The 139,053-nt window shown below is 43.1% G+C and overlaps 1 protein-coding gene across 1 annotated transcript; it reads left to right on the top strand.

Annotated features, from left to right (window-relative positions):
• Positions 1-61,875: 61,875 nt before the first annotated feature.
• AK4 (adenylate kinase 4) lies at positions 61,876-138,411 on the top strand. Its single transcript, XM_051999496.1, has 7 exons — positions 61,876-61,972; positions 62,280-62,403; positions 63,736-64,009; positions 104,526-104,645; positions 131,598-131,770; positions 134,696-134,814; positions 136,581-138,411. Exons 3-7 carry the CDS (start codon positions 63,865-63,867, stop codon positions 136,690-136,692), a joined length of 669 nt encoding a protein of 222 aa, XP_051855456.1. The 5' UTR covers positions 61,876-61,972; positions 62,280-62,403; positions 63,736-63,864; the 3' UTR covers positions 136,693-138,411.
• The last annotated feature ends 642 nt before the right edge of the window (positions 138,412-139,053 follow it).

Raw genomic sequence — 139,053 nt, 5'->3', positions numbered from 1 at the left:
ATCCATCTGCAGCAGGAAGGTGAGGGAGAAGGACCCTATGGAGTTATCCGGGGGCAAAACTTTCTTGTCCCCTAACTTTGCTGTTTCACCGAATGATATTTGCATCTATTTGGTCCATAGAAACTTGTAGATTGACCTGGAGTTTGCAAGTTCAGAACTGAATGGATCCTGATTGGGACAGTTTTCTGTTATTATTGTTGTTGTTGTTGTTGTTGTTGTTGTTGTTATAGCTTTTTATTGACAAAATATATGCAAGGGTAATTTTTCAACACTGACCCTTGCAAAATCTTCTGTTCCAACTTTTCCCCTCCTTCCCCCCATCCCCTTCCCTAGCTGGCAGGCAGTGATTGGGACAATTTTCTTAGGGAACAGAGGGGTTATTAAATTCAAATCCAGACCCAGGCATCTCACAAACTGTGTGTCTGGGCAAGTCACTTAATCTCTCTCAACCTCAGTATACCCCTCTGTAAAATGGGGATAATCATAGCACCCACCTTCTAGCAATGTTGTGAAAATTAGCTGAGGTAACGTCTATAAAATGCTGCTTCACGGATCCTTGTTATTATCCTGGGGTTTGCGCCTGTGTGTAAGAGGAAGAGAGCATTACCCTCAGCTGAAGGAAGATTGGGGATGCAATGAATTCTGGAAGTACAGGTGGCCCCTGCAGATAATTCAGGAACCAGCAGCGCCTTCCCACGTTTCCCTCCCCACTCTGACTTTCTTCCCTAGATTAAATTCAAGTAATTATTTCAGATCTCCATTTTATTGCTCATATTTTGTTAGCGCGGATTTTTACTTGTCTAGAAATAATCATAAAAGGAAAAATAAATTTTCTCAGCCTCTTAATCTTTAAAAATTCAATTTGGGGGAAGTTTTGTTAATAACGTATTAGTTGTGTGGAGGCTACAGCACTCGGTCCTGTTGGCCCTGTGGTCTACATAAAATCTGGACTCGGTGTACCGTCCCGGGAGCATCATTCCCTTCCGGCCTTCATCTCCTCCTCCATTACACTATTGCTTCACACTTGGCAAAGCAGGAAGTCAGAAGAGATTTCTCCACGAGAGACTATGCTAAAATATCATCTTCTCATAAAAAGACCCCATTACTGGGTTTAGATAGACAGAATCAAAGATTTTCCGAGCTGGAGGGATTTTAGAAGTCATATGGTCTATTTTCCTCCCATTACACGGGAGGAAACTGAGGTAGCAAAAAGTTTAACATTTGCCAAGGGCACACAGTGAGTGAGTAGAAAGGGGAGCCAAGTCTTCACCTCCTGATCCAGAACTGTGTTGCTTATAGAGATGTGACCCTCACAAGGTATGTTGGCAAAGGTAAGAGGGGCGGGTCTCCTAAAGAAAGAGACCCCTCCTTTATGCAAATCTGATTAGTAATCAGCAAGTAAGGAAGGGGCCACTTGGGAAATTTGCAGTTTGGGTCATTTCAGCTTCTGTCGAGGACATAAATCACTTCTCACTAAGGGGATGAATTCACCATAAGCAGTGATTGACTGATCACTTCCTAGAAATGTTTTGGAGAGGATTTTTGTCCTTGCATGTGTCACTAAATGTGCTCTGAGGGCCCTTCCCAGTTGTTAACTTCTATAAAGAACAAGCTGAAATTAATTTAAAAAACTGATATGAATTCATGTGGGACAAAATGAACAGATCCAGAAGAATCAGTATAAAGAGTAGAACCAATAATATACAGGAGAACAATAGCGGTCAACAAAGAGAATTCATATAAGTGAAGTGACCATAAACCCTATAGATAACACAAACCTTTTCTCCTCAAGTAGAGAGGTAGGTGGTGGACTACAGGTGTGTAACGGGGCATACACTGTCAAATGTGTTGGTTTGCTCTGATTTTTTTTTTCACAAAAATAAGTTCTAACGTGGAGTGCGAATCAGGGAAGAAAAGCACCAATCGTATATTTTAAGAAATGAAAATCATTGCATATATCCGAGACTTCAAATTTACAAAATGCTTTGTAAATATTATCACATCGGAGCCCCAAAACAAGAAGTAGGTGCGATTATTATCCTCATCTTACAGTTGAGAAATCACACAATTGTCGTCAAGTTGATGAAGGGAAGAGGGGGGAATATGTTAAACCAGGATGTTGTACAAACGTTGGATGTCCTGCTGACTTCTCAAACAGGATGGCCGCCTAACCCAGAAACCCTTTTCTTCCACATTTTCATCCAAATTGGCCGTTCCTGCAACAAAGTCTCGGACTCTCGCTCGATCACGACTTCCCTTTGCCTGAAGGAGTTAATGTACACACTGGAGGATGCACTAGTGGGCTTCTCTGGGGGAGAGCTTTTGGCGCCATATTGGAAAGTATTTCTGAGGTATTTCTTGAAACAACCGGTATTGTTAGTCATAAATTTCAGTTAAACCCACGTACTAAATTCTAGTCTCAATAGAGAAGAATCAATGACTGTAAATAATAAGCGTGATTGCTTTAAAATGAAGTGCCCAGAACACTATCTTAGGCACTGAGGGAGCTAATAAAGTGTAGGGAAGCCTTCCTAGAGTTAACCATCTCATCAGGGGAAACGGTTTCTGTATTTGACAGTGAAGGATATTTAGAGGGCACTTGCTATAGGAAGAACCAGTGTTGGGAGGGGAAGGAAGAGGAAAAGATAAAAATTTAGATACTCTAATAAGCTAAAACACAAATATGGAGAGTCACAATGCCCTCTTAGTACTGGGCCTGACTTTTAGGAAAGTGAGGACAGTGTGAGGTCCAAGGAATAGAGAAATAAAAGAGAAGCCAGAGTTTTCTTTCTTGAATAATAACAGTGAGTGTTAATGTAGCATCTATTATGTGCTTTAGTGTTACTAAATCACTGGATCTTCACAACATCCCTGGAAGGAGATGCTATTTTTGTTCTTATTTTATAGCTGAGGAAACCGAGGTAGACAGAGGTTAAGTGTTCAGGGACAAGCAGTAAGTATATGAGGTGAGATTTGAACTCTTGTTTTTCCAATGCCATGTTCAGGGCTCTCTCCACTGAGCCACCTATCTGCCTGGAATCTCTCAGGGCACTCTCTGTAACCTTTCCTCCAGGCCTTATCATTTCCTATTCTATTTCAGTGGAATTTTCATCTATTACCTGAAGGGGAGTGATTTTGTGAGATTTTCAGCTTTGCATCACTAGCCAACAGCCCAGCATTTTGCACCTAGCTAACATGGTGAACGTCCCTCTAGCAATGTAGGTCATCATCTTCTCTGGACTTTATAACCCCTCCCCCCCCCCAAAAAAAAAACAAAAACAATCTAGGTTGTACTTTCCCCCCCTCCCCGAGGCAATTGTGGGTTAAGTGACTTGCCTAGGGTCACTCAGCTAGGAAGTATTAAGTGTCTGAGATCAGATTCGAACTCAGGTCCTCCTGACTTCAGGGCTGGTGCTCTATCCACTGCACCACCTAGCTGCTGAGATGTACTCTTAAAAATACATTTACCTGTTCCAAGAACATTTGTGGCAAAGAAGCAGCTCCCAAGGGTGGCTGGCTCTTTTTCTCCCTTTGTGGAGTCCTCCCAAAGCGTCCCATTTGGTATTATCCTTCTGCTGGTTGTGAGAATCAGTACCTCTCTAGACTTCACAGCTGTTCCTTCTCTCTGGTCCCCATCCCTGAAACGACGTTGTGTTCATTTGACCATTGTCCCAAGTTTCCACATGATGGTTTGAAGTTAGGAAGATTGGGGTTAAAATCCTTCTTCAGATAATTGCTAGTTGTATAATTCTGGACAAGCCACTTGATGTCTCTTAGTTTCTTTTTTATAAAACTAGATTAAAAATAACTAAAAATTAAAAAAACTAGATTAAAGTAGAGTTCTTGTGAGGTTCTAATGAGATCATATTTATGGCGTGCTTAGCAAACATTCAAGCGCTATATAAATGCTATCATCCTCATCGTCATAGTTATTGTTACATCTATATGGGCTTCAAAGACTGGTTCCCCAAAGCCAGTCTTATTACAGAAGCAAATCCAGCAGGGATATTCCCCTTCCTTTCACCTTCAAAGAAAGACAATTGCCAGCAATTCCGTTTGCTCTGGGAAGAACACAACCAATGCCAGAGGAAAATAGGATTTAAAGCTGGAAGCCGCCCGCTGGAGCTGGGGACCCAGACTCCTCTATGGCGGTAACAGTTGGCCTCCGGGCCAGTTTCAGAAAAGCGCCTCCTGGCCACACCGTCCAGTTCCTTCTTCCCCAGCAGCGTGGCCTCCTGCTTCCCACCCCTGGGTTTGTTTCCAGACAAGTGTACGTTTTCCACAATTACAACTTCTCTCCCCAGCCTCTTCTTTTCCCGAGCCTTTCAGCCTTGATGTCTTGGAAAGGATGTTCCCGTGATGCACTGGGAATAGGACATGGAGACCAGCAGACTCTGATCCTCCCAGGGCACCCCCTTCCCAAAACTATATCGCATTCATCTTGCATGGAGTCTACCTATACTTACAGGGTTCATATGGCTCCCCATTCAAGACAAGGGCTGTTCTGATTTTGTCTGTGTATCTCCAGAGTTCAGCATAGTGCTTGGTGTGGAATAACTGCCTCATTGATTGAATCTCACCCCTGTTACTAGCTGCGTGACATCGGGCAAGGCGTTTCTCTCTGCTTGCCTCAGTTTCCTCTTCTGTAAAAAGGGCCTTTTCCCCTGCATTATCATAAAGATCAAATGAGATAATATTTGTAAAGCACCTAGCACAGAGCCTGTGTATGTAGTAGGAACTATGTAAATACTAGTTGTTTGTTATTATTGTTGTTATAATTATTATGAAACAGTAGGATCAAAATTCAGAGCAGTTCCTGCATAGCATTGGTCCCACCAAGTTCACATTCAAAGGCGACATTTGTGAGATGTGATTTTTGTCTCAGGCAAGTGCCCAAGATCCCCAGGAAAATCCCCTTTGCTCTTCTGAACATCAGTGATGGGTGACTGGGCAACTTGGCCTGAATTTCAAGTCACTGAGTGACTTTTCCCCCAGTCTTTTGAAACTCCCAAAGTCAGATACTTCAATCTCCTTCGCTTAGAATGGAAAAGACCAAATAAAAAAGGCTAATACCAAAGTCTATTTTTTAGAGCCACGTGGCCTTGAAGGCTCCTTAAAGAACAATCTCCCATTGGATACTATGAGCAAAAAAGTCACTAAGACAAAAAACAAAAACAAACCAAAACCAATAGGAAAACGAATGGAGCAAAGGGTTAGCTTGGATTTTGAACAGGGTAAAGCCTTCCGTTGGATATTCCAGCCCCACCCTCTGAAATCTCCGGGAGAAATCTCAGATTTTGCTTAACATCTTGTGTTCAAATTCAAGGTTTCTTTTGTGGACAATTCTGTTCATTGACTGTATGTATTCCTAATACTCTGCCCCATTATTGGTCCTCTTATCCTAGCATCATTCTGCTGAAAAAAGAACCCTGGAGAGAAATTGGGATGATCTCCGACCTCTGTCCTTTCTCTCTCTGACTTTTGGTTCTCTTGTTTTAGAAAAAAGAATATTTTTTCTATCCCCTCGGGTTTCTGATCCATCCTATACACAATTGCTTTTCCCCAAACAAGTTGCTCCTCTGACGTTTCAGTGTCTTCAGCAGCTCCCTAGTGCCTCTGTCTGGCATTCAGAGCCTTCACAGTCTGGTTCCATTTCTCTTTCCACGTTAACAACACGTTACTTCCCATCATGCACTCTGTGCTCCAGACAAGCTAGTCAATCTAGCTGCACTGTAAATCTATGTAGCATATATTAAATTGTAAAAGGCAGTAAGAGCATTACTCTCAGGGTGTCCCTTTTGTATTTCCTTTCATTTTCTGCTGTTCTTTCAAAAATATGTGTTTTGGTGATTTGGGGGGAGGGAGTGGTGGTTCTGTGTATCACCCCCCCTTTTGAGCTCCCACTCTGCTCCCTGCAGATGGAAGCCGTCCCTTGTAATGAATAAGTCCAGCTGAACAAAACATGTTCGAGGATAGTGCCGCGTCCACATCGTGCCCTCCTGGTACAATCTGAAGTCCTCGATGACAATTTATCTTTGTATCTTCAGCTCTTAATGCAGTGGCTGGCATAGGACGTGTCTGAAATGGCTGTCTGGTGAGCAGAAGGAAATCTGCTTTAAAAGGTAGATTCATAATCCCCTCTGTCACTTAAAAAGATAATATATTATAATTGTTACTCTGATCAATGTGTGGAGCAGCCCTGACTCCAGAAGGCTGATGAGAAAGCCCGCAAGAGGGCTGTGGGAAACTGATTCTACATAATAGATTACCCATGTATTATAAATTGTAAACATTTTCTTTACACTGTATTATGTGTTTATTACATTTACGTATTTATTTACATATGATAATATGCTATTGATTTATTATTCTATACATTTGTTATGTTATACAGTTACGTTGCATTTTTATTGTAGTCTACATATTTATTTTATTATAATGGGTTTTATTTTTATTACGTTCTGTATGTTTGTTATTTAAAATATATTTATCATAGATGATTATTATAATTTGTTATTTATGTATATATAGCGAGCTGAACATAATAGAGATTCATAGTTTTTATATTTTATTCTTTTTTTTTTTTGCTTTCCTTGGGATATGGAAATGGCTACTTTTGGATGTCGACTAGGTTCACAATAGATCTACATAAGACACCCATATTACATGTATACGTATAAAGTGTCCCCAGAGCTGTCGAGGGCACATACGTAGGGATAGTCTCTTAGTTGAAGATATCACAAAGCCGGAGCTTGGCTGGCTTGTGGGAAAGTCAGACTCAATATATGGCTAAGAGGGAACCAGCTAAAACAAAGGAGATGGTCCTTTGAGACCCAGGCAGGGGGTTTGGTCTTGGAGCCAAGAAAGGTCTCCACACTTTGTCCTTGTGGGACCTTCGAAGAGCCTTTGCTTCTCTGAGGCTTAATTGCTGTTGTTGCTCATCTCCAAAATGAGACTAATAATGCAGGCGCTCACTACCTGCCTCTCAGGGTTCTTGTGCAGAAACCTCTCAGACCTCCTTGTCGTGTTCTCCAAAGCTGCGTTCTGGCTCTTCTTCCCCCTCTCTGTAATCTCTTTCTTGGAGACCTCATCCGTTCCTGTGGGTTTAGTTATCATCATGTATTTATGTGATACCCAAACCATCTTTCTCTTTGAAGACCGAGCCTCCTATTTTCATCGATTTGCTGTAATCTCTGCCTGTGTATTGAATTTGTGTCCAAAATGGAGCTCATTTTCCTGGAATCAGAAAGTCCAAAATTTAAAGTCTATTTCCATTTACTAGCTCTGCAACTCTGGGAATTCAGTCTCCTTGGACCTCGGTTTTCTTATCTGGAAGGTAATAATTACAATGTTGAACTTGTTCGATCATGGCAGCAAATAAAACCAAACAAACAAAAAAAAGCAAGCCAGTCCTCCATCCTGTGGCCCAGTCCTTCTCGCCAGTCATCATGGCATAATGACAGGAAATACATGATGGCAAAACCCTGTGGATCATCATCTAGATTCCCATTCTATAGCCCTCCCTCACTAGCTAACTTCTTATTCCAATCCCTTTCAACTCTCTCATTCCAAAGTTTCTTTTTTTAGTTTGTTTCTTTTTAATACACATTGTTTTATGAATTATGTTGGGAGAGAAAAAAACAGAGCAAGTGGAAAAATTATGGGGAAGATAAAACAATAGAAAAAAAAGTGAACCCAGCAGGTGATGATTTACATTCAGTCTCCTTACTTCTTTCTCTGGTTGCAAAAGGGCATTTTCTATCCAAAGCCTGTTGGGATTTCTTGGGATCACTGAACCACTGAGAAGAACCAAGTCTTTATATAGTTGATCATCGCACATTCTTGCTCTTATTGCATACGGTGTATTCCTGGTTCTGCTTGTTTCATTTAGCATCAGTTCATGTAAATCTCTCCAGCCTTCCTTAAATCAGCCCGTTCATCATTTTTTATAGACCAATAATGGTGCTGCTGGAGCAAAGGGTGTGCTCAGCTTGATAGCCCTTTGGGCACGGTTCCAGATTGCTCTCCTGAATGTTGGATGCGTCCACAACTCCACCAACAAAGCATCATCAAAATTTCAACTGAATGTTCCCTGCATTTTCCATCGTGCACCTGCTCCGGGGGAAAGAGTTCCCCTTCTTAAAACCTTTCCTCTCTCACTTCTTCCTTCTTCTAACACTGAAAACTCACTCCCTTGGATGACACAGTCTTCCAGACCACCCTCTTCAGTTCTGGCTGCACCTTCACTCATTTCCTTTGCTCATTGGTCAAGGCCTGAGTCCCCTCTGCCGCCTCCTGTTTGTCTCCCTACCTCCATCATACAGTAACTGCTTTTTCTCAGAGATTCATACAATGCATATCTACCACCCACTCCCAATCCTATTGTCTACACACCTCCAGGTTGCTCCCTTTCCTTCCACAACTTCCTTTCAGACACCTTGAACTAGATGTCAGGAGACATCTCCAACTCCACGTGTCTGGAACTGAAATCATCATCTTTCCTCCTAAACTCTTTCCTATAAATGTAGGGAGCAACGCCACCCTTCCAGTCCCTCAGGCTCACGGCGCAGACGTCATTCTCCACCCTTTACCATTTCTCTCTCATTTATCTCCTGCATCAAGGCCTGTTGATTTCATCTTTACAATGTCTCTCTCCTGACCTGGCCACCCACCATCATCCCCTCCTTCCTGGACTACTGAAACAGCCGCTAGGGTCATCCCCTACTACTCTCCAGCCCATTCTCCATTCAGCCACTGAAATGTTTTCCTGAATCAGTAGAATGATTTTATCCAACCCCTCCCTCCCTCCAATTCATTAAACTCCAATGTTATCACTTCCAGGATCAAACACAAAATTCTCTCTGACTTTTTCAGTCTTCTTTCTTTTTTTATTTCTTTTCTTTTTCTTTTTTTTTTTGGCTGGGGCAATTGGGGTTCAGTGACTTGCCCAAGGTCACACAGCTAGGAAGTGTTAAGTGTCTGAGATCACATTTGAACTCAGGTCCTCATAACTTCAGGGCTGGTGCTCTATCGGCTGCACCCCCTAGCTGCCTCCTTTTCTCTTCTTATAACTCACTCCCCAACCCAGATTCTTCAATGCAGTGACCCTGACCTTTTGGCTTTTCCACAAACAAGTCCTCCCTCTCTTGGCTCCTGGCACTTTCTCTGACTGTTCCCCTTACCTGGAATGCTCTCCCTCCTCATCCCCACCTCCTGACCTCCCCAGCTTCCTTTAAATCCCAAGTAAAACCCCATCTTCTGTAGGAATCCTTCCCAATCCCTTTTCATTCTAATTCCTGCTTATCTTATATATAATGGCACGTCTGACTATATTTGCTGGCTTTTTGTCTCCCCCATTTTTAAGGGAAGGGACTGCCTTTTGCTTCTTTTTGTATCCCCTGTGCCGGACCATCATAGGCACTTGGTGAATGCTTGTTGACTTGTTGACCAGCCAGCAGGTATCGGAGCAGGATCTGGCCGTGGGTTTTCATGACTGTAGCCAGCATTCTGTCCAGCAAGGCAGGACCTTGCTCAGGCGGGTTCCAGAAAGGATCCGGGTCATTTTTACAAGTAACCTGAAAATCAGTCTCTGGTCTCGGCTCCTAGCTTGCTGTGGCCTGAGCAAGGGCTGGGGCACAAATCCTTTCAGAGGCTTCCTAAGAACCAGCCAGAGGAAGCTCATTCCCCCCGTGAGCTGGAGTACAGTTTCCTGCAGCCGACTCCCTGTTCTCTGTCCAGCAGACAATCCCTGCGGTTTCTAGGTTACAGGTAGAGACAAGGAGCCAGGTATTATCAGCATTGTTCTTATTGTTCTGCCTGTCGTGGAATCAGATCTGCCTCTGAATGATAACCACACTCGTTAGTGCCATTAACTTGGAAGCATCACGGATCCAAAAATGACAATGACAATAGTAATAATCAGTGATTATATTATTATATTATATTAAATTATATTATTTTATTAAATTATTATTATATTAAATTATATTATATTAAAAATAAATCAGTGATTATAACCTCAACAATGACAATCAACTTAATTACTTAGGGATTGATTATCCAGGGGGAAAATCCTATATTTATTCAAATCCCAGTGATTCAACATGTGTGATAGTTCCAGGGAGGCTAGTCTGGAGTCTGCTGCTGAATGATCTATTATGATATAAGAGTGGACGTTCATTGATTTCCCCACCTCCCTTAAAAGCAATGACTTTGCTAGGTAAGCACACTCTTTAACTGAATAAATCAGAGCCAGGTGTGAACAAAGTCTGGAAAACACCTTCTGTCAAAAACATTTCAATTCGATAAAAGAAGTTTGTTCTGCTGGATGAGAAACTTGGCCATACTTTGAATACCTTGTAATTATTTTGTCTTTCATATATATGAATGTTTCTCTCGGCCGCAAATAATGTAAGTTTTTTGAGGGGAGGGAATGTTATCTACCTCAGTGGTAATTTTAAAATGCATAGTTGGTTAATTGATTAAAGAATCTATTATTGTCCAAAGAAATAAAGTGAATTGGCCAATGTCACACAGAATATTATTATGCTAATTAGATTCTCTTCAAGCTGAGGAGCTTCTAAGGTCCATGTAATTTCTTTCTCTTTTGCTTAAGAAATTATGTTATATTTTATTTTTTAAAGCTTTTTATTTTTAAAACATATGCATAAATATTTTCAACATTCACTCTTGAAAAACCTTGTGTTGGAAACTTTTCCCTCTCCCTTCTCCCCCCCTCCCTTAGATAGTAAGTAATCCAATGTATGTTAAACATGTGCAATTCTTCTATACATATTTCCACAATGATGTTGCACGAGAAAAATCAGAAGAAGAAGAAAAAATGAGAAAGAAAACAAAATGCAAGCAAACAGCAATGAGAAATGTGAAGATTCTATGTTGTGATCCACACTCAGTCCCTACGGTCCCCTCTCCGTGTGCAGATGGCTCTTTCCATCACAAGACCATTGGAGTTGGCGCGAATCACCTTGCTGTTAAAAAGAGCTATTTATCAGACTCGATCATCGTATATAATATTATTGTTGCTCTGTATAAGGTTCTCCTGGTCCTGCCCATTTCACTCTCTCCAGGCCTCTCAAAAATCATCCTGCAGATCATTTCTTATAGAACAATAATATCCCATAACATTCATACACCATCATTTACTCAGCCTTTCTCCAACTGATGGGCATCTACCCAGTTTTCAGTTTCTTGCCACTACACAAAGGGCTGCTAGAAACATTTTTGCACGTGTGGGTCCTTTTCCCTTTTGTATAATAAGGGATTATATTTTAGACAATATCATGAGATCAATCACAGTTGCTCTGAGCACCCAGATAAAAAATGTAGTATTTAATCAAAGGTTGGACTCTATATCTCAATTTATATTTATGTCTGTCTATCCATCTAGGTATCTCTGTGTATAGTTATGGATATATAGACATATGGATGTGTAAACTCTAAATGTACAAATATGTACCTATACTCAGATCTTTCCCCAATCTATCTTAATTCTACCATCGTCTCCCTGGTAATTATATTATATTTTTCTTGTAGATGAGTCTATTTGTAAATAATCCTTTGCTTTTTTCTTTTCCATTAGATTGCAAACTTCTTGAGAGCAGATTTTTTTGCCTCTTTTTATTCCTAGCTCTTAGCACAGTGCCTGGCACTTTGTAGGCACTTAATAAATGTTCGTTGCCTTCCAGCCCGACTATTCCTTAACATGGACCTTAGTTCTGCCACAACTCAGTTTATTCTTCCTCCTACTGGTTGTCATAGAGCTACTGGTTGCAATTTTTTGACTGGTACAACCTCCTTACACTCCATTTGTAGCCCCTAAGATCTTTAACCCTTTTCTTTTTTTTTTCTTTTTTTTATTTAAAAGTTATATGCATAGATAATTTTTCAACACTGACCCTTGCAAAAGCTTCTGTTCCAACTTTTCCCCTCCTTCCCCCACCCCCTCCCCTAGATGGCAGGTAGTCCCATATATGTTTAATCCTTTTCTTTTGAGTACTTTTCCCTTTCATAGAAACTCCTTAAAGCACAGAATGGCTTTGGGTGCTTCAATGAGGTTCAGAAGCTCAGTTCTGCTCGATTAATCCAATCAAGGAATATTCTCATCCAAAAAAGATGATTACTTTTAAGCGAATGGGATAAGAAATGGAACCCTTAGCTCTTTACACAAGACTAGAGTAATGATTAAACATAGATGAGGGAGAAGAGTGAGTCATCCCTTATAAGAAAGGAGAAGAAAAGGAGGGGGAACAGTTCAGCCACCTAAATCAGCACATTAATCAAGTTTGATAGACTATACGATATCCCATACTCATAGTCCCCCACCTCTGCAGAGGAAAGAAGGTCAGTTCTCTACAACCTTTTTAAAGGCCTTGTCTTTTATAATTAAACAGCACCATAATTCCACTTGATTGCTATTATTCTTTCTTTTTATATTACAACTAGTTGGCCCAGTGGAGAGAGTGTTAAAATTGGATCTTTTTGATAACTTTTATAATTAAACAGCACCATAATTCCACTTTCCCCCCGTTATTCTTTCTTTTCGTATTACAACAACTAATTGGCCCAGTGGAGAGAGTGTTAGAATTGGATCCAGGAAGACTTGAAATCTATCTCAGACACTGCCTTAGCTAGGTGACTTTGGAGGGCTTGAGGAGAGAGAAAACATTGGAAACGGACATTAGGGAAGGAGATAGCCCACAGATTAGGGAGCTATGAAAACATTACCTTGTTGCATCGAGAGCCCAGGTAACATGAAATCATGTAACGGAAATTTGTAATATATTTCATGTTCTTCTCCATCTTCATGTAAAAAGGAGTGAAGACCACATGGTGGAATAAATCTATGACTGGACTTGAAAAACCATGTATATCTTTGACTTGGAGATTCTGCTGGTAAGCATGGACACTATTGATTTTTTAAAAGGCTCTCGATACATCCAAAGGTTGAGATAGTGACCTTTGTCCAATGATGGAGAATGGCTAAACAAATTCTGGTACTTGAATGCCATGGGAGATGAGGGTGCTGAAGGAATGAGGAATGAGATGAATACAAAGGAGCATGGGAATATCTGTATGAGGGAAGTGATGTAAAGACAGCTCAGGAAATGGAAATGGAAAGTAAACTAGAAAATTAGGAAAAATTATAGTTGAAAAACTGCAAAATATCCATTTGGACTCAAAAAAAGAGACAGAAAAGCCACCCTACTCTTTTGCATGAGCTGTTTTGACCAGCTATGCTCCCCACATACATAGTCAATGCTTGTCTTGTTGCAGGGATACTTCAGTAACTGAGGTAAGTCTATGACCATAATGAAGGGGTAAGAAAGCCTAAACATCGCTTCAGTGAACTAGCCTTTGCCTTTCCTGCTGAGGAGAAATCCATGGTAGTTAGAGAATAAATTCAATCGCAAAATCTGGTAGAGACTCAAACAGGGAATGACTAAATAAGTCGTCCTAAAGAATTAGTTGAAATAGTGTTGCATTGTAAGCAATGACAGATTTGAAGAACTTGGAAAAACCTTCTGAGAAGATGAATAAACTGATGCAGAGTAAAACAAGGAGAACCAGAAAAACAACATGCAATGACTTCTACTCTATAAATGGAAAGAAGGATAAAAGAAACTGGAAGTTTTCATATACTCATCACCTATCACAATAACTGACACATAGTAGGCGCTTAATAAATGTTGATTGACTGCCTCGTTGTATAATTTTAGTGGCCAAGCTTTGCCCTGGAGGAAGGTTCAGAAAATGCACATTTTTCCCTACTCTGCAGAGGTGGGCAACTATGAAATGTGTGGAATATTGAATGTACTGGCACTTAAGGAGCGTGTTGGTTCTGCTAAATTGCTTTTTAAATCTCTTTTGAAAAATCTTTGTTACAAATGACAGTTTGCTGGATAAAGGAGGCGGGAAGGAACAAAATTGAAAATGGTGGTGATGTAAATCCAAAATATATCAATAAAATATAATAAAGGCAAACAAAAATTATATCGGTAATAAGACCGGAGAAAATAAATGTCCTACTCTTAAGTTAGGTGAAAAACAAAGATGGTGTTAATAAACAGAGTTCGATGCTCTAAATCCAAATGCAAAAATGATTTCCTAGCATAATTACTATTCTAAATTAAGTTGCCACAGAACTTTAGAAGGAAAATCCTATGGAGAAGGATGGTAGAAGAGGATAAGCAGTTACTGCCTCATAAAACACACCCAGAGGGACGTGGTGGAAAGGTTTTAGGCTTTTTAAATTGTCCATCTTCTTACTAAAGTCAAACAATAGACTTTTAAGTGCCTAAGGATCAACAATCAGTCAACAAACACTTAAAAAGGTAATGGTTAAAACCTGTTTAAAAAAAAACTTAACAAAACCCAATTAAATAAGCTCATCCTGAGGGCATTTTATGATTAATCTGGAAGGAAGGAAGTAGATTAAAGATAGAGAGCAAAGACAATGAAAACCATCCAAAGTGGATTCCAGCAGCATCATCCTTGATATACTTATAGAGCAGATAGGATTGGTCCTGGAAGGGAAAAGATGGAAAAGTAACTGGATTAGAACAATATACACAAAGACTCCTGTGTTGGAGGAAACAAAATAGGGTACTGAGGGATGAATTTCCGAGTTAAATGAAGGAAGAGAAGATACCAAAGATATGGAAAAAATCTTTATCATTACTACTATTTCTCTCTAAAGGTCATTAAACATAACACAACATCAAGTATCCAAATGCTTACTTTCCCCTCCAAGAGGGTAATGATATAAACATGGATCGAGGGAATCCTTGAGGAGGGGATTAAAAAGAAACATGAAGGATTTCATAAATGATATTCTATAGTAGATCACATATTTGCTATTATTTAAATGATTGAAAGGTAGAGAGAATAGATTCCCATTGTGTTTATTTTATATTATTATATTTATATAATATACAATATACAATATATTTATATTTATTATATGTTGATTATAAAAAATATAAATTATAAAATATAAATATATAAACAAAATATAAATCATAAAAAATTATTCAAAATTCAGGAAATCAAAATATCTTAAAACCTTTCCTCCAACAACATCTTATCTTTGTAAAAAATCAAATAAAACAAGAATTCTTAAGAGATATCATAAGAAAAATAGCCTTGTTTGATGATTCTTTGATCATTATTAATTCAGATAAGGTATAAAAACAAACATGTATTCTTGTCAAGGTATTTGACATTGTCGTGGAAGAGATTCAGCATAAAATCTAACTTGATTCCCTGTGGATAGTGAGACCCTCAAAATGCTCTTGTTTATGGATAACCTCATGCTGCTTGCAACAAGACTCAGAATTCTGTAGAAACTCCTGGTTATGTTCTGTACCTACTAGATTAAAAAAAAAAAAAAGGCTTTTGAAATCAAGAACTAAATTGTTTTGATTCTGGATCTTCACTCCTGTTTCTGGAACACAGTAGGCACTTAAAGGATGATTGAATTGAAGTGAAAATTGAAAAAGTCAGAAGATCAAGGATCCAGCAGAGTGGATTCTCGCCCCAGCCTACATGGCCACCTCTGGGGTTTCTTCCATCTGTAGAAATTTATGATTTTAAGGTTCTATGACGAGGACCAGAACTGAGAGGAGGGAAATCTAAGAAATATGGCTACTTTTTGATTGTAAGGTTTTAACATGAGGGCCAAGAGATGGAAATCTAGAGTACGGCTCAGAGAGAGGGAAGGGGGAAAGGCCAATTTACTGCCTCCTTTGCCTTCAATCCTGAGCACAGAAAGAAGCGTCCCTAAAGTGCCTCTCCAGCAGGGGGCACCCAAAACCCACGTGTTCTGGGAGTTCTGGAAGAGAAGTTCATTGTCCAAAGTCATTGGGATGTGGGGCAGATCAGACTATGGGGGACGGCTGGACTAAAGCAGGACAATTGCCTTCCCTCTCCCTTCTTTCCTTCATTGACTAAAAATGAGGTCAGGCTAAGACTGGCCACAGGCTCCAGGAAGGGAACTGGTGTAAAACAGCAAAGAAGAGGAAGCCAATCCTTCCTTCCTTCCTTCCTTCCTTCCTTCCTTCTTCCTTCCTTCCTTCCTTCCTTCCTTCCTTCCTTTTTTCCTTCCTTCCTTCCTCCCTCTCTCCCTCCCTTTTCTCCCTCCCTCCTTTCCTTTCTTCCTTCCTTCCTTCCTTCCTCCCTCCTTTCCTTCCTTCCTTCCTCCCTCCTTTCCTTCCTTCCTTCCTCCCTCCTTTCCTTCCTTCCTCCCTCTTTTCCTTCCTTCCTTCCTCCCTCCTTTCCTTCCTTCTTCCCTCCTTTTCTTCTTTCCTTCTTTCCTTCCTTCCTTCCTTCCTTCCTTCCTTCCTTCCTTCCTTCCTTCCTTCCTTCCTTCCTTCCTTCCTTCCTTCCTTCTTTCCTTCTTTCTCTGTCTCTTTTAATTTTAAAAACTCTCCTTTTCTCTTCCTCTCACCCTCCCTAAAGTTCTTTCTGGTGTAGAAACAAGGCCATTACCTGGATTATTCTGGGTTATAGACCAGGGAGGATTTGGAGTCCTACCTTGTCTACCTATATTCTCCATTCTTCCTTTCTCCAAGCCAACTCCAGAGTTGTTTGTTCTGTGTGAAAATAATAATAATTAAAAGCATTTTCCTCAACCACCACCCTTCTATGACTACACAATCAGGCATATTTAAACAACTTTTAGATTGTAAACTCCTTGAATGTATGGACTATTTTTGCTCCCCTGGCACATAGTACACAATTAATAAGTGTTTATTGATTGGCTGACTGATTACTTTAACATAATATATAACAAGGATTTGTGAGCTCACGGAAGTGAATACAAACTTCAGTCTTTGTTCAGAATTGACTCTCTGTGTTTTATCATCCTGTGTATTATTTGTCCATGTCCTCTCGTATATACTCAACTGGGGGCTTTCCTCTACAATCATTGATATTCCATGGATCTCAAAGGAGTTGAGTGGGAAAAATATTGATTTTTCTTCATTCTCATAAATTCTTGGTCCACCTCATTTTTAGATCATGTACTTCTCTGATGATATTCTTTATGCCATCTTTCTGAATAATCTTTTCTTGCTCATATGCCTCAAGTACTATCTACCATGTGCTTCTCTATAGCTTGTTGGATGACTCTTCAACAATTGTGATATTCCACAGCTTTCATCTGTGCAGAATAATTAAGTAGCATGTTGATGGTAAATGAATGAATTTGTTTTAAAGAGAAACTTGGGGACATTTGCCACCATAATGGAGAATGATCAGAACAGAATTTCAATGGGACAGAAATGTGCTGTAGTCATAAAATTATTAGAGAAGAAACCTACTATGTGTCTCTGATGCCTTTTCTGCTCTAGGTCTAATTCTTTAGACAGTGCGATCTTAAGATTTTTAATTTGCTATTATATCTTGGATGTCAGAAATTTGTCAGAGATGTTTGATACCATAGATTTTTTTGCATTCTCCTATTTGAATTATTTTTTATGTAGAAGGTTTTTAGTTTCATGTAACTAAAATTACCTATCATAATTACCTTTGTCACTTATTAAGAATTCATCTCTTTCCCAGAGTTATGAAAGGTCTATGATTTATTTTTTGTCTATTTGTTAATGATGCGGTCTTCAATATTCAGGTAGCATTCATTTTTAATTTATTGTGAAATGTGGTGTAAAATATTGGTCTAACGCTGATTTCTGCCAGACTGCATTCTAGTTTTGTCAACAGCACTTTATCCAACAGAACTATTTCCTAGTGACTTATATTTTGGGATTTAGCAGACACTGGGTTGTTGAGTTCCATTATTCCATTATTCCTTTAATTTAATTATGACAGCACTATTATTTATAGTATATTGGCATGACCCAGCCATGAACACTGAATATTTCTCTAGCTAATTAATTTTTTTCAAACTTCTCTAAGGGACATTTTGTAATTAAATTAATACAAATATTAACTGTGCTTTGGGAGATTCTCTCACAAATATAGTATATAATGTGTAGTTATTTTGAATGGATATACTTTCCTATTATTGCTTTCAGGATTTTTACATTATTATATACGAATGCTATGGATTTTTGTGGGTTTATTTTGCAGTCTGCAAATTTGTTGAAGCTTTTATGTGACTCAGTTTCTTTGCTGATTTGTAAGATATTATGAGGAGATCATAATGTAATTAACAAGAAGAAACAATTTTGTTCCCACATTGTTTTTCTTTATACTTTTAATTTCTTTCTCTTGTTTTATTTCTTTTAACAGAATTTCTAGAACTACATCAAATGATATCGATGAGAAAAGGGACATTCTTGTTTTATTCATATATATATCCTAGTATATTACCTTTGGACATAACACCTGCTTTTGGTTTTTGGAGATTTTCTCATAATTAAATCTCCCTGAAATTACTTTTATTCATAGGCTCAAGGTAGCATCTTCTTCTAGACAGTCATTTTTGCAAGTGACACTGTGTTTATTGCCTCAAGCTCAGAAATATAGCAGAATCTCCATGGCTTCAAAGAGTTTGACTCAGTTTACCACACAGGAAAAACTGAATGCGTGAAGAATATTTCTGGTTGAGAACAGCTATCCTGAACAACCCAACAGAGCTCATCAATTGGGACATATATCTTGGGCAAAGCTATGAATGGATCCAGACTTATATGAGAGGAGAAATTGCAAAGCACTGCTGATCATAATGATGATTCCTCCATAACTTGCCATCACAAAATTGTCTAAAACTTAGAGATGCCCAGAGACACAAGACCATTTGTTTCAGAAACAGAACTCAAGCCTAGTTCTTCTTGGCTAATTTTGTTTCAAGATTTGTGAGATTACAACATTAAATTCACTGCTTATCTATTTTTAGTCTTCTTATTTGTTTGTGGTTCCTGCTGACAAGCTTTTTGAAAATTAGAAGGAACATTACCTAGAAGTATGAAGAGTATATATGGGAACTTTTCAATAATGAGGTTTCCTAAATAGTTTGGGGGAAAATAAAAATTCAAATTACTTGGGGGGGGGGACTGGGGCTGGGGAACACTTCCAGCAGTATCCTGTCTGGGCTTTAAATTCTGTCCAGAGGATCACAGGATTCTAGATCAGAAGTCCTTGTAGTTCAACCCTCTTATTGTAATCATGAGGTAACTCAGTCATAGGCTAAATTACTTGCCCACAGTCACACGGGTCATCCAGAAGTAGTTTTTTGGAGGGATGTATCATTATTGTTTATATCTTCGTCACTTCAACCTGGTCCAAACCTGAGGCTACCAAAGATCAGAAATGGGCTCTGTAGAATACCTCCCTTAGAAAAGTAGAAATGACCTGGGCCTGAATAGACTTCTGGGATTTGATTTTTTACTTATAGTCTGAGGTAAGGAAACATTGTGTGATTTGGTAGTAGGATGGGATTTAAGTGAAAGGCCTCAAAGGAGGAGAAAGATCACTTAGAGAGAAAGGAACACCACAGCCAGTCTCAGCATCACCATGGAAACAGCACTGGTCCACTCAGAGGTGGCCACCATCAAAACTGGGAGCCTTTTCCCTGGAGTCTGGAGAGAGAAAAGCTGGAGTGGCAAGTGGCAAAGTGCTGGTTTTACAAATTTTTAATTCCTAAAACAGGTGCTCGCTCAGGTGCTCGGAGCACTGAAGATCCTGACTCATCCTCCTGCCTTACTTCAGCTGGCTGAGCTGGACATCATTTACGAATGAGACCCAGTGGTCAAGTCCATTCGCCAAACGACTTAAGATTCTAGAATTAGTGAGAATTGGAAAGGAGACACCATTGTCCTCTGGCCTCTAGCTCTGAGAAAACCCTGCCCCTCCAGCTCATCCTTGCTCCTCACTGATCGTACTAGAGACTTTAGGGGATTTTCCTTCAAGTGAGATTGAGTTGGTCTATCGTTCCATGGTGCCGGGAGCCAGAAGACAAAGATCTCTCCCATTCCCTCCTGTCATGGATCAGGGAACACAGTCATCATTCTCCACCAATAAGGAGAGTCTTATGCAAATTAAGTGTATCCTTTTTTCCGTTAATCTACCATGGTAAAAGGGATCACCTAGAATTTACCCTATTATTATCTAGGTGCATTGTTATTTATATTTACTATATTATTATTTTGCTATATTGCCATATAATTGCTACATTTTGCTATAATTATATATTTCTATATACATGTATATATGCATACACACACACACACACACACACATATATATATATTGCATTTTTGTAGCAAGGTCTTGAAGGAAACAGACACTGGGCTGATACATTTTTCTGGGAGGCAAGAAGGGAAGAGCTTCTAAGTGCTTATTCTGGGGTCTGGGCTTCTAAAGATGGCTTTTGAGGATGAGATTTCAGTAGAATTGGTTCCCTTTGCTCAAACACCCCATCCCCCATCCCTCCTCCTGGGACAGAAAGCCTTACCCCATTGCCCCTCATGATAATGATGCTCCCTCTCGGAATGCCCTTAGAACTCAGCTTTGTATTTCCGTGATTCATGTTTCTGCCTGCCTTCGACGTTCCCTACCTGTGTGACCCTGTACAAGTTTTATCTTACACATTTCAAAACATAGTTCTCAGAAGTCGCCACGCTCACCCAGGACCCGACAGGGTTACGAATTCTGGGACGACAGCATAAGGATGGCTTGGAAGGAGGACGTCAAAGCAGAGGAAAGGGGTAAAGCCAATCTTTATTACATTTCTAATACGTATTGTTAACAGAACTGTGCCAGGCAGTGAGGGGGACACCAAGTGTAGATTAAGTCCATGGCCTCTTGGAATTCACTCTGGCTCAAAGGGACAAAACATAAAGACCCATCAGGATCATAGAGCTAAGCTGAAAGGGGTTGGAGAGATCATCTAGTTCATAAGTGTATAACACTGGGCAAGTCACCTCTGTCTGCCTCAGTTTCCTCCTCTGTAAAATGGAAATAATAATAGCACCTACTACCTAAGGTTGTTATGAGGATAAAATGAGATAATATTTGCATAGTGCTTAGCACAGTGCCAGGCATATAGGAGGTGTTTAATAAATGCTTATTTCCTTCTTTCAACCACCTAATTGTATAAGTAATGAAGCTGAAACCAGTTGAAGTGACTTGTACAGGGTCACACAGGTAGGGAACGTCGAAGGCAGGCAGAAACACGAACCACGGAAATACAAAGCTGAGTGCTAGGGGCGTTCCGAGAGGGAGCATCATTATCATGAGGGGCAATGGGGTAAGGCTTTCTGTCACAGGAGGAGGGATGGGGGATGGGGTGTTTGAGCTGAGCTTTCAAGGAGAAGTAGGAATTTAACGGGTGAAGACAATATGTTATGGGTCTAGGGATCATCAAAGCAAAGCCGTGGAGGTGGAAACACAGCCATATTCCAGGGACGGGCAATTGTCCGGTTTGTGTTAATCATGATATATGTGGAGAAAGGGACGGGGGAGTGAAACTGTATTCCCTTTAATAAAATTAATAAAATTATCACTCTAAGATTGTGTCCCCTTTTGATCTGTAAAAGAACAGCGATTCCTGGTCTCCCAGGCTCCATAGAGTCTACAAGAGAGCATATTTCTCAGGCTGGACCTTTTTAAGGCAAATCACACACACACACACACACACACACACACCCTCCCATTTGATAGCCAGATCCTCATTCAAATTCTACCGGGAGATCTGGGTTTGATACGGAGTGGCTTGGGATTCCCCAGTCTAGGCCTGGGGCACTGGCTTTCTTTTCCGCCTGAACCCTGAGCCTCAGACTTCTAGAAAAGGCAATTTTGAAACTCATTTCTTTGTCCAAAGCAGTTCTATGTCTCATCCTGTGGCCTAGCTACCTGTCAGGACTCCTGCCCGCTGTGAAGAGACCCTCTTCTCAGCCAAAAACCTTTTGTTATTTCTCTGCCAGGACCTTGCCACTGAGGAAGTCAGTCTCCTAGCCAAGCTGACTTCTCATCCAACCATAAACTTCCCTTTTTGCCACTTGAACTCTTCGAGTGCGAAATTCTTTCAGGAAGGATCTGCCCCGACCAGAAGGGGATTCCCACAACTCCCTGTACTGCCACTAACCTCCTCCAAAGGGGTAGAGTAGAATATTAGGAAACATCCAAGCCTGATGCTCTCTAGATGATCTTTAACCTCAATAGTCTCCCTTCCTGAAAACAGAAGGAGGAGCTTGGACTCAATAGTTCTAAATCTATGCTCCTCTGGGTGATCTTCAGCAAGTTCCTTAACCTCAGTTTCCTCATCTATATCATGGGGGAAGGGGAACTCAATGGTTACTAGGATTCTTTTCAGTTTTAGATCGAGTTCCTAGAATGCCATCAAAGTAGATTATAAGATTATCCAGGACAGGTTGGGTCAGTGGCTAGCGTCAAGGAGTCTAGACTAGCCTTCCTAGAGATAAAGATTCCTTTCCATATACCTGGAGATGATATTAACAAACCCATCTCTACCCAGTCCAGTGCAGGTACCTCTGGATGATTCATTAATTCATCGATCTATCCCCTTAGTCCCACCTCCATCTGTCCCAAGGACCTACCAATAAGTAAATCATAATCTATTGCCCTGAAAGAATTAGAATGGAAACAGAACCAAGGAAGAACCTTAGAGATCACATAGTGTGATCTTTCTACTTTACAACGGGAGATCCATTTGGGGTTAACCATTTTGGCCAGGGCCATGCAATTAGTTAATGTCAGACCTGCCCATGATACCTAGGGTTCCTGGCTGACATAGTCCAGTGCTCTCGTGAAGTTACCAAGATCACTTACTTTACAGATAAATGGGGTGAGAAGGGGAGGGGGGTGGGGAGGAGCTGAGCACTCCAGGCCAGTGAATTTGACTTTGATTCCTGGCAAAATTCTGGAATTCATTAGTGGAAGAATGCTTAGTGAATATGAGAGGGCGAAGGAAAATGGGTCACCTCGAACTAAGTTTCTTTCTTTTTTTTTTTTTTAACAGGGTCACCAGACCAATGGATCAGGAGAATGCCATGTTTTTAATAAGCATTTAACAAAGTTTCCAAGTTATTCTAGTGGGGAAAAATGGGGATCAGTGAGATCGAATCTACCACTTATATCAGAGAGATTAAACTTATGGCCCTTGATACTCCCTGGTGCGATCAAACAGGATTAAAATGTAATTGGGAAATATCTAACAAAATAAGTAAAAGCTCAATAAAATACAATTCACATTGCATTATAAGACTAAGTCATAGGTGGCCACAGGAATCCTTAGGTATGGATTTTTGCTGTTCAGTCATTTTGGGGTTTTCTCAGCAAAAATATCAGAGTAATTTGCCATTTTCTTCTCTTACTCATTTTACAGATGAGGAAACTGAGGCAAACGGGTTTAAGTGACTTGCCCATGGCAGGAAGAATCTGAGGCTGGATTTGAACTCAGGAAAATGAGTCTCCTTGACTGAGGCTTGGCAATCTACACACTCTGGTTCTCCCTAGTGGCCAGTATGGCTTGATTAGTAGCCCTGTTTCTGCTTGAGAGTGGACACCCAACCAGTACCTATGCTCAGAGATGGTAATGGATCCATGGCAGCTTGGAAGGAAGTTATTAACGGAGCTCCCCAGGGCATCCTCTTGGCTTGGGCCATTTTTATTAATGACTTAGTTAAAGGCATAGTTGGCACCCTTAACCAATTGGAAGGTCATTTCTGTTGAGAAATGGCAGACTGTGGGAGCAGGATAATTTACGCAGGCCATCGCATCGATTGCTAGATGCTGTCTTTCTGTTGGTCATTTCAGTAAAATGTCGTTCCTGGTAAAAGGGAGTGTGCAGATGGGTTGGAGAAGTATATCGGAAAATAACCAAAACAGTCATCAAGAAAACAAACAAACAAAACCCCACAGACCCCAATCTGCAAATGGCACAAAGCCAGGAAGGATGCCCAGATTCAAAACACCAAAATATCTCAACCGGGTATAATTCTGGCTGTGTTACATTACGTGAGATTCAACAAGGAGAGACCTAAAGATCATCAGATCCAGGCCCAGAACTGGACGGGACTCTAGGGATCCCCTAGTCCAAACCTCTCGTTTAACAGGTGAGAAAACTGAGACCCCAAGAGTTTAAGTGCCTCAACCCAAGGTCATAAAGGCAGTAAGTAGAAGATTCCATATTGGCAGGAATTCTCCATGGGGGGAAGTTGAATTGGATGGCCAGTACGATCTCTTGCAGATCTTTGATTCTGGGATTTGTGAAATCTTGTATGTTCCCGATAATCTCCCTAAATCTCGTACCCTTTCATTCTCTATTCCCAGCCAAGGGCATAAATGGCTTTTTTTTTTTTTTTTTTTTTTGGCTTGGAACAGACAGTCTGAAGTGCTCTCCCACATCAGTGTTCTTAAACAAGTTCACCTGAGGATCTCGCAACCAAGAGGTATATTAACAACTACAATGTGTCAGGTACCTTGGGATGGTCACAGATAGGAAGACAAAAAGCGTCCTCATAAGATGTCGGTACATATGTATGTGCTGAATCTGTGCCATGTACACACGGGGGGCACTCGGATCAGAGGGGATCCGGAAGAGCTTATGGAGAAGGCAGGGCCCGAGCTGAGTTCTGAAGGAATCGGGGATCCCAAGAGGCAGAGGCAAGACGAGAGACCATCTCAAGCGTGGGGAGAGCCTTTACAAGGGGTAGAGATGAGAGATGACTTATCATGTGTATATATATATATATATATATATATATATATATATATATATATATATATATATATATATATATGGCTACTCTAACCAAGCTATTCTACTGTGTGGGGGATGGAGGAGTTCATGGAAGACGAGGCAAGCCTGTAAAAAAGGTGTATTACCTGTTTGAACTAATCATTCTCCCGATTTGTTTCAATACTATTGAGCAAGTGGAAGTGCTGCCAATCCCTGCTGAATTGGGACATCATGGTTCAAAACCCCCATTGCCCAATCCTAGTTGCAGCTGTACTTCTCCCTAAAGTTCTATGGCATCAGAAACGCTGATGAGGCAATAGACAGAACATTGGTCTCGAGATCCAAGGCTTAAATATGTCTTAGCTATTTGATGTTGGGAAATCTATTTGACCTTTCAAAACCTCAGTTTCTTCTTTTGTAAAAATGGAAATACTGATATCTGTGGTATCTTGTGATAACATGATGATTCTGATGTTGAGAACCAGGGTGCTTGGAAGAACGTGGGGGAGGGGAGGGAAGCAATAAATTCTGTTATAAATGTCTTGAGTTTGAAATGTCAACGGGACATCAAAGAGCCATCCAGCAGACAGGTGGTGATGTGGGACTCGGCACCTGGATAAGGGCTGAAGGTAAAAGTGCATCTGGAAATGATGGGAGCTGAGGAGGTCACAAAAAGAATGGCCCAAAAGAGGAGGAGAGGCTTACTATAACTCAAATCCTGAGGTGATGATTCGAAAAAGGGTTTGAGAAGGAGCAAAATGAGGACCACAGATACCTAGGATCATTTCTGGGTGGAGGATGTGTTATTGGGAGTCCACATCTCTTAAAAACCTATATGAAAAGAAGCTAATGATGATGCTTCCTGGCCATGGACTCTATTTGGAGGTGTCAATGCAGAAAACCTGGTGGGAGGCCAGGTGAGAATTCTCAGGAGAGAGAGAAGAAATAAGATTTACAGAACGCTGGAAGAAGGAGAAGATAATGTTTTTGTGGATCCAGGAAGATCTCCTAAAGATCCTCCAATTTCTGCCCAAACTAGCACGATTTCCCTCTTTCATCCCGGGAAGCTCTGACCTAGATAGTTTCCTAGCTGAGATTCTCCTGAGGAGCCAGACGTGTAAAATTCCAGCCTCTTCCAGATCTGGTGCTGAGATGAAAAACTTTCTCTACTTTCAAGTTCTTGGATTGAATTTCTGGCAAAGCCCCCTCTGCCGTCCCCTAACACAGCAGATGGAAGTATGTACGGAGACTGAAATGGCTAACTTACTTTCCCAGTTCTGTTAACATTAATATGCTTGATTCAAATTAATTAAAATACCTATTAATTAAGTATCTAATGGCACTAAGAGTTTACATTTCTCTCAAAGAGGGATAAAAATGGAAAATCGAACCAAAGGACTTCCAGTCTATGTGCCCTGTTCCCTTTTGTGAAGTCGGGGAAATGCAGGATGAGAATGGATGTCGGTTGATTTGTGTTTCTTGCCATATGCTCTTCATCCTATTATAATCACACAAACTTTTACAAAGACATAATCTTGTCTTATTAGGGGAGCTTTCTGTGGAAATAGGCAGTGATTGTCTAGCTGGAAAATCTGAATATGGTGCTGGGGACTTCAGTGATATTCATGTAGCAATGGCGGGCCAAGGCTACCTCAGACATTTTCAGCCTCTGCACAACGTGGGATAACTCTGACAAACGTTTTGAAGAGAGTGGGGATTTCTTGAAGGCAGACATCTTTCCTCTAAAATCTATATCTCTCCCCATGCCAGTTACTAAGTTCTGCATTCATTAGTCACATAACAAATGTTTGTTGTACTGAAGAGTAAATATTTGGGTAAAAAGACAGTTTCTTGGGTAGAATTATGAATGGATGCAGCCATTCTGGAGAGCAATTTGGAACCATGCTCACAAACTGTCCGGGTGATCCAACAGTGTCTCTCCCGGGCTTATCTCCCAAAGAGACCTTAAAGGAGGGTGCAAAAATGTTTGTGATAGCCCTCTTTGTAGTGGCTAGAAACTAGAAACTCAGTTGGGGAGTGGCTGAATATGTTGTGGCATATGAATGTTATGGAATATTATCGTTTGGTAAGAAATGATCAGCAAGGTGATTTCAGAGAGGCCTGGAGAGACTGACAGGAACTGATGCTGAGGGAAGTGATTAGAGCCAGGAGATCATCATACATGGCAATAACAAAATTATGGGATGCTCAATTCTGATGGACGTGACTCTTTCCAACAATGAGGTGATTGGGGCCAGTTCCAATGATCTTGTGACGAAGAGAGCCATCTGCACCCAGAGAGAAGATTGTGGGGACTGAGTGTGGAGCACAACACAGCATTTTCACTCTTTTTGTGGTTGTTTACTTGCATTTTGTTTTCTTTCTCATTTTTCTTCCTTTTTGATCTGATTTTTCTTGTGCAGCAAGAGAATTGTATAAATATGTATACATATATTTTAACATGTATAACATATATTGAATTGCTGGAAATTTTGGAACGCAAGGTTTTGCAAGGGTTAATGTTGAAAAATTATCCATGCATGTTTTGAAAGTAAAAAAAAAAACTTTAATAAAAAATTTATATCAAAAAGAAGAAAGCAGGAATCAGAATGTCTATCTTCCTTAAAATAAAAAAGGAAACTCAAAGTGAAAAAAAAAATAAAAAAAAATAAAAAGGCAGTTTCTGAGGCAGTCTGGTGGCACAGATTATGGAGGGCTACTAGCCTGGGAGCAAGAAAAAGCTGCTTGGAGAAAGCACCATTATCTACTTCTTTGCAATCTCCCTCTGGGTAATTTTCCAAACCAAAGTACTTCCTGTATCTCGATAATGAGGTTATTGGGACCTTAATGGAGAATTCTAAGGTGTGTCGTTAAGTGGAATGTGCTTCCTCTGGATGGTCTCCAGTTCATTCATGTCCTGTGATACTTGAAACTGAACATAATACCCAAGACGTGGTCTGGCCAGGATAGAATATAGTGGAACCATCAGTTTCCTGTTCTTGGAAACCGTGTTTCTTCATATAGCTCCAGATCTCATAGCAATAATTGGCTGCCATATTGGATCAACTGGATGACAAAATGGACATTGGCCCTCGAGTCAGAAAGTCACACAATCCATATTGAAACAACACTCAAGCCAGTAAGTATTTTAGACAGGATTCAAATCCAGGTGTTCCCCAGTCCAAGTTCACTATCTCATGCTACTTTAATTTTAGTTTTAGACATGGGTGTGCCCTGCTTTCCCTTCTTGTTAAAAAGATAAATTAGAGATCATGTAAATTATGAGTTATTTTAATACCTTAGAAAAAAATTCACCCCAAAGCAACAGGATTCATTTCAGATTATGATGATATGATTATGATTCATCAAATAAGAAATATTTATTGAGCAACTATTTTATGCAAGATATTGCATTTGGCAAAGCCCCAGAGATCTGTACTTGGCCCAAAGCTGTTTAAGATCTTTATCAGTGCCTTGGTTAAAGGCCTAAGCAGCAGTATTCTCAAATTGATTGAAGATACTATTCTAGAAAGGAAAGACAACATCAAGGATGACAAAGACAGAATCCAGAAAGTTTTGCTTGCAAGATGAGCCCAGATCCAGAAAGATAAAATTAAAAAGGAATAAATGCAAAGGCCTACATTTGTATTAAAAAAAAAAAATCAACTTTCTAAGTACAAGATGGGCAAAGGATAGTAAGAGAGCAGTTCATTTGAAAATGATGTGGAGTTTTAGGGGATCACCAGCTCAGTGAGTTAACGGTGTGAGAGATCAGCCAAAAAAATTAAAGGAATGTCACTGTTATTGTTATTTAGTCATTTCAATTATATCTGAGTCTTCGGGACCTCTTTTTGGGGGGTTTCCTTGGCAATAATACTGGAATGGTTTGCCATTTCCTTCTCCAGCTCATTCTACAGATGAGAAACTCGGGCATAAAGAGTTAAGTGATGCATCTAGAATTAGGCAACTAGTTAGCTTCTGAGGCTAGATTTTAGTTCAGTTAAATGTCTTCCTGATTTTCAGTCCTGGAACTCTGTCAACTGCACCCTTTAGTTAACTACAACAGAATGTTCCCGCACAATGAATATAGAGAACACGGAGATGCTAGGAAAGACGTGAAATGACTTGAAATTACGTAAGCAGAACTTGGACAACAATACAACCAAATGATTGCAACAATGTGAATCTAAAGAACAATAACAATAAAACAAACGAAATAATGCTGTGAACTTATATTGACCAAGCTTGACCTCAAAAAAGAATAGAAGATAATCCCTCTTTCATGTTATTGGCAGAAGTAGGAGAGGGACTATGGGTGTGCGATTCTATACATGGCAGGCTTTTTTGATAGGTTGGTTAGTTTTATATAAGTTTTATTTTGTTTATCATTTTTTCCTTCTTTACCACAATTTCATTTTTATAAAAAATGGCTCTGTGTATGTGTGTGTGTGTTACAATAGGAATTGTAGATGACATAAAAACATTTTATTGATCTTGAAAAAATTTTTTTTTTTAATAAATTAATGTTGCTTGCCGTCCTAAAGACCAGGAAATCAAGCTTTGCATGACTAAGAGAGGAGATTAATTCTCGAATTGATGCTCATTTGTAGGCCATGAAATGAAGAACAGATTCCCTGAAATGGTAGGGTAGTTTTAGGTTTCTGCTTCTTCTGCCCCTTGAGAACGTTTCTCCCAAGATTCTTCATTAATACTTTTATCTTGCCTTGATCTCAGTCTCTTTCTTAGACCTCTTGTCTTGGATAATGACTTGGAGGTTCCTAATCTATTCAGGTATTAATACCTTTTGTTGGGGTAAAAATTAATGAGGATCTCCCAAATCATCATCATCATAACAACTATACACTATATATATATGTATTGATTGAGAAAAATACTCAAAAGAAAAACAAGCTATCATGAGATCACGGCTGTTTTTTGAAAGCATTGTATTTTATTAAAGACAACATATGTATGTTTGAAAAATAGTGAGATGGATATTTGTGAGACTTTATTTATACAGTCTACAGATGGCATGTTTGCTTATTTATTATTCTGGATCCAAACTGCAAAGCTTGTGTTGGAACTAAATAAAGATCACCGTGACAATGCTTAATGAGCCTATCAGTTTAGGTTCTCACCCCCTACTTCTGATCACTCCTAAGCTATCAAAGGATACCTACATTTTAACAGGAAGTTCAGTCAGCCCCTAAAGGAATGGCTTTCTGATGGTGGAATTTGGGGGGAAATGTTAGTGTAGAGTTTGCAGGGGGGTTTTAAACAATAAATATGTAAGTAGGAATATTTCTATGTAAGGAAAAAACAATTGGAGGATCTTGGCTCAGGGACACACACACAAGTGAAGGAGCTGCTGACCTTTGCTCCCTATGGGTATAGGGAAGATGTTCCCACATGAGGGAGAGAGATGAAGTGACAATGGGATTTTGGAGAAAGAGATTTCTTGGGGCAGCCAGGGAGCCCAAGGCAGCAACAAGTATGGGGATGGTGGGCACCCTGACCATCCCTATTTCTAGAATTCCTTTTGGATTTCTGGAAAAGAGCTCCCCCTTTCCCCTTCACCTCCCTTCTCAAGGGCAGCACCCTAAGGCAAAGGCTTGTTTGTCTGCACCTAGTTCCAGCTGTGTGTTATTGCATGAGTGTGAGTAACACTCTGTGTTAACCATTCACACTATAATTCTGCCTCTTCTTAGGATTAGCTCAGCCCCAAAGGCTCAAAGATCATTGGGAAATAAATGCCCCATCAGCCTGCACCAAAACGGCCCATGCCAGTGGGAAACCTGATCTGATCTTTCCTCTTCCTCTGCATGGAAAAATTCTCCCGGCATGGCCCGCAACTGCAGTGCCTCCAGGAGTGAGTCGGACACTCGCTGCCCTTCCTGCTTCTGGGCTCCACAGGTTTCTCCCAGCCCCAGGGACCTTTCCTTCACCTGGACTGGCACTGCACCCGTGCCAGCTGCAGCAGGAGCACATCTTTGCCACCTTCGAATAGGAGGAAAGCTCTGCCCCCCAATTGGCCAAAGGCACCCCACCTTCACTGACTGCTTTTTAAGGGCCCGCAACAAGAGCCCAGGGTGCGAGTCCTTAGGCCAGGGAAAGGATTCACCATCTGGGAAGAGCACGGATGCTCCTGGCAACCGCTTTCTCCCTGTTCTTTGGGAAAGAAAGTCAGACAAAACCGAAATGAGTGCCCTTTTTTTCTTCCCACTCCATTATTCTCTGGCAGCAGAATGGACAAGGATATTATGTCCTTTGCAATTCTGCAAGGCACAAGAATTACCAGTCTGCTGAGTCATGAGAGGCCGGGCTGGGAGCCAAAACAGAGATGGCACAAACACATTCCCCACCCCCCGGCGCACACCCGCACCCACCCCCGGCCTGTCTAGGCCCCTTTTTCCTCTCCAGAGGCACACCCACCAAATCTCTGGCTGAGAAATACAAGCTGCTCCTCAGAGGGCTGCTGGACACAGACAGGCAACGTCAGGACTGGCTCTGTCCCTTGGAGGGCCCGCTGCCAAGGGAAGGGACCAGAAGCAGGAGAACAATGTATGTGACAGCAAGCAACTCCGAGCCACACAATGAGCCACAGAGGGCGAGGATGGCGTGTGCTAGCCACCTCCTATCAGAGGCAGTGGACTCGGGGTTTCGAGCCAGACAACTGGACATGGGAATTTGATTTATGGGTGTTAGAAAAGGTTTTTGGGGGGAGGGAGAGAAGGAGGAAGAGTAGAAAGGAGACAAAATAAATTCATTAACTAATAAATTTAATTAATAATGATGCATCTTAGAAAAAAAGGGTTTTTTTAGGGGGGAGGAGAAAGAGGAAGAGTAGAAAGGAGACAAAATAAATTCATTAACTAATAAATTTAATTAAAAGTGATGCATGTTAGAAAAAGGGGCTTTTTAGGGGGGGAGGAGAAGGAGGAAGAGTAGAAAGGAGACAAAATTAATTTATTAACTAATAAATTTAATTAAAAGTGATGCATGTTAGAAAAAGGATTTTTTTTTAGGGGGGAAGGAGGATGAGTAGAAAGGAGAGAAAATAAATTCATTAACTAAAAAATTTTAATTAAAAAAATGCTCTCCATTTCTGTTTGTCTTTGTGGAAAGGTTGAAGGAAACAATTTTCTTTTTTCTTGGGGATTCTGCTTACTGCTGCTAAGAGAGAAGAATCCAAAGTATTGAGACTAAACTGAAAAAAAAATCTCAAGCAGTAATTGGGTCTCCTATCTATCCTTAGAGTTGAGAAGCCATTAGTTTTGTCCAATGGACATTTACTAAATTAGACTTATTTCCCCATTTTTTTTTTTTTTTGATGAAGAAACCAAGAGTCACCAAGTTCAAGTGACTTTCTATGATTCTGCAGCTACTACATTTTAGAAATGGAATTTTTCACATGGGACATTTTGTTGGACAGTCAATAAGAACATTAGATTTGGATTCAGGAAGACGGGAATTCAAATCTAGTCTTGGATATTTATTGTGTGACCCTGGACAAGTCATCAGGCTGCCAATAAGCCATCTGACGGAGGAGACTGGATAGAATAGGGTCATTGTACAGCTCAATATGCTCTGGCAAGTTAGCCTGGGAAAGGCTCCATAGGAGATGGACTGGAGTCACCTAATCTCCATGTACCTCCATTTTCTCATCCGTAAAATGAGGATTATAACAGTACCTGCTTCCCAAGGTTGTTTCAGGGATTGAATAAGGTAATATTTATAGAGTGGTTTAAGGCACTAGATAAATGTCCACCATAATTGTAATTACTATTTGTTGTTTTTATTTGGATATTTTCTCTGAGTCCAGATTTCTTTTCATTATATTACTTATTTCAATACTCAGCTGGATCTCAGCTGTGCTCTCTTCCCTTCCAGACCCCACCTTCCAATATTCCTCTTGGCCCCGAAGTGCTATAAATGCTCCACCCAGGCTCCATCCTAGGTATTGGAGGCTTTCTTCTGGAACCATCGGTGTTGCATAGGGGCCTTCCATAAATTCTTCTTCATTCTTGACTCATGGGATCCCAAAACTAGAACTGGAAATGACTGTATAACCAGCTAATCCAACTCCTCCTATTATAGATGAGGAAACTATGGTCCAGAGAGAAGTGATGTTAAAAAGATATGTCTTTTATGCTAGGGAAAGCTTGGAATCATTAAACAAAACAAAACCCAAAAAACCAAACAAATCTTGTTGCAATTTCTCAAAGGAAATCCAACAGTCTCCTCATCTCATGCAATTATGGGTCCAAATTACTGTCTAGACACAATATACTCTGTGTGTGTGTGTGTGTGTGTGTATGTGTGTGTGTACATGTGTAGGATTATGAACTTCTTCTCAATGAGAGTATCTCCCATTTATACTGTATAGATTTTGAATGTACATAATTCCCCATTAAACTAGGAGGTCCTTAAGAACAGGGACTGTTTTTTTATCTCTCTTCTTGCACTTGCATGGTGTCTTGCACACAGTAGGTAATTAATAAATGCTAGTTGTGCTGCTGCTGTGATTAAGTATGCATATGTGTATATCCATAAGAATTTATATATAAATAGATAGCTATGGATATATTTCTATATACTAAAAAGATTCGGTTTGCCATAACATTTTCTTTTCCTGTTCTATGCACATGGGAATTTTCTCTCCTCTCCCTTTAAAAAACATTTTTTTGTTAAGTTCAGACGAAAAACAGAATAAACTTTAAATCAAGCCCAAATAATCGTGGCGGATCTTTTTACATTTTCATATTTGTGGCCATCTTTCCAAATTCATCCTTAAATGCCCTCAGTGTGATCTGGCAAGTTAGGTTAAGCCTGCTATAAATGATTTCCCTCCTGTCCACTGGCCCTCACTATTTTATGAGGTACTGCTTCCACCACCCTGCTCTATAAAACCATACAAATGGTTTCTTTTCTGAACCAGGGATGCTTCTGGGAAATGGCACTCGTCCTGCACAGATGTCTGTGGAAGGCAGACAGACTGAAGATTAGAGGCAGGGGGTAGGTCGCCAAAAGTGGCAGGTCCTTCCAAATACGACTGGTTTTAAATGAGATGTTCGAGCAGAAGCCAGACAGCTGCAGCAGGAAGAAGCAGATCTGCCCTGAGAGTCCACGTTGTCAGACGTACATGTTGGCCGGGACCTCCCTTTGCTTAGTGGGACATGGCAACAGGAGGAAGAGTCCTGCCTTATAACTATTGCTTATTTTATTCTCATAGGCCAAGGGCAGTGGAGAGGAGGAGCTTGGGATTGGAGCTGAGGTTCTGATCAGAACTGATTGAACTGGAGGAAAATTGAGACTGTCCAGAAGAACAAAAAGCAGATTGGGTAGAAACATCAGGTGACAGGCTAATGAGCCATCTAGGATCCAGTCCACAGCCCTCTTTCCTAATTCCTTCTTCCCTGGGCTGTTATTCAGGGAAGCCAGTATCCCTGGTCTTATTTGCCACCTGCTCCCCATTTTCTTTCTAACTGAAGATGATGACAATTACTTTGTATGTATGTGTATTTGTGTGAGTGAGTGAGTGTGTGTGTGTGTGTGTGTGTAAATCCACCCCAGCTACAATTACCACGGCCTATATTTGGAAACCCAATTTGTTTTCATGTTTATTTGTTTATTTTGATGTTGTTTGAAGCTGCCATCCAATTACATTGCCATTTGCTCTGATTTTTGTCTTACATGGCCAGTACAATTGGAGTTTAAATGAATCAATGGAACAGCATGAATTCACCCATTTCCAATGTCTCAAAATGTAGATCTCATTCTGCACTCTGAGTCCGTAACCCCTTGGCTGGAAAATGAGTAGTATGTTTTACTGCTAACATAAAAGCATCCTAATAGGGAGGAAAAAGATACGTAGGGAAGCAATAAGTAGGAAGAGATATTCTGGTTTATAAAGTAAAGTGGACAATAAAGGAGATTCTAGGGAAATAGATAAACCCATCCACCTTCTCTGGGACTAGTTTTTATTTTATTATAGTTTCAGAACTGGAAGGTAAGATGACTACCTGATTGACTGACTGACTATGAATGAATGGATTCATTTTAAAAGCATTTATTAATCTCTAATGTAAAGGGAGTGGTAGTTTGTGGGGCTGTTTTGGTTTTGGTCCATGTAGGTTATAGTTGTAAACACATTAAGCTGTCAAGATAAGATTCATAGGGAGACAAGAAGTCGTAACCAGTGTCTCTTCCTATAACCCTTCTCCAAGGGAACCTTTATTCCTGCCAGGAGGGAAGGAGGAGGTTGGGACCAGAGGTGGGTCACTTTGCTCTTCTCAGAGAGAGGGAGCACTGTGCTACAATTATAGAAATACACATAAACACACAATGTGTGTATGTGTGCATGTGTGGGCTTCCTTGAATAGTGTTATATTTAGAAGTATCCAGGTTCAAGCCATACCTTCTATTTGCTATTTCTTATTGGGAAGGAATATTCCAAATTGTATCCAAGGCTTTTTTTTTTTTTTTTTTTTAACCATCAAATACCAGTTCTTTTTTTTTTTTTTCCTTCTCCAGCTCATTTTATTTTTATATATTTTTAAAAATAATTATAACTTTTTATTGACAGAACTCATGCCTGGGTAATTTTTTACAACATTATCCCTTGCATTCACTTCTGTTCTGACTTTTCCCCTCTCTCCCTCCACCCCCTCCCCCACATGGCAAGCAGTCCTATACATGTTAAATAGGTCACAATGTATCCTAATACAATATATATGTGCAGAACCGAACAGTTCTCTTATTGCACAGGAAGAATTAGATTCAGAAGGTAAAAATAACCCGGGAAGGAAAACAAAAATGCAAGCAGTTTATATTCATTTCCCAGTGTTCTTTCTCTGGGTGTAGCTGCTTCTGTCCATCTTTGATCCATTAAGGCTCTCTTTATCGAAGAGATCCACTTCCATCAGAATACATCCTCATACAGTATCATTGTTGAGGTATCTAATGACCTCCTGGTTCTGCTCATTTCACTCAGCATCAGTTCATGTAAGTCTCACCAGTCTTCTCTGTATTCATCTGCTGGTCATTTCTTACAGAACAATAATCAAATACCAGTTCTATAAGGAATACACATAGCAAAGAGCAGAAGAAATTCATCTATTAAAATGATTTAAAAGCAGAAATAATAAAAAATAGACATGGGAGAATATCTACCAGACAATATAGAGAGTAAGTGAGCTCTCCCCCTGGAGAGGTTAGATTATTCAGCTTTACCAGGGAGAGTCACCCAAGTGTCAATTCCCTAAAGTCTCTAGTGCAGCAAGTTGGAGAGAGAGAAGAAGAGACTTCTTGTTCCTCTCATGCCAGTTTCTTCCCAAGTCTTTTTCTCCCTTCAGTGAGCTGAAGAAAGGTCAGAAATATTTGTCCTTTTTCTACAAGTTGGAGGCCAGAAGAGACAAGATCTCTGTCCCTTTGAGCAGCTCCTCATGCAGGTGTGGGCCACTGATATCTATCAATGGGGAAAGACTCCCATGATGCTTTGAGCCGAGTTACATTTCCAATACAAATGGCTCAGGGCTAAGTTCTGGGAGTATAAAAACAAGCAAGTGAGATAGTCCTGCCCTCAAGGAATTTATCTTCTAATAAAAGAATAAGCACATGAAGAAGAACTGGAAGGGTGGGTAAGTGCATTCTGGGGGATGGTTTTGGAAATGATGTGCAGGGGACGTGGACGCCTGCTTCTAGGAAAGATAAGTCAATTGTTCATCTGTCAGAACTCACACTCCCAGGGAAGGAGCTGGGAGCAGGGAACTGAATGAGAAGGATAGCTGGAGAACAGACATTATGATTTAAAAGGAGGGATCTTACTGGCGAATGAAGTATTTAAGACCCAGGTGAAATGGGTTACTGAGTTAACTAGAATAGGAGGCTATTTGTCTACAGTTGTTTTCACATTGTCCTTTCCATTAGAATGAGAGCTTCTTGGTAGGAAGGACTCTTTTTTTTTTTTTTCCTTTCTTTATATTCCCAGAGCTGAGCATAGTGTTTGGCACATAATAGGTGCTTAATAAAGGCTTGTCAACTTGACAGCAAAAGAAATAAAGATTTTAGAAAGTGGAGCAGGTTTTAGGGAAATGAAAGTCCCATTTTAGAAATAATGAGTTTCAGGTAAGGGGGGAAGAAGAGATTTTCAAAAGAGACCGGCCTTAAAAACAGAGGAGGAACCCAAGTGTACTTGGGAGAGTTTGCATTTGTGCTGAGGAAGTCAAAAATCATATACTTCCAGGGACCTGTGATCTCCTAGAGTTACTGGGACAAAGAAGGAACTAAGTGGACGTTCTTATCCTACAGAACTCTTGTCCATGCTCTGCCCAGGATGTGCTCCCCAAACTCGGAGCTGGTTTTTTGATACAGTTTTGGTGCCAACAGGACAAGGGTTAAACTCTAATCACTTACTCCAACCACATGACCTGTCCACTTCCCTTTATTCTATCTCTTTGCTGAGATGGCCAAATCAATCACTAGTAAAATGCTATGGCCCACTCATAACCATTGATTTCTTTGAACAACCCACAATCAAATATATCTATCGAAAGCACCATGTATTTTTATCCTGGGCAACGCGAAAGGGAAAAGCGCCGATCCAGAGATCTGTTTGAATAGCCCACCTGAATCGTGGCTAAAACAAGCTTTCTGCCCAGGAATGATGCTCATTTCAGAATGTTTCATTGTGGAAGAGACCGTAAAAGAAAGCTCAGCATCTTCTCCATCTTCCGGAGCAGCCAGACCCGCACTGATGGTCCATAAGCCAGATTTGCAAAGAGCCAGTTTTTCACGGTGAGCAAATGGTGGTTCATACCAGGTGAATAGTAGGGAATGTGGACTTATTTATTTTCATATCTGGTTATTTCTTTACCGTTGGTGTACTTTTTATGGTGGAAAGCAGCAGGAAAAACAAACAAGGGTCTCATTTCTCTCAATTCCTTCTATGTTTTATAAGTGAGACCTTCTGGGAGCCGTTACATTTATGTTGAGGGAGGGGTATTCATTCTGTGGCTCCCGGTCCCAGACCTCCAGGCAGCATGATGTAGCAATCAGTCCAGTAATAATCACAAAATGCTGAGGAGGTTCCAGATACGGGGCTGCCCTCTGAAAATGCAAAGACTAAGACTGAACAGGCCCTCGGAGAATCGTAGAATCAGGGAGCTGGAAGAGGCTTCAGCTGCTTGGTGTCTGATCCAATCCACACACCCAATCTCCGCCATAACGTTCCCATCCTTGAAGAGCTCACGGTCTTGGGAGGCAACGTACCCACATATAAACATATTTGGTGGCCGTGGTTCAGTCATGTCTGCTTCTTTGTGACCCCTTTTGGGGTTTTCTTGGCAGAGAATTGAAGCCCTTTGCCATTTCCTTCTTAAGTCCATTTTATAGATTAGGAAACTGAGGACAACAGGGTAAAGTGCCTGGTGCAGAGTCACACAACAAATTAGTGTTTGAGGCCACATTTGAACTCGGGGAAGATCAGTCTTCCTGCTTTCACAATGGATACCCTATCCACTCCCATATGTAAATATAGACAGAATTTTTTTTAAGTTTATGCAGAATAAATTTAAAAGCTAATATAAGCAGAATAAACAAAGAGAGAAAGAGAGAGAGAGAGAGAGAGAGAGAGAGAGAGAGAGAGAGAGAGAGAGAGAGAGAGAGAGAGAGAGAGAGAGAGTTGACACATGAGGAGCTTAGGAATGGAGGACACTAGCATGTGGGTGGGAACATTGGGCTGGCTTTGTACTGGAGCCATATTGTTATGGAAAACCCAGATTCATCTGGGGGTGGAAGGTGGGGATGAGGAAGGTATATTCTAGGAATGAGTGGGAATGTGAAGTGGTCAGCCTCTGCAGAGGAATAAACTTGTGAGCAACACAAAGGTGAGTATTTTGACTACAAAGCAAAAAAATATATCTAGGCTTTGGAGTCAAGAGAACTGGGTTCAAGTCCAGCCAAGCTTTGTAATCCTGGGGAAGTCATTTAATGAATCTGAAATCCAGGGTCCTCAGTCATAGAATAGTATAATAATGTATGACTTAGCCCACTGGAACGTTGTTAGGAAGCTGCTGTGGAAAATTTAAGACCGTGTGAACGTAAATGATGTTTACCCAAACTTCTCTAGTTTGTGGCTGTTCTCCAGCCTCGCTAATCTAGTTAAAGAAGCCACTGGAAAGTGGTAATATGTTAATGTACTACCCATGTACTACCCCTTCCAGGTTATAGATTTACATTTAAAAGAAGTGATCTGGAAATAATAAACCACTAGTTGGATCTGTTGACTCATGAATTCGTCAATACCTTGCCACGCTAAAAAGGGTCCTGAGTTGGAAGTCAGAAGACTGAAATTTTAGTCTTATGATTCTTCCTGAATAACTGTGTGACCTTGGCCAAATACTCTTACTGTCTCTGGGCCACGGTTGTCCCATTTGTAAAAAGAGGAAGTCGGATTCTTGGATCTCTAAGGTCTCTTCTCCATCCTGCCCATTTATGCTCCTTTAAGACTGGGCCAGTATAGCTAGAATCTTTCCCATGGTCCAACCTATTCCTTTAAAAAACAACAATCTTAACATGACAAAGCTATTCAAGAAGGGTACAGCTCTGACTGAGGGCACATGCTACTCCCATTGTTTCCACACAAAAAGACATGGTCAGGAGAGCAAGATGTGCTACCTGACAAGGAAATGGGACATCTGCCAAGTCTAAAGGGAGCTGACTCTCCAGGGGCTGCATCAGTGGCTGGAAGTTCAGTCTGGTCAAACCAGGCCAACAAGCACTTAAATAAATACCTCCTATTTGCCAGGCACTATTTCCCTACTCCTGGAAATATAGAGGCAAAAATAGCCCCTGCCCACCAAGAGGTCACATTCTAAAGAAGGAGACAATATATACAAGCAAGAGGTAGACAAGATTAATTGGTGATAATCTCAGTGAGAAAGTACTAGCATTGAGGGGGATCTAGAGCCTCTTGAAAATGGTGGAATATAAACTGAAGCCTGAGGAAGAGCAGGAGGGAATTATTCCAAAAATGGGGAACAATCAGTGAAAAGTGCCTAGTCACACATACTGTGTGAGGAACTGCCAGGTGGGTCATGATCACAAAGCAGGGAGTAAGGGATAAGGAGACTGGAATGGTAGGAGGGATTCGGGTTATGAAGGGCTTCGAATATCAGACAGAGCAGTTTGGTGCCATTGGAATTGAGTTTATTGAATTTATTGAGGCGGGGTAACGACTTTATTAAGTGGGAAAAATCACTTTGATGGCTGATTGGAGGATGGATTGGAATGGGTGGATTTAAAGCAGACCCAGCTACCTCCCAATTATTGCACTAGTCCAGGTGTGAATGAGGAACGCCGATCCTCATGGTGGGGGCTCTGCCAGCCATTGCTCCCAATGACCAGTCCATCTGATTTTACAATCACCTATTTTTTTGATCATAGTCTTTACAAAGTTCTGCACAGTCCTTCTTCCTATCCACATTCACTGCTCATCTTCCCACTGCTCTTGGAGTGATCTGCAATGCTAATTATTTGGAGATTATGATTCTCCATAATTCTTGAACCCATAATGTAGCCCCAGAAAAACAGAGATGACAGAAAGCTGGGTCTGCGTTTCAGGGAAATGCTTGGTACAAATTCTAAAGTCTCTTCCTGCTTCCTATCAATTATTTTTCTTAGACCTCACTGACAGATTTTCTCAATATAGGTATAGATTATTCTCATAAAGATTTGTGTAGAGTTGAGAAAGCTGGCAAATGGGCTAGTTATTCGTATATTCTTTATCTGCCATCTTTAAAAAATGACCTTAGAGTCTGTCCTCTCACCCCCACCTCCCAATTATTTGTTACCTTTCTTTCTGATCTCTTGAGAATCAAAACATCAATATCCTCAAAATTTGTCCACCTCCAGTGCAGATTTCCTCATTATGTTCAAGATCTGTTTCAACTGTTTTTCTTTCTTTCTTTTTTGTTTTCATTGGTGGTGTTTCTTACTTCTTCATATGACTAATGCAATGCTAGATAAAATATAGGCAACTGGTGGACAGCAATTGGGCCTGAAGTCAGGAAGATCTGAATTCAAATCCAGCCTCAGATATATACTAGCTGTGGGCTAGCTGGGCAAGCCACTTAACTATTGTTTGCCTCAGTTTTCTTACTTGTAAAATGAGGATAATAATAACATCTAACTTGCAGAGTGATTGTGAGCATCAAATAAGATGTGAAATGTTTTGCACACTTTAAAGTATATGAAACTGCTAACTATTGTGATGATAATGATGATGCTATTTCACTGCCATTGATGAAAAAAATTGGTTGTTGTGGAAATGTTACTATCCTTTCCATTTCCATTTGATCATTATCTTCATTTATTCTTTTTTAAAAAAAAGTTCACATCTTTCATTTTTATATCATCTATATTTCTGTAAAATTTTCTAAATTTTCTACATTTTAAGAGAAAGAGGAAGATAAAAATCAAAGCTCAATACATCAAAAAGAAATCTGGAAATATGTGCAATGTGCCATATGTATGGACCTCCCACAGCTGCAAATGGAAGATCTGTTCTTATTTTTCTTCTTTGGGGCCAGCCATGCTTGTTCTTTGTAATTTTGCAAGATTCATTTTCTTTTTTTTTTTTCTCAATAGTATTTCATTTTCCCAATTACATGTAAAGATAGTTTTTAATATCATTTTTATTAAAGCTTTTTTACAAAACATATGCATGGGCAATTTTTCAACACTGACCCTTGCAAAACCTTCTGTTCCAAATTTTCCCTTCTTTCCCCCTTTCCCCTCCCCTAGAATGCAGGTACTTCAATACATTAAATATTTAACATCATTTAAAAAAAATTTTTGTATTCCTATTTTCTCCCTCCCTCTCTTACCTCCCCACTTCCAATATGCATACATAATGCATATATGTGTACAAAAACACAATTATTTAAAACATTTCTATATTAGTCGTGTTGTGAAAGAAAAATCAGATCAAAAGAACATTTACTTTCAATTGTTTCTTGTTGCCACTTATATTTTTGTAGACTTTGTATATCTGTTTTCTTGACTTAGTTTATTTCATTCTGCATTAGATTCTATAAATCTTTGCATTCCTTTCTGCATTCATCATATTTGTCATCTCTTATAACACAGTATAATTCTATTGCATTCATATGCAACAATTTATTTAATTATTCCTCAATCAATGGCTATCCACTTTATTTCTAGTTCTTTGCCACCACAAAAAGTATTGGTATAAACATTTTGGCTAATATATGGCCTTTCTTTTTTATCACTGACTTTTTGGGAGTATATGACTAATAGTATACTTTCTGGGTTAAGGAGTATAAATATTTTAGTCATTTTATTTTTGAAATTCCAATTGTTTTTCAAAATGGCTTTACTAATTTACAGCTTTATCAATAATGCATTATCTTTCCACAGTCCCTCTGATATTATTCTCATTTTTTTTGTCTTTTTGGTTTGTTCATTTTCTGGGTATGAGGTGAAACATCAAGGTTGTTTTGATGTGCATTTCTCTTAATATTAGTTATTTGTAACATTTTTCATATAGTTGTAATAGTTACAATTTTTTTTTTTTGAGAACTGTTCATATACTTCAACCATTTATCTCTTAGGAAAGGGCTTTCAGTATATCCATCCATCCATCCATATACACAAATATATGTAAAATCTGTTGCTTGCCTAAAGGCATCTGTTGTCTGGCATGTTGGTTGCCTAAAAATATCTGAGATGCCAAATCTTTGAAAAATTTCATACAAAGAATTTTTTCCCTTTTGAACTGCTTCCCTTCTTAGTCATTTGTGCCAAAGCTTTTTATTTTCATGCAATCAAAACAATCTGTTTTATGAGAGCCAAACCCAATTGATAAACAGTCAAAAGATATGAACAAACAGTTTTCAGAAAAAAGAAATGAAAGCTATTTATAGTCATATGGAAAAATGTTCTAAATCTCTATTGATTAGAGAAATAAATATTAAAGCAACTCTGAGGTACCACTTCGTACTATTAGATTAGGTAACAGGAAATAAAATGATAAATGCCAGAAGAGATGTGGAAAAATTGGGACATTAATGATCTGCTGGTGGAACTGTGAAATATTCCAACCATTCTGGTGAACATTTTGGAGCTATGCCCAAAGGGCTGTCAAACTCTGTATATGCTTTGACCCAGCAACACCACTACTAATTCTCTGTCCCAAACAAATTAAACAAAAAGGAAAAGGATCTATATAGCCAAAGATATTGAGAGCAGCTCTTTTTGGGGTAGGAAATGATTGGAAATTGAGAGAGCTGGTCATATAAATGCTATAAAAAGGGAAAAGGAGAATGGTTTCAGAAAAAAAAAACTTAAGACTATTTATGTAAACTGATGGGCAATGAAGTGAGCAGAACCAGGAAAGCATTGTACATAGCAAGAGCAATATTGTAACAAAGATGAACTGCAAAAGACTCAGCTACTCTGATTGATACAATGATCCAAGATAATTCCACAGGACTCGAGATGAAAAATGCTATTCACTTCTGGAGAGAGAACTGATGAATTCTAAGTACAAATCGAAATACATTGTTTTTCATCTTATTTTTCTTGCTTTTTCTGGGGGGTGGGAGGGGCACAACATGGCTAATATAGAAATATGTTTCCTTAACTTCACATGTATAATGGGCATCATTTTTTTTTTTTTTTTTTGGTCTTCTCAATGGTTGGAGAGAGGGACAGAACTTAGAAACCAAAATAAAATATTATTATTTATTTATTGGTATATGTGCATGTAATAATACAAAGGTTATTTATAACTCAATAATAAAGTATCAAAAATAAAAAAATAAGCTAATGCTGAAAAAGAAATTAATTTATATGTACATAATGACTAAGCACGATTAATTGGCTATATTGATGTCCAATGTTTTTTGATAAACATTTCTTTTAAAAATTATGTTTTATCTTTCATAATTGCACACAATTTACCCATGTTTGGTTAAAAATATATCTCCTACCCAGAGCTGCAAAAGTTTGTATGAGAATTAATTCTTTTCTAAAATTTTTAAAGGCATGATCTTTAACACTCAAGTTATATATCCATTTTGAATTTAATGTAGTATATGGTATAAAATGTTAATCTAAATCTAACTTCTGCCCAACTACTTTACAGGTTTCCCAGAAGTTTTTATAAAAATAAATAGTTCTTTCCTAAGTAATTATTATTTGGGGGTTTGTCAATCACTGTGTTATTGAATTCCATTATTTTTAATTATATTTTGTTTCATTCTTTCCATTGATCTGCTTCTGTATTTTTAACCAATATCAAATGAGCTTGATAATTGCTGCTTTATAATATAGTTTGAGGTTTGGAAGAACTTTTCTCCTTTCATTTTCTTCCTTTTTTTTTCATTATTTCCCTTAATATTTTAAATCTTCTGATACTCCAACTGAGTTTTGCTATTTTTTATTTAGTTCTATAAAGCCTTTTAGTAGTTTTACTGGTATAACATTAATCTATAAATTAACTTTGACTGTATTGTCATTTTAATTTTATTTGCATAGATCAGCATTGTATAGCATTAATCTATAAATTAATTTTGATTATATTGTCATTATTTTATTTGCAAAGATCAGCACTGGATAGTCCTACAGGTATTTAAATCCTTAAATTTTTTGTTTAAATCTTTTCTTTTTTCCCCCAATTACATGAAAAAACAATTGAAAAGGTTTTTATTTAAATTTTGAGTTCCATATTCTCTTTCATCCTCCCTTCCCTCTGAACTCATTGAAAAAGCAAGCAATTTGATATATGCTATACATTTGTGCATACATATGTTATACATATGTGCACTCATGCAAAGCAAATTTCTATCTTAGTAATATTGTAAAAGAAAACACAGACATCCTCCCCACACACAAAAAAATAAGCCACCAAGCAAAATAAAGTTTTTTTAAAAAGAAGTATGCTTTGATTTGCACTCATACTCAGTTCTTTCTGTGGAAGTGGATAGCATTTTATCATCATGAATCCTTGGGAATTGTCTTAGATCATTGTATCGCTGGTAATAGCTGTCATCGACAATTGATCTCCATAATATTGCTGTTAATATGTGCAATGTTCTTTGGTTCTGATCACTTCACTTTGCATCAGTTCATTTAAATCTTTCTAATTTTTTATAAAAGTATTCCGTTTATCATTTCTTATAGCCTCATAGCACAATAATATTCCATTGCAAATCATCTACTCCAACTTGTTCAGCCGTTCCCTAAAGGCTAGATATGCCCTCAATTTCCAATCTTTTGTTTGCACAAAAAGAGCATTTTTGGATATACTTTTGTATATACAGATCATTTTTCCTTTTTGTTTCATCTCTTTGAGATGCAGACCTTGTAGTGGTATTGCTGGGTCAAAGAGTAACCAGAATTTGATAGCCCTTTGGTCATAGCTACAAATTGTTCTCCAGATGTTCACAACTCCACCAATAGGTCATTAGTATTCCAATTTTTCTACATCCCTTTCAGCATTTTACCATTTTCTTTTTCTGTCATGGAAGCCGATCTAACGGGTGTGAGATGATATTTCAAAGTTATTTTAATGTGTATTTCTCTAATTAATAGTTATTCAGAGTAATAGATAGCTTTAATTTTTTCCCCCAAAAACTGTCTTTTTATATCCTTTGACTATTTATCAATTGGGGAATGACTCACATTCTTTTAAATTTGACTTAGTTGTTTATATATAAGAGAAATGAGGCTTTTATCAGAGAAATTTCTTTTAAAAATTCTCTCCTCCTTCCTTCCCCCAGTTTTCTGCTTTTCTTTTAATCTTGGTTGTATTGATTTTGTTTTTGCAAAATCTTTTTAATTTAGTGTAATTAAAATGATTTGTTTTATATTGCTAACAATCTTGTTTGGTCACAAATTCTTCCAATTGTTTAATTTCGGTATCACTCTCTATGTCTAAATCATGTACCCATTTTGATCTTATCTTGGTCAATGACATGAAAAGTTGGTTTATACCTTATTTCTTCTAAACTGCTTTCCAATTTTCCTAGAAATTGTTGTCAAGTAGTGTTTTCTTGTCTTCAAATCTTAGATCTTTGGTTTTGTCAAGCATTCGGTTATTATGATTATTTATTACTAAATAGGTATACTATTGTGTACCTAAATCCATTCCCCTGGTCCATCACTCTATTTTTTAGTGCACAATTGTTTTGATGATTTTTGCTTTGTAACAGTTTGAGATCTGATATGGCTAAGCTACTTTCCTTCACATTTTTTTCATTAATTCTCTTGTTATTTTTATCTTTTCTTCTTCTAGATGAGTTTTGTTACCATCTTTTCTAGTTCTGTAAAATAACTTATAGTATTTTGATTGGTATGTTACTAAATGAGTATATCAATTCAGACAGAATTGCCATTTTTATTATACTGGACTGGCTTTATTATACTAGTTTTAATTAAAGAGAATTGCTATTTTGCCAATTGTTTAGATCTGACTTTGTGTGAAAAGTCTTTTATATTCACAAAACAGGTTTGTCCTGGCAGTAAACTCCCAAGTAATTTATATTGTTGTCAGTTATTTTAAATGGAGCTTTTCTTTTTTTTAGCCGGAAGTCCTTGGAGCTTTTCTTTTTATCTGTTGCTACTAAACTTTCTTGGTAATAAATAGAAATGCTAATGATTCAGTGGATTTATTTTGTATCCTGCAAATTTGCTAAAGTTAATTATTACAATTAGTTTTTAGTTGACTGACTCTCTAGGATTCTTTAAATATGATACTATCTGCAAAAAGCAATCACTTTGCTTCCTTATTACCTTTCCAATTCGTTCAATTTCTTTTCCTTTTTTTTTTTTTTTTTATTGCTGTAGTTAGCATTTCTAGTAAAATTTTGAATAATAGTTGTGATCATCGGTACCCTTATTTTAACTCAGACTTTTTTGGGGAAAGTTTCTTTCTTATAAATAATGCTTGCTGGTGGTTTTAAATGTTTTTTTTTTTTAAATACGTTCTAATATTTTTAGTAGGATTGAGTGCTGTATTTTGTCTGAGCTTGTCCTGCATACACTGGCATAATTATATAATTTCTTCTGGTTTTGTTGTTGATATGGTCAATCATGCTGGTAGTTTTCCTAATATTGGACCAAACTTGCATTCCTGATAAAAATCCCACTTGGTCATAATGATCTATTACTTTGCAATCTATCACTGTAATCTCATTGCTGGCATTACATGTATAATTTTTGCATCGATATTTATTAAGGAAATTTGTCTATAGTTTTCTTTTTTTCATTTTTTTCCTGATTTAGGTATCAGTATCATATTTGTGTCATAAAAAGAATTTGGAAGGACTCTTTCTTTGCCTATTTCCCTAAGTACTTTATATAGCATTAAAATTAATTGTTCTTTAAGTGTTTGGTAGAATTCACTTGTGAATCCATCTGATCATGGCAATTTTTTTTTTAATGGAGCACATTGATAATCCAATTTCTTTATTATTTATTTATTTAATTTCTTTTTCCAATGTAGGGTTACTTAAGTATTCTCTCTCTTTTTTTTTTTTTGTTAATTTGGATAATTTATATTTTTGTGAATATTTATCCATTTCACTTAAATAATTAGATTTAATGACATACAATTGGGCAAAATACCTCCTAAATATACTTTAATTTTATGTTCTTGATGTTGAATTCACCCTTTTCCTTTTTGTTTTTTTTTTCTTTAAAAAAATTAAATTAACCAATGGTTTATCTATTTTATTATTTTTTTCACCAAACCTGTTCCAGCTTTTATTTTTATACTTCACTAGTTTTCTTATTTTCAATTTTATTAACCTCTTTTTTTGATTTTTAGAATTTTAAATTTTGTCTTTAATTGGGAATTTTTTTTTCTATCTTTAGTTGCATGTCTAATCCACTGTTCTGCACTTTATCTATTTTGTTGATATATGCATTTATAATTATAAATTACTTCCTAAGTCCTGCTTTGGGTATATCTCATACATTTTAGTACTTTGTCTCATTGTTGTCATTCTTGATAATGAAAATGATTATTTTTACTATTTGTCCTTGGATCCGCTCATTCTTCAGAATTAGATTATTTAGTTTCCAATTAATTTTTAATCTATATGTCCCTGACTATATATTTATATATAATGTAATTTCATTGCATTATAATATGAAAAGTATGTGTTTAATATTTCTGCTTTTCTGCACTTGGTTCTGAGGTTTTATGCTCTAATAAATGTCAATTTTTGTGTAGGTGCCAAGTACCATTGAGAAAAAAGTATATTCCTTTCAATGTCAATTCAGTTTTTTTTTTTTTCAGAGTTTAACATATATAACTTTTCTAAAATTCTATGTATCTCCCTAAATTCTTTCTTGTTTATTTTTGGTTAGATTTACCTAGTTCTGAGAGGGAAAATTTGAGGTCCTGTAGTAGTGTACTATTTCCTCCCTAATTCATTTAACGTTTTTCTTTAAGAATTTGGATGTCATTTCATTTGGTGCATATACATTTATTATTGATATTACTACATTATCTAGAGCACCATTTTCTTCCTTATCTCTTTGCAATAGATCTGTTTTTGCTTTTGCTTTGTGGGGAATCATGATTTTCAACCCCACTCCCTTTAATTTCAGGTGAAGCATAATTTATGATAACAGAAGATCTGTTCCAGTCTGTTATCTTTACTCTGTGTGTGTCCCTCTGCTTGAAATGTTTCTTGTACAAAACATATTATAGGATTCTGATTTTTAGTCCACTCTATTCACTTCTATTTTATGGGTCAGTTCCTGTCATTCACATTCATAGTTATGATTACTACAAATTTCTCTCCATCCTATTTTCTCCTGTGTCCATCTGTCTGTCTGTCTGTCTCTCTTTTCACCCTTTCCCTCCTCAAAAGTGTTTTGCCTCTGACCAGTGAATCTCCCAATGCACCTCCTTTCTATTCATCTCCTACCCTCCTAAAACCCTGGAGGTTATTTTTTACTTGACTGAGAATCCTTTTTTGAGCCAATTCTTTTGAGAGTATGGATCAAGGGGTTGCCTGTCATTCTACTATCTTTTCCTACTACATTGTTAAAGCACTTTTGTGCCTTTTTTTGTGAGATACTTTATCCCATCTCTATCTCTTTCTTTCCATTTCTCTCAGTACATCCCTCTTATAAAAAAATTTATTTTTTATTTTTCTTTATCACCCAACATAGTCAACTCATACCTGTGCCCTCGATTATGAATATTCCTTCTAACTGCTCTAATTATGAAAAAGTCCTTAAGAGTTACAAATATCTTCCCAGGAAGTAATGTAAATGATTTAACCTTACTGAATCCTTTCCTCTACCTTTTTATGTTTCTCTTGAGTCTTGTATTTGAAAGTACACGTTTTTATTCATCTCTGATCTTTTATTTTTTTTCTCAGAAATTCTTAATAATTCTCAGTTTCATTAAATGAACATTTTATTTTCTCTGAAGGATTATGCTCAATTTGGGGGGTAAGTGATTGTAGTACTAGTTCCTCTGCCCTCCAGAATATCATATTCCAATCCTTTCATTAAAAGCTGCTAAATCTTCTGACTGTGGCTCATGATATTTGACTTCTTTCTTTCTGACAGTATTTTCTTTTTGACACAAGAACTCTGGGGTTTGGCTACAATATTCCTAGGAGTTTTCATTTTGGAATTTCTTTCAGGAGATGATTGATAGACTCTTTCTATTTTTTTTTTCTGATTCTAGAATATCAGGGTAGTTTTCCTTGATAACTTCTTAAAAGATGATGTGAGGTTCTTTTTTTAGATTGTGGCTTTCAGATAGTCTAACAAGTCTTGAATGATCCATCTTCAATCTATCTTCTAGGTCAATTGTTTTTTCCAAAGAGGTATTTTGCATTTCCTTCTATTTTTAAAATTCTTTTGATATTATTTTATTGTTTCTTGATGTTTCATGGAGTTGTTGCTACACTTGCCCAATTCTAATTTTTAAGGAATTATTTTTTTCATAAAGCTTTTGTACTTTCTTTTCCATTTGGCTAAATTTACTTTTTAAGGAGTTCTTCTATTCAGAGAATTCTTCTACCTCTTTTGTCATTTGGCCTATTCTGTTGTTAAGATGTTTTCTTCAACAATTTTTCGCACTTCTTTTATCAAGTTGTTGATTTTTAAAAATGATTTTCTTGCAGCACTCTCATTTCTTTTCCCAGTTTTTACTCTAACTCTCTTAATTGGTTTTTCAATTTTTTTCCCCAGACTTTTTAGTAGTTCTTTTTGGTCCTGAAATCTGTTCATATTTTTCTTTGATAAATAGCAGCCTATAGCTGCTTTGAATTTGTAAGATTGTATTTTGATCTTCTTTGATCAGATTCTTTTGTTATTGTTGTTGTTTGCTCATTTTCCCAAAATATTTCTTGATTTTTAACTTTATGTTAAAGTTGGGCTCTACTCCTGAAGTGGGATTGGTGGGAAGCACGTCCCAAGCTTCAGGCCTTTCTTGCTGCTGTTTTCAAACTTTTTCTGCCACACTTTTAAGTTGCTTTTGCCCAGAAAATTATTTTACCCTTCTCTTTATTGGTTCTGCCACTATAGAAATATTTTGAGGTGTTACTTTAAAGTTGTTTAGAAGGGAATTGGGGAAAATTCACATTAGTTCCTGTCTTTACTCTGCCATCTTGAAGTTATTTCTTTACAAAACCCTTCATAATTAAATCTATACAAAAGTAGTTCATGTACGTTGATAGACTGATCACTATTTTTTTTTTTTTTTTTTGCAATTTGGATGTTTTTTTAAAAATGGAATTTCTCTTCCTATTATTGAATCTTAGATTTTATTATTATAATAGAGAATATATTTCCTATACCTCCTGAAATAGTCATGCAGTTTGGAATGTTTTTGTTTTTAATATGACTATTTTGATTGTTTTCTTAGCTTTGATTGAATTTTTGAATTAGTATTAATTAACCATGTTGTTCTATAATTTCCTTTTTTTGCTTGATCAAAAGGTATTAAGTCTATATTGTCTCATAAGAAGAGTTTCTAGTAAAAATGCTTTCTTTTTCAAATTTTGAGAATAATTTATGTAGTCTTACTACTAATTATTCTTTAAAAGTTTGGTAGAATTCTACTTTAAGTCTATCAGTAGCAGGAGTATATTCCCTTTCCATCTCCCTCCCACACTTTGGCAGTGTCTTTACATTTCCTTTTCTGAGATTGGTTATTTAAGATTTGGACTTGTGTAATTTGAATACTTCATATTTTTAAGGATAATCTTCTATTTATTTTTTATTCTTAATTTTGTTTGCAAATAACTATACATAGTAAGTTCATTTCTTTTGAATTTGTCTTGATTTCGTTTTATAAATTTATTGTGTTGATTTTATTTTCTGCCCAAATCAAGTCAACACAATAATAACTTTACAAAAGTTTAACAATTCTATTAATCTTTTTAAGAACTACCTTTTAGTTTTATCTGTCTTTTCTACAGTATTTTGATTTTCTATTTTTAGTGGGGGTTTTCTTTTCTCATTCAGTCTGTCATTAATTCTTTTTATAAGATTATTAATCCCATTCACATTTAAATTTATGATTTAGATTTAAATTTTCCCCCATTTGCTTCCCTAAAATTCTTTTTCTTTTAAAATGAATTAGATTACATCCAGCATTTTTGATAAAAGTATCATTTCTAAAATATGTCTTCTTTATAAGAATACCAGTATTCCTATGCTTGGGCAAAGAATATAAACAGGCAAAGAATAAATGGTCAGAGAACATGAGCAGACAATTTTCAGATGAAATTAAAGCGATCTATAATCATTTGAAAATGTTCTAAATCACTTTTGATTAGAGAAATGCAAATTAAAACAATTCTGAGGTACTACTTCACACATATCAGATGGCTAAGATGACAGGAAAACATAATGATGAATGTTGGAGGGGATGTGGGAAAACTGGGACATTAATGCATTGTTGGTAGAGTTGTGGACTGTTCTAACCATACTGGAAAATAATTTGGAACCATGCCCAAGGAGCTATAAAACTGTGCAAACCCTTTGGTCCAACAGAATCACTACAGGTCTATATCCCAAAGAGATCATAAAAAAGGGGAAAGGACCCATATGGATTCAGGTAACTATGGAGACTGAATTTTGTATCAAAGCATACTATTTGCATCTTTTTTGTTTATTTGCTTGCTTTTTCTTTCTCTTGGTTTTCCATTTTGCTCTAAATTTTCTTTTACAACTTCATTGATATGGAAATATGTTTTAAATGATTATACACATATATAACTTATATCAGATTGCTTCCTGTCTTGGGAAGGAGAGATTTTAAAGAAGGGAAGAAGAAAAAAAAATTGCAACTCAAAATCTTATAAGAATGATGAAAACTATATGTAATTGAAAAAAAGAATAAATGATGTTATATTAACAAAAGAAAGCATTAGAATTTTGTTGTTATTTTCTTTTAACACAATACTTTGACTTATAATTATTTTTTATTAATTTACCCTGAGATAATTTTATTCCTATAAACTCTTCCCCTTTACCTTCAACTACCTTCCCATTTATATCTCCTTCCCTAGCTTTAGAATTTTACCTTGCCTAATGATTCCTTTTTCTTTCTTTCTTTAACTTAATTATCTCATTCTTGTCTTTTCCTTGCTTCTTTTTTCCACTTTTTTTTAGTTAAGTAGTAATTAAAATCCTGCTTCCTCTTTCCCCCTTCAACTTCTTTTTCTTATTAACTTTTTTTATTTTATGCACCTTTTTCTAAAAAGGATTTCTTTACCTTGCTCTCTTCATCAATTATCTTCCCTTTATGTCTTTTCTAAGCTTTTGCTATTTGATTCATAGTTTTATATTTATTTATTCCTTTAGGCTCTTTGTGTTCCTTGTGGAATTATAGCCTCTAAAGTCACAAACCTGCATTTCAATTTGCTAAGCAATTTGGGTTATTGCCATGTATATCTTATCCTTTCTCCATTTTTCCTGATGTGTCTCACTTTTAGAATTATCAATTTTTGTGGAATATAGTGATGATAGAAAGATTGCTCTATGGTAGAAATTTCCCTGTGTCTCTCAGAGTCTGGCAAAATCATATCTCACTGGGTCCATCGATTGTTTTCTTTCCCATTTGCTATGGAAATCTTCCCCTCTTCCTCCTTCCCGTTTTCTGGAAACTGGATTTCCCTGGAATTCTAGTCTTCACTCTTCCATTTACAGCATAATATTGAGCAACTCCTTTCTTCTCTCTGGTCCTCAGTTTCCCCTTCTGTAACAATAAAGAAATTGTCTTATATGACCTTTAACTTCATTTTCCTGAGTCCAAATCTGGCTTTAGATATTCACAAGCTGTGATCCTGGGCAAGTCACTTTATTTTGTTTACCTTGGTTTTCTCGCCTGTAAAATGAGCTGGAGAAGGAAATAGCAAACTAACCCATTATCTCTGCCAAGAAAACCTCAACTGGGGTTGAGTTGGACACGACTGAAAAAATGACTGAAAAATAACAAGAAACTTTCCATCCAGTTCTAAGCCTCTGATCTTATCTTCTATTTTTCTGGCTTCCCTTTGGAACCCAGTCAATTCACTGATCTTTCTTGCTCCCAGACCAAGGAAACAGAGCTAAAATCTTCTCAATTTCAATTTACCGGTAGACGAGCTCTTAACGTGCCAGCCCAATCCCTATCCAAACCATGAAAGTCCCCACTAAGTCATCAGTCATTCAGTCTCTGTTTGAACAATCCGACCGATAAGGAGGCATTCTCGGAAAGTACCCATTTCATTTTTCCACAGCTCTTTCAAGTTATTTCATACATTGAATTAAAATCTATATTGAATACAGAGTTTGGTACACAGTAATCTCTTAAAAATCTGCCTTTTGATAATTTCCACCCATTGCTTCAAGGTTGACTGACTTGGGGACGAGCAAAAAACAACATCGAAGACCTCTTTTCAATAGCAGTACTTAAAATACAGATAAACAGCTATTTTGTCCTTTGTCTGATCTCTTTTTTTGGTACGTAGGTGGCAGCTAAAGGTGGGCTGAGCCTGGAAGCCCCGAGTTCAAATCCAACCTCAGACACTTTCTAGCTGAGTGACGGGGCAAGTCATTTCATCTCTGTTTGTCACAGTTTCTTTAATTGTTAAAAAAAGGAAGAATAAGGGGCAGCTAGATGGTGCAGTGGATAGAGCACCAGCTTTGAAGTCAGGAGGACCTAAATTCCAATTTGACTCAGATACCTAATACTTCCTAGCTGTGTGACATTGGGCAAGTCACTTAACCCCAATTGCCTCAGCCAAAATAAAATAAAATTTAAAAAGGGACAATAAGAGCTTTATCTTACATGGTTGTTGTACTGATCAAATATGACCATTTTTGCTGTTATTGTTTGTTCTTTTTCTTTTAAGACAAGTCTTTGTCCTAAATTTTTTTTAAATGAATGTATCTGGGATAAATATTTACATCTTTTCAAAAGTCTTCTGGTAAGATTTAAGTTGGTGGGAAGGAGCCTGTTGATAATTCAGAGGAAGAAAAGGAAACATTTCTGGGAATAAGGACAGCGCCTTCTCTAAGGAGTTATGGAATTGTAATAAAAATATTAATGACAATAAGGAACAATAATAGCTAACATTCATACATTGCTTTGAGGTTTGTAAAATGCTTTATTTCACTTGATGGGAGAGCGCCTTCTCTGCTCTCCAATCCCTCCCTCCCATGGGTGATCATTCAGACCACGGATGCTGAAGGAAGAAGAGAAGGGGAAGAAGTAAAGAAAAAAGAAATAATTTAAAGTTTAAGGGGCTTGGGAAAGGGGAAAGGGGATGAATCCAGTAAGTTGTGGCAGAGACAAGTCGAGAATCCAAGTCTTCTACCTCCTCAAATTTGGCTCTTTCTTTTACTAGAGCTGAAGCATTGAAGGGACAAAGAAGTCCCCAGCTGAGAGAGAGAGAGTGAGGAAGGGGAAGAGGACACATCATCTCTAACTGATTCTGTTCAAAAGTAAATTTGTCACCTGGTAGGAGTAACACATTAACGTTTTACTTCTGATCACGATTCCTTTGTCGTCAGCTAACCTGGAGATCTGGCTTGTGAGGAGACTGGGCCAGGGTGAAGTTTTGTTAATAATAATAATAGTAGGTGCCGCCTAAGGTTTCCAGATTCCTATCTAGCCAACCGGCTTGGGGAAGGAGGGTACTTCCAAGGATCTTGCCTGGATCATGGGGACAGGAGTTTATTGCTGTTAGCACTTATTACCTGTGTTTTTTCTGGACAGTTATACAATCCTTTCTAGTCTCATTTTCCTCCTCTATAAAAGGGGACAATCTCTCCTATTTCAATCTATGGGAAGCACTTGGCAAATCTTGAAATAAAATTAGTGTTAATTATTTCATGAACCCCAAGTCTCTTTATGACAACTTTGTAGAGAAGGGAGAATGTCACATATCCTCCTCTTTCTTTTCCCCCCTCTCTGCCCCCAAATACTTTAGTGGAGTCCCACCCAGCCAATTAACAAGCTGGGCCCCCAGGTTATGTTGGGGTTCAGGGGTATTGGACCCCAAAAGCATATTGGGGTTATGGGCCTGTTGGAGGTGTCTCAAAGAATTTGTAGGCATAGACCTCCAAATCAAGAGGCAAAGATTTTATTTTGCTGCTAAGATTGGGCTCAATTCATAGGCTTTTTTTTCTTTTAGGAAGGAAAGAATCTAAAAATTGAGTTTTTATAAAGGAAAAATGAGCTGGGGGGTTGACATCACATCTTGGCTTCCTGATTGGATATTGTAACGGTGAGGTTCTGATGGCTTTGTCAAAGCAAAGAAATCAGCTAAGAATTCTACCAGAGGTTTCAACCTAGGGTGTGGAACTGCCAAAAAGATCTTAAAAAAATAGAAAAATCCAATGAAGAACAAAAGGTCAAGACAATCAGGGCTCCTCCTTGCCAGCCTCTGGGAGCAGTTTAAGCTGTAAAAATCAGAATTTCTCTCGATTATACTGCTTTCTTCTAGCTTACTGAACTAAGAAGATCTGGGGTTCTATCCCCATCAGTTCTACTTGCCTCCAGGAACTCATGTGCCTTTCTGTCTCACAACTACCTTCACTTTTGTACGGAATCCTTCCTGTTAAACCTTAGCTCCAATCTAATGACGGTGCAATTAGCTGGCACCATGGATAGAGCACCAGGTCTAGAATCAGCAAGGTCTGAGTTGAAATTTGATACCACATGTGTGACTTTGGCCAAGTCATGTAACTCTGTTTGCCTCAGTTTCCTCATCTGTAAAATGAGAACCATTTCAGTATTTCTGTCAAGAAAACCTCAAATGGAATCACAAAGAATACATGAGTAACAATAACTGGATAACAGGCAGCAGCCACGGCCAGAAACCCCTTTTACCTAAAATACTGGTTGAAGGAACTTGATGAAAAGCATTAATAGAATGCTGTAAATAGGCAAAGGACGAGACGGGGGAGGCAAGACAACCATATATTATAGGGGGAAATCCTTTTGTGAAGTGATTGATATAATTTTTTAAAAATCCATTTCTTTTGTTTCAGTTTTCTCTTTCTTTTTACATTATTACTTTTTCTATTAGTAATAATCCCCTTCCCTCCTCTTTCCAGAAAGCCATTCCTTATAATAATTGTAGCACCCCCTCTCCACTTCCCAACTTCTATTTGTACTGGTGAATCCTGTCCCCAGGGGGCAGCTGACCATTGCTCCCCTCAGGGAATGCTGAGAAGATGTGGCTTCTCACATTTTTTAGCTCTGAACCCATATGACTGTCTGTTTATTATCAATCAGAATCATTGAACTCCATTAACTTTTAGAAAAGGGATTTATGAGTAGCATGTAGAGGAAAAACCATAGTCACACAAAACATCGAAGGTCCATTCTTACCTTGTATATATTTAAGATTCCCAGAGACAGTGGGAACTTAAGGTGCAATGGTCATGGGGCATTTTGGCAGAGAGGAGCTTGAAACTCCCAGTCCCTGAAGTCCTTTTCTCCCTATGGGAAGCACTCACCAAGTTCCCCTTAGGTGTGATTTTCTGCCAGGCTCTGAGAATCTAAAACTTCCCAGAGACTGCTCGATCATAAAAAGTTATAATCCCTGAAGCAAACAAAAATTTTTCCAGTGCCTTTCTTCGGGTATCTAGAAGTACTTTGTCTGTCATCAGTGACGACGACTCCAGTAGATTCTGACTCCAGTGGTGTGATTGGAGGCCCCTCTCTCTCTTTAGTTGGAGAAGGTAGAAAGTGGATGCCCAAGAGCTCGTTTTACAGCCTTCATTTAAGGCGGGTGCCCAGGGCAGTCACCCCATCATTTCCCACTAAGAAGTTGTACTTAATCGTGATCCCAGGCTAGGTACTTACCCCATCTTACATTTTCTTTTTGTGGGTTGTCTTCCCCCATTAGAGTGTGGTCTCCTTGTCTACAGGGTCTACTTTTGGCCTCTGTATCCCCAGCATTTAGACACATTAGGTGCTCAATAAATGCTTATTGAATATTGACTTCTAGATGGATCCATAAAATCTCCCAAATTCACAAGATTGCTCCCTGGACAATTCTATCCCTGAATATTTCTTTAACCAAGATCAGAGAAGGAAAAACACTAAAAATAATGCCGGGTGCTCCAAGTGAAATGGTGGCTGGGTGAGAAAATCCAGCTCTCTAACCCTTCACTCCACTCCCCCCCAATGCTTCATCTCAGAGCAGCTCTCTGCCCATTTGCAGGTGGTAAAAGAGATTGATCTCCCTCAACTAGTAGTCCCTCAGTATTTGAATTCGGTCCCAGCTCGGCAATTCTTCACACTCCAGTCACTTGGAAGAGCTTTTCATCATCATCCACAATCAGCCCCTCACTTAGGCCAGGCTGGAAATAATCTTCTGAAGCTCCACGTATTGGATTGGCACCCGGCCACCAAGAGGGACAGATGCGAAGGCCCGAAGGATTGCTCCTTCTCATCTCATTAGAAAGAATAAAAAAAGACAGGGAAAAAGTTTAGAAGAAATGACAATTAAAAAGACTGCCATTGTGACAGGAGCCACGCTCCTGCTCCCTCACTTCTGCAAAGATGGGGCACAGGATACCATCAATTCTTCACACACACACACACACACGTGTGTGTATATATGTGTGTGTGTGTGTGTGTGTGTGTGTGTGTGTGTGTGTGTGTGTGTATACACACCTGTGCCCAAGAAGTTTCAGCTCTGGCTGGTTCTCCCAAGCTTAGAAAGGTTGCAAGACTTGGGTTCAGTGGTGGACTGTGTGTCCCGTAACCAAGATACAGGTGTGTGTATGTGTATATATATACACAAACATATACATATATTTATATATACACGTGTGTATTTATATATACATGTGTGACACACATATATCTATACACATACATATGCAAACATGCACACCTAGATTTATAAATACACATATGTATGTGATATATATACATATATCTATATACACACACACATATATACAAACATACACACATATTTATACACATATGTATGTGATATATATTTCTTTATATACACATATATCTATATATGTACACATACATATGTGTGTGTGTAATGGCCATTTGGGGGCATATTTTCTAACTTTGTGTATCTCTAATTTCTTCCGAGTTAATTCAGTTCTGCTTTGCTCCACACAGGACACCACCCTTTCTGACGAGGGCTCGCCACGCTGGAGCTATTGGTGTCCATCCTATGGCAGAGCGCTCGAGCTCATATTGATCCTATCAGCCACCACTGGACGCCCTAACTTGACTCTAACATAAGGGATGTCATTTTAGTCTTCAAGAAAAAAGAACCAGTGCCCAAAAGATCTTTCCACATTCTACACACACACGTGTGTATATGTATTTGTATATATGTATGTGAATATGTATTTATACCTATACACATGTAGACACACAGACACACATAGACACCCACACACATCAAAAGCCCTCCTGATCGCCCTCATGTCTTCCTCTTCCTCCCAAAGAGTTTCGTACTATCAGGGGTTAGATTGGAAGGTAGCCATTAATTAATCTCCAAAATATAATTCAATAATCAATTTTTTCTCTTCTTTCATTACTTGCCTTCTGAATTCCTTCCCTTCAACTCCATTTTAAACGCTTTTCCCAAGAAGCTTTCCCCGATCACCTGTTTTGGTAGCAACCGATTCCCTCAAAGCAAGTACGTTCACCAAGCGTTTATTAAGTATCCATAGTTCCGACACGGCTTGAGCTTACATTCTACTGAGGAGAAACAAAACAAACCCGAGTAAATTGAAAAACATATTCAAGCCAGTCGATCGATAAGCATTTATTGTTCATTTTGTGCCAGACACTGAGTTAGGTGCCGGATTTACAAAGACAAATTAAATGAATGATGCTTGTCCTCAAGGACCTTTAGGCTCTTTTGGAGGGGAAGAGCCTCACGTGATATTTACACAAAAAAGTATACATAGATAATATTCAGCCAGTGCACCCCAATGGAGTAGAAAATGGAGTTTATGTCTGATTATATAATAAAGTAGAGAAAGGTAAAATGGGGCTTTGGGGATAGAACACTAATACCCAGGAATATTTTAGGAGTCATCAGTGCAATCTCCTTATTATACAAGTCAAGGAACAGTCTTGGGGAGGGAACTTGTTTAAGGTCACCCAGTAGAATTTGAATCCAAGTCTTCTGGCTCAGTAGCCAGGTTCTTTCCCCTATACCACAGCGTCTCCTTACTCTCAGGTTATGTATCATAAATATTGTGACAGATGAACAGCTAGGGAGCCACTGACATCCACCACAGCGGCACTCGTATCATGATGGCAAGCTTCTGAGGAAGGCGCAGTTTGCAGCCGGATCTCACCCTCCTGTTTAGATTGGAAGCTCTTCTGGTCTTGGCTCCCGGGACGCACTGAACCCAAGCCTTGAAATCTTTCCAAGCTTGGGAGAACTGGAGCTTCTTGGGCAGAGTTGTCAAGAAGCCAGTGCCATCTCTGTGTCCCAGTGGGAAATCATTGAACATTTCTAAGAAAGATTTACCTGTTGTTTTGCTTAAGTTTAATGATTCTGAAGAAAGTAAACTGAAAGGCCTTATTGGTTTTTATCTCTGGGGTAAATACAAACTCCTCTAGTTGACCTTTAAAGCCTTCCCAACCAATCTCCAGCCTATCATTGGCTCCATCAGCTGTTTCCCTTGGAGAAGGGTGGAGGCAAAAGATCCTGAGAGATCTCTTCTTATCTCCCTTAAAATCCCACTGAAAACAGTCCTGGCTACATGTACAGATTGCATTTACCTGGGAACATCTTCCATTCGCAAGCCCTGAAAGTGCTCTGAGGGCTGAGACGGCCCGATTTTTCTTTCTGAACTCCTAGGGCCCAGCTTGATTCAGTACTGGGATGAAAAGGCTCTAGTGAAGCTTCTTGAAACCAGGGGTTTGGTTATTTGTTTGCTTGTTATTGGTACTGATATCTCCAGGGGGGGCTCAGTTCCCGGCCCATGATAATGGATTAGTAAAAGCTCCTGGATTGATTTCCCCATATCTAGGCCCAAATTGTATGCAGTCCATACAATTCTCTCCCTAATGGAAGACCCATCACCTCTCAGTCTTTGGATGTGATGACACTGCCTCTGCTGAAATCCTGCCCCAGATACTTACTAACAGGTGATCTGGAGCAAGATACTTCACCCCAGCTTCTGTTGCTTCATCTGTAAAATGGGGATAATAATATATACCTTCCAGAGGTGGTTGTGAGTCTATAATGTGAGTCTGTAAAACATAATAGCAGCTGCCTTTTTTTTTTTTTTTTTTTTTTTTGTGTTTGTGGGGGGTTGAGGTCATATGTTTGATTAACATTTAAATACATTTAACAGGAGATAAGAGAGGGTTGAGGTCATCTATTTGAATAACATTTAAATATATTTAACAGGAGAGATGAATGCTGGTAATTATCTCAATTTTGTAGCTTCTCTAGCATCAAACAGTGGTCTGGGCTGTGCATTGAGCAGCTGCCTGCTTCCGTGGGATCCTTCCTCTGCTTCAAGTTCTCCAAGAAGCTTTTTTGAGTAAAAGATCACTGTGTGTGTCTGGCGAGGGACCCATCTCAGAATAATGTTTTAAAACATACAAAATAAAGTACCTAGGATGACAAAGGGAAATTATTATACTGAAATAAAGAGGTATTTTCCCCCTTCAATCCATGGATGGGTGCACCCGGGGGTTAAGAAGCCCTAACCAAAGGCAACTTGTTTAATTGCATCTTACTTTGTGAATCCATTGGGCGTTTTCCTGGCAGAGATGTGGACTGGTTTGCCATTCCCTTCCCCGGCCCATTTTGCAGATGAGGAAATTGAGACAAACCGTTGAAATGTCTTGCCCAAGGTGATAATTAGCTATTAATAATAGCTATTAATATTAATCTAATATTAATAATAATAGATATTAGCTGAGGCTGGCTTTGAACTCCTATTTTCCAGACTGCAGGCCTGGCGCTCTATTCAGTAGCTGCGAGTCCAAATGGGCTGGCCGGGGCACAGGGCCGGACCTGCGGGTGGCGCGTCCGGGCCCTCTTTTCTTCTAGACTCGTCCCCGTTTTGCTGTCTCCCTGTTTTCAGCACCCTGGGGTGGGCCAGTCGGGTTCTGGAACAAGCAGGAGAGAAGGGAAGCAGAGGGGAGCGCGCGGAGGAGGCTGCGGGCGGCGCGGCCATCGGCCTGGCCGTCCATCCCGGGGTGGGTGGAGGCGCCCAGGGGACACTGACCTCCCGGGGGCGGTGGGCTGGGGCGGTAAGCGGGCCGAGGCCCCGGGCGCGGGGTCAGCGCTCCCCGCCCGGGGATGTCTTAGGAGGCGCTGCTGGGCTGCAGCTGCGCTGGCGGCCGCGGTCCGTGAGGCTCCGGCTCCAGCATCCGCTCCCGTTCGCTTAGGGGTGTTCCCGAGCCATCCCCCAGACGCAGCCCTTTAAAGGGCCAGGCCTCGAAGGGGCCTGCGGGCTGCAGCCGGCCTCCGGGGCCACGAGTTCATTTCGAGGTGGGTGGGCGATTTTCGAAACTCAGTTTCTCAGAGAAACCGGGGGGCTCCTTTGCGGTGAGGCTCGAAGGCGCCCACCCCTCGGCAAGATTCAAGCCCGAGGACCCAACATCCCACGGCGTCCCGCGCCTTGTGCTCTAGAACCCGGCTGCCGCGTGCAACAATGTTTCTAAGGGCCTTGGGGCTCCGAGTTCCAGCTGGGGGCCCATTCTAGGAACGCGGCTCCCTCCACTGCAGCCCTGGCAGCAATATCCAGATCCTGCCTCCCCCCAGCTCCACACCACTGGTGGTGGCTCCCATGACTTGGGGCAGGGTTCTAGCCGGGCGAGGGCGAGGGATGGCCCGGGGGTTGCTGGGGGACTGGGCCTGGGGGAGCCACAGGAGAAACTAGGGTAGAGGTTGGGATGGGAAGTCAGGCCTGGGCCCGGAGTGGTGGCGGGGAACGTGGGCAGGCGGGGAAGGGAAGATGGAGGGGGCTCCCGGGCCGAGGCAGGGGCGGGGAGCCGGGATCTGGGGGTTCTGGGGCAGATCGTGCCCACGGCAGGAACAAGACAGAAAAGTTTCCCCTCCCTCTCTCGCTCCTTACCCTATAGGGGTGTGTCCCACAGCCGTGGGGCTGAAGGTGCGGCAGAAAGGGGCCGCGTCAGTTCACTACTCTGCCAACCTGTCCTGGCACCGCAACAGGCTCGAACCCCGCTACCTGGCCCCGGGATTAAGGTGAGGAGGGATTTGGGGGCCCAGCGGGGGCGGGGATGATACGGACCCGGACTCCTGGCTCGGGAGGAGGGTGACCAAACATTTTGGCTTAGAGGCGGGGCGGGGGGATGATGAGGGAGGAAAGGAATGAAACTGACAAAACCAGGTGGGAGTAAGAAGGGGAGGGGCAAGGGGGGGAAAGCCAGACGGGGCGGGGGGAGGGGGGGCGCGGGGAAACGACGAAATCCGCAAAGCTTAGTTTGTTTTAAAGAGTTGCTGGGGTGGATTTGGGATTCTGGAAACGGGTTCGAGGCTTGCCTCTCACGCTTACTACCTTTGTGACCCGGAGCATATTACTGAGCATCTCAGAGCCTCAGTTTCCTCGTTTGTAAAATGAGAGATTCGTCCGTTCCAAGCCCTAGATCTGTGACCAGATCGATGTGCCGTTTCAGCAGGCCTGGGAGGGGGGATGCTCCCCGTTTAGGCCAGAGGCTCGGGGAGGCCGGGGACGCCGCACTGACTGCACTTGCTCACCGCCCTCGGTTGCTAACGTGCTATCGAGGTGTTTTCCTAAGGCTGTTTTTTTTTTTTTTTTTTTTTTTAAACCTCATTCCCTCTCGCCCCATCCTCATCCCCCAGTCTGTGAGTTGGGGCTCCGCCCTCTCCTTCTCCCCCTTATCTGGAGAGGAGCCGGCGGGCCGACTAGTGTCCCGGATCAATCACGGCCTGGAGGTGGGAGCGCCGCCCCCCTCCCGCCTACCCGCCGCCGCCGCCGCCTCTGGAGATCCGGCTCTCGGGCGAGTTCCCACGGCCGGTGGGCAGCGGTCTTGGCAGCAGGCGGGCACGGCGGCGGGGAGGGGCCACGGGAGTGCTCCGGGAGGCGCTGCTTACTTAAAGCTGCCCACGTGCGAGAACTGGGTGGGAAGAGAAGAGGGACACCCCCCCACAGCCTACATGCACACACAGGGCTAGACGGCCGGAGGCAGAGCGAGAGAACCGAAGGGGAACGGAGGGGTGCGTGGGGCGGCCCGGCTGGCTGGCTGGCACGGGGCAGGGCTCCTGGGTGCATCCCTCCTGGGGCTTGGGACTTGGCGCTCAGATTCCCAAACGCTGATCCCTCACTCCTGGAGTGTTGGGGGTGGGAGCAGAGGGCTGGCTTGAATAATTGCCCTTTGACCCGGCGGGGCTCAGCTTTCCCTCCCACCCACTCCGGCGCAGGATGGGAGGGGGGGGGCAGGGGATAAAATCAAGCTGGACTGGGCGGTGTGGCGTGCGGCGTTGCGGACAGCTCGGGGCAGCGGCTGCGGGCTAGGGGTTGGGGAGTGGGCTCCAAGTCCTGTTCTCTCTTGGCAGGGGAGCGGCGCCGCCGGCCACCGGAGGGGGACGGGGGCGGGGAAGGGAAGAGAAGAGTTCTGGGCTTTTCCATCCGTCCCGGCTCGCGCGCAGCTGTCGCCTCCCCTTTCGCCCCCTCCCCGAGAGGCGATGGCTTCCAAACTCCTTCGGGCCGTCATCCTGGGTCCCCCGGGCTCCGGCAAAGGGACCGTGTGCCAGAGGATCGCCGAAAGCTTTGGGCTCCAGCATCTCTCCAGCGGCCACTTCTTACGGGAGAATATCAAGACAGACACGGGTGAGTAGAGAGGGAGCTGGAGCGGGTGTGCGTGCGTGTGTGCGCGCGCGTGTGTGTTTGTGTGTGTGCGTTTGTGTATGCGCGTGTGTGTGTGTACGTGTCTGTGCGCGCGCGCGCGTGATTGAAGGGGAAAATGACCCTTAGCATTGCTAGCCCTCCGCTCCCCTCCCGCCTCCTTCCTTCCTTTTCTACGTGCCGGGGCGCATGTAACCAACCAGCGGCCAGTCTACCGAGGCGGGCAGGGCTGCGGATTAACCGTGCCCCACTTGGAGCTGGGAAAACGGGGAGAAGCCCCTGGGGACCTGCTGGAGTCCGGGGGTGGGATGGGGAAGGAGTCCCTGGGGGGGGGGGCTGCTGGAGGCGAGGTTGGGGTGGGGAGGGAGTGGCGGGGCTGCTGGAGGTGGGGATGGGGTGCGGAGAGCACTTTTGCTGGGATGGAAACCTCCGGCTGGATATCTTTTTCCATTCCTACTTGGTGGAGGTGGGGGTGGGGGAGCGCCTCTGTCCACTCCGGAGGCTAATCCTGCCCCTCCTGGAAAAACCCACAGAAGTCAGCGGAGGGTTTTTCTCTGAGCTCAGAAAAGAGGCAGCTAGCTGGCGCTGGCCCAGAAACGCAGCCTTCACCCTCAGTCAGAAACTCTGTTTTCCTCCGGCCTTTCCAAGGACTCCCACTCTCCCGAACCCAAGGAGGCCGGGAAGTTAGAAATTCACCTCCTGCCTGTAACGCGCCCTGGCGGTGTGACCGTGTCAGTCACTCACCCACCCTCGCAGTGCCCAGGCAACTTCAGAGGGCCTAGAAATAAATGCCTGCGGTCTGGGGCCTCCATCAGTGGGGCCTCCATCAGTGGTCAGTGGAATCAAACTTGGCTCCTAACTGAATTTGCTCCAGTTTAGCAATCGGTCAGCAACTGTTATGCAGAGATCATTTGTCCCTCAGTTTCTGCGTCCATAAAATGGAGGGCTTACTCTTTAAACTCCTGAGTCTCGGAGCATAGCGCACATCTGGTTTGCCCAGGGAGGAGGCCCCGCCGTCTGAGGGGAGAAGATGCCCTCTTTAGCCAGGCCGTGTTGGAACACATGCAGGGAGCACGCTGTGGCTCTCTCCTCTGCCAGTTAACTCTTTCCAGCCCTCTTTTTCTGAAAGGCCTTTTTGTTCAATGCTGCCTCTAAGGTTGAAAGAAAGAAATTATGGAAAGATCTAAACTTAGGGTTGGTTTTTTAGAAGGTTGGACCAATTCATCACATCTCCCAGGGGAATTACTTCTTGAGTACTGGGGTGGAATGATGGGAAACACTCGAACCAACAGGGAGCTTTTAGTCTTGCTTTGCTTAATGCAGCCTTTCTTCAGGAGGCCTCAGGCCCTGTGGGGTTCTTGGTGACATGTGCCCCACCTGGGAAACCGTAGTTCCTAAATAATATGGGAACGCATTATAGATCTAGAGCTGGAAAGGATCTCAGAGGCCATAGTCCAACTACCCTGTTACACAGGCGAGAAAACTGAGTCAGGTCAAGGTAATTTGCCCAGAAATGGTCGGGGATGGGATCTGAACTCAGAGTCAGTAACCTTTCCACTGTACCACACTCCCTGCAAATAATAGCTGGGGAGTTTCCTTTTAGTGTTTTTTGTTCTGGAATGGGAGAGGTAGGAGGTAATGGGTTGGGAGTAGAGGGAGGAAGATTGAATGACTTAGTGGAAGCAGAATGGGTTCCCAAGGCAGACATCTCTGTCATTCTTTCTCGTACCCCTCAAATTAAGCATGGAGTCTCTGCTCACTTTTCCAAGCACAAAAGGGAGAAGCAGCAGCTTGGCCTCCGATTTTGTGTTGTGGGCAATGTTTACAAAACGAGTTGGCTTTAGGAAAAAGAAAAAGCAAAGAAATGTATTCCATGTGCAAATGTCTTCCCTCCATGCTGAGTCTGGCATGATTTTTTTTTCACTGTGTATTAAAACTGGGGGAGTGAACTTAGTGATTTCTAAGCCTGAGGGATGGAAGTTTGTTCAGGTTTCATCTGTAATAATGGGAAGCCCAGGAGGGTGAGGGGAGTGGGGGGGAATTGGCGTGGGTTAAGGTGGTGCCTTAACTCCTCCGCCCTTGCCTTAGTTTCCTCCAGCAGGAAGCCTTTTGTACAGGTTAGCCTGCTGCTTTTCAGAAGGTTGTAGCCTCTCATTATGGGGTGGTGAGTGGGAGAGGGAATAACATTGGAGGAAGATGGATGTTGTTCAGCCCTTGCTTGGGATTTTGCTTCCATCTCTTTCTAATTCTCGTCTTTCTCATACCTCCCTTTTGCTACTGAAATGTTTTATTCCGTGCTTTTTCACCAGAATAGGAAATGAAGGCAGATGTCAAGGATCTCAGGTTATTTTCTCTGATATCTCATCATTTTTGTTTTGCAATTGGAAGAAGATAAAAAAAAAAAAGAAGGGTCAGTAGTTGGTTCCCAGAGGCATTTACTTATTTGGAAGCTGTGGGGGCTCTGGGCTCTTTTTTTTCTTCCTCTTCCTCCTTCATCAGAGCAAGTAAAGCAGAGTTGCTTATTACAAACAAGAAAACAGCCTATTTGCGTTTCTGTCTATTGGTTGTTTTCTTTGCTCTTGGGAAATTAGAAGCAAAATACCTCCTTTCTGGCTCTTGCCAAGGGTCTCATTAAGACTGCAGTCAGCTAGTGCTTACTAAGTATCTCCTAAGAGCCTAACAGCGAATTAGCACGGGTCTTGGCATATAGTAGGTGCTTAATAAATAATCACTGACATTGCTAAAACCTGAGCTTCAAAGACAAAAGTAAAACAAATTTGGCTTCAAGGAGCTTATGTTCTGCTCCCAGTCATTAAGCATTTATTGAGTACCTCCCATGGGAGGCAACATGGATGAATGGATATTGTGCTGGTCTTGGACTCAAATCCTCCTCAGATATCTATTAACTGTCTAAATAAGTTACTGAAGCTCCCTGCCTCAGTTTCCTTATGTGTCAAATTGATGGGAATTAAACTACATGACTTCCAAAACTAAATCTGTGATACTAATGATGTGCCTGGCAGTATTCTAGGCCTTGGCAATGCAGAGACAAAAAATGAAATGGCTCCTGCCCTTTAGATGAGTGGAGGGAATTACGATCGCTTTAGAAGTTTATGTTTCTGTAGCATTTAAAAGGCTTGTAAAGTGCTTTACTTATATTATTTCACAGACTCTTCAAAACAATTTTGTGAATGAGATGCTATTACTTCCATTTTACAGGTGAGGATAACTGAGGCTCAGGTTATTACAGTAAGTATTCTTCCTGAGTCCTGGTCTAATACTCACCACAAATTGTCTCAGTTTGCAAATATTAAACATCAGTAGCTGGTTAGTCTTACAGATAGAGGAGACTCAGGAAGTCTTTTCATGACCCATTGGATGGAAATTTTTGAGTGCCCCTGTGCCCAGCCCTGTATTCTCTAAAGGATATTGAGGAATCACCTTTATAATGATGGATACTTTAAGAATGATTGAGGTTTGTCCTAGGTTTAATGCTGTCAGAGAACAATAGCTGGAACCTCCTCTGGGTTTTTCTGTCCTTGAGTGATTGGATCAGAGAGATTGTTATTATGCTTTTTGGTATCTCTTTTATTTCATTAGTGAGTTTGGCCCATTGCTCATTAGGATGTTTTGACAAACAACACTCTTAAGGATTACAGAGTGGAGGAGACTTTAGAAACAATCCAATCCAACCCATTCTCAGCAGAAATCTCCCCAAACATCCCCCCAAAAGAGCTTCTCCAGTTTTCTTTTGGAGAGGTTACGAGACTGAGGGAAGAAGTTGGAGCGGTGATAGTAGATATATAGCCTCAAACCCCTGTCATTCAGGAGAAAAAATGAATGCTTTAAGATAGGGAATTGACTTGCTCGTACATGTACAATATCATTGCCAAAGTTGGGCCCAGAAATTCTCACTGTAAGGAGCCAGGCAGCGTAGAATAATGGAAGGAAACCTGGATTTAGAATTTGAGATCCGGAGTTTAACTCCACCTTTGCCACTCCCTCCAGGGGTAACTTTGGGCAGCTGATTTTATCTCTGAGCCTAAATTTCCTCCTGTGTAAAACAGAATTATAGTATCTGCTTCACAGGTAAAAGCTAAGTGGGATGATGTGTTTTGTGTTTCTAGCGCTTGGGAGAGGAGCTGATTGGGAGCAAGTGCTTGTTGGTTTATTGCAAGTCTTAAAGCATTATTTAAATGTAGTTGTTTTCATTATTATTATTATTCATGATGTTAGTATATAGTGGAGAGGCAAAAAATAAATACTTAGAAGAGCTATAAAGAGCACTTTGAGATTTCTTTGTATGGTCCCTTCTCACTGGGGCCATCAGAAAAGGCTGGCAATCAAAAATGGACCTGAAGGGATGGTCTCCAACACATTTTAGAACTACTTTATTGTGTCTATTTATATAAACCATAGACTTACACTTTTTTTTTCATAGTTCCAAATTCTTCCCCTGTCCCTGTAAGGCAAGTAAAACAAATTGCATTACAAATATATATATATATAGTTATGCAAAGTAGATTTCCACTTTAGCTATGGTTGCAACCACCTTTTTATTCACATAGTAGTATTTTATTTTTTTCCAATTTCCTATATAGTTTTTTATATTCACTTTTGTCAAATTTTGATCCTCAGTTTTTTTTTTCTCCCTCCCTCCTTTCCCTTCTTCTTCCCCAAGACAGCAAGCACTTTAATATAGGTTTTGTGTACACACACGTACTTTAAACATATTTCCTTTTTAGTCATGTTGTAAAAGAAAAATCAAAAGAAAAAGGAAGAAAAAACAACAAAAAATGGTGAAAATATTATGCTTTGATTGTATTCAGTTTCCATAGCTCTGTAGATGTGGATGGCATTTTCCATCCCAAGTCAGCTAGAATTACCTTGAATCACCATATTCCGAGAAGAGCTAAATCTGTCATAGTTGATCATCACGCCACGTTCCTGTTCCCGTATACATTGTTCTCCTGGTTCTCCTCACTCCACTCAGCGTCAGTCCGTGTAAGCCCTTTCAGGTTTTTCTGAACTCAGTCTGCTGATCATTTCTTATAGAAGAATAATTTTCCTTTATATATGCCATAACATATTCAGCCATTTCCCCAATTGATGGACATCCCAATGATTTCCAGTTGGCTGCTCCAAACCTGTTTTTGCACATGTGGGTCATTTCCCCTTTTTTATAGTCTCTTTGGGATCCAGATCCAGTAGAGAAACTTCTGGATCAAAGGGGACGCACGATTTGATAGCCCTTTGGGCGTAGTTCCAAATTACTCGCCAGAATAGCTGGATCAATGCGTGACTCCACCAACAAAGCATTAGTGTCTCAGTTTTCCCACATCCCCTCCAACATTTAGCATTTTTTTCCGGTCATCTTAGCCATCTGAGAGGTGTGAGGTGGTACCTTAGTGTTGTTTAATTGTTTGCAGCCACTTTAAAAGCAACTTGGGAAGACTAGCCGCAGAAAGGGAGTGATTTTAAAAGTCTTATCAATTTTTTAACGTCTCTATTAAGGAAGGATATCGACAACTTGGCTTGGGTCTTAATCAGGACGGTGAGGGACGGGAGAACATGCTCTAATAAACCTGGGAAGGGTCAGCCTGCAGGATCAACCAAGAAGCATTTAGTAAGACAATATAAATCTGTATTGCTACGTGTCCGGCACTGTGTTAGATGCTGGGGATAGAAAGGACCTCAAGAAGTTCATGTTAAATATACAGAGAAGAAGGAGGGGGTCGGCTGAGGAGGAAAGGGCCCAGTGGCCCGGGAGAAGCCTGCAGAGGCTATGGTTGGAGCTGAGATCATTTGAGACAGAGCATTCTCAGTCAGTGTGGAGGCCCCATGTGATACTGGGGGAGTGTTCTAGATTCTAAACCCCATCTTTGAGTCCAGGAAAAAGGCTGATCTTAGGCTTGAGGAGGGCCCTGGGCTTGCTTGAAGTCATCAAGCGTTATGAGGCCCACTGGATGGGGATGCAAACCTAGCCTTGTCTGCGAGTAAGTTTGAACCCAGACTGGAGGTGAGTGACCCAGCTAGTGTTCGGAGGACTGAACCCAAGTCTTTTACTCCAAAGGCCGGCTAGAGAGCACAGAGCACCTGCAGTCAGGAAGCTGTATCTTCATGCGTTCAAATCCAGCCTCAAACACTTCCTAGCCAAATTGCTTCATCCACTTTGTCTCAGTTTCCTCATCTGCAAAATGACCTGGAGAAGGAAATGGCCAACCAGTCCAGCATCTTTGCCCTCTCTCCCCCGCTCCCGCCAAGGCTTCTCTTACAGAGGTAGAAGTGTGGGAGGTAACCTAAGGACTCACTTTGGGGGCTCACTGGCTGTGAGAGGAAAGGCACTGAGCCTTTCTGAGTTTTAGGAGACAGTTTTGTGTTTGTGTGACTTGTGCATCTGCCCTGGGGATGCAAAAAGTGAACTTTCAGGCCTTAATTGTATTACCTTGTCAGAGGTCATCTGGAAAGTCTTTTTTGAGGCAAAAAAAGATTTTTTTTTTACTAAGAGACTTAACTACTAAATTATTCTTACTAAAAGAATAATTGAGAGGCAGCTTGGAACACGGGACTCAGACCTGAGAGCCGACTGGACTGGGACGTTCCCAATTTCAGCTGAGTGAGTCGGGCAAATCATTCAACTTTGGGAAGTTAAGTTTCCTTATGGGCAAAATGGGGCCATATTGGTCACATTCCTTAACTTACAAAGTGATTTTAATCCATAAATCAACACTTAACATATAAGTCCTTCCTCTGTACCAGCTAATATTGAATATTTGTTGTTCGGCTGTGTCCTACTCTTTATGTGACCCCATTTGGAAGATTTTCTTGGAAAATATAACTCAAATGGTTTCTCCAGTTTATTTTACAGATGGGGAAATTGAGACAAACTGAGTGAAGTGACTTGACCAGGGTCACACAGCTAGTCTGAGACGGGATTTGGATTCAGTTCTGACTCTCATTACGGCATCACCTAGCTGCCCGAAACAGAGTACACAGATGTCTTCTGGGAGCTTCCACTCTAAGAACAGCACTTGGTGGGGTGTAAAATGTAGAGATAGAGGCTACTTGGCTTGTTAGTGAGGCCGATGATAAATAGAACAGTCCGCATGGTACTGGGGCTGTCGCGTTCATTTGTATCACAGAACCGTCTCCCTGGGATTTGTTGTCTTTTCCCTTAGGGTTCTAGAATTTTTTTTTTGGTTAAGTAAGGTGAAAAAATTCAGGCCTGATGTTGTAAATAACTGAGCCATCTCTAAGGGAAATGGATCCGTGGGATGAGGGAGATCACCAAGAAATGACCGGATCTCTGGCTTGTCGTCCTTGGGCTTCTTTCATGTTGGACACTGGGCGACCCCTTTTTACTCATGGGCGGTTGAAGTCCACACGTCCCTTTGACTTGCCTTTTTGATTGCTTAGTTTGTACATGTGTGTATGTGTGTTTGTAGTGTGCTCTATGGATCTGTCTATAAGGAGGCATTTATGTTTATGTGTGTGCAAACATGGGAATTTGCAGAGCCCACCTGGGCCATGTGTGTACACAGCTATCACACACATGTATGCATAGATACGGGCACATACGTGTTGTGCCCGTATGAGTGGGAATGTCGTATGTACATATTGTACACACAGAGTACACGTGTGCAGACATATATACACATAATGGGAGAAAAAGCAGCTTTAAATACCTTCTGTGTGCCAAACACTGTGCAAAGATCTCATTTGATCTTTACAATAACCCTGGGAGATAGATGCTGTCATTATCTTCATTGTACAGAGGAGGAAACTGAGACTGGCAGAGGTTCAGTGACTTGCTGAGGGTCACCCTCCTGGTAAGTCTCTGAGGCTGGATGGAAGGTCTTCCGGACTCCAGCCACGTATACCGAGGGCCCTCCTAGCTGCCTAAGACCAAACCCCAATCAGCTTTCCCTTTGTCAGATCTAGAACTGGTTTTTGAAGATGCCTTTGCAATGTATGTTTAAGGGACATTATATTTTTTATTTGTTCCTGTGCTCTTCAAGAGGGATGGCCCTTTAAAAATAGGTGAGGTTAATGTTAAATATCTTTTATGTTAATATATTTGATATATATAGTTTTTGATGAAAATGTGCATCTATAATATATCATATATAAAAGTTTTTGATGAAAATATGTGAAGTGAACATTAGATATCTTTTATTAGATATAAATAGAAAAAAGTTTTTTGATGAAAATGTATATATACATAAAAGAAATATTTGATAAAAATGTGTGAGGTTAACATTAGATATCTTTTATGATAATAGACTTATATATATGTAGATAGATAAATAGATATAAATATAAAAAAGAGTTTTTGATGGATGGCTAGGTGACTGTGGAGTTTCTGAGTCCCGTAAAGCCCGATCCGTGTGCTGGGAGGTGCAAAGACAGAATTGAGTCTGTCCAGCCTGGAGGATGCTCCAGACCACTTGCTGTGGGGACCAGAGGCACGGCATCCCAGGGTCTCAGAGTGGTCACCTGGTCAGTTCAGCTCTGAGCAGGCAACTTCAACATTACAGCTACTGAGTGATCATCTAGCTCATTAAGAGTCCTTTGGTGGAGAGAATCAGAAATCTAGAACCAGGAAGGGCCCAATTTTTCACCCAAGGAGTCTGGATGTCTTCTCCAAGGTCATCTAGGGAGTCAGTCATGTGTGTGGCTGAACCAAGAGGTCTTCTGGTCCCTTTCCATTGCAAACCCCTCCTCCATAGCCTCCAAGTCGCCATCTTGAAGGCCTTGTTGTGGTTATGGCCACCCTGCTACTCAAACGGTTTACAAACTCTTTGTCTCCTCCAGCCAAAGTAAATGCTTACTAAATGCTCGTTTGGGTGACTGACTGACGCCATTGGATTTGCCAATTGGGCCAGTCACGAGCCACAGGGAGACATGGATCTCAGGACTTTCTACGTGGTCCTTTTATCCTGACATTTGAACCCTCCCTCAGGCCAGCGCCAAAGAAACGTTCCCTTCCTGAGCTTCTAATACCTGCTTTCATCTGTGGCACTGGGAAATGCAACCGCTGCACCCTGCTAGGCTTTTCAATTCGGCCTTCAAAAGGAACACGCTGTTAGGTTTCTATTAAACTCAGGTGATATTCCAGCTCTTAGATCTATATCGGTTCTGTATTTGACCTGACACCCCTCCTGATTGAGGATACCGTTTGCCTTTTCTTTTGCATCCGCTTGTTCTTAGCACAGGCCCATAATACAATAAGCACTTTAAAAAGCCCACTGATTGACTGCCCCTTTCCATAAAGTATCCTGTATTTATTTCAATATATTCAATATACTCTTAGCTATAAGATTTAGCAATAGTTTTTATTTTGTTTTTCCCAAGTAGAATACAAGCTCATTGAAGGCTGGAGCGGATTCATTCTTGTTTTTGTATCTCTAATAATATTTCCCACAATGTTTGATAAATAGCAGGCACTAAATAAATGCTTATTGATTAGGGAAACAGAGCCCTCGGGTCCTGTTAATTGGATATCCGTCTATGAGATTTTGGTCTACACATTGTAGAAGGCTTTAAATAAAGCAATAGCCTCATAGATCATGGAATTCAGCACTGGAAGGAACCTTAAAGACAATTGAGCCCAACCTCCATATTTTATAGATGAGGAAACTGAGGCAGGCAGAGGGGAGGTGGCCAGAGTCTTCATGAGTCCAGCTTTGGCATCCTCATCCCCTCCATTTCCTCATCCATAATTTTGTGGTCATGACATGCTTTGTAGATGGTTTTAAGAACCAAATGAGATCAGATCCAACCTGGAGGAGAGAAATCAAGGATGGGCCATCCTCAGTATTGATTGGGTAGTTTTTGGAGGAGCACCCCTGTCCTGCCATTTGATTTTCCAAATACCAGTTCACATTTCCCACACTTGCTAAAGGAGGGATTATTGAGTTTTTGCCTTTGTATTCCATCACCTAACACAAACGAGGCGGGGAAGAAGTCATCAGAACATAGGTCTGGACATGCAGGGCATCTGGTCTGCCATTTTAAAGATGAGAAAACTGAGTCCCAGAAGGGGCGTTTCCTCTGTAAAATGATGAGAATGGACGTGAATGTGATTATCCTTCGTGGTTCTTCTGAATCTAAAAATATAGGATCTTCCACTTAGGATCTCACAGATGGCAAGTGGTCGGAGTGGACCCTCTGACTTAAATGTGGCCCTAGTTTTGCTGTGGTAACCACCTCTAGATGGTAGAAACTGGCCTTTATTCCCTAGCTGTCATTTAGCCAGAAAGAGCTGTAGACAAAGCACTCTTTAAAAATCTGTTTTATTCAAAGTTGTTCTATGGCTCTGTATTACCCCCTAAATCTGTCTTGTTCATTGGCTCCTCCTGGTCATCCTGTTCTTCTGCCAGTGGACTCTTGCTCATCCTGGGTTCTGCCAACAGACTCTCAGCTCTGGGATGTCTGTCCAGAAGGGAGGGGCTCCAAGGTCGAATTCGTTGATAGATCGTGTGACTTGTCATCCAAGTTCCTGCCTCGGTGAGTGGGGGGAGGTCCGGAGCCAGAAGGTCGGCCATCCAGTGATGGATGTTTTTGGCCACGGCGACTGAGGAAGACCGTCTGTTCAGGTCTGCGGCAGTGGTGACACACTGACAGATGGCAGGGCATCCAGCTAGAATGTATGATCGGGAGAATGGAGAATGTGCTTCATGGGGATCAGTTGAAGGGCCTGGAAATGTTTGGAGAAGAGGAGACTTAGGGAGTATGTGCTGATCACCTTTGGATACCCGAAGGGCTGTCTTGTGGGAGAAGTGTAGACTTCAAAGTCTGAGAGAGAGATTCAGCATAGGACAGTGGGAAGATCCCTGACCTCAGGGAGGCAGAGGGATTGATTGCAGAACATCCTCTGGTGCTTATTATATGAGCTTGGACAGGTCCCATAGTTGCCCTGGATCTCAGTTTCCTCATCTGTAAAACAGGGTTAGACTAAATGGCTTCCAAAGCCCTAAGAAAATAAACCTATGATTGTATAATGTCAGGGAGCACCTGTTCATAGCTATTTGAAAATGCAGTGGGCAGTCAGAGGACCGAGGATGTGGGGCTTCCATGGAGGTCTCCCAGCAGAGACTAGATGATCATTGTTGGAAATATCATAGGGGCTTTGCAAACCTTGAGGAGTCACATAAATGCTAGTTGTTGTTATTGTTCTTATTATTCAGATGGAGGTTAGACCAGACTACCTTCAGATCCTTTGTTAACTCTGAATTTCCTCCCTTCCTCTCTTCCTTCCTCCCTCTCTCCCTTTTTCTCTCCCTTCTTCTCTCCCTTTTTTTCTCTCTCCCTCTCTCCTTTTTTCCCTCTCTCCCTCCCTCCCTTCTTTCCTCCCTCCCTCCTTTTTTCCCTCTCTCCTTCCCTTCTTTTCACCCTCCCTTCCATCCTTTCTCCCTCCCTCCCTGTCTCCTTGTGTATATATATATGGAGAAAGAGAGAGAGTGAGTGTGAGTATTAGAATTACTCTATAATAAACATGGCAGCATGGTTTAATGGAAAGATGGATTTAGAGTCAAGAATCGTGGGATTCAGTTTCTATGGTAGACCCTGTCTTTGTAACTATTGGTAGCTGATATTTTTCTGACCCTGTTTCCTAATTAGGAGGGAATAAGCATTTATTAAGCACCTACTATGTTCTAGACACTGCACTAAGCACTGTATCAATATATCTCAGTTAGCAGTATATTAGAAACATAAAATGAAGTTGGCTGTTAACCTGTTAATACTTACCGCTCAGAGTTATGACAGCCAAAGGCAACAATGTCTCTAACTCTGGAATGATACACAGACATCAGCCACCATTTTAATTTTTATTCTCATCTTCTATTTCATGGACGTAGATAGAAACAGGCAAGTCACAATCCTTTTATCGTTAGTTATTATCATTGTCGCTACTATGTACAGAATGCTGTGCTAAGAATCAGAGGTGAGCCTAAGTTTAAATGGGACAATCTCTACCTTCAAGGAACTCACAGCTTTCCACAATATTTCCTTTTTTTTTTTGTTTCCCATTTAATTAAAAAATTTTCCCTCAGTTACATGTAAACAAATTTGTAACACTGATTTCTTCAAATTTGAGTTCCAAATTATCCTCTACCTTTCTCTCCTCACTTTAAGAAGCAAGCAGTTTGATATAGTGTATACTAGTTGTGCATGATATTCTCATATTAGCCACGTTACAAAAGAAAACACTGACCAAAAAAGAAATAATAAAGTAAAAGTATGTTTCATTCTTCATTCATATGCCATCAGGTTTTTTTTTTCTTTGTAGGTACATGTATTATTATTTTTTTAATCATAAACCCTTCCCAATTATTTCGGATCATTGTATTGCTGAGAATAGCTAAGTCATTGACAGTTGATCATTGCACAATCTTGCTGTTACTGTGTACAATGTCCTCTGGGTTCTGCTCATTTCACTTTACTTCACTTTACTTCAGTTCTTACAAGACCTACCAAGTTTTTCTGAAAGTATCCTGCTCATCATTTATGATCCAATAGTATTCTATTACATTTATATATTACAGCTCGTTTAGCCGTTGCCCAACTGTTGAGCCTAAGTTTGAGATATGGGACTGCTGAACTACCTTCCTTCATAGTTTTCTTCCATTGATTTTCTTGCCGTTCTTGATCTTTTGTTCTTCCAGATTGTGTTATGATTTTTTCTAGCTTTATAAAATATTTTTTCTTGGTAATTTGACTAGTACGGCATTGAATAATTAATTTAGATAGAATTGTCATTTTTATTACATCGGTTTGAGCAATTACAATTTCTCCATTTATTTAGATGTCACTTTATTTGTGTGAAAAATGCTGTGTATTATGTTTATGTAGTTCCTGAATTCATTTTGGCAGGCAGCCTCCCAAGTAGTTTATATTATTTCCAATGATTTTGAATGAAATTTCTCTTTCTATCTCTTCCTGCTGAACTTTGTTGGTAATATATAGAAATGCTGATGATATATGTGGGTTTATTTTATATCTTGCAACTTAGCTAAATTTGTTAATTATTTCATCTAGTTTTTTAGTTGATTCCCTAGAATTCTCTAAGTATACCACCATATCATCTGCAAAGAGTGATAGTTTTGTTTCCTTGTTGCCTATTCCGATTCTGAATAACGAGGGTCATTCTTGCTTCACCTATGACCTTATTGAGAAGGCTTCTAGCTTATTCCCATTACAGATATTGGATACTCATGATTTTAGAGGAAAAAATACTTACCATTTTAATTAAAAACTCCAGTAATTTCTGTGCTTCCTAGTGTAACTGAATAGGAGTGAAGAGTTGTAGTTTATAAATTCTTTTTCTGCATGTATTGAGATAATCACATGATTTTTGTTTGTTACCACAACATTTTACATCATGGGATCAATAAGGATGGATGAGACCTCAAAGTCTGTTTCCTAAGATGTTAGCTCAGATAGTAGAGGTAGAATAATTAAAGTAATTTAAAGAATAACTATGATAGGACCTTGGTCTTATCCTGTGTGCTTTGGCTTTTTAAAAGTCATTAGATTGAACTTTGGACTTGGAGTCAGGAAGAACCTTAGCTATGTCCTAGGTTTGAGACCTTGAACAAATCATTTAATTTCTTGGTTTCCCCCTTGAGAAATTAGTGTTGGACTCCATGGCCTGTAAACCTTTCTTCTAACTTTAGATTTAGGATTCCATGGTCTTTTAGGATTCTAATTCAAAAGTTCTCTCTTGTGTGACTTTCTGGGGTCTCATTGAGGCTGGCGTTGTATTTGAACAGTTTTGCCCTCAGTTTCCAAGTAAAGTGCTATCTGGTCAGTTGGTCAACAAGCATCCTGTAGAGGAGTTGGGATGAAGAATCTAACTCTGGATAATCAAGAAATTGAAGATTTTCTCACCTGTCTCAGGGTGGGCTTATTGGATCATGGGCAGCATTGCCTGTGGATTTAGCGCTTTGTCAAGCTTGTGACCCACGTCTATTGAGTTCCTTGTCTTTGAGTTGGAGAATGTTAGAGCTGGGTGGGAACTTAGCCTAAGCTAGCACTTCTCAAATGTCAGCCTCAGGATTCCTTAACATTCACAACAATTACTGAAGATCCTCCCAAACCTGTCGTTTTTCTGGGTTCTAGCTTTGGATACATATGGTATTGGAAGAACCCTAGAAAAAGTCTTGGGGACTCCAGAGTCCTGAGATCATTCTTTGAAAATTCCTGATCTAAACCAATTTCTTGGGTTTGCTTAAGAACTTCTGACCCCTTTTCATTTGTAGCATTCTTATCAATACTATTATTACTCTAAAGGCGTCTCAATTTATTTCCTTGTGCCTCTATTCAGTTTTTGGGAAGAGATGAGTCATTCTCTGACTCCCAGATCACTAGGTAAAGAGAGTCCTGGTTAAACCCAAAAGCTCCACTGAAAAGGGAACTATTCTGATCTTAGGATTTCTGCACTTCATCAATAAGCTTGATTCATTGAGAGGCAGGGAAAGATGGTGGGAATTGGAGTCAGGAGATCCCGCTTCAGATCTGCTTCCCATTGGATGTTCAACTTCACACAGGAAACTCACCTCCCAAAGGCTCCAAGTCCCCTGCAGCCCTCCATCCATTACCCTGTGACTTCTTTTTTTTTTCAAGGTATATTGGATTTCTCAGTCAACAAACCTACTATGTTCCAGGTGCTGTCCTAACCTTTGGAATATTTAAAAAAAAAAAAAAACACACAGACACATTTGTCCTCAATTTACAGTCTAATTGAGGGAAAGGGCACAGTGTATCCTGAGTATAAGATACCTACAGTGTAAGGGATGATAATTTCAGAGGGAAAAAGGGGTTTGAGGGAAAGAAAAGCAATGGGAAAGAGACCTACAGAAGGTGGAATTTGATCTGAGGCTTCTCTTGTAGTCTGCATATAGGGGCTTTTGCTTTGGAGCTATTTTATTTTTTCCTTCTAGCTTTCAAAATCATTGTTGCTGCTTCCTTGTCAACCTGTCCCTAAATTGATGGTGATAAGAATAGCTCTAAGTAGTGATAATGGGCCTTGAGAGGCCGTGTGGCTGAGTAGATGTCTCCGAACTTTATAAATAATGCACGCTTATCACTGATCTTTTTGAGCATGGAACCTCAATGTGTTATAAATGACATAGATCATATGCTACTATATGCTTCGTAAAGCAGAAACAATTCAATATGGATGAACTAGAGACAAAATGGTATTTGGTTTTAGACTAACAACCGCTGAGTTCATTGGGGTGAGATGCAGAGGTGTGACGTGATCAGCAGTGGGCTTCAGGGCTGTGACTCTGGCCACTTGGGGAAGGATTGGAAGAAGGCAGCCAGTGAAAAGTCACTTTGGGAGGTTAGGTGGGGGTGCTGAGGGCCTGAATTAGAAAGTTGGGTGACAGAAGGTGAGACATGATGGAGATGGAAGGGAGACGTGGCCGGGGGCTGGATGACTTGGAGGACAGAGGAGAGACTGGAAGGTGACAGTGGGTTCTTGACATTTGGCTGATTGGATGGAGGCAAAACTAGGGAGAGTAATCCTGCTATTTGTGCTTCTGTTGGTCATTTATGGCTGTAATTAGCCTGGATAAATATCCATACTCTGGGAACACAGATACTCCTCCCTCTACCTCTTCCTCTCTCCCCTTCATCTCTGAGGGGACGGCTCCTGAAGGGCAGAACTGAAGCTGTGCTGCAGACGGCATGTGACATGGAGTTACTGGTGGGGAAAGGACTGCTGCCTCTTGCCCAACTAGGGCCCTTGTCAGAAGCGGTTTGGGAGCTTACAGGGACACCAGAGAGAGCTGTGTGTGGAGCGAGAGAGGATCCACTGATAGTGAATGAAGGATGGGGACAGTAGTGTGCTGAAAGCAGATCCTATTAGGGGATGGGAACCGTGATCCTGCCTCGTAACTGGTTAGCCCTTGAAAACTGGGCCCTGGCCCACCTGGGCCTCCCATTATGGAATTGCTGAGGTGGGCTTCTGACCTCCCTATCAGGAAAACCCACCTTCTCTGACGTCTACCCTCTGGGTAACCAACAGTCAATTATTGCAGTTTTTCAAGTCTGTTAACTCATCTGTAAAAATAGAATTAAAATTGAATGAGATAAGGTGAGATCTTTCAAGACAGTTGTGAAACTTGAGTAAGGCTTCATCTATTTCAAAGTTTGAGTAGGCCTGAAGGACTTTAAGGTGTCTCCTCCCTGTTATCCCCCTAAGGGCATACTTAAAGCCCCCTCCCTGTTATCCCCCTAAGGGCATACTTAAGCCCCCTTCTTGTTATCCTACCTATTTCGACCAAATATGGACAACTATGTACTTATTGGTCAAGTTCAATTTCTTGGGTAGTTCGCACATTTAGAATGTAAGATCCTCAGCCAATAAGGATGAGGGTCAGTGGTGGGAGGGGGAATTTGCGTTAGGGATTAAAAGCCTTGACCCTGCCCCCTACGGTGATTCCTCCCTTCAATTGTCTGCTCGATGGGTGGGACCCCCGATTCTCGGGAGAACGTATAATAAACTTTGCTTTGCTTCTAGAGATCTCTCCAGTCTTTTTTTATTAATGGTTTCTGACCCACACAAAATCTTTTTAAAATCCACGCAATTGTTACAATGATGATCTTAATCATCCTATGGTAATTAGTAGTAATGATATTAGTAATAATAATGTAATGAAGGTGTTGGGTAAGCTGTGTAAGCAATTGTCTGGCTGGGGAAATCAGAGATCCTGAAAATATTGAAGGAAAATTGTATCAACATTTTAAAACAATTGTATCACAGATGTTAGCTGTCTAAAGCCTGGGGGGGGGGGGGGGAAGGAATCAGCATGGTAGAATTCATTGGGTTGGCCTTGGAGGACTTAGCTTGGAGCCCAGCCTCTGACACATACTGGCTGGGTGAGGTAGGTCAAGTCACTTAACTGCTCTTTGTCTTAGGAAGCCTGTAGGTTACAGAGGAGTGGCCGGTCGACATTATTTGGGGGGCTTCCCACGCTTGAAGTTTCCCATACAGATGAATTCATAAGACCAGACCCACATCCATCCCTATTCTCTTATCTTTAAATATCGTCTCAAGCCATAATCAGGACATATATATATTTCTGAAAGGGGGCATAGAAATGATCTCTTATTGTGTGTATGAGAGAGAGAGAGAAAGAGAGAGAGAGAGAGAGAGAGAGAGAGAGAGAGAGAGAGAGAGAGAGAGAGAGTATTCACACTATAAGCTAAATGAGCCTTAAAATTCAAATCAGGAGGCCCTGAGTTCAAATCCACTCTTCCCAGCTGTGACCCTGAGCACTCTGCCTACCTCAGTTAACTCGATTTGTCAGAAACTATGCTGTGTGCTTGGGGTAGGAAGACTGAAATGGCAATAATAATAATGGGGTTATTGTGGGGATCAAATGAGATACTTGCAAAGTGCTTTACAAATGCTAGCTCTTATTACAATATCCTCTCTGGTTCTCCCATAGATGTTTTCTGTGGTTGAACAAGCATTGATTTAGTGCCTGCTCTGGGCCAGACCCAGGAGATACAAATACAAGACCCTACCCTTAGGCAGTTTATGGCTGTTTGGAGGAAGTGGCCCTGGGCTCTCCTGGGCTCTCCCAGCCTGTAGGAGCCTTGGTGGGTCCTGGAAATCTGGGAGTCCTTTGTCTGGGGGAGCAGCGATGGGTTGGTTCCACGTGACCCAGGCCCACGGTTCAGCCTGCCTTGGTGCAGAGGGTTCAGGAATTTAAAGAAAGGCACAGATGGATGGTAATCTTCCTAGGTGGAGGGAGGAGCACCTGTGTGCATGAGGACGACCTCATAGCTCCTTGAGTTTCCAGAATAAGGATATTTGTCCAGGCTAATGACAGCCATAAGCCACAATCACAGGGCCACTCTCCCATCTCACTTGCAGTCCAGGGCAGGGCTGTCATAGCTGTTCTTCAGGGTCTTCAAGGATTAAAAAGGTTGAAAATTAAAAACAAAGCCATTTAAAATGCAAATCACCAAGATTGGAGTTTAGGCTTTTTCAGCTGTGCTGATCACATCCCTATGGGATCATCTAGTCTTTGCTTGTATACTGCCAGAAACAGGGCGCTCATCTCCTTACAAAGCAGACCATGTTGATTTAGATACTGCCAACATTTTCTTGATTTTTTTCATCTTCTCTGGCACTTAAAAGACTGACAGAAAAGAGCTGTACAGGACTGAGAACCACTTTGTTCGGTGCGTTGCCATGGCCACAGAATCCCTCCCCCCATCCCCAATCAGTAGCCTGCTAGTGATGTTCCCCTCAGTGCTGAACGGGTCGTTGGGCGGGAGAGAGGCTTTCCAGCTTAGACAGACCTTCCCAGGCTTGGGCACTGCTGATCCACCCAATTAGAAACTCTGTTGGGCTCAGTTCAGTTCAATTCATTTCATTTCAAAAACTTACTGAATTTCCCTAACATACAAGCTACTGTGCTGAGCTCCATAACAACAAAGGCAAAAACCCGTTAACATACGAGCCTTTCGTGGATCCCCTTGAGCCAGCTAGTGTTGATTAAGCACCCGGTGTGTACCAGGTCCTGGGTGAAGCAATGGGGACAAATCCATGCAAAAAGGAAGCTGCCCCCTGCCCCGGGGGTGGGCATCCTGGCAGGGGACCTGCAAAGTGAACAGGAGAATGAAGGCTGGCATCCTGGGCCCTTCTTCAAGATGGCGGTTCTGGGGCAAGTCACCAGTGGGACAAGGGCAGAGCGAGAAGGCAGCTGTGGTTTTATCTGGGGAGACAAAAGAGGGAAACAGTCCTGTCCTCACGGCGGTTCCATTTCATTGAAGGGAAACATTTCTACAAATCTGAAAACCAATCTGTTCAATCAACAGTCATCTATTAAGTGGCTTGTGTTTGTCAGGAACTGGGCTGTGTTCTGAGGTAGGAAGACAAGAATGAAATCAATCCTGCCCTCAAGAAGCTTCTATCCCACTGGGGAAATGACATTTGGACAGAGAAATAAGCAGAAAAATGAATGCCAGTCACTCAGTTTTTATTTATTAGGTGCCCACTGTGTGCTAGGAGCTGTGCATTCTAACGGGAGGGGATGGAAGATGTGGGTGGTAGGTCACTTCTGTCTGTTGAAATTCTGCACTGACCTTGCCCTCCGATCTTTGACTTCTTCATCACTGGCCAAAGTCCAGACAGACTGAGAAGGGATGACGACGAGAGCCATAATACCATTCGTCATATAACAAGGTGATCCGATGCTAGGTTTAAAGAGGGAAAGGGCCTGGGAGGCCATTCTCGTTTAGTCCCATTGGGTCCCTCCATTGGTGTTGTGTCCATTGGCCCGGCAGTGATCACAGAATATGGGAAAGGAAGAATTCTGTCTCATGAGCCTGGAAAGGGTTGTTCAGATTGTGAAGGGTTTTAAAAACAACATGGAGGAGTCTGTATTGAATATGAAGGTACCTGATGAAGAAAGGACGAATGGATTGTGGAGTTGTGATCCACATCGTGTTCTACTTTTTATTTCTCAGACCAGTCCTCCCCGGGCCTGCTTTTGTGCTAAAGTTGAAGAGAATATCCTGTTGACTTTGTCTCCAAGGCTCTGGCTGTCTTCATAAGATTTCTCCACTGGGTCATCCTCCGCAAAGGCGCTTGGCCCACAAGTCGCTCTCTGTTACTGGGCTCATGAAATAAGGTTTCCTTTGACCTTTGGCTATATGGCGAAGTTCCTTGGGCTGTGAGCGTCCTTGCCTCTCAGCAGAGACCTCGCCAAGCTCCCTCCCCATTAAGCTGCAGCTTCTTGTTTCTCACTGTACTTGTGTAGGCGGGGCTCCCTTCTTCCACTAGAACATCAGCCCTTTGTTCATTGGACAAATACCATACATGCGATCCCAAAATTTAAATTTGTGTCTTTAGGAGGCTCATCACCCACACAATTCTTGACACTTTATGCAATCTCGCCACATTCGTCATTGTAGTCTAAAGACAGCCCCTGGAGATGGAGCGCCGTTTGGAATTATTGGTCCCGACGTGGGTTATGGTGGTCTCATACTTTTATTAGCTCATGACAAGCCTCCCGCTCTGTAGCTGGGCTGGTCCTCACGCAGCAGACCCGATCACTGGGTCCTCGCCCGATGCTATATTACTGGTCCATCTGAACTCATGTCCCAATGACGTGGTGTTTGAGAAACTGGCCACCCCCATTTCTTGTTGAGGCAGGAAGAGGGACAGACCAATTAAAGGCTCACAACAACCTTGTGAGGTTGGGGCTCAAAGTACGAAGAGGGAATTGAGGCTTGTGAAAGTAGTGACTTTGCCCATGGTAGAAGAGAATATATATACATAATTTTATATATATACATATATATGCACACATAAATACAATAAATTAAAGACTTAGAAATGTTTATATTTGAACTAATGAAATTCAACCTACCAAATGCCATAATTTTCTATTTATTCCTTTCAAGAATCCGTTAGGATTTCTTTGTCAATTATATGGCTGTAACTAATGTGTACCCTTCATACTGTCTCCTTTCCCCCCTTGCATTACTTCATAAAGGTCTTTTTAGATTTCTTTCTAGTATTTATACTTGAGTCTTAATTATATTAAAATATTTAATTTTATTAATATAATATAATTTATTCAATTATTCCCCTATTGTTGAATATTTAGGTTTTTTTAATCTGTCCAGTTAAGTAACATTGCTATGAATATCTTTGAACTGATAGTTTTATTTATTACTGGGGTTCTATGCTAATACTCCTAAGGGTATATTCTCAGCAATGGATTTATTGGGTCAAAGGTAGGATTAATTTTACAGGTTTTACTGAACATTGTGAGGGTTTCCATCCAAAAAGATCCCGTCAGTTTGCATTTGTCCCGGTAACGGATGGATGGACCAGTTTCTGTACAGCTTTGCCCAGCACTGAGTACCTCCAGTAATAACCCTGTGTGGTTCTTGCCTTTGTCTTTCCATGGATCCTTTGTAGAAGATTAATGCCAGAAACCTTCCTCTGCATCTCTGGCCCTTTGCCACTTAGATATGTCCTTGGTGATATGTCTTGATGTGCACTATTAGTCATCACCTTGGTGATGAATTGTAGCATTCCTACGCTTGCTCACTGTTGTTTTCTCAGCACTTTTGGGGTCGTAGTTGGAACGGCGAAACAAAATAATTTCCAAACAGATTTATGTGACTCAGTCACCTTTGCATCAATTTTCGAAAGCAGCCTGTTAGTTTCCTTGACTGCCAAGTACCCTGTCACCTTTTCAGCTTTCTTAATTTACTTAGACAGGTGGAAAAGGGGGAAAAAAGGTAAAAAAGAATTTGGATGTGACATCAGAGCCAAGAAGCTGGCTATCAGGTTGAAATTTTATATAGTATGGCAAGAATATTCCCTTGAATGGAGGAGGGGCTGCATTAGGAGAAACATGGTTTTAAGGGATAGGGAGCAGATAGATCCCTGGATTCTGCCCAGTTCTGGACCTCACAGCTTGGAAAGGACATTGATAAGTAGAAGGGACTTCAGGGAAAACAGACAAAGTCGATAAGGGCTTTGAGTCCTTGCTAGATGAGTTGGATGAACTGGGCACAGTTAGTTTAGAGAGAAGAAGTAGGGAGACATTTGAGACTTAATTTTCAGGTATGGTGAGTTGTTTGTCATCTGAAAAAGAGACTAGTCAATTTGGTCCTAGAGGATGTGACTGGGAGCTGTGGTTAGGAGGTCCAGAGAGTCAAATTTGGGAATGATACCAGGCAAAAGTGCCAGATCATTGTTGATGTGTGTGAGATGGGTTGCTGTTTTTGCATCTTTTTCACTGGAGAAGTCACCTTGCAAATAAAGTTCAGATGACCGCTATTGGGATTGAGACTCTTTGTCAGGTACAGATTAGATGAGACGATTGCTTAGGTGCCTTCCAACTCTTGAGACCGTGCTGGAATTCAAGATCCTTGACCATCAGTTAATAATAGAAATGGCTCCTAATAGCTCATACTTAAAGAATGCATTGAGTTTTACAAAGCTTTTTCCTCTGAGGACCAGACTGACATTTTCTTTGACTAAGAGCCCGAATATTCTAGAGGGGGGTATAGTTAAATAAAAGTCATGGGGTCTGTCCTACAGGAGAGTATATATTTTCTGCATGTAATATTTTATTTCCTTCCAATTACATATTAAATACATACATATTCTACCAATTACATAATTAGTTTTTGCCATTCATTTTTGTAAGATGTTTTGAGTTCTGAATTTTCTCCCTTTTCCCCTTCCCTCCCCCCTTTGCAAGACAGTAAGCAATTTGATACAGGCTCTACATGTACAGTCATGGTAAAAATATTTCCACATTAATCACGTTGTGAAAGAAAAATCACAACAAAGGGAAAAACCATAAGAAAGAAAAAAACAACAACAAAGTAAAAATCATATGACTTGATCTGCTTTCACACTCCATACATCTTTGCAGAAGATTACATTCGAAGTATCCTAATAGAGTTGTGCCATGGAAAATGTTATCTTGAATCAGTAGACACGGTTCAAAATTTTAAAGGGTTGATGAAAAAATCACAAGCTCCCAACCTGAGTGTGGACCATGGAATCATAGGATCGAAAGACTTGGAAATGACCTTTAAAGGTTCTTTCTTGCATTCCTGCTGCCATTTTACGAATGGATGTGGTTCTTTTCAACATTGAACTGATTCAGGCCAGTTTCAATGGTCTTGTGATGGAGAGACCATCTGCATCCAGAGAGGGGACTATGGGAAGTGAGTGCGGATCACAACATAGTATTTTCACTTTTTTTGTTGTTCTTTGCTTACATTTTGTTTTCTTATTTTTTTTTCTTTTTGATTTGTGCAGCATGAGAAATGGAAATTGTATAGAAGAATTGCATATGTTTAATATGCAATGAATCATCTGGAGGTAAAAAGGGAGGGAGAAAAAAATTGGAGCACTAGTTTTTGCAAAGGTGAATGTTGAAAGCTATCTATGCACATCTTTTGAAAATAAAATCTTTATTAAAAAAAGTAGCATGGCAGGAGATTTATAGTTGGGACCCCATTGGAAGATGAGATGAGGGCTGGATGAGGTGATAGCGTTACAGGTATAGGTAACTAGGGGGTAGAAAGCCTATACTAGTAATACCAAGTTAGTAGTAGCTGGTATTTATCTAATACTTTACATTTTGCAAAAATTTATGCTGAAGATATCTGATTAGATCCACATAACAACTTTGTGAAGGAGGTGCCATTATTGTCAAACTTTTTATACAGGAGAAATAGAGACAGAGATGAAAGGATTGCACGTGGTCACCTATCGAAGGCTAGGTTTGAATACTGGTCTTCCTGACTCCAAGACCAATGCTTTGAGTGGAAGGCAGAGAAAATGAAGGGGAATTAAATAAAACAAAACTGAAGACAGAGGTAGGGACCAGAATTTGCAGGGCCTCAACTGCCAAAGGATAAAGAACAATAATTAGTTTTAGGAGTGCTGCTGCTTTTTTTTTTTTTTTTCTCAGAGAGAGTAAAGTCCTTTCCAACTCCAACTTGTGAACTATAAACTAGTAGTGACTTGTTCAAGTTCATCTAGGTAGCAGGTAGATCTGGAGATAAAAAAAGATTCAAATTTAGCATCTTTTGCATTGCAAGATGAAATTCTGTGCCCTTCTCTCTGCTTTTTCACCTTTTGATATATATATATTTTTTAAATATATGTTTATTATATATATATTTAAAAATGATTTAAATTTAAAATAATTTGAAAGTTTTTCCAGGTGTTGTGAAGGATTTTTTTTTTTTTTTAGCATAAACAGATGTTGTATTTTGTTAATTGCTTTTCCTGTTCTTGTTGATTGTGGGTTGGAGTGTTTTTTTTTTTTTTTTAATGATTGCATATATTATTTTTTTCTCTAATGTTGAACTGTCTCTGCATCCAGTTTTAAATCCAAATTGGTCATAGTAAAAACATTTTAGAAATATGTTTGTAGTTCCTTAATTTTTCTTGTTTAAAAGGGCTATATAAAACCCCAAATTCTTCCCTTTCCCTCTCCAATTTTGAAGTCGCTAAGAAGAGTCAGGATCTTCATGATAAGTATAGGAAAACATGTTAGCTGTTGGATTATTGATTCAGGTTATCTGCAGCATCTTTTGATGATCAGTCATCTCATAGCATGCGTATTTTTTATTTTCTTGCTCTCTCTCCTCTCTTTTGCTTTATATCCTACATATAATCAAGAGGCCATTCAGTGCATTCTTTGGCCTTAGCCCCACTAACATCATTTTAAAATTAAAAACATTGTTGGCCCTTTTCCACTTGAGTTGTATCTGATGCTATTTATTCCTTTCCTTCTTAGTATAATGTAAAGAACTTGGGTTTAGATTCATAAGTTTGAGTCCTGCTCCAATGTCTCACTATAGTCACTCTCACCCTCACTTTCTTTGTCTGTAAAAGCAGAAAGGTGGATCTCTGAAGCCTTTTCAGCCAGAGATCTGTGATCCAGTTCCAGAGAGAGGAAATGGAGCAGCTCTCACATTCAATTTGATTATTATGACATGGGGATTTCCTAATTTCAAATGTTCAGGGCTGTAGAGAATTTGAAGTGCTCCATTCCAGAGCTTCAGGATGTAGTTTACTCTTGTATTTTACTCCTATCACAAAACACCGGTGTTCTATTTTAAAGTTTTCCATCAAAAAAATTTAACCAAATTTCCTTTTATGGTTTACAAAAGAAACTTTATCCTTAACAAGTTACCAAAAACACTTCTATCAATCACTTAACATTTGTTAATCTCTTTGTGCCAGGCAATGTGCTCAAGATGTGGCGAGATCGTCTTTGAAAGTATTCCGCTCATAGCATCTCTTGGTACTGTCAGAATTTAATATAAACACAACTACTGAAAAGTTCTTTTGAGTTCTTATGGCTCTTTCAGCATTTTTGAATGAACTTTGTTATCATCCTATAAAAAGTCCCATGATAATTTCTAAAATGAAATGATGTAGATCATGACAGTATGATTATATTGCTTAAGTCCTGAATGGAATTTATAGAGAAGATAGATTTAGTCTTGCTAGGAAGGGGGAAAACTTCTTCAAAATTAGGGCTACCTAATCCGGGGACAGCTTGGAGAAAACAGGTCTTGCTTAGCTAGGAGGCTACAGAGGGGTTCCAAGTTGAATGGGGAGCACCTCTGGGTGATAAGAGGCATCAGATATCCCAAATTGAAATGGACTACGTTGGGGGATTGTTGCTTAGCCTTCCCCCCCTTGACTAGTTGTTTTTCTTTTTAAATTTATTTTTATTCTGAATTTAATATCCTAGGAGATGGGTATTTCCATATACACAGATGATGTGTTTTTCTAAAGAGAATCATAAGTGAAACTGCAGCTCTTTATTATCTACCACATTTTTTCACATATACAAAAAACTCATCCTGGAGCTTTCAAAGCTGTCCTGCTTGTCTGTGCTCCTTAATGGTCCTCTTTCTGTTCTCTTCACTACATTAAAAAAAGTTGCTTCCATCACAGTGGGTTCCTTCTCATTGAAAGTGTTTGAACAAAGGCTGAATGGCCCATCTTGGGGATGGTGGGGAATGGACTGTTTTTGTTTATGTTCAGATCGGACTTGCTAGCGTTGGAGTTCTCATTCGGTTTTGTTGACCCTCTATTCCTTCCCCAAACCGTAGCCTGCCTTTTGCAAGATGGCATCAGGGAGAGGCTGAGAGGCAAATGTTTTGAGCGTTCTTGCCATCCACCCTCTGGAGAACAGGGCCAAAAAGCCGATGGAAAGATGGAAGCAGCGGCAGGGGCAGCGTTCCCAAGTCATCTTGCCTGAGCAGATGGTGCCGGGGAGAAGCGACTGAGATCGTGCTGCTCCAAAGGAAGCAGCCAAGTTAGCACACGAGCGCACAAGCTGGGCAGCTGACGAGGGCCGGGGACTTGGCACGGTTGAGAGCTGCGTGCAACCCAGGGGCTTGTGGAAGTAGGAAGAGCTTACAAACACCCCCTCACCCTCTTTGGTGGCTGATTATAAGGAGTGTGATTCTGCAAAGGATTGCAGCAAAAATCCCTTAATTTCAACATTTGCCCTGATTTGTATCCACTCCCCTGAAAGGTAGAAGAGAGGACTTTGGGAGACTGAAAGAACGGAATGATTGGTAGATAAGGAGACTGTCTTAGACTAATCTGCATCTGTGATTTTTGGATAATTCTTTAAAATCAAATAGTCATTAAGTCTTGATTAAATACCCACGATGAACCAGGCATTGCACTCATATAAAGAAAGACCCAAATCAGTCCTTTTTCTCAAGGGGCCCACGATCTGATGGGAGAGACACGAAAACACCTATTACAAATAAATAGGATAGACTGGAGCTGATTCACATGGGGAAGGATTTCTGGTTTACAATCAAGGAGAGAGTTCAGCATGGAGGAGGGTTGTTGGGAAAAGCTTGTTTTATAAGGTGGATCTCAGCTGGGACTTGGAGGAGACTGAGATCAGGAAGCACAGCATTTCAGCTGGAGAAAAACGCCTGGTGGCTGCAAAGCCCCTTCATCCCTAACCCTTGACTTCTTGTGCCTGGGTTCAGGAGTTCTGAACTAGGAACCGGGAAATTCTGAACTTGTTTAATCTGTTTTTATTTTGATGACTTTGAATTTCAGTATTTTAGTTTCCTTGTCATCCCCTTAATTGTGTGCATTTAAGTAACAGGACCTGATTCCTGGCAGGACTCCACAGACTTTTCCACGCTCACTGTTCCTTGACATCTTAAACAGCTAAGTAGGTCTTGTGGTTGAGTCATTTCCATCATGGCCCACTCTTTGTGACCCCATTTGGAGTTTTGCTGGCTACGATTCTTGAGGAGTTTGCCATTTCTACAGAGTGTATAATAATTGGTTGTCCTTCCTTTTGGAATGGCTGCGCTTGCTAATGAGGAAACCTAAGTTGTGAGGATCTTGTTCAAGTCCTTGCCCTCTCCCAAGGGCTTTCCCCTGCCTTCAGATGGGATCACGAAAGTGGATTCTGGGGACTTCCCACTGTCAAAGGAGGAAGAGGAGGATGCTTAAGGCCCAGTTTTATTCTTAGCAATGGGTCGATCAAGCAGCATGTATTAGGTGTTGATAATGTGCCAGTCACCATGCTAGCTGAGGGGGCTACAAAGGAGTTGTTGGTTTATAGAAGTAATTTGCTTTGAACTTGGAGTAGTATATGGCTGGGATTTGAGCCTGAAGACCTTTTTGAGGTGTGTTTTTTCTTGGCTATTTGTTCAACAAGTCATTTATTTATTATTTCTTTATTTTGGAGGCTGGGTCTCCCTATCCCCCCAGGCTGAAAGTGCAACAGAGCCCCTCGGGGCCCCATCTCGCACTTCCCAAAGCTTGGATCTGTACAATTTCTGGCCTGGGCTGGCTCTTCCTCTTTAGGACCGTGGTGCTCCCGGCGGCTCATCCAGTTGGTGCCAACTTAGTGCAGAGAGCCAGGAGCAGGAAGTACTGGTCAACAAGTATACACTGAGTACCCACCATGTGGCTGGCACTGCCCCAGGCAGCTTATATTCCAATGGAGGAGAGGAGGAAGAAATAGGGGATGACAAAATATAAGCTGAGTAAAGGCAAAGTGATTTTTTTGGAGGGTTGGGGCAGGGAAGGGGGGAGAAAAGGAGGGGCAGAGGAGGAGGAGCTACCTGACCTAAGTCTTGAATGGGCGCAGAGATTCAGAAAGTGGAAATATGGAACCGATCCGGAGCCAGACGGGGAAAGGCTTTAACTGCCAATCCGAGGGGATCCCCTGGAGCTTCTTGGGGCCGGGATGACACGATCAGGCTTTGGCTGGAGGATGGGGAGCTTGGCAGCCTCGGGGATGACAGGTTGAAGGGGGTGGGAGTGAAACTTCCTTATATTCAGACTTTTGACTTAGAGAATCATTGATTTACAAGTAAGTGACTCATTGAACAGCGCTTCAGGCCAGGATTCTGGTGTCGAAAGAGCCCCGTTGGGCTTCTGTTCGGAGCTGAAAAACAGCAGCAAAGTTTTTTAGAAAATAATATTTCCTTTGGACAAAGTTGTCTGCCCAGAAGGTGGGAGGCGGGGGGGGCTGGTGACGCTCCATTTTCTAGAGTCTTCTCGCTTAAGTGCGTCAGTGCAGTGTCTGCTACGTGTTCAGTGCCTGCTGGGGATAAAAGGATCAAGGAAACAGTTTATCTCCCTTCCAGGAGGCTGGCGTCTCCTGGAAGGAAGCGACAGAAATGACCCAGACTGACCCAATTCGCCAAGCATCTCGTCTGGGGTCACAGGTCAGGGGGCTTGGACCCGTGGCCACCAGCTTGGGGGACCGAAGGAGACCCGGGCCCTAAGGGAAGCAAACCAAGAACAGGGCGAGCTGGACTTGTGTTCAGCTCTGGGAATAAGCAAAACAAGCCCTGTCCCCCACTGGGGGAAACAACGCTGGACCTAAGTAGAGCAGGAGAGAACTCATAACGGGGAGGAGAGCAGGGATGAGGAAGGGCCTTTATAGGAGGAGGGGACTAACCCTGCACTCCATCCAGTGAACCAAATAGCTGCCGCCACCCTGGCATACAGCAGGTGCTTAATAAATGTTGGCTGATTTGGTCCCTCACCACAGGGTGATGATTTATCAGGAAACATGGTCCAACATGGGGATTCTTAACTGGAAGTAGCTAGATAGGTTTTGTGGGACCTGGGGGACCCCATCTCGCACTTGAAAAAACCGTGAAAAATGATCACATCTTTATTTTTATATAATTCCAACCAAAAGGTGGCTTTTCCTCCAGTTATGAAGCTAGCAATAAAATATTGTTTTGGAGAGGGCCCCCTGGCAGGTCTTGGGCTGTAAACCGAGAATCCTTTCCCTTCTTCCTTCCTTAAACGATGATAATGGAGAAGGCTTACTGTCCGAGGGGTCCCTGACACCCAAACGGCCAGAGGAATGCTGAATTTATGGCCAGGAGGTGTGTATTTGCATCCAGATTCTGACGGTGTTTGGCTGCGTGCGACTGGACTGATGCAGCCAGGATTTGAATCCAGGTCCCTTCTCCAAGCTCTCAATGCATCATGTTGCCTTCAGTTTTCTTGTAATTGGGCTGTTACGACTAGTTTCCGTGGATGAAACGGGTTCACCTGGCAGAAGGTTCTGTCATGTGGTTGTGGTTATGATGGCGATGGTTAGTCGGGGAACTTGTGAGACCTTCTCCAGGCAGGGAGGTGTGGGGAGAGCAGGAAGCTCCAGGGTGAGCAAATAGATGCAAAGAAAGTCGGAGACAGAATCAGTGGGAACCAAGCAACGCTGAGGGGCAGGTGCTTCGGGGCAGCCAGGCCGGAGCCCCTTGCCAGTTCTTGGGCTTGGAGCCCTTGCCAGTTCTTGGGCTGTAAACCGAGAATCCTTTCTGTTCTTCCTCCCTTTAATGATGATGATGGAGAAGGCTTCAATCAGACAGTATGTTAGTTAAGCGGATCTTTATTGAGTGCTGACTGTATACCAGGTGCTAAGAGAATGAAGACATCATGGTGGGCTTAGGCTCTAATGGAGATGCCCATGAAAGTTCTGCAGAAGTGTAAAAGGGATAAATGTGAAGACATAGGAAGAGGGAGCCCACTGAATTTGTAGGGGTTCCCCTGAGACGTGGAGCCGTACTTAAAGGAAGAGAAGGACTGTGGCAGAACGGTCTTGAAGGAAGAAATGAAGGAGAAGAAAGTACTCAATAAGGACTTCTTAAGTTCCAAGCATCCCCTAGAGGAAGGCCTTCAGTGGACATGAGGAAAAGGAGACCCACAACTCAAGTGACTTGGACAAGACTCGCGTCCCTTGATGGCATCTCCCATGCCTTTTCCATTGGGCTCTGCTGCCCCTCAGAGCCTCCAAGGCCGCCTAAGCCAGCCTCTTCCCTTCATAGAAGCAGGACCCGAGGCCCAGAGAGAGCGCGTCTCTGACTTGACAGAGGGTCTGAGAAAGAGTCATTCCAAGTGCCTGCGGGAAGAAGGGAATTTTTAACAAGTTCCTTAATGGTTAGTGCGCGTTTCTCCAGTGATTTTCAGTTCAAAGTGTCCTTTTCCTCCTCACAGCATTGAGAGGTGGGTAGTGGAAATGCAAAGTGTTCCAAAACTTTGTCCAATGCCAGGCCATTAGCGTTGACAAGTCCTTAAGATTTTGTATTTTATCTCATTTTTCAGCTGAGGAGAGAGGGGTTCAGGAGGTTAAGCGATCTCCCCAGCATCACACAAATTCAGCATCTTAGAGAGCGTTTATTAAGTGCTTACTGTGCCCAAGCACCGTGCTACGGCCTGGGAGGCAGGGGGACAAAAAGGAAACCATTCCTGCCTTTAAAAAGCTTTCCGTCCATCAGTAGGCTTTAGGACACCTAGAACCTGCTTGAGAACCGTTCCTGAGTCCCGCCGATGGGTTCCCTTACCTCTCAGAAAAGCCGACTTTTAAACGTCTGACACTCCCCTCCCCACCCCAGTCCCAAGTTTGCCGCCGGCTGCATCATCTGTTGAGGAAGGGGCAGCCGTGGAGTGATGGCTCCATGGGGGTGAGGACCCGGCTCTCCGTCCTCCTCTTCTTTCTCTTCCCTACTTTTCCTTCCTCCTCCTCGTCTCCAGCCACAAGGGGAAAGATCTGGATCCTGGTTGTTTTCCTTCGATTCTTATCTTTAGGGAAGATGGAAGCGTGTGTGAAGGCAAAGCCTGGCTGGGACGGTGCCGTCGGCAGGCGGCTGCATCCCGGGCATCCCGCTCCGATGAGTCATCCTCCCCGGGAGCCGGAGGCCGCCTTTGCCACTTAAAATAGCGTTTCTTCTGCTTGTCTCTCGATGAGAGACAGTTGAGCATCTTGATGCTTTTAAAGAAAAAGAATGGTTTTATCATCTTGGGAGAGTCGTCCGTGCGTGATAAGGAAGGGGCTTCCGAGAGGTGGGCTCGGGCTTTGCCCCTCTGGGCGCAGCGGAGCCCGGTTGCTGGCCACCACCCCTCGCTGGGATGTCGAGGGCCGGCCGCCCCGCCTTGGGCGGATGGCTAACGTCCCTGGGGAGTCGGCAGGACCCCGTGGCTCCGCCCGGCAGCTCGTGCGGCTCCCAGCCGAGCTCATTCTCCGCTAGTTCCCAGCTTCCCTCGTTGGCCTTTTCAAGCATTTCCCGACTCTTCCTGGAAGGAGAGAATTCAGGGGGACGGTCCCCCTCGGCGGGAAGCTCTAGGAGGTTTTAAAACCGCCGCCGTCATCACCCCTTGGCCCCGCAGCTAGAAAACACCGCGTGTGTCCCAGACGCACGCTCCTTGGGCCGTAATCACAATTTTAATTTCCTGAGACCCGCCGTGATAAATGAAAAGCAGCAGCAATAATTACTGGCAGATAGCGCTGGTCGGGTTTGCAAAGGCTCACGTGTGGCGTGATCTGTGCGGTAGCCCTGGCAAGTTGCTCCTGAACTTTCATTAACCTGTTTACGGATGAGTAAGTGAACACTAAGGAGTTGAAATGGTTTCCCTTGGTCACACTGCTGATATGCATTCTGCCTCACAACGTTCTGGCTGGATGGTTCTGGGCTAGTCATTTAAGTTTTGTGCCTCAGTTTCCCCATCTGCAAAATGGAGGGAGGTTGGTCATTTGGGACTCAGTGGCTTTTGAGATCCTCGCCAAGTAACTGTCTTTGATCCTCTGGTCCCAAGAGTAAGATTTGAACTTCACATCAACCGTTCTAAGCCTTTGAAGCCATTCTGGCTCACTGTAGGGTTTTTTCCCAAGGGAAGCTTAAAGATTCCTGATCCCAAACTCCTTCTAGACCCCGAGGCAGGTTAAAGTGTAGCCATTCACTTGGGTCCTCAGAAGGTGAATTTCAGGGATGTGGGGGCACTTTAATGCTCCCACTTTCCTGAGACCTTTTCTCTTTCTGTCTGTGAAATCCAGCTATACTTTGGCCACCATGTTTAAGGAGAGCTTAGAGGTCTTGGGATTGTGGATATGGCGCTGAGCAGGGCCTCTGGGGCACTGAGACCCCCCTCCTTTTATGGAGGAGGAAACTGAGCCCCAGGGGGCTGAAGTGATCTGGCCCCCCGGGGAGCGAACAGTGGAGCTGGGATTTGAACCCAGGTTCTGTGATTTCCAAATCCAACGTTCCTTTGCCTGGATCAGCTTTGAGAAGGGATGACATCGTGTGAACTGTTTTCTACCTTTCAGCCTGGTACTTGAAGGGCCCCTCAGTCCGTCTCCTTTCTTGTACCAGATGCTCCAAGGACCCAAGGTCACCCATCTGCCTTCCACTCACCAAATTTTCACCCTCCTTTCTTATTCCCCGAATGGGACGGGGCAGCTGGGTGGTGCAGTGGAGGGAGCTCTGGGTTTGAAGTCGGGAAGACCTGACTTTAAACCTGACTTCAGACATTTACTAGCTGTGTGAGAAGTGACGTTTGCCTCAGTTTCTTCCTCTGCAAAATGGGGATAATAATAGATAGGTATTATCTTCCATGGTGGCTGTGAGGATCAAATGAGATGTTTGTAGAGCACATAGAGCAGTGCACATAATTACTATATAAATTAGCTATCGTCATCCTCACTGTCAGTCACATCACCATCATCAGCTCCCATAGTCATTGAGACAGCTATGGAGGGAGCGCCGCCATTCCCCTCTCTCTCCCCCTTTTGACCTTGTTCTGCTTTCGCCGCGTCCCTCCTGCTGTCCCTCCATCTGTCTCCAGTTCTGTCTCCTTGTCTCTGTTCTCAGTCCTCCCTGTCCCCTTCTCGTCACTCTCCTGCTCTGCTCAAGCTCCTCTCCTCTCCATTGGAACAGCCCATTTCTCTCGAAGGCGTCCAGTTCCCTGGCATTGCTCCCCTGCCACCATCTGCTTCCTCTCTCCCCGTTCTCCTTCCCTCTCCCTTCTTTGTTTCTCTCCCTTCTCGCCTTCCTTGCAGTTTCTGACTCAGTCGTCAGTCAGGCTCTTGCCTAATTAAAAACAATGCCATCTAGAGGGTACTTTGAAAAAAATCCCATTTTCCTTTTGACCTCCCCTTCGTTCTCCCACGTACCCTTCCTCCTCCCCGGTGCCATCCCTTTATGAAAAGAACAAAAAAGGAGGGGGCAGCGGGTCAGGAAGGCCTCCGCTGGGCTGCATTGCCAGTCCTTCCACAGCCATCGTCCCCTACTCGGGGCTTTTCTTGTCTCTCCTCCGGCACGGCCGCGATCGTTACAATCGCCCAGCCTTCAGTTTTGATTGAGACCCTCAGTCTGAAGGTGCATGCGGAGAGTTACTTAGACTGGGGGCACCGGGACACGATGAGTGCGGGGCTGAACCGTTCCACGGATGCCTGTTAGCTGTGCTCCTCGGGACCCACAGTTGCCCCGTCTGTAAACTGAGGGTGATGATGTTGCCTTGGTATCCACCAGCTAGAGGCAGCGTGGTGCCGTGGGGAGAGACTCAGCAGGACAAATAAGGCGGAGTGAGTTACCCAGGCTCGCACGGCGAGGAAGCAGCCCACACTCTGTGCACCGTGCTCTAGCTAGCAGCCTGTGCTGCGCCAGGGGCAAGTGCCAAAGACAAAACCCAAACCGAACGCCTGCCCTCAGGGAGCTTACGTTCTAAGGGGGAACGCGTCACCAGAGAAGCAGATGTAAAATGATCTGGGTGATTTAGGGCACTGAGGATTAAGGGGTGCAGGACGGGCTTCCAGGAGGACTTGGTACTTCTGATTTCCAATCATGAAGTTCTGGATAAACCCAGAGAAAAGGAATTAATCTTATCCTAACACTCCTAATTAACTCTGCCCTAGCTCCAGTTGTAGTTCTTATGGCCTTCTGGTTACCCTTCAGTTGAGTCTTGGAGGGGCTCTGAGAGGTGGAGCCGAGCAGGGAATGGAGGAAATTAGTTTCCCAGCTCATGAAGACCTGTTGATTCACACCCCTTTGGAAGCGTCCTGGCCTCGGGAATGTTGAAATCCGTGACCTTCTGGGTGCTAATTTGTTTTTCCATCTGTCCGATCCATTTAGCGTCGGCTTGACCGTTGGAACACTGCCTCTCTTTTCTGTGGTCACACCCAATCCTGTATCGAATCCAGCCAGCATTTATTAAACACCAACCATTTGCACAGGCACCTTGCTGTGGGAGATAGAAGGTCACACCTGGGGCTGGGTTTCTGATGGATAAAGGGGCGTCTTGAAGAGCCAGTGAAAGGTGTCCCGAGTTAGGGTCGGCCCTGCCACTGTCTGAGCTTCTCGGCCAAATGAGCAGCATTTACCCATGTTGTAGTCTTTTTCCAGCCCCAGATCCGGAGATCTTTTTTCCCTAATGTGTTTGGATCACTCCGGGGGTCTGATTTCAAAGCAGAAATGAAGCTTTTGGCAACGAAACAGCCGACTTGTGGGACCCTTTATCAGCCAGAGAGTTGATCAAGGGAAAAAAGTAATTCTAGGAGATAAATGTAAATAGTTCTTCATGATCAGCTCGAGACTGAAGAGGAAAGATTCCCAGTAGTTTTCAAGAGCCTGCGAGCTCCTTTAATTGAAGTTTAATAGAAATTGAGCAGAGCAAGCCATTAGTTGCTCTTATTTTTTTCAATAATATTATAAAACTGTTGAAAGGTAATTTGAGAATCATGGGTAGATTACTGGGCTGGGAGTCAGGCATATTTCTATTCAGCTTCTGCTTTCCCATATCTAGAATCTCTCTAGAGAAGTCACTTAACTTCTCGGGGTCCCAGCCTATTGAGGGGCTAATACCCTCCCCAGATTGGCCTGAGGATAAGAAAGACCATGGATGTCGAGGGCTCTGCCAAGCTTTTGAAGTGGTCTGCAAACACAAGTATTATTACATTTACTAATAATGATGAGCATTGTACAGTGCTTTGAGGTTTGTCTAGTGCTTCACAAACTTGTGATCCTCACAACAGCCCTGAGAAGTGGGTAAATATTATTTTTATATTATTAAGTATATTTATATTTTATTAATCATTATTATAATATTGTTATTAATATTTGATTTATAAATTATTATTTATATATTATATATTATGTATATAATAAATATATAATATTAAATCAAATATTATCCCCTTTTTACAGAGGAGGAAACCGAGGCAGGCAGAGGCTAATGATCCCTTCCAGCTTCAGATGGGCAAGTCTGTGATTGTGTACATGCTTGTAACTCAGCCCTCAAGTCTTCCCCTGCTGGAAGGGATGTTTTGCTGACATATGGCCTTAATCACCTTGGGGTACTCGAAACACTCGAAAGGAAAGCAGGACTTGAAATCTGCCAGCCTATGTTGGTCACCTCCTATTAGCCAGGAGATGTTTTACCACAACCTGGTCCATCGCCGTGAGTTTGGGGGCCTCTGTGTGTCGTTCCCTATGAATACGACTTGGATGGAGATTCCGGAGGCCAGGCCTGGAGGACTGGGCCTTTCAGGGAACACGCTTGCCTAATCCCCTTCCTTCATTAGCGTGTTTTTCCTAAATTTGGCCCTGGCAAACTGGAAAGAGTGGCCGGAGGCCCGGTTTCCTGGGATGGCCCTCTCTTTTCCGACACAAATATTTGCACCTAAGCTAAGAGCTCCTCCCCAGGAGCAGCCTCCTCACATTCCGGCCTCTCCGGCCCGAGCAGCTTCCTGTTGTAGAAGGGGGAGGGGAGGCTGATGTTATCTTTTTCCAGGACGGAGGAGGTGGTTCCTTCTTTTTCCTGCTCGGGAGAGGAAAAGCTGAGGCTGCCAGGAGCAGCTGGCCTGGTGGGAAGGCCGCAGAGCAGCTTGAGAACCTGTTCACAGAGAGGGAGTTGTTGAAACTGCACTTGCTGATGTTAACTTAGAGACAAATGGGAGGCTCCTTGGAGAAAGCAGGATTTGGCACTCAGGGCCTGGATTCTGAGCCTCGGTTTTGCTGTCTTTGAAATGAGAGGCTTGTCCGTTCTCCACTTGATAAATGGTCAAAGGATGTGAACAGATAATTTTCAGATGAAGAAATTAAAATCATTTCTAGTCAGAAGAAAAATGCTAAATCACTATTGATCAGAGAAATACAAATTAAGACAATTTTGAGGTACTACTACATAGCTCTCAGATTGGCTAAAATGACAAAAAAAAATAATGATGTTGGAGGGGATTGGGGGAAAAGTGGGACACTAATACATTATTGGTGGAGTTGTGAACTCCATTCTGATGAGTAATTTGGAGCTAGCCCAAAGAGGTATCAAACTATGCCTACCCTTTGACCCAGCGGTGTCTCTACTGAGTCTCTATCCCAAAGAAATCATAAAAATGGCGTAAAGACCCACATGTGCAAAAATGTTTGTGGCAGCCCTTTTTTGAATTAAAGCTTTTTATTTTCAAAACATATGTATGGATAATTTTCAGCATTCCCCCTTGCAAAATCTTGTGTTCTAATTTTTCCCTCCCTTTCCTCATCCCCTCCCCTAAATCATAAGCAATACAATATATGTTAAACATGTGCAGTTCTTCTCGATATTTTCATCATTCTCATGATACACTAGAAAAATCAGATCAAAAAGGAAAAAAATGAGAAAGAAAATAAATTGCAAGCAAATAGCAACAAAAAATGAAAATACTATGTTGTGATCCACACTCAGTCCCACAGGCCCCTCTCTGGATGCAAAACATTGGAATTGGCACCCATCATCTCATTGTTAATGTAGCAGCGCTTTTTGCAGTGGCGAGGAATTAGAAACTGAGAGGATGCTCATCAGTTGGGGACTGGCTGAATAAGTTACAGTATAAGAAGGTTATGGGATATCATTGCTCTAGAAGAAACAATCAGATGCAGGATGATTTGGAAAGGCCTGGAGAGACTTATAGGAACTGATGCTGAGGGAAGGGAGTAGAACCAGGAGATCATTGTACATGGCAACAAGAAGACTGTGTGATGATCAACTGTGAGGGATGTGGCCCTCTTCAACGATGAGATGATTCAGGCCACTGTCATTGGTCTTGTGACAAAGACAGCCATCTGCACCCAGAGAGAGGACTATGGGACCTGAGTGTAGATCACAACATAGCATTTTTACTCTTTTGTGGTTTGTTTGCATTTTATTTTCTTTCTCATTTTTTCCCTTTTGGATCTGATTTTTCTTGTGCAGCATGATAAATGGGGAAATATGTAGAAGAAGTGCATGTCTTTAACCTATGCTGGGTTACTTGTCATCTGGGGAGGGAGGGAGAACAATTTGGAACATGAAATTTTGCAAGGGTGAATGTTGAAAACTATCTTTGCATGGATTATGAAAACAAAAGGCTTTAATTAAAAACAAAAAAGAAATAAACTCTTTGAGGGCAGGAACTATAAAAAAAAATGAGAGGCTTATGCTAGAATGACTTTTGAAACTCTGTCTAGCTCTCCCCGCTCCTCTAATTTATCTGTGGGACTTTAGGGAAGGCTTTTCACTTGTCTGTCAAAGGCAGAAGTTGGACTGATCTTTGAGCTATGGAATGGCTCTAGATTCACGCTTCCAATGGAGGCTTGGATGATGTTTTGTCCCCAGGTGGACATGAACTTTGCTCAATTCAAACTGTAAGCCAGCTTCACATCAGTCATAGAATTGGCCAATAAGTGAGCATTTATTAAGCACCTACTGTGTGCTAGGCACTATGCTATGTGCTGGGGAAATATGTAAAAATCGAATCTTCCCTGAATTCTGTTTGATAAACCAGAAAATTCATTGATCCTGTTGATCAATCTGGCAAACACTGAATGCCTGTTATGTTCCCGGCCCCTTTCTGACATCCCTTTCTTTAGAAGCCTCTTGGACTTCAGGATTCAGTTAGAAATGTGGAATAACCATCTCCAGCATGACTCTTTTCCTTTTGCCCCGATCCCTCATTGTGAAAATTCCCCTCATTAAGGGAATTTGGGGGAGTAGAGAGAGTTGGCCCTGGAAGTCCTGCCCCTGACACACATTGTGGCGGCTATGTGACCTTGTGGGCAAATCACTGAATTGCTCGGTATTCTAGACCAGAAGTCTCAGAAAGGATGCTGATCTCTTCTCGTAAAATGATTTTCTTCACTGGGGAGTTCCTTTCTTATGCCTTTCTTCCTCTTTTCCTTCCTCTCTCCCTTCCCTCTGTCCTTTCTTCCTTCTTTCCCTCCCCCCTCCTTCCCTTCCTCTACTTTTTCCTTCCCTCCTTGTCTCCCTCCCTTTCTTTCCTCCTTCCCTCTCCGGTGCTGGTACCTTCTCTGTGTCGATCATCCCCAATCTATCCCATCTGCAACCCACATGCTCTTTGCATGTTGTCTCCGGCACCAGACCGTGAGCTCCTTGAAGGCAGGGATTGCCTTTTGCCCTTCCTTGTATTCCTTGTCTTCAGCACGGTACCTGGCACACAGTAAGCACTCAGTCGATGGCTGTTGACTGGCTTTCCACTGCAGCGCACAATCTCTGCCAAAGCCACAGCCTGCAGCACGGACTTATTCAGGGAAGAAAACCTTCCTGGAGATGTTTACTGTGGAAAAGCCAGATTTGGGTCTGAAGGGAAAACTGCTGTGTGTTTGCAGGAGGCCGAGAACAAGAACAACAACAGCCTTCCCAGGTGCATGACTCAGACTTAATTGCTACCATCCTTGGGCTAGGTTTGGACACTTAGTTTTTCCAAGAAAACCTTGGCTAAAGAGGGCCATGATTCCACATCCAAATTCCACAGCATATTTCCATGTTGGGAAAAGGTGCTTCCGGGGCTGCCTTCCCATCCTCTTGTGAAGTCCCCGGAGGCCGAGCCATCCCTCGCTTATTGCTGAGGCTCTTTGGTGGGGAGTCTGTAGGAGGTGCTGCCCATGGAACTTAGCCTGACCCGGAAGTCCAAAAAGACAAGGGTCTGCCTCCAGGCCTTTTCCAGGCTTTTTGTTTTTTGAGAGAACTTAATAGAAAGTCTGAGCCCCACCACTTAAGAGAAGAGTTGATACTGTCCTCCAGGTCTTTTCCAGGCTCCTCATCCTTAGCAGTGCGGGCCTTTTTGTCTTTTGGGAAAATGTAATAGAACTATCTGAGCAGCACCACTTAACAGAATAGCCGATCCCCTCGTCCTGATCTTTTCCAGATCTGCTCCAGATCTTTTTCTCTTTTGGGAGAATTTAATAGAGCTGCCTGAGCTACCTCACTCAAGAGATGAGTTGATAGTCTCCTCCAGCTGTTTCCAGTCTTTTTGTCTTTTGGGAGAACTTAACAGAACTGCCTGAGCTGTACCACTTAAGAGAATAGCTGATACTCTCTTCCCGATCTTTTCCAGATCTCCTCCAGATCTTTTTCTCTTTTTTGAGAAATTAATAGAACTGCTTGAGCTGTGTCACTTAAGAAAATAGCTGATACTCTCCTCCAGATCTCTCTCTCTCTTTCTTTCTTTCTTTCTATTTCATTTTTCCTTTTTCCTTTTTTATTTTTTTATTTATTTATTTTTCTTTTTCTCTTTTTTGAGAAATTCATAGAACTTCCTGAGCTGCACCATTTAAGAGAATAGCTGATACTCTCTTCCCGATCTTTTCCAGATCTCCTCCAGATCTTTTTCTCTTTTTTGAGAAATTAATAGAATTGCTTGAGCTGTGTCACTTAAGAGAATAGCTGATATTCTCTTCCCGATCTTTTCCAGATCTCCTCCAGATCTTTTTCTCTTTTTTGAGAAATTAATAGAATTGCTTGAGCTGTGTCACTTAAGAGAATAGCTGATACTCTCTTCCCGATCTTTTCCCGATCTCCTCCAGATCTTTTTCTCTTTTGGGAGAAATTAATAGAACTGCCTGAGCTTCCCCATTTAAGAGAAGAGCTGATACTTTCCTCCCTGGAAAGAACACAGTGTATCTTTTGTTAGGAAGTTTTTTTAAGAACTTAGTATCCAGATGGCTGCCGGTTTCAATGTTGCTAATAATTTGTCCAGGAAGTTCCCACTTAAGTTCTGTTAGAGATGACTTGATAAGATTAGGGCTCAATCAGTGTCCCTTCTTCAGCTCCCCTTCTGGCACCCTGAGACCCGTTGCTTAGGTGACATCTGGGGCAGCTAGGGGGCGCTACAGTGCACAGGCTGGAGACAGAAAGCCTCATCTTCCTAAGTTCAAATCTAGCCTCAGATACTTACTGGGTTGTGAATCTGGGCCAGTCACTTCATTCTACCTCAGTTTCCTCATCTGCAAAATGAACTGAAGCAAGAAATGGCAGCTATTCTAATAGCTTTACCAAGAAAGTGTAAATGGGGTCCTGGAGAGTCAGACATGACTGAAAAATGACTGAACAACAATGGGTCCCTTTCAACCCTCAATCTATTTAAAGTGTTTCTAAGACATAAGTCAACAGAGGAGCGGCCCGTGGCCTTGTGGACTCCTTCACCCCAGTGACTCCTCGGGCCAGAGCCTTCTCCCAGCAGTTTGGACATTAAAGACAATAAGTGCTGTCACGACTCATTTTAATTGTTTTACTACATTAACAAAGATCGCCTGTTGAATGGTTCCCATGGGAGGTGAGCATGGGATTGAAAGAGAAGATTGGAAAATGGCGGGAGAGAGGTTCTAGAAAGCTTTGAATGGACTTTCCCCTCTAACTCCCCGTTTTCTCTTTTCCCAGAGTTGGGCATTCTGGCCAAGCAGTACATACAGCAAGGGCTCTTGATTCCGGATCATGTGATCACCCGGCTAATGATGAGCGAGCTGGAGTCCAGACGCGTCCAGCCGTGGTTGCTTGATGGTGAGTGGGGCGAGGGCAGCCTGACTTTCTCAAGAGAGCCCGGCGGAGGGGCTTCTTTGTATCTCCTTGTAAAGTCTTGTGCATTTGAAAATACAACCTCAAAATGTTTCAGTGATTTAATGGTTAAAGGGGGGGCGGGGAGTGGACAGCTCCAGTGGCATTCAGCTCCATCCCTGCCTCCAGCTTAGCGCTTCAGGAACCTTGGTGAAACGAGGCCTTTGCCATATGGTCATAGAGCCGAGCAGCCCCTTCCTGTCGTTCCTAATGCTCACCTCGGAGACCGTCTCCGATCCGTCCTTTCTTTGGCTTGTTTGTACACAGTTATTTGCATGCTGGCCTCCCCCGGAAGTTGCCGTCCTTCCAGGGCAGGCCACAGGTTTCTGCCTGTGCCCCTCACATGGCATATTGCCTGGCACATGATAGGTGCTTCACAGCTGCCTATTGAATTGAATAACTGCAGAAGGAAGGCTTTTAAACTTTTAACATTTTATAGATGTTGATGCTCATGTCCTCAGCTGCAGCTTTTCTCAAAGGGCTTCATGTATTTCTCTGTGAGGTCTGTGGGGGGGATGGTCTCCATGTTCTTTCCCGGTTCTCCTTGTGCAGGTGACAGACATGACAGGTGTGTATGCACGTGGACACAAAACATGTGTGTGTAAATATACACCTATACTTAGTGTCGCAATGTCACAATATATAGATACATGTATATGCTGTGTGTGTGTGTGTGTGTGTGTGTGTGTGTGTGTCTAAGGTGGTTAAACAAGGGAAGGTCAAGAAAAGAGTCCAAACTAGAGCTAGAAATTTCCATGATCCAGATGGCTCTGAAGCCAGACAGCCAGCAAGTGGCCAGGGAGTGGAAGAGACGAGAGTCCAGAAAAGACCATTCGGGTCTTGAGGGGTGGGGGTGCTTCACAAGGCACGTGTGGGGCCTTGAGCTAGAAACAAGCTGCCTTCGCTCTGCCCATTCGGCGTCGTTAACGAACCGACCCTCGTCATGATTAAGAAGAGGGTGTCTGTTGGCAGTTTGGTGTAAATTTAAATCCGAGATTTCACATTCTCTCTGTTAAAACTCCTGAGTGCTATGGAGGAGGATGAAGATGTAAATGGGAAATATGCAACAAATTAAGTAGAAATACAAGACAGCCATAATGTGAGTTTGGGGTTTTCTCCATCAGTATGGCAGGAAGAGAACCATTTCCGTTGGCTCAATCTGTTAGGGCTTAAAGCTACACTGAGTCTTAGAGGAGTGGAAATGTCACACAAAGGACCTTGGACATGTACCTACCGATGGACATATACACACAAGGACACATAAACACGCCCGTGTGGCATATTGACGCCAATTGGCTTTTCCTCCACCCACATTTCCCAATGTTAAATGGAGCGAGAGTGTCCCCCTGGAAGCCGGGAAGATCCAGGTTGCAGCCCGGCTTGTGTGACACATATCCGAAGTTTCATTCCGGATGAGTCACGTGAGCCCTTAGAGTTCCAGTTCTTTCTCTTAAAAGTTGCAGAGAAGATGTCCACTGGCCTCTGTAAGAAAGAGTTTCCTCCTTGGGGAAGTCCCTTAAACCTTTAACAAATCTGGCTCACTTTCCATTTCTCGCCTTTCCTCTTCCCAGAGGCCTTCGCTTATAACAAAGAATGACAAAGGTAAAAAAAGAATCCACAACAACAAATGTATATTTGCAAAATTTAATGATAGATGTAATATTCTGTACCCATTGTTCCCTGCTTCTTTGGAGTATTCTTTGTAGAGACTGGACTCCAGTATATGCAAATTCTCATTGCCTTTTGGTTTATTTGGTATGGCAGGATGGATAGAACCCCGGATTTGGGGAGACAGAGCCACTCTGTGACTTTCTGCCTATAGAGGTACCTAGCAGAAAGGGAATACTCCAGCAAAGTACTCGAGTAGTGCTTAATCGGTGCACAGAGGAAATAGTACATCAGTGCACGTTGGGGATGCTTAGTACATATAGGAAGTGCTTAATCAGTGAACATAGGGAGTGCTTAATCAGTGTCATAGGAAGTGTTTAAACGATGCACATTGGAAGTACTTAATCAGTGCACATAGGAAATGCTGAATTGGCACACATAGGAAGTGTTTAAGCAATGCATATAGGAAGTGCTCAATCAGTGCACATAGGAGGTGCTTAATGCATATAGGAAATGTTTAATCAATGAATATAGGGAGTGCTTAATCCTTGCACATGAGAGGTGCTTAATCAGTGCACAGAGGAAGTGTTTAATGCATATAGGAAGTGCTTAATCAATGAACATAGGGAGTGCTTAATCCTTGCACATGAGAAGTGCTTAATCAGTGCACAGAGGAAGTGTTTAATGCATATAGGAAGTGCTCAATCAGTGCACATAGGAAGTGCTGAATTGGCACACATAGGAAGTGTTTAAGCAATGCACATAGGAAGTGCTCAATCAGTGCACATAGGAAGTGTTTAATGCATATAGGAAGTGCTTAATCAATGAATATAGGGAGTGCTTAATCCTTGCACATGAGAGGTGCTTAATCAGTGCACAGAGGAAGTGTTTAATGCATATAGGAAGTGCTCAATCAGTGCACATAGGGAGTGCTTAATCCTTGCACATGAGAAGTGCTTAATCAGTGCACAGAGGAAGTGTTTAATGCATATAGGAAGTGCTCAATCAGTGCACATAGGAAGTGCTGAATTGGCACACATAGGAAGTGTTTAAGCAATGCACATAGGAAGTGCTCAATCAGTGCACATAGGAAGTGTTTAATGCATATAGGAAGTGCTTAATCAGTGAACATAGGGAGTGCTTAATCAGTGTCATAGGAAGTGTTTAAACGATGCACATTGGAAGTACTTAATCAGTGCACATAGGAAATGCTGAATTGGCACACATAGGAAGTGTTTAAGCAATGCATATAGGAAGTGCTCAATCAGTGCACATAGGAAGTGTTTATGCATATAGGAAGTGCTTAATCAATGAACATAGGGAGTGCTTAATCCTTGCACATGAGAAGTGCTTAATCAATGAACATAGGGAGTGCTTAATCCTTGCACATGAGAAGTGCTTAATCAATGAACATAGGGAGTGCTTAATCCTTGCACATGAGAAGTGCTTAATCAATGCACAGAAGTGTTTAATGCATATAGGAAGTACTTAACAGAGAACATAGAGAGTGCTTAATCAGTGTCATAGGAAGTGTTTAAACAATGCATGTTGGAAGTACTTAATCTGTACACATAGGAAGTGCTGAATTGGCACACACAGGAAGTGTTTGAACAATGCACATTGGAAGTATTTAATCAGTGCACATAGGAAGTGCTCAATCAGTGCACAAAGTGCTTAATGCATATAGGAAGTGCTTAATAAGTGAACATAGGAAGTATTTAGTCAATGCATATAAGAAGTGCTTTATCATTGCACAAAGAAATGCTTAGTCAGGACTTGTTTACTGACTGGCTGACCATATGATCTTTTTCTGTAAGAAGCTTTATCTTTCGGGGCCTCAGTTTCCTGTTCTGTGTAAGGAGGAGGTTGGAGTCAGTGGATCCTGAGTCCTGTCCAGCCCCAAAGAGATAATCGGATGCCGCTGTGGTTCCTTGGATGGCATTTTGGCCCGAATGCCACCTCCTGTGAGATGCCCATCGAGAATCCCCTCCCTCCCCCCCGCTGACGAGTTCCCTCCGTGACTTTGTTATTCCATGTACGCGTGGTGTGATGGGAAAGAGCCGCGGGCTCCTGCTTCCTCTCGTTATAATCTTGGGAAGCTCCCCTGGCCTCGGTTGCCTCCAGCTCTGGATGCAGGACCCCGTGCTCTTGTGCAGAGGCATCCTGGGTAACCAGCTTCAGAATCAGGAAGACCTCCGTGTGAGGTCCTGCCTTGGACACACTGTGAGCAGCACCTCTTAGGACCGCCCACTGCAGAGTGGGTGCAGATCTCCGTTGGGGAGGGGGGGTTGTTTATTCAGAGTTCCCAAGCCGGTGATTTGGCAGGTTCTTCCCCCACATATGATTGCATAAACACACACGTATCTATCCATGTTTATCCTTGTACATCCCGCCCCACTAGAGTAGCAGCTCTGTGCCTCAGTCTCCCCATAAAGCCAGCCCACGCTTGCAAGAATATGGCTAGTAACAATGGCCTCCCTGTTTCACCTGGAGAAGAACTCTCCATCTCCTGACCCAGGACAGCCATTGTCCTGGCTGTCCCCGTTATATCTGGTATCCTTCCCCTTCTCATCTCCCACTCCCTGCCTCAAGGCTCAGCTAAAGTCCCAACTTCAGAAAGAAGCCCTTTCTGGCGGTCCGTATCCTTGGGGCCTCCTTTGGGATGGTTCCCACATCATCCCATCTCCAGTTGGCTCGTCCATAGTGTCTTTCGAGTCTTCTTCCTCATTAGATTATAAAGCTCCTCGAGATCAGGAACTATCTCGGTCCATTGTGTCTCAAGCCTTTAGCCCAGCCCCTAGCGTAGAGTAGGTGTTTAATAAATGTTTGTGGATTGCTGGTTAGCAAGAGCTTAATAAATGCTCATTGATTTGATAGAGGAAGGAAATGTGCTGTCAGCTTCACTTGGTGCCTTTAATTAGATTTCATTAGGAAATCCGGGTGAATTCCTAGCCAATCCAACAGCAAACACTTATTAAACACCGACTATGTTCCAGGTGCTTACTATGAGTTTGAGAAACAAAAATGATTACGAAATAGTCCCTGAGGCACTTATATTCTACAAGGGGAGTCAGGGACAAAGTAACCACACGTAATTATGAAATGAGGGGTTTGGGGGAGAGGAAGACGATACCCACAATGGGCGAAACAGGGAGACCCCGTGCTGGTAATACGGGTTTGACTTGAGCTTTGAAGGAAATCAGGGCTTCCGCGAGGTGAGAGGGAGAAGAAAGAGCGTCCGGGTAGGAGCATCTTTATCCTAATAGGACTATTTTGACTTGACTCTTAAGACATTGTTATTAAGCAACCGGCAATTTTTATTTGAAAGATGCTAGAAAAACTAAATAGAATGCTACGTTTTTGTAGCCTTGAGCCTTGAAGATTATATATAAACCTGACTTGAGAAACGGAGGCTTCTGGGAACCAGTGACCATTGGGATTTTATTGAGGGGTGGGAGCTAAACTGAATCAAAGGAGATTGGTTGAAAGCCACTGTAATTAAAAAACAAACCAATAACTTCCTCCTGTTCCTGAGTTAGTGATGGAGTGACTTCCCGCTGGGAGCACCTCACTGGCTCGGGCCTAGGCGCTGACCTAGGTGCTGCTGCGTCGGCATTTGCTGGAGCCGTCCAACCTTCCCTGGATTCTTTGGGTTTAGTACGGTGGTCTGAAGGAGCAGGATGTTGGGGGGAGGGGAGTTGAGGGTTCCGGTGTGAGAAAGGACTGAACTTGGAGTTAGAATAGGATGATGATGATGATAATAGCATTTAAAGTTTGCAAAGTGCTTTCTTATTTGATCCTCCCAGTGATCCTGTGAGGTAGAGGCTATTATGTTATGTTCGTTGCAAATAAGGAAACTGAGGCAGACAGGTAAAATGACTTGCCACTAGTCATTTCTTAGCACTGAGCTTGGTTCACGGTAGGTGTTTAATAAGTGTTTTTTCATTCATGCTTTCAATCAGAGGAGTTAACGACACTTAGATCACATTAGGAATCAAGTCAGCATGTTTTCCTTCAGCACCATTATGTGTCTGGCCCTGTGGCTTATGGGTGCTGTATTAAACAAAAGGATATAAAGGAGGGTGGAAGCCAGGATCTGCCTCAAAGAGGGCAGGCTCACATGGGGAGACATTGTACAAACAGTTATGTACGAATCATTTATGAACGGGCAGCGAGGTGCACTGGACGGAGTGCTGGGCGTGCGGAGGACCTGAGCCGTGATGGCGGCAGCCTCGGGACGTATACAATGGAGACTAAGGGTGCTGGCCAGGTGGGGTCAGTAAGACTTGCTATCAGAGAGAGAGAGAGAGTTAAGGCTGACGCCGAGGGGGGCCTAGGAGCCTGGAGGATGGCGAGTCCCCCAAGCACGTTTGTGCTTGGCAATTTTTTTGGCAAAAGTCATGGCAAACTCACTTGATGTTTTAGTTTAGCGGCTCTTAGTAACCATCATTAGAAATCGGCCCAGGTAAGGCTTGAGGTCAGTCATAAACATTTTGTCTTGTTTTGGGCTTTCGGTGACTTTGGGGAAGCCCCTTAACCCGTGTACCTCAGTTTGCTCACTAGTCAATGGGATTGATAGATATTTGTAGAGATCTCCACACAAGGGGAAAGAATAGATTTTGAGTCAAAAGGCCTTGATTCAAATTCAGTCTTTGTCCCCTGTGACCTCTGTGACATTGAACAAATCATTTATTCTCCCCTGGCCTCAGCTTCTCATTTGTAAATTGTGAGGGATGGACCAGTGGTCTCTGATAGCTCTAAATTGATGCTCCAGTAATTACATGGCCTTTAAGATTCCTATCAGCCCTAACTCAGTCTTTGTACTTATCTATCTCCATCCATATCTATCATCTCTCTCATCTATCAATAATCTGTCTATCCCTCCATCTCTGTTATTCATCTGTCACATCTCTCTCACCCCTCTCTGTCTCTGTTTCTCTGTCTCCCTCCCTTCCTTTTTCTCCGTCTCTTCCCTCCTTCCCTTCCCCTCTGTCTCTGTAGCAAGTGCTCGCTCGCTCGCTCTCTCTCTCTCTCTCTCTCTCTCTCTCTCTCTCTCTCTCTCTCTGTCTCTCTCTCTCTCTCTCTCTCTCTCTCTCTCTCTCTCTCTCTCTGTCTCTGTCTCTGTCTCTGTCTCTGTCTCTCTCTTATACACCCCCCCCCATCCTGTACTACCTGCCCCACTGGGTGGTTGAAATCTAATCAGATAATATATGTAAAGGAGTGTGCTTTGCGTACTTGAAAGCCCTCCACAGAAGCGAGTATTATTAGCCTTCTTCCTGGCCCCCTTCAGAGTGATTGGATTGTTTCTAACCCTTTAAGGACCCCCCTCCCCGCTCCCCCATCCCCATGCTCCGTTCCTCGTGCTCTTCTCCAGACCGTAGGAGAGGGAACAGGATCCCAGATGTTTTTGCCTCCAAGGCCAGCCCTGTGCCAATACTGGGCAGAAGCCTCCTGCCTCTCTGAGGGGGAGAAGCCATTTATCTTGGATTAGTAACAGAAAGCGCATTCTTCCTTTATTTTTCCTCTCTGTAAGAGGCCTAAAGAGGAGAAGGGCAGTCCACAAAGAGGCTCCGGTCTGACCCAGATCCAGAATCAGGCGAACTTGGAGGCTCCTCGGATGGCGCTGCCCAATCAGAGGAAGGGCCTTGGCCAGTTTCAGGGCAACAGCAGAGGAAACGTGACACTTTTTGTCAAATGACGAACTCGCAGGAATGGTGAACTCAGGTCCTCCTGACTTCAGGCTGGTGCTCCATCCACTGCACCTTCTACCTGTCCTCCCCCCAATCAGGTTTTACAGGTGACCTTAGTCAACTTGCCTAGGGTCATCCAGTATTGTCAGAGGCAGGATTCAAATCTGGCTCTTTCCTCACGTCTTGCATTGAGTGTAAGTCTTTTTCTCTGAAGCTGCCCCCTCCCCATCCTCCCTGTTCCCAGTTCTGCCCTCTGAGGACGTGTACATCCAAAAAAATGGTCTCCCTCGCGCCACCTGTGACCACCTTTCTGCTTCCCACCGCCAACGTCTCCCGGCCTTCTTTCTTCCGCTCCGGATGGGCGTCCTCACTGGCGGTTCCCCAGGCGGCTTTATTGCCTAGACAGCCACTGAGTGAGGAAGGGCATCCACACTTAACTTTCTTTGAATGTTTAGGGGGTTTTTCTTTTCAGCTCTCAAAGCTGGACTGCCAGATGTGGGAAACCTGGGTTCGAATCCTGTCTCAGCTATTTCTTTGCTTAGTGACCTGCACTTAATATTCTAAGCCTTAGTTTCTTTATTTATAAGTAATAACGCTCATCTCACAGAATTGTTGCGAGGATCAAATGGGATGTGTGAGGCACCGTGCAAACAAAATATTAGGAAGCCAGTATTAAGTGCCTACTGTATACTAAGTGTGGGGAGATAAAGAAAGGTAAAAACAGACCTTGCTGGGAAAGTGCTTCTAGTTTAATGGAGGAGGCAGCACTGATTCACTGAATATATCCCTCGGTCTTGGAATCATGTAACAGCTAAAGGAAGTCATTCTTATTACAGTTTTTCTTTTTGTCTTTTAAGAATGATTTGATATTTTTAACCTGTTTAAATATATTGGATTATCTTCCCTCTGGGGAGGGGGTCACTGGTGAAAAATTATCCATGCGAATGTTTTGTTAATAAAAAGTTTTCATTTAAAAAAAAGAAAAAAATGAAAAATGATGATCAGGGAACAGCATGGATGGCAGATGGTGAGTTCAGAAAACATGGCAAGGGTCTGCCGTCCGTCCTGAACTTCGAGCAGACCTCTGGAGCTCGGAGCTGACTTTCCCATTTGGAGACACAATTTCACAGAAGTCACCTCCACGGAGGAGGAGCCGGGAGGCTCCATGTGAGCCTGGCGCAGGGATGCTATCTGTCTGTCTTCCTCGTCTGCATCCTGGCGGTGATGGAAAGCCTTGAGATAGCCATCACTCCTAGCAACCACTGCCCCGTGACTTGTGGCTCTCACAGAGATACACTATGGAGAAGGAATCGGGGGATCTGGGAATATGGAGTCCTGAAGCAGTAAGCCGGGATCCAAAGACCTGGTTTTTAAAAAAGCTTTGATAATTGCGTTTCAGTCTGATTTGTGGCTTTTGTAATTGAATTTTCTCATCTTCATTTAAAAGATATTATTCTAGCAAGGGGTCCACTGGTCTCCTCAGCCTGTTAAAGGGGCCCTGGACCTAAAAAAAAAAGGGTGAGAAGTCCTTGGAGGCGCCGGCCCTTGCCCCTGTTTAAAGGGGCAGGAAGAAGGGGGAGAGCGGCTCTCTGAGCAGATGATGCGGACAGTGGCGTGTGGGTTTCTGTAGCATCTGTTCCAGCAGAAGCCCGGCGTTGGGGAGCACTCGGAAGCTCTCGAGGCCGTCTCTAAAGTGCTGTATTGAACAAAGAAATGAAGCTTTTGTTAAGTGCTTACCGAGTAATCTGCAAAGCCTTCTGACGAGCCCTGGGAAAACCGGGAAGAGGGAGGCGGGCGGATTTCAGCTTCCAGGCCGATGGAAAGGTCCATGGGCCTTAGCGGGCGGCCTCAAAGCTGCTGGAAATGGACCTTCCTTGGTCTTGTCAATTAAACTTTGATTAAGTACCTACTATGTGCAGCCACTCTCGTAAGCCCTGGGAGGAAAGGCAGCAGACAGAGGGGGGTACCTGATCCCAAGGAGATCCAGACGAGGGAGAGACAACATGGAAACACTTAAGCACGATAAATAGGAGAAATAGGAAATAATCAGCAGTGGGAACAGGCTAGAGTCATTGACCTAGGCTTCCTGCAGGAGGGGGGATTGAAATTGGGATTTCAGGGAAGCCTGGAGACGACCATGAGGAGAGAGAACATTCCAGCCATGGGAGACGGCAGAGAAAGTGGCCAAAGCTGAGAGATGAAGGCTCTTGCTCTAGGAAAACCAAGAGGCTGTGAGTGTGTGTGTGTGTGTGTGTGTGTGTGTGATTGTGAGTGTGTGTGTGATTGTGAGTGTGTGTGTGTATAAGTGTGTGTGATTGTGAGTGTGAACATGTGTGTGTGTGTGAGCATGTGTCTGTATGTGAGCATGTGTATGTGTGTGAGCATGGATGAGTGTGTGTGTGATTGTGTGTGTGAGTAAGTGTGTGTGTTTAGTTTGAGAAGACTGGAAAGGTCTGAGGAGGGATTGGATTGTGGAGAGGCCAGTATCACAAAAACCCGGCGAGAAAAGGGTCTGCCAAGAAGCAGGGGACGGTGGCCGTCTTCAGAGGCTGCAGCAGCGAGGTCACAAAGGGTGGGGACTTGGAAAAGGGCTGGGTGCGGTGACTGTGGCAGCAGCTTCAGCGGGACGCTGAGTCAGAAGCCAGACTGAAGAGACTTCCGAGGAGAACGAGAAGAGGAAAAGCGGAGGCCTCCTGGTGATCCTCAGAGCCGTTAGCCGCAAAGGCGGGAAAGATGTGCTGAGCCGGGGGTCGGGGGAAGGAAGGATCGAGCCATGTTTTTGGAGAACGGGGGAGACACGGACACGCTTGTAGGGGGAGCAGCCAGGAGCGGACAAGGAAAGACTGAAGAAAGTGGGAGGGGTGATGGTGGAGGCCGGGAGGCGGCCGGACGGGCGGGCTTGTCTCGGCAAGGAGCAGGGCCGCCTCTTCTTGGAGACCAGGAGCGAAGGAGGAGGCGATGTGGGGAAGGGGAAGCTCTCGGCAAACGGTCGCTTTCTTCTTGCAGTTAATATGAGACACGGCTCTCAGTGAGAGGGCAGAGAGAGGGTGAGCCATGGGGGGTCCGAGGAGGGAAGACTTAGATAGGTGGCTCGGCGGCTTGATCTCCACCATTCTCATAATTAGAGTTCAGATCTGGTCTCAGATACTTACTAGCTACGTGACTATGGGCAAGTCTCTTCTGCCTCAGTTTCCTTACCTGTAAAATGGGTATAATAACCCACCTTTCAGGATTGTTGTAAGGATCGGATGATTTTATATTCCATTCTAAATCTTTCTCAGGAACCCAAATCAGACTCACTAGCCTATAGTTTATACTCTGTTCTCTTCCATTTTTAAAATGGAACATTTGTCTTCAATTTTGCGACATTTCTTCCTGTTCTCTTGTCTTTCAGGTATTGTTAAGAACAAATCCATAGTCCCATCTTCCTCGTAGCTAACACTCCTTTTCCCAACTCGGTGCTCTTCCAGTACAAAGCTCTTCCAGTCCCTTCATTCCTTGACCGCACTTCTTACTACCTCTCAGGAACCTTAGTTTCCTTTGGGATTTGGAACAAGTGCCCTTTTCTACATGAAGCCTTTCTTGATCCTTCCCACTTCTAGGGTCCTCTAAGTTATTTTAATACATATGTACACATACATACATACATATGTGTGTATATATATATAATGCTCTCTCAAGATACGTGTGTGTGTGTGTGTGTGTGTGTTGTGTATTATATATATATATATATAATGCTTTTTCAAGATATAATCACACAGGTTTCAGTGATCCTTTTAAATAGATTTTTAAAAAATCAAATTGCTTGCTATTTAAAACACACACACACACACACACACACACACACACACACACACACACACACACATATATACACACGCGCGCACACACACACACACACATATACACATATATATGAGAGACACTTATTTATCTTGGTATCAGTCAAGTTCTTTCATTGTACCCTTTACTACAAATCTCCCTTAAATTACTTTTTAAAAATCCCTCATCTGTTTGTAGAAATTTTCTCTTTGATGGAGCTTCTCTTTCAGGAAGTCCGCAACGTGACTCTATTTTGTTTGATATTTTTAAATGGGCAAGTAAACAAAAAGGTAAGCGGGGGAGAAAGCAAGTTAACAGCCCTCATCAACCCATCTGCTAAGTCTGTCAGTGTTCCATCCAAAGAAGGGAGGGAGACATCTTTTTCTCATTGCTTCTCTGAAACCAAGCTTGGTCATGACTTGGTCATAGCGTAATATTCAAATGTCATCAAATGAGCATCTTTAACTGAGCTCATTGCTTCATCCAGCTGCCGTGCAAACTGGGGAGATTTTGGTTTTTCAATTGATTTCAAAGCTCTTAAGACTTAATAATAATTCTTGTCACGGTATTATCTGCAGTTGGAACTCTATTAACTTGCCTTTTTTTCATTGTATCACTTGCCGTAGGCAACAACAGATAGTAAGTGTCTATACTTTTGAGTGTGACTTTTTATATTTCGTAATTCTTTTTTTTCCCTGAGGGAATTGGGGTTAAGCGACTTGCCCGGGGTCACACAGCTAGGAAATGTTAAGTGTCTGAGGCCAGATTTGAACTCAGGTCCTCCTGACTTCAGGGCTGGTGCTCTATCCACTGCACCATCTAACTGCTCCCCATTTATTCATTCTTTTTGCAACATTATATGAGACAAGAAAATCTTTTCATGTGGGAGATGACTTTTATTTCAAATTTTGGTTTTGCTTTTTATTAAAAGCATCAAATTTTCTCTGGAAAAATTGTCTTTCCACATGTACTGCATATATATATATACAGCTAATTTTTGTTTATTGTCATAGTTAGTGCAGTCATACAAAATCAATATGGTGCTTGTTTTTGTTCTCCATCAGCAACGGGACTTGTGAGTCCTGACTCCACGTAGCTCTGTCTTTCTCAGAAAGTTATCGTTGGGCCAGAAGTCACCGAGCAGAGCTCAGATGGCCACTTGTCGAGGGTATCGCAAAGGGGATCGTGGCTTCAGTCGGGCTGGGCCTTGAAGGCCTTTGCTCTGTTTCAAGCTAAGCCTCGGGTACCTTTGGATGATTCACTTCCTTGAACTTCATTTTCTTCCTCTGTAAGACAAATGGCTGATCAGGCTGACCTTTTAGATCCTTTTTAGCTTTAGACGTGATGAGCCAGGAAGGCTTAAATAAACATGTGGTGAAACAGAGACAGTTTGTCGGTAGGGAACAAATCAAGGGGCTGCCGGCCAAATGGAAAAGTCGGGATGCTCAGGGTGACGGGGATCACTGGCCGTTGCATACGGCATCTGTTGACATCTGGGACGCGGTGTGACTTGGCTCGTTCCCCACCCTTACAGCTTCTGCTAATAAAAACCAACTTTTAGATAGTTAGAAAAACATGAAGAATTCAGGTAGGTGGGGTAAGCTTGGGACCTGAGGAAGAGACGGTCAAAATAAAAGTCCTATGTCCACCATTAGGGATGATGATCGGTAGTAACTGTGAACAAAGATTGCTTGCCCTGATGCCATGGTCGAGAGAGAGTGAACGGGGGCTGGACCAAACCAGAGTGAAGAGAAAAGTCATTTTCAATGAAATCATTATTCTTCTCAGTAATAAAGTGCATCGATGTCTTTTATAATTCTAGCTTAGGCGTTTCTGGAAATATTCTCCAGTCTGCTCCCCACCAGAACAACCCAAAAAGAGCCTCCCTTCAGAACAAAAGCAGAGCAGAGTGGGCACAGTGACTCCGGGTCTAACTAGTAGTCCCTTACCTCTGCTGAGAACAAGGAGATATTATTTGTTTTCCAGAACCACTATTGGATTTTTACCTTCTTACATTATTATACTATGTTATGTTATATCATATTATATTCAGTCTGCATTTTTCCAGTCTGATTTCTTCACTTTGTTTCATTTTACATAAAATTTCCTACTTTCTTTCCAATCCCTCTTATTTTTCCAAGTTATGAGTCAAATCAACATGCCTTTATTAAGTACCCACTGGATACCGGGTATTGTGCTAAGCACTAGGATACAAAGAAAAGCAGAAAATAAATAAAATGAACCCAGTCCCTGCCATCAAGGAATTTAGTTTATTGGGGAAGACAGACAACATGCAGATAACTATAAATCAACATGTATTTATTAAGCACCCACTGTATATCAGGTTCTGTGCTAAGCACTAGGATGCAAAGAAAAGCTAAATATGCAGATCCTGCCATCAAGGAATTTACAGTCTATTGGGGAAGATAGACAACATGCAGATAGCTATAAATCAACATACATTTATTAAGCACCCACTGCATATCAGGTTCTGTACTAAGCACAAGAATGCAAAGAAAAGCAGAAAAATAAAAATAAGTCCAGTCTCTGCCATCAAGGAATTTAGTCTAATGGGGGAGAGATAACATGCAGACAACTATATATGATAATCTAAGAAGGAAGGCACCAGCCACCAGCCTTATATAGGGAACATTTCTTTTAGTGAGATGTCTCCTAGATGCTTATTTCTTCCACCCTCAATATACTAAGGGTTAATTTTGTCCATTTTTGGTATATATTTGTCCATTTATATGTTCTTTCCTCCCAAAAATGTAAACTCCTTGAGGACAAGGAGTATTCTATTGTCTTTGTAGCCCCAGAGCCTCCCAAAGAACCTAGCATACAGTAGGTGCTTAATAAATGCTTGTTTTTTGCTTATCCTTTGTTGCCCCCCTGTTATTTCCCATATTCCATTCTTATTTCAGCCTGTTCAGCCACTTCTTTACCAAAGGGCATCCGTCCCCCAAGTTCTTTGCTACCCTAAAAAGAGCTGCTCTGAGAATTGTCGCAGAAAAGCTCTCTCTTTTTTGCCTTTGACTTCACTGGGGTACGTATCCAGGAGATCAGTTCCTGAGTCAGGGCCGTGGACAATTCGGTGCTTTTCCCCTCATGATTCCACCCCGAAATCCCAATTGTTTGTGATTATGTTACTCATCCTTACACTGAGTGGCAGCTATTTTGAGTGTTTGGGGCAGCTGGAAGCTGGAGCTTTCCAAGTAGTTTTTACCACCAGGCTTTGAGATGACCCTTCTCCCTCCGGTCCTTGGGAAGACTTGGGGACCTGGTCTTCAAGAAGCCTTGGGTTTCCATCAAGTCAAGCTCCCATTTCCTGTCCTGGAATGGAGTGGAGGCCTCTGGCCGGGCTCCCTCCCCCCGGGCTGAATGCTCTCCAAATTAGAAAACCAGAAGCGTTTGCTTCTCTCTTCCCCCTCCATTGTCCCGACTTGTTGCTGGGGCACCTCCCGCTCACACAGCCCCGGAGCTCTTGGCATGGGTGGGTGGGTACGGTGCCAGGCCAGGGGGAGGGAGGCTCCACGCCAAGAAACTGCCTCGTGGAGACGCGGGAAGTCGGCTCTTCTTGTACTGAGGACACGGGGCTTCGGAATTTACAGAACGGCCCCTGTTCACTTGAGATGGAATCTCAGGAAAAACCAAAATATTACACACTAATACTTATCACTCCTCATTTTACAAATAGGGAAACTGAGACCCTAGTTTTTTTTTTTTTTTTTTTTTGCAAGTGATCACATAAATAACAAGTTTCTAAAAGCAAGGCAAATCAGCAAATATTTATTAAGCACCTACTATGTGCCAGGCGCTTTGGTCAATACTGGAAATAAAAAGAAAGGCAAGAAAGAGGCCCTATTCTCAAGTAACTCGTAGACTAATGTGGAGCCAGCTTGCAAATCATTATTTTAAAATGTGCTATATAGGGGATAGATTGGAAGTTATTGGTGAATCTCAACTCAAATCCCACCTTCTACTGGAAGCCTCCCTGAACTCCTCTTGATTCCCGTGCCTTCCCTGTGTTAATTATTTCCAATTTACTCTAGAGCTTTTGGGGTATTTCTCCATCAGATCGTAAGCTTCATGAAGGAAGACACGATCTTTTGCTTTTTTCTTTTAGTTTGTTTATTTCCCTAGTAGTTAGCAGTGTCTAGCACACAGAAGGCGCTTAATAAATGTTTGTTGAATGAACGGATCAAGATTCAGATGTGCAGGTGAACACTAGAGGCGTATTATCTCCATTTTGAAGCTGATAAAGGCTGACTTGCTCAGTCACTTCTCTAACACTCATCCAAAGCAGAAATGTTCCCAACTCTTTGGTTCGTCCAAAAATAACAGTAGCGTAGTCACTACAACCAGGGATTTTAGTCGTAACGCTCGAAACCATTTGCTTTTATTTAATTGCGGCTCACAGTCTCGCCTTTGTGTTTAAAGTAGACCCGACAGTTTCTCCAGGTCTGTGGGTTTGGGTGGCAGCCATTCATTTGGGCTGGGAGGTCATGGAAGGAGCTTTGGAGCCGAAATCTGGGAGTTGTAGTCTGAATCCTGGCTCTTTACCCTTATGATCATAGGTAATTCAGCAGTTCAGCTCCCCCAGATATTAGGCACCTACTGAATACAGGCCAAAAGGAAGCCCGTATAGCCATTGCCACAGGGTTAGGAAAACGTGGTTTAGTTGCTGCTCCTGACATGTATTAGATGCATGACTTGCCCATGCAAGTCATTCAAGCCCTATCGTGTTCCCGATAGTTCTGAGAGGTTAGAAGTTCATCGCAAGAAAGACTTCCTTGCTGGGATGGGCTGGATATCCCTTCAACTCCTTGCACCAGGGAAGTCCCTCGTCCTGAGCCAAAAGGAGAGAAGTCAAGATCCCCGGCTTCCCCAATCTCCGGTTTTCTGCTGGGTAAATGAGGAGGACGGACACCTCGCGGCTCCAGGCCCCGTTCAGAGCGGGTGCTGTGGGTGCTGGCCGGGCAACGCTAAGGTTCCTTAGTGACAGAAAATGCCTCTCCCCAGAAGTCACTGAAAGAGGCTTTTCCTCTCGGCACCTGCCTGGGGACCAGGACCTCCTGGCGTGCTAGCACACAGTCATCACTCCTGATAGCCGGCCGCCTCGGAGAAGGCGATCACACCGGTCTCTTTGCCGAGGGAGTGAGGAAGAGCTGGACTGAAGTGTGGTGTCTTCTTTAAGGGAGTAGTTCTCTCTGGGAGCGAGCAGGTTTCTCAGGGAGCTTTTCTGGAGGCAGCCTTAGTTTCCGTTGAAAGTAATAATCACCCAAAATGCAGCCAGGTGATCGGAGTTCAGATCTTTTATTGCCTCCAGTATAGCCCGGTTAGCTTAGAGGCCTCTCTCTCTGCTTGGTTCAAGAGCTCCCTCTGAATGTCTGCAAATCCAAGGTTTGTCCTTCAGCCCAGCCAGCACCAAGGTGAATCTGTGTTGCCTCTGAGAGCGCTTGCAGCTTTGTCCTTTGCTTCTGCCTCTGCCTCCAGCCAGCACCGAGGTAAAAGTTGTAATGAATCTTTGTTGCCTCCGAGAGAGGGCTTCTGGCTCTCCCGGAGTGCTCGGTGTCTGGCCCGGAGTGCTCTGCGTCTGGCCCGGAGTGCTCGGTGTCTGGCCCGGAGTGCTCGGCTTCTGGCTCTCCGGAGTGCTCGGCGTCTGGCCCGGAGTGCTCCTCTCCGGTGTAATTCAGCTGAACTCCCTTCTGCCCCCAGCCAGCCAAGTGGAAAATGGAATGAATCTCTCTCTATTGGGCCTCTGCTTTCTTCTTATATATCAGAGAGAGGGATTATGGGCTTTCTCCCAGAGCCCTCTGGCCCTAAGAGCTTCAGGGGAGGTGTGAATTCACAGAGTTACACAGTTAACTTTGTGAGTCTCCCATACTGGCGAACCCCAATGAGTAAAGGTGTGAACACAAGCGTTGTATCAATTACTTCTACTTCGTACCTTGTTTCAGGTTCTGGCTCAAAACATCTCAACTCTAACAGTTTGTAAAGATTCCACCCCTGAAGCAACTAAAGAGCACAGACTGAGAGACAGCTAATAGATTTCTAGGTTGAGAGATAATTTAGACTTAGAGATATTTATAATCTGTTGCTATCTATCTGTAATGGATTTAGACTGATAGAGGAGGGTGGCGGTGCAGTGTCAGAGGGCCAGCCTCAGATCCGGGAACAAATCTGAGTCTAAAACTCCCTCTTGACATATACGGCCCGGGACGCCCTGGTCCCTGAGCCCCCACAGCCCCGGGAAGTCCCTTAAGCCCTTCCTGTGTATCCAGGCACCTCCGAAAGCCTCTGAATGAAGGGAGGGTTGTCTGTTTAGCTTGGGAAAGTGACTTTCCTCTCCGGGAGTTTTGCGCCAGTAAAATCGGGGCTCGTCCAGAATTGGACTGAAATCAGATCTGTTCTCTAGAAGAAATGGCGCTGGCTCGGTTTACTTCTTGGTTCTTTAAGATACGTGGCTGTGAAGATAATCCCTGGTTCTCCCACCCACTGCCGTTGTTGCAGACTTGTGTGTCTCTGGAGGAGGGGAGGAGGGGTGGATGTTGGAGGGAGGCGGGAAGAAAGGAGGCAGCCCCCTGTCTCGTCGGGGTCCCAGGCTGCAGGGACTCCAGAGGCCCCGGGAGGTGATCCAGTTTGTCCGGATTCACCCAGGAAGTGCTTGTGAGGGGCCCCAAATCGGGGGCTTTTCCTCCTGGAGGCACCAAAGGAGCCCCCGTTAGCAGATAACAACATGCAGGAGAATGACGGGACTCAGGTCTGCACTTGGAAAACGCCGTTTTGGTCGGCGCCTCGGTCTCATTTTACAAGAGGTCGTCCCACAGGGAGCGAGGGAGTCAGGCTCACAAGCCCCTGTGGCTCCGGGATCCGGCTTGGGCAGAGGGCAGCCGGTTTTCCCCTTTGTTCCCCGGGCGCTGGGCTTCGTGACGTCAGTGCACGTGGCGTCCCGCCCTGGTGAGCCTTCATTTTCCCATTTCCCTTCTGGTCCCTCCTGCTAACTCCCGGCCGTGAGTGTGGACGGAGGCTCTCCCCCAGGTCGCTCCTTGCCATGTTTACCTTCCAGGGGCGTTGGCGGGGCTCCGGCAGCAGATGCCGGGAAGGAATGCTCCCCTCCAAGCTGAGATTTCTGAGCCGCCCTTGTCCGGGTCTCGGGGAGGAAACCTCCCATCGCAGCTTCTTGCAGAACTCAGGAAAAAACGTACGCAAGAGGCAGCAGAAAGAGGGGGTTTGTGGGCAGGGCGGGCTCCCCGACCAGCGCTCCGGGCCTTGGAACTTGGGAGGCCACGGTCACTTGTGCGCTGTCAAGGCCGGACCCGAGCCCTTGGCGAGCTTGGGGAGGGCCGGGAAGGTGGTACCCATTCGGTACCACGTGACTTGGCTTGGCAGCTGCCAAATCTAAGTGAATTGCTTTGCCTCCATCCTCGGAGGGCCGCTGGGAAAGGTGTGGGCTTTGTATGAGGTCTCCACCTGCCCTTGGAGACTTTGTATCCCTGTCCGTAGCGGGGGCAGCGAGATGGCCAGCAGTTTTGATTCAGGAAAACTCATCTGCATGAATTCCAGTTTGGCCTTCGACACTTACTAGCCGTGTGACTCTGGACAAGTCACTTCATCCTGTGTGCCTCAGTTTCCATATCTGTAAAATGAGCTGGAGAAGGAAATGGCGACCACACTAGTGTCTTTGCCAAGGGAGGGATGAAGAGTTGGGCTGGAACAACTAAATAGCAACCGCAGAGAGCAGTCTCTAGATTGAGAGATATCGAATAGGTTTCTAGATTCATGGATAATTTAGACTTAGAAATATCTCTATTGATGCCCATCTATTAATAGATTTAGACTGATAGATGAAGGTTGATAAGTATCTGGATGATGGAGAAATAGATGGAGAGATAGAACCCACAGCTTTAAGAAAATTATGAGGAACAGGGAATAGAGCACCAGCCCTGAAGTCAGGAGGACCTGAGTTCAAATCTGGCTTCAGACACTTAACACCTCCTAGCTGTGTGACCCTGGGCAAGTCACTTAATCCCAATTGCCACGGCAACAAAGAAGGAAAGAAAGTTGTGAAAAGAGGAGGGGAAGAGGTTACCCTGCATCTGTTCATTTAGCATAGAGCTGGGTTTAAACCTCTCATTTTAGAAACTGAAGGAGAGCGGGCTCTGGCCTTGCTCCCTTCCCGGCGTGTCTCCCACATGCAGATTGACAATAAATCATGGGAAAATCATTGCCATTGGCCCTCGTTTTTGTAGAAACTATATTTAGGGAAATTTTAGCTTACAGAAGTGATCCAAGTAAGGAGACTCACAAATAGGGAGTGATTTATAAATATTAGCTCATTTGATTTCCACACCAGCCCGCAGAGAGAGGGGTTATTATTGTCTCCATTGTACAGCTCAGGGAAACTGAGGCAGCCGAAGATGAAGTGACTGAATTCGGGTCTTCCTGGCCCTTTCTGCTGTTTTCACCTGGTGACTGGACCAGGTGTTGTTGCATTTGTAGATACTTCTGAGTAGAAATAATAACGGCGCTTCAAGATTTGCAAAGCACTTGATTTATGCGATCTCACTTGAGCCTGTTGGGCAGGGGTTTGGGGGAGTATTACCGTTTGGGGGAGTATTACCCTCATTTTACAGTAAGGGGCCCGCGGTTCGGAGTTCAGAGATCTGCAGCTGGAAAGCTTCCAGGACTTGACTGATGAGGAAACTAAGTCCCAGAGACCAGAAGTGATTGGCTCATAATCATTCAGTTATGAGATTCATGAGGAGAAAAATGAGGGCTTCTGGACTCCAAGTGTAGCCCTCCAAGTGCCAGGGTGGGTGTTACAGAGCCAGGGTTCAAATCCTGGAGACTTCTTAGCAACCTGTGTGATCTTAGGCAGCTTCTGGTTTCCTCTCTGTGAAATGACAGAGGAACTGGACATGAGCTCCAAGGGACTTTTCCTTTGGCCTTCTGTGGTTTTGTGACCCAGCTGGACCATGAGCTCCAAGGGGCTTCTCCTTTGGCCTTCTGTGGTTTTGTGACCCAGCCTTGTCTTTGTTTCTTAAAGAGCCGAGCCTGAGTAGGGACCAGATTTATGCTTCCCCCAGTATTGCCCCTCACCCACTGCCCCTGAGACCCCCTTTCACTCACACTGCACTTCTTTTGCACCCACAGTCCCTCGGGTTCTCTCCCCAAAGACAGAGGCTGCTTTTTGCCTTTCTTTGGGATCTGACCTGGCCCGTAGCAGGCACTTAGTGGATGCTGGTTGACTGACTGCTTCATGAAGTGCCGGATGGGACCAAGGCAGGTCATGTGCTTCAGCTCCTTCCTGAAGACAGAGGAATTGTTGCTTCCTCATTTTCACGGAGGAGTTGAGCTCGTGTCGTACGAATCGTTGGTTCTTTTTCAGTCTGCACGACTTGGAGCTGCTTTCTGGCCCCTGTGTTCGACACGGACCTCCCCTGAGAAAGCATCAGCTTCTCGAGTCTTTTTAACTTCTCTGTTCCCTGTTGGGTTTTCTGTCAGTTCTTCTTCCTGGCCGTCTCTCCTTCTTTCTCTGCCTTCCCTGTGGGGATCTCATCCATTCTCATGTTTTTATCGATCACGTCTATGCAGAAAACTACTGGGTTGACGTCCTCCTCCCTCAGCACCCCCTTCTCGTTAACAGCTCCCGGTCGGCCATCTGGTCATCTTGACATCTTCCGTCTCTCAGCTCCAGACGTTTTCCGTGTCTCTCTTCCCTATTTGGACTGCTTTATTTCATCCTCTCTGCCTCCCAGCTTAAACTCCACCCTCTACAGGAAGGCTTTCCCACTCCCTCTTCATTCCAGTACCTTTCCTCCTTATGTATAGATTTTGTTTGTATGCTGTCTTCCCCCGGGGGTCTGAGTTTCTTGAAATCAGGGGCTGTCTTTTGCTTTTCTTTGTGCCTGACACATAGTAGGCACTTCCATGCTTTTGACTGACTGACTGATACCCCTAATTTCTTTTTTATCCTTGATTTTGTTCTCCCTTTCATTTCAGCTGCTTTTTGTCCATCAGGATCCTCCACCTCATCTATTTCTCTCTCACCTCTAGGTATTTATATCTATTGATTCTCCATGTCCTCCAATCCTCACCATTTGGAACGGGGACAGCCCTCTTCCCTTGATTCCCTTAGATGAAACGCACTGTGATGGAGCAACGGCGGACCCAAGTTTTAGTTCTTTCTCAGAGATCCACCCGCTGTGGGATCCAGGGCAGAGATCTTACCTGCTCTGTGTATCTGTTTCCTCATCTGGAAGATGCAAAGTTTGGAAATTGGGGATTGAGAGGGAGAGGAAAGCTGTCTGTCATTTTCTGGACTTTGGCAGGGCCAATTTCATTATATTCGGGAAGATTGGTGGGGTCCATTGAGCTAAATGGGCGCCAGAGAGCAAGCCGTCTATCAGCAATGTTTCTTTACATCTTCAAATGTAATTATGACAAAGAACGGGGGGAGTTATTTGTGGTAACTGGTGCAGATGCATAGGGAACTTGCTAACCTGGAACATGGGAAAAGGGCCATCAAACAAGCAGCTTTTGCTCAGAGATCCCCCTATGACGGGCGCTGACTCAGAAGCTGGTGATAGCAAAAAAACAAATAGCAGGGAGCGAATACGAGACCCTGACACGGTCTCTAACGGCACTGGAGATTAAGGCTAGGGGTGCTGAAGCCTGCGGCGAGCTGACTGGGCTGGGAAGCTAAGAACAACAAGCATTTTCAGGCCAGTGTAGGGAAAGAGAGGAGCGTCGGAGAACCAAGGGCGCAGTGGAGCAGGGAAACAATGATTAAATCTAGAGAGAAGGCAGAACTTCGCCAACGAATAATTTGTTTTTTTTTCCTTGGACCAGGGAGTCTATGGTTTTTGGACAGAAAAAGTCACAACTAAAATGGATGTTAGTGGTTGATTTAAAATCAGCCTGTATCTTGTATCTAGTGATTGTATTTCTGCCCAATCATGCTGTGGAGAATAAGGCTAATTCCTCTTCCATGTGACAGCATTTCAGGTACTTGAAGATCATCACACTCTCCTTGAGTCTGCTTTCAACCAGATTAAGCAGCCTTTCCTTCTTCCCCCTCCCCTCCAGCCTTTCCTTCTTTCTTTCCTCCCCCTGCCCTCAGTCTTTCCTTTTTTTTTTTTGGTTAAAGCTTTTTATTTTCAAAGCACATGCATAGATAATTTTCAACATTACCCTTGTAAAACCTCGTGTTCCAATTTTTTTCTCCCTCCTTTCCCCCCATTTCTTCTCAGATATCAAGTAATCATATATATGTATATAAATATACACACATATATATATACATACACGCACATACACACACAATCATGCATGTATACCTATATACAACCCTACATATATATCCTATATGTGTGAGGGGCGCCCAGAGCTCAGCAGCGCCCTCGCAGGGACCGGGCGCCTCGAGGGCAGGGCACCCAAAGCCGCAGGATCCCAGGTCTGGGCGGGGTGCTGAAGGCAGGCCCGGCCTCCTGGACTGGTTCTCCCCCTCTCCTCCCCCTCTAGTCCCTGTGACATCTTCCACGGTCCCAGTCCTCATCATCCTTCCCCCTTCTCATCCACGGTCTCGTCTGAATCTAAAGAACCTAAAATCGAGGGTAACAAATTTATTTTTGCTTAATTCAGCAGAATTGATATTTGACCTTAATCTATTGCTGCCAGAGTCAGAAAGGTCCCAACGTCATCTCTGATGTTCCCAGTCCTGCCGTACGTCACACAGCCTGAAATAGCCTCCCAGTTGGGTCTCCTCGCCTTCTTCTGCTTTCTCTTGCTTTCTCCCCCTCTCCTTCCTTCCTTCTCTCTCTCTTCCCATTAATTAGCGTGTCCTCTGTACTCCCTCCCTGGCTTCCTGGCTGTTACTCTGCCTCTTGGGCCGATGGAAGTGCACGAGGGCAGAAAGCCTTTGTTCACCTTTGTCACGTCACACACACGCCATATATATTCCTATGCCGCGTATGCAGGTCTTCCTTAGCTTTCGAGAGATTCGGTCATTGAGTCGTTCGTTCACTGAGGCACCAGGAGTGGTCGGTTTTGTCAGCTGTGGTCACCGGCCCACACTGGACCTCCTGCTTTTTGCATCATGGGACCCTTTTCCTTTGCAGCCCTGAAGGCGGTCCTTGGGGTGTCGAGTCAGCTGGGGAGGGCAAGGTCTGTCTCGCGGCCACGTGGGAGCTGAGGTGGGAGGGCTTCGGCGTAGTTTGAAGGAATAGGGCAGTTTGGGCCACTTTCATCCCATGGGGCTTAGCTTAGGGCCTAGCACACAGTCAGTGCTTAATAGATGCTCACTGACTTACTGACACATTTTAGGAAGGACACGGATTGATCAGATCGATTGTGCTGAGAGGAGAGCAGGGGAGAGGACAGGATGTTGTTGGAGGTGGAAGAAGATTTGTTATATTTGGTCCTGGAGCATAAAAGTCGGAAGGGGCTTTAGGCTCGGGAAGTGCCGGACTCTCCCTCTGGCCTGGACGGCCACGTGGGGCCGGTGCCCGAAAGAGTTGTCCTTCAGGTAGGGGCTGGATCAAATGGCCATCGAGGTCCCTGCTGCCTCAGACCCTGGATTCCGCGTTTTCTGTTGGCTCCCCACCTCTGAAATGGTTCCTGTAGAGGAGTGGCTCTCACTTGGTGCATTTTCACTCCAGAAAGCCCATTTTAGCTGTTTTCCTAAGTAAGATTTAAAGTGCATTAAGGAAATGTAGCCATAGAGCTCAAATCCAGTTTCCATAGTAACGGGGATCTGGGGGGAGGAGTTGTACAAAATAAACAAGGGCCATACATTTGGTATCAGGAGCCTGTTGCGGGGAGGCTTGGGGGAGGAGTTGGAAGGACTAGGAGCGGGGGTGGGGGGAGAATCGGGCTTCTGGTCTAGGTGATCTCCTCCCAAATGGGATGTTGGTCCCCAGAGGGGGCACCCAGGAAGCATGGGCTGAAAAACGAGCAGCTGCACCTGGGAAACAGAGCCGAGGAGGTCCTGCCCTTTCCTCTGCTGCTCAGGAGGCTCTCGCTCCCGCCCAAAGCCAAAGGGCAGTTTTTCCTCCACACTTAGGACAACAGAGGCTATAATATTCTGGCCGTGTGGGCCTGAGACATTTCCAAAGTCCCTGAGGTACGTGATTTTCCTGGCTGGAGTCAGCTCCCGAGGGACAGGGGCTGCTTAATTTGTGTCTCCTCCTCTGTGAAATGGGGGCATGGACTGGATGGGGCCAGCTGGGGACAGGTGATCCTGCGTTCCCTATGGGCTTACAGTGCCCGACACATGGTAGGCACTTAGAACATTCTTTTTGATTAATAGAATACGAACCCCTTGAGGACGGGAACTGTTTATTTGTGGGTCTGTGAGCCCAGCACCTGGTTAGATCAAACTAGCAAGCACTCAATAATTAATCTGCAAACATTTATTAAGCGCCTACTATGTGTCAGGTATTGTGCTAAGTGCCGGGATACAAAAAAGGACAAGAGTCCATGATTGATTGTTGGATAGAAGCTTGGCGAAGGCAGGGAGCGTTTCATGTGGCTGTTTTATTCCCAGTTATTTGTTGAATTAATGTTCTGGGTGCAAAATGCACCCGAGGGTTCCTTCCATAGGAATATGTGAAAGGACATCGCAGAGTCCACGTGGCTGAGCAGAATCAGGGTACGAGTTCATTTCACTTCAGCCGCATCTTAGCTGTGAGACCTTGGGCAGATAACGGATCTCGAGTTTCATTCTCCTCTAAAAGAGAGACGGTAATATGGCGGTCCCCCGAAGTTCAGCCCATTGGGGATTCGGCACATCTCATGAGGAAAGATGCTCCCGCCCTCCTTGTAGCAGCTTGTCGTGTTGTTGGGCTGGTTGTATTAGCAGCGGGGAGGAGAGGCGGGCCAGGGACACTGTCCTGCGATTGCCCTCGGCTTGGCAACTCCTCCCCTGCCCAGAGGGGAGCACGGGCTGCAGACCGGAGGGGAGGACCACGATTCCAATCCTCTCTTTGCTATTTAGGGGATTCCAGGGGCCTCGGTTTCCCCATCTGTACAGTGAGGGGTCGGTCTTGTTGCCTTGACCCATGAACCTGTGATACCATATATGTATGTGGAATAATACACATACACATACTTATCTACCTGTTTGTGTGTGTGTGTGTGTATATACACGTACTTACATATCTGTGTTTGTGTGTGCACATATTAGGGGCTTTGTAAATGCTTATTGATTGATTGGTTGACGTATTTGGGGAAAGAAGATGCTGATTCCCCTCTGAGACTCGCACTGCAAGAGATTAAGGAAGGAGGACGAGGCTCTGAATGTACAGAATTACTTCTTATTCTTTCTCTGATGGCCAAGGACCGGAAACCAAGGGCACCCCCAGGAGCTGGGGATCATGGTACTGTGACACACGAGATAAAGGAAGGTTTCCGAGGGGTCCTGGAAGACCTGGGCGGCCTGGGGCAGAGAGAAGTGAGCAGAAGCGGGGGCGGTTCGTCAGCAGACACTCTCGAAGCCCCTGTTACACGGCAGGCCCTGGGCTAAGCTCCCAGGATGCAAAGAATGGCGAAAACTGAACAAGCAGCCCCTGCTTCCCAGGAGCCCTCGGTCTGTCTGCGGGGGGCCGGGGAGAACACGCGGGTTGGACTGCTTAGGTTTTCTTGGGGTTTTCTTGGTAAAGCTCCTGCAGTGGTCTGCTGTTTCCTTCTCTGGACACCCCCTTTTGGGGGTCAGCCCTCTCTATTACAACCTTGGGTAACCCTGAGTAGCATCGCCCGTAGTTATGCGGCGATCTCGGGAGGGCTTTTTTAGGGTCCCATCGACAGGGACTGTCTTAGGCACTAGCTCTCCGTGCATTTTGCCAGCGAGTTGCCCCCACAGACGAGATACATCGGAGGCGATGGCCGAGGGAAGGGGCTGGGATTCAGGGGGACGGAGAAAGAGCAGTAACTTTGAAAGTCCTGAGGTCAGGGATGGCCGTGGAACCTGCTGGAGAGGCGGGGGGGGGGTCTGGGGAGAAGGGGGGAAGGATTTCCAAGGGAAGCGGGGCTGTTCGTGCTGCCACAGCAAGCGCAGGCGCCCGCGGGCTGTCGGGGGAAGGCGCCCGAGTGGACACTTGGAGAGGTGAGAAGCTGCCACGGGATGAGTGTCCGCCGGATATAAAACAAAACCATCCAGCAGTCAGGATGCGCTCCCGGGGGAGCCAGTGGGTGAGAATCCTCATTGGGAGTCACAGGGTCATCGATTTCAGGCTGGGAAGGACCTTCGAGGACTTCTAAACCGAGACGGAGGGACTTCCCTGGAGACCAGACAGCCAGGATGTGTCAGAATTTGAACTCAGACCCCTTACTCCCCTTTGTGAATGAGTGGAAGGTATTCCCACTTAGCTATAATTTGGACTAAAATCATCATCAGTTTTATTAATTATTGTTAATTACATGTAATAATTAATAAGTTTAATAATAGTAGTGCTGATAATAGTGAATGCTTGTTATTCTTCCAGCTTATGTTTTTGAGAGGCAGCTGGTCTGCTCCATAGCATACACAGTGCTGGACCTGAAGCTGAGAGGGTCTCGCGTTCAAATCTAGCCTCAGACATTTCCCGGCTTTGTAACCCCCAGCAAGTCATTTCATTTCAGCCTGCCTCAGTTTCTCATCTGTAAAATGGGGATGATAGCACTTACTTTCCAAGGTTTTGACAAAGCTCAAGTACCGAATTTGTAAATGCTCCCTTAGTACAGCCTGGCATGTAGCAGGCGCTACATAAATGCTTCTTCTCCCTTTGATGGCGTTTAGGCTTTCCCAGGACAATAACGCAGGCCGAAGCCCTGGACAAGATCTGTCAGCCGGACCTCGTGATCAGCCTGAACATTCCGTTCGAAACCCTCAAAGACCGCCTCAGCCGGAGGTGGATTCATCCTCCAAGCGGGAGGGTCTACAACATGGAGTTCAATCCCCCTCAGGTCCAGGTAAGGGCGGTGGGGGCTGTCCGGCTGGGAGCTTCCGGGGGTCGTCGAGCTGGAGTCCCCCTCAGCATTTTACAGAAGAGAAACTGAGTCCCGAGGGAGCCCTGGGGAGACCCTCAGGTCCCGCCTCCCGTTTTTAGATGAAGAAAGCGAACCTCATGCAGACGACTTGCCCAAAGTCTCATGGCTGATGATCCTAGGAGGGGAGGAAGGAAGGGAAGAAAGGAAAGAGGGGAATGGAGGGAGGAAGGGAAGAAGGAAAGGAAAGACTAAGATCTTTAGATTGAAAGCCCCTTGTGGACAGGAGCTTTTGACTTTTTGTATCCCGGACACTTAACCCTGTGTCTGCATGAATTAGATACTTAATGTTTATTGATTGATTAAAATACCAACTTTGAAGCTGCTTTGAAATGATAATAGAATAAAAGTAAGACATTCGAGAGGGACAGCTAGATGGTGCAGGCCCAAAGTCTGGGAAAACTCTTCCCGAGTTCAGATCTGAGCTCAGACGTGTCCTGGCTGCAACCCTGGACAAAGCCCTTCATCCCGTCTCTGCCTCAGTTTCCTCATCTGTAAAATGAACTGGCAAGAAAACTCCAAATGGGGTCATGAAGAGTCAGACAAACTGGGAAGGGCTGAATAGTGGCAAAAGCAAGACATAGGATGGAAATTTCCCTTCCTTTGCTCTCCATGTATTTTTTATGGCCATAACCATATTCTCTTTGGCATATTCTGTCTCTGTCTGCCCTGTCTCGCTCTCTCTGGCTCTGGCTCTCTGCCTTTCTCCTCTCCATTTCTCTGGCTCTGTCTCTCTGTCTCTTTTTCTCTTTGTTCCTTTCTCCCCTCATCTCTCTGGCTCTGTCTCACTCTATCTCTCTTGTCTCTTTTTCTCTTTGTTCCTTTCTCCCCTCATCTCTCTGTCTGACTGTCTGCCTGTTTCCCTTGGACAAAGCCTTATTATTGTCATTTAACACTCACTTCTGTCTTTTTGGAGTCCCTCATCAGCCTTATTTTCAACATGTTTCATTTGTTTTCCTTGATACAATTTCTAACCTTGTTGAGTTTCTTTTCTGTGATTTTTATTCTTAGATTTCCTCTCATCTGCCAGGTCACGATTCTCCCTCGAACTTCACTGTTTTTCATGGATCCCTTCCCTTCTAGGGAGTCTCTGCTGCATCCCTGCCTTGTGGAGCTCACAGGCAGGAGATCTCTGTGAATCATCCTCCTGCTTATGTAAACGCTCGGGTGGCCGGCTCTTCTGAGAGGCCCTCCCCGCTGCCTCTCGCTTTTCATCTTCCTGTTCATTTGCCTCTTTCCCTCTTGCTGCTCGCTTGGAGCTGATGCTGTCTCAGTGATGTCCACCAGCCCTGCTCTCCCTGCCCCAGACTATTCTGGATCCCCCTGAGGGGAGAGAAAGTCTGCACCCCCGAGAGGGTCTGTCTCTGTCACTTAGGTGGAAGACCGGGGCATCTTGTCCTTCGGAACGGCTTCCTCCCAGACCCCTTTGCAAACCCAGGAAGGCCCTGGGTCTTTGTGTTTCTCCCAGTGACAGATCACTGCGGAGCGTATTTATGGAGCTGATTTCTTATTCAATTACCAAAAGCACTGAATCAGTTCCATTGGATTTCCTCTTGCTTTTGGCCCAGCATCGCATGGAAGCGCTCCCGGGATTTTTGCCTAGCACAGGAGAATGAAGGAGTTCTGTCCTTCGTGGTCCAGAGGCAGCCGGGAATGCTATTTAAACTTTGTTTGAAAAGCCTTTTTCTCTGTAGAGTTCCACTCTGTGGTAACCTCGGCTAGTAGAAGCCTTTGCTTAAGATCAGGGGAGCTGGGAAATTGGGGGGGCTCCACAGAGAGCCCTGACAACCGACATGAGGATCCATCGCTTCCTGGTGAATGATGGGTGAACCAGGATAGAACGGCCCCTTTCTTCTTCCTTGGGGTATTGAGAATCATGTAGATTTTAGGAAAGTACAATGGGAATCTAGCTTTTGGCCGCTGGCGCCGCAGTGGATAGAACACTAGGCCCCAAGTCAAAAGACAGAGTTCAAATATTTATTAGTAGCTGTGTGAACTTGGTTAACCCCTAGTTCTCTCAGTCTCCTCCGTGTTCAACGGGGATAACCTTGTTGTGAGGGTCCAGTGAGTAATATTTGTTAAGTGGCACATGGTGGGCACTGTAAAGCACTAGTGACTTTTATTTTATGATTCTTGTTGTTGCTGTTGTATTCTCCATGTGAGATCCTTGTCCAGTGACCCAAAACTGAATCACTTTGGGAAAATGGCTCCTCTTAGTTTGAGGGAAGCTCGAAGGAGTCACAGAAAGCCGTGTCTGCTCTCCGCCGTCTTCAAGAAATGGACTCCCCTTAATCTGGACATTTTGGCCAGAAATAAACTAGGAGACAGAAATGGAGTTTCTGCTGAGGAGAAAGATGGCGTACGGGGCCTGAGGTCGGGCTTCCACGCGAGCCTTCCTGCTTCAGGTCCAGCCTCCCGCTGGAGTCCCGGGTGACAGAAGAATGAGTTAAAGTGATCCGGCAGTTGCTTTTAACCCTTCCAGTTTTGGTAGATTGTAGAAAGAAAATACAGCGCCCGCTAACCTGCGCTCACACTAGGGACATCCTGCCTAAATCTCCACCTTATGCTCACGGCTCCTGACTCTGCCCCCGGCCCAGCCGGGGCCCTTGTCTTCTTGGCGATCCCTGAGTCAGAACCGCTCTCGTTCTGTGCCCACCCACGCCCTGCCGAGCCCTTTCCTCCATGAGCATCCCAGGGGTCTCATACTGAGCCTCCTTCCCATCCCTGGTAGACCCCCCTCCTCCCCCCGCTTCTGCCGCCCCCCTCCCTTGGTCCCGCACCTGGTCACTCTCACCAGGGGGTGGGCAGTGGCGTCGGGCCCTTTTAACCGGCTTTTTCTCCCACTTCCAGGGGGTTGACGATGTCACTGGCGAGCCTTTGATCCAGCAAGAGGAGGATAAACCCGAGGCTGTTGCTGCCAAGCTGAGACAATATAAGGAGGTCGCAAAGCCCGTCATAGAATTATACAAGTGAGTGCTGCCATCCCGACCGGCCCCATCCCCTCCCCGAGAGCAGGGACTCCGGGAAGCGGGCACAGGAGGGTCCCACCAGTGATGGGCAGTCGGAAGTCCTGCCAGGGCCCCTGGGCGGGGCCGAGAGACGCCCTGCCTGGCACCCTGCCCATGGCGGGCGCTTCGGAACCGTGTGTGTGTGTGTGTGTGTGTGTGTGTGTGTGTGTGTGTGTGTGTGTGTGTGTGATTAATCTGCCAGGCGGGGAATCCGGAAATCAACAACAATAATAAAAATAATAATAATAATGGAATTGGGCAATTGATAGCTATAAAACAACAACAATAACGATACTTAATAAGGTAATATAATAATCTATAAATATAATATAGACTCAGGCTCTTAGGTTACGAATCATAATTAACAATAATGGCAGGAGGGAGTCAGACAATTGATAACTATAATACTATCAGCAATAACAAAGCTCTCGGTGACCCTCCAGAGCATGAGTTACACCTTTTACTCCGATTCATTTGCAAGAAGGAGTTATTTTATGCACTTGTGGAATCACAACAAACGTTCACCTAAAGGAATGGTCTCATCTGCTAGCGTGCGAGCCAGACGGGAAGAACGTCGTCAGGGACGCTGCTAAGAGCCAGGGGCTCGGACTAGGCGGAAAGTGGGGGTCTCGGGGGGATTACAAAGCTCCAGAAACAGATGAGTCAGATTAGAGGTAGGATCTGAATCCGGGGCTTTCTTGACTCGCAGCTCAGCCATTTGGCTCCTCCGCCATATTCCTTTTCAGTTTCTTAAAGTCCAGAATCAAAATGCAAATGAAGAGAAGTCGATAAAAATAAGCATATTAGCTTTATATTAAGTCGTAGCTCTCCTGTCCCCCAACCCTGACCCATCACTTCAAAACTTTGTGCAGTTGGGTTATAAACAAGTTCTTGATCTTGGCAGCTAGGGGGAGCCATAGTGCACGGGCCTGGAGTCAAGAAGACTCAAGTTCCTGAGTTCAAATCTGATCTCAGACACATAATAACTGTGTGGTCCTGGGCAAGTCACTTAACCCTGCGTGCCGCAGTTTCCCCATCGGTAAAAAGAGCTGAAGAAGGAAATGGCTGGAGAATGATCACCAAAATAGCTCTTGATCTTTTTTCTGTTATTATCACCGTGAACTCTGTCTTGTCCCAGGTTAAAAACTAGGCTCATTTCCATTTTCCTCTAAGTGGATTTCCAGCCAGCCTTCAGTTGTCCCATTCTTGGAATCACACAATCAAGGCGTCTTAGAACTCCGCTCCTCAGCCCCCTGGATGGAGGCTTGGTTGGGGACTGAATGCGAGCAGGGACCGGTTGGTTTGGTGTCCCCAGCGCTTAGCACATTGCCCGGCGTGTAGTAAAAATTTACTATCCCTTTAGTGAGTTTAATTGAATGGACCCTAAAGGACCGTTGGCCAACTAGTGGCCGTGTGTGTGTCGGTTTTGTCCATCCTGAGGACCCGAACTATACAGTAATAGCATTTTGTTCTCAAACTGTCTTTATGCTTCTTATTTTCATGTTAAATACACCATCCCCTTCCCTCAAAGCAAACGGTTCAGGGCGGCCAACCAAACTCATCAGCATTTCTTACCCAGAGTCCTCCAGCCCTTCATCCAGAGGAGGAATTTCCTCTGAAATTTGTTTTCCTCGATACAGTTTCTAACCTTGTTGAGTTTCTAGAGCGAGCGGATCGTTTTTGAAAGAAAGACTAACCGTGCTTTTGTTGTGCCCCTTCTTTTTCAGGACCCGAGGGATCCTCCACTCCTTCTCTGGGACAGAGACTAACAAAATCTGGCCGTATGTTTACTCACTGTTTTCCAGCAAGATGGCCTCTATTGGAGCGAAAGAAGCTTGAGAAAGAAGCTTATAGCACAGAAGGACAAGGAGGATGTGGTTGTTCATTAAATTGTGTGTGTAGTATTGGTGCTGTGTTCAAATTAGAAGCTAATCGAGATCACTTGAAGCGCCTTCCTCGGGTATCCCGGGAGTGGATATCGACAGGAATCTGTATAGTGAGATGACCAAAAAAGAGGGCCCTCTTCCCCTTAGGAAGGGAGTCCCAAAGGATTAAAACCCTTTTCCTGCCCCCAGGCTGTCTAGGTAGCGAGTGCCAGATGACTTCTCTCACCTGTAACTCATTTGGAATGGCGTGGGGGTTTCTGTCCGGGCGTTCTCTGGGAGGTCGCGGTGGGACGGCGCCCCGGGGGCTGCCCCAAAGCCCATGGACTTGAACCCAGAAGATCTCGGTCGCAGAAGCTCCGCCTCTGTCTTTGCCCTTGTAGCCCCTTGTCCCGTGGTTCTCTGGGATTCTGTCCGACGTCTGCTTTCGTTTTCTGTCTTTGGGATGTGAGTGCTTTCTCATCCTCCTCCGGCTCCAGAAGATTGTTCTCCGTGCCCTCCTCCGAGAAGAAAAGCAGAAGGACGGCTTCCTCCTCCGCGCCTCAGCCCCCTTCCCCGGGACGCCGTAGCTAACGGGGGAGATGGCTGCCCCTCTGAAACCTCTTCACATCTCTTAGGAAGGAACGAATAGAATCCATTCAAACTCCAGCGACTGAGGGGTACATGGGGGACATTCAACCCCAGATTGGAGTTCCCTCTGTGGCCCCTCGGCGTCTCCCACAGAATCCCCACACGTCATCTCCAGTGCTGAAGATCACGTGTCAAAGCGGTTAAAAATACAACATGGCGGGGACTCGGTGCAGTGTGGTATAATGGCTAGCGCGTTAGAGATAGGAAGATCCCACCCCTTCCTGCAGCTGTGTGTCCCCGGGCTCCTCATCTGTAAAATGAGGGGTTTGTGGGGATGATCCCCGGAGCTTAACTTCCGGAACCTACTAGAGTAAAAAGACATTGTAGTTTTTCTTCAGAATGAACTGAGAGATGCTGCTAAATGTGAGTGTTGCGCCTGGGAGGTGGAGGGGTCCGGAGCTGATTGTAGACACTGCACACGAGTCCGTGCCCCCTGGAGAAAGCCTCTGCACTAACCACGTCTAGACCAAGTATGATAGCTTTAATCCCAGAGGGCGTCCGTGTGGGGAAGGGCCAAAGGATCCCAAAGGCTTCATCCCTTAGCCTTGTTTCCTCTGGAAAATCTAGAAAAATGCTATTTATTCCTGCTGCCTTAGAGTTCACGAGCGTCCTCTGCCCGTGACTGGGAGGAAGGGGGTGCGTTTCCCCGAGGAAATTCTCTGCTGGTGTTTCTGGGAAGGAGCCTTTTCCCCCGCCCCCCGCTCACTGCTGGAAAGAGGGCCTGCTTTCAGGGCTTCGGCTGACGGAGCTGAGATGCATTATTTACTCAGCGAAGCTTTCCTCGACGTCTGCGCGACGCCCTTCGTTTGGTGGCTCAGCCTCGGTGAACTGGATGTTCTGTATATTTTTTAAACAAGTTTTTTTTTGCCAAACTGACTTTGCTTCTCTTTGCCCTCCTGATTGAATATATTACTTGTGTTCTCTTCTAGCTGTCTTGATGGGGAGCCAAGTTTTCTACTGTTTTATTGGGTGAGTGGGTGGGTGGCGGCGATGGAAACGGAGTGTTAATTTTTCCAATTTGTGTAATTAAAATTCCTGCTCTGGGCTTCTGAATGTGGTCATTGCCTGATGGTGCAGTCCTGGGGAGGAAGGATGGCTGGGGGATGGGGGAGGAAGGATGGCTGGGGGATGGGGGAGGAAGGATGCTGGGGCGTGGGGGAGGGCGCCAGGTGGGAAGCGGGCCTATCAGCAGCTCCTCCTGGATGGAAATCATCAGCAGACTGAAGGAGAAGTCTGGGAGCAGGGGAGTGGAGCCGGCACTTATCTAGAAATGGCAGAACCCCGTGGCAGCGGCCGCAGTAGTAAAAGTGCCTTTGAGATCGCCAGATGCTTTATGGGTATTTCATAGATGATTCTCGTCTCCTGCCAGTGCCCAGGATGCCCTTTCACGCTTTCCCAGCTTTCCCTTTTGCTACCTCGCTTCCTTCCAAGGCGACTCTCTGAGGAGACCTTTCCCGATCTCAGTTGTCCCATCACTGGGCATTTACCTTGTATCTTCCTGCATGTATGAAGATATCAGAATATAAGAACCTTTTTTGGCCTCAGTTTCCTTATCTCTAGAATGGAGGCGATAGCACCCGTCTCCCAGAGTTGTGTGGATCCAATGAAATCCCATTTGCAAAGGGCTTTGCAGACTCTGAAGGCGCAATGTGGATGCTAGTTCTTAGTGATGAGCTCCTTAAGGTCC

This window comes from Antechinus flavipes, chromosome 4 (assembly GCF_016432865.1).
Source record: "Antechinus flavipes isolate AdamAnt ecotype Samford, QLD, Australia chromosome 4, AdamAnt_v2, whole genome shotgun sequence".
In the NCBI taxonomy this organism is placed as follows: domain Eukaryota; kingdom Metazoa; phylum Chordata; class Mammalia; order Dasyuromorphia; family Dasyuridae; genus Antechinus; species Antechinus flavipes.
This window is presented reverse-complemented; position numbering and strand designations above follow the sequence as displayed.

What these genes read in the sequence shown, in the direction of transcription:
- AK4 (XM_051999496.1), top strand. Translation starts at nt 63,865, where the DNA reads ATGGCTTCCAAACTCCTTCGGGCCGTCATCCTGGGTCCCCCGGGCTCC. An exon ending in GAATATCAAGACAGACACGG is followed by an intron (nt 64,010 to 104,525) that starts GTGAGTAGAGAG and finishes CTCTTTTCCCAG; the next exon opens with AGTTGGGCATTCTGGCCAAG. An exon ending in TCAATCCCCCTCAGGTCCAG is followed by an intron (nt 131,771 to 134,695) that starts GTAAGGGCGGTG and finishes TCCCACTTCCAG; the next exon opens with GGGGTTGACGATGTCACTGG.